The sequence below is a fragment of the Anopheles marshallii genome, chromosome 3 (genome assembly GCF_943734725.1).
Source record: "Anopheles marshallii chromosome 3, idAnoMarsDA_429_01, whole genome shotgun sequence".
NCBI classification, from domain to species: domain Eukaryota; kingdom Metazoa; phylum Arthropoda; class Insecta; order Diptera; family Culicidae; genus Anopheles; species Anopheles marshallii.
In genome coordinates, this window is record NC_071327.1 from 50,325,124 (window position 1) to 50,469,302 (window position 144,179).

General features: G+C 41.6%; 3 protein-coding genes across 3 annotated transcripts; 2 read left to right on the plus strand and 1 right to left on the minus strand.

Annotated features, from left to right (window-relative positions):
- The first annotated feature begins 13,908 nt into the window (after positions 1-13,908).
- On the plus strand, positions 13,909-16,745 carry LOC128711151 (solute carrier organic anion transporter family member 74D-like). Its single transcript, XM_053806016.1, has 7 exons — positions 13,909-14,231; positions 14,352-14,752; positions 14,829-15,669; positions 15,747-15,888; positions 15,985-16,095; positions 16,188-16,507; positions 16,577-16,745. Exons 1-7 carry the CDS (start codon positions 13,909-13,911, stop codon positions 16,743-16,745), a joined length of 2,307 nt encoding a protein of 768 aa, XP_053661991.1.
- Positions 16,746-20,075: 3,330 nt separating this feature from the next.
- LOC128714790 (solute carrier organic anion transporter family member 74D-like) lies at positions 20,076-22,630 on the plus strand. The gene is made up of 6 exons (XM_053809670.1): positions 20,076-20,931; positions 21,171-21,453; positions 21,519-21,716; positions 21,784-21,925; positions 21,993-22,186; positions 22,249-22,630. The coding sequence occupies exons 1-6, from the start codon at positions 20,076-20,078 to the stop codon at positions 22,628-22,630; spliced, it is 2,055 nt and encodes a 684-aa protein (XP_053665645.1).
- A 4,860-nt stretch (positions 22,631-27,490) lies between these two features.
- Positions 27,491-109,206, minus strand: LOC128715317 (semaphorin-2A-like). The gene is made up of 13 exons (XM_053810200.1): positions 108,930-109,206; positions 68,171-68,258; positions 58,173-58,224; positions 42,828-42,896; positions 36,199-36,306; positions 33,590-33,727; positions 33,265-33,397; positions 30,131-30,487; positions 29,827-30,055; positions 29,402-29,738; positions 27,812-28,128; positions 27,630-27,738; positions 27,491-27,553 (listed from the first exon to the last, which is right to left on the minus strand). The coding sequence occupies exons 1-13, from the start codon at positions 109,204-109,206 to the stop codon at positions 27,491-27,493; spliced, it is 2,277 nt and encodes a 758-aa protein (XP_053666175.1).
- Between the last annotated feature and the right edge of the window lie 34,973 nt (positions 109,207-144,179).

Consider the following 144,179-nt stretch of genomic DNA (forward strand, 5'->3'; position numbering starts at 1 on the left):
TCACTTTTGTTCCAGGGCTACTAGATTAATCAAAATGTGAACTATCTGAAATAAATGCTAATTTATCTAAATCTGGAAGCTCGTGTACAGTATAAGCATAAAAGCTCAAATATTGCCAAAGAATACTCGGTATCATAAATGTTACTTTCTTAAGGGTAATCGCTCCCTTTTCTTTTGTTTTTTGGATAGATCATTCAAATCGCTTCCCCCACTTGCTTCTCACACGCTCGTCCTAATATTTTGCTCACACGGAGCTACCTTCAACCGTAAAGTTAATTATGCGTTTCAATCAAATTTCCACTCCTGACAGTCAGTTCACTTCAAAGGAACCGTACCCGATACAGCCGAAAAAAGGGGTTAACTCAATTTAAAAGCAGCTAATGCGCTCCCTAACCATGCAATGTAGCTTCTTGGTTTTCGCTTACCGTGGTAGGTTTGGTAATTCGATCAGCGAAGATCGATACCCGTCGTGGTGTGCGTGGTGGAGTGATGCTGTCCTAGAAAAATGGATATCCCTTGAAATTGTCAAAAGTGCCATATTTTACCCCCGTCTGTCATACATCTTAGCGTCCGTAGATAATAGAATTCGTGACTCCAGTACGCGACTCGAGCAAGAAGTTTTAGTTCCCTCCCTGATTAAACTCTGCTTCAGATGCTTCCTAATCATTCGATACGATTAAGCAAAATGAATGCTCGGAGTGCACGTATTGCAACCTTGCGTTAGATAAAACAATGGAATACAATACTTTTCGCTTCTCTTTTTGCGCAGTCAATCCTTCAAAGGAAGCATCTTGAAAGCGTCTTAGCGTCATTAAAATGAAAACTCCTGCAGAACGCAAGTACATGAAGAACAAAAGACAAAATGAAACACTCTTTGCTCGTAGTGCAAAAACATAATGCCACTTTTCACTTCATTTTTTAATGCTTCATTATGCAGAATGCACTTTCTTTCTGCGTCTTTTATGGTTTTAACTTAAGGTCTAGCTGCTTCCCGGTTCTCGCAGTTGATTTATGAACATTTTTTTTAACGGAAGCTATTTCGTCTATTGTTGTTTTGTTTTTATTTTAAATTTTTGAACAAATTTGTGATTTTTTGTGATTAAATAATTCCTTCATTTTTTCCATCTAACATTGCATTAAAATACATTGTTGTTCTATGATTGCGTACTATTGTTATCTATGACTATTGTTGCTATGAAATAGAAACAGTTTAAATGTGTTGTCCATTTCTGAAAATTCTTTAACCAACAAACTCTTAAAAACTGAGGCTTATGATTTAAGAAGGCGTTTTGCATTACGCTTAATGGAATTCCACTAACACTGGGATTGCCTGGTACAAATATTATGGTAAATTAGTATATAAAGATGCCGCTTAGACTGTTTGTTATGAAAAGCACATTTTGTCTTACGAGTATGCCCGGAACTCAGGTAACTCAACTAACTTTGATTTGATGGCAGGATTCGTGTGCTGCAGATGATCTCTGGAGATTTTCTGATACGATATCTTCAAAAGTCTATTTACCACCCAAAAAATAGAATTTATCTGCATTGTGCCAATACTCATGTAATCAATTAAACTAAACATAATCTTTTGGCATTGGACGTTCACCTACAGCGTATAAACATTGCTCTAGCGATTTTTTGTTATTTTGTAAAGTATAAGGCATAATGACATAGACCACCTTTTTTGGTATACTATGGTGTATGAGTATGAAGAGAGCACAGTAAAGAGTAGAAGAGAACCATTCTGGTTTGAAAAGATTTGCTATTTATGAAAATAGCTCTAAAATCTTACAGTGTACATGATAAAACCCTCTGAATATCTACTCTCCCTCATCTTAAGTATTCCCAGTATTTAGTAGTGTATCGTTTATTGTCATACCATCATACCGCCATTGTCACTATTTTTAGATAGTCGGAGAACCTTGGATCATCGGAACAGAACTGCAAAGTACAACAAGAACAAATCCTCAACCAACGTATGGCGAGAACGAAAGCTTTGAACTTCGGAAAGACTAGAAAAATATGGACCCCATTAGGACAAATCGCCAGAAGGAATTGTCTACTAAATGTTCCTTCACTTGTCAACATATATCTTGACAATAAGGCATAAAGTGAACTTTTTTTTCGCATATTCTTACCCCACGAGCATATGCGATAGGAGCACAGGTATACTATACCTGAGAAATTAAGCCAGTAGTAAATAAACTCAAGCCAATTCTACATCAAAGGACATAGCTTGTTGACGGTTCGCTGACAAAAATGAAAGATCTTAACTCAAATGAGTGAACAATATAAAAAGAAAACAGTTGTATGCATTGTACGCTTGAAGGATTCATAGTTTTAACGGTTAACACCACAAAACGAGCACACATACGGCAACATGAAGTGCCGAAAACATAGCAAACAACACTCTTATTTTGAGGTGTTGATTAAAAAACAAACACGACTCACTGATCTTGTCCTGTTCACTAAACCGTGGCGAATGTTTTTCCTTCCTTTCCTTAAGTGAATTTAATTACACGATAATTCCCCAAGCGGGATATCGATTTCAATCCCGTGGACGGTGGTGGAAATAATTTAAAAGAAACAATTACTTAAAAAGCAGACCAGTAAGTTGAGATCCTCCTTCGTCTAAATGACCGCAGATACATTTCCCGGTCACGGTTTCTGGACGAGCGAGCAGCAAACGGCAACTTTCCGCATCACTTGTCATGCTATTATAGCTCGCTTAAAGATGACTCCACTCACTTAAGCAGTTTCACCCGTAAGAACTGTGATTGTAATGAGAAAGAAGCTGGTTTGGTGTTTTTTTTTGTTCTATCCTGCGCTATTCGTTCTTTTACGGACTGCTTAGCAATTGCGTTCAGTCGACCGGTGGTCTTTAGCCGTAGCTTACGCAAAAACCACCACACCGGAAGACAATGCTGGCTGTCACAATCGTCCATGACGGGGCGGCGAGTGAAGGAAGTAATAATATCCTTTCGCGCTCAATTACAATCGCAAAAAGCGTGTAAGTCAAGGAAACGTTTTTCTTTTCCACAATACCAGCCATAACCCGTTGCAGGAAAGCGTACAGGGGGAAAGATGTCCATAAATTGACTCCGGCACTCTCTAGTTTGCCTTGGTGCGCCATTGGGGAAAGCCTCATACCGCCACCGGGTGAACTAATGCAGGACGTTCGATGAACGAAGGAGATAAATAAAATGGGATTAATTTATAATTAAATGATGATAATTTCCGCGCGCTCTGCATGGGCAAGGATTTCTGGTTCCGTGGTGTACAGAGAGACCGTAGCCGAAGAGGACTCTTTTTCCGAAACATAGCACAAAAAGGGTGACCGCCAATGGGAAGGGGTCACCGAAAAAAGGGGTTTTACCGAAATCCCACCCAACCAGTAACCAGTAGCCGTAGCAATTGGAACGTGTTTTAGTGGGCATGTTGGAAGTTGGAGACACGAACTCAGCAATACGCCTGTTGTATTAGTAACGCAGATGATTTCGACAGGAGCGCTTCCCATGGTAAGCTTAGGTGGTTATTAAGACGTAAGACGTTGGTTTTACGCGTTCCGGTAAGTTGCGACAGGACGGGGCATCTGTGGGCGTCCGATGGAGCTGTTGAAGGATTTGTTCTTGAACCATTGCAAGAATGGGAAAGTTTTCTTAAACTAGTTTTAGTCGCCTTTGTGAAGATGTAAGCGGTTAAATCATATGCACGATCAAGATGTAAAACTTCCAACACGAACTCAATAGTACCTTCATGTGGAACGCACTTTTGAGTCGACTTGCAGTGTGTTGCCGGATGGAGCATGATAACGATTTTGATAAGAGAATCGTTTGTTTTCCGTTGTAATTTGTGTTCGGTATTTGGGGGTGGTATTTCAGTTTCTCACAGCATACCTTTGCGTTTCTTTCACCGCTGGCATCTTTGCTCTGGCGTAGCTTTCAGATGCTATGTCTGCTTTCGAATTAAGGCATGGAAAATTACAACAAATTCCTTCTTTTCTCAAGACAAGCAATAAACGAGTTAAATCTTTGGTATGCTGCAAAGTGTTTTGATGTAAGGCTGAAAACGTTTGTTACTGTAGTTTACTACATGGTACTGCAAACAGATATTTTGATTACTATAAATCTTACATCTTTTCTTTAATGTTCTCAAAGTTCACACTTGCTATATTTTTCAAATATTTATAGCAAATACAAATTTCAAACACTCAACTGTAAAATGTCAATTGGGAAAGTACGGTGGGACTTCCGAGAAATGTTTTATTATTAGCGACACAAGAAATCATATCCAATCGATCAGCACACTGATGCGACAAGGCTGTTGTGTTACATGAAAACAAACATTTTAAGTACTTCATAACAGACTTTTCCTCTACACTGCACATTCCAAACGCTAATGCACACCTTACTAGCATCGATACAGACGAAAAGCTTCCGAAGAATGTCGATTCATCTCGCCATTCCCTCGGGGAGGCGGGTGGCAGAATTGGTTCTGCTTTCCGTTCAATTAAATTTCGCTTAAAAACGCATTCTTTCGGCCTTATGCTAACCGAATCGAAAATGAGTAAATTTCTGTACGAATCGCAAGCAACCACCGCTGACGTAGGTTTCGTGCTCGAATGGTTAATTCAATGGCAGATACGATCCATGTTCGTTTGCACCATTTAGTCGTCGAGTTCTGTTTCGCTCTGCTTTCTCGTTATGTTTTCAATCATCAACCCGCCAAATCGAGTCCCATCCCGTATCCCGGTGGGAGGGAGGAAAACCATCACCGTACCGAGTGGCTTGGGTAAGGATCTCTTCGGAACGCATTAGTGAGGTTATTTATGACACCGGCTTGATGGGCAACCATCGAACCATCCGAACGCGAATCGAAAACGATTTTTCGCTAGCTTCTCGTTACCCGAGTGGAAACCGACATGGCAACGTGGTAACTGAAAGCGCCATTTTAGCGGCAGCTGGAGCAATGCTGGAGGAAATAAAACTGCTGCCAGTGGAATGGTGGTACAGTCGATCTCATCTTCGAATATCGAGCCATCGCGTTGCGGTGTACGAATTCTTTCCACCAGTTAAACCATCTTGGATCCAGCATAAATATGCTAATAATAGACATAAACATAGCCACACCCGAAAACACGAATCGACACGGATCTGCTTCCACTGGCAGCATGTTTTTCCCAGCTTTCATTTTCCCATTGATTACGTTTCGCTGGTCGGAAAAAAATGGGAAGAAACAAACTCTGGTTCGCTCGGAGCGCCCTGTAACGGAACGCATAAAATAGGAAATTGTCCTTTCGGAATTGTCGGGACACAACGGTATAGATGGGGGGGGAAAGGGAATGTGATTTTCCCCCATTAACCGCAAACAAACACATGGGAGCACTTCAAATCAACAGCTCGTGCTGGTTTCTCGCTTTCGCTTGCTCGCACATTGGGAAAATCGGATCGTAGGTGTGGAAAAGCGTATAAAAGCATCCCCTTTTGCGGTGTACGCCATCGTGCCTGCTGCTGACAATTCCTGGCAAGCAACCGGAAGTCGACTCCGTCCGCCGGGCAGGCGGTTCAGTACGTTCGTTTGGTGCGGTGTGGTGCGGTTTGCGTAAGAAGCTCAAACCGGCGGGAGCTACAGAACCAGCGCGCGGGAAGAAAACAGACAACGGCTACAAATTTGGACGATATGTTTACAATTTATTCACCATTCAGCAGGATCGTTGTGTGGGTGGTTTGTTTTGTGGGGAGATGGGAAGAACCAGAAGGGATTTCTAACACTCCCTAGAGTTACTACCTCTCCCTGGTGCGTTCCCGGGGCACTCTTTCTCTAAGCTCGAAGCACAATTCTTCCGTTACGGTTCGTTGTCATATGCGTTGATGTCGAATGTGATTTGATTGCGGTTTGATGAGCAGCAGGTCGTGTGAACAGAAGTATAAAAGGAGGGCAAAAAACAACAGCGTCGTTTTTAGGCAACTTGCGTACCGGTTCTCCGTACAGGTTCTCCGTACGACTTCCCAATGGGTAAAGATTGCGCTTTGAATGTAATGTATGGAAAACTCGGTTACTGGTTTAAAACGACGACGAACAATGCTATATGGATGACGTTAGGAACAATCAGTACGATGCGATGTACCGATGTAATGTTCGTTATCGTTTGGCAACTATCTCGCAGGAGCTGTTTCTAAAATCAGTTTTTGCACAGTTTCCTAGCCATGCTTCACTAGATATTGGATGATTCTAATTTAGAACAAAAGAAATCGGTCGATTAAATTACACACTTCAAACGGGAAAAGGACTTTATACCGTAATTAATTTTTAAATAGTTTAACACAATATTTTACATCTAGATTATGATAACATGATATGATGAAGGATTGTTCGAGGATTGTTCAAAAATAAACTACTCAAACTAGACTTTTTACAAGCATCATTGCTGCAGAGTATGCAATCCGCAATGCAACGACGCCTGAAGCTATGCAATTCGTGCAAAAATATCTTTAATTAATGTTTAACACAGAAAACGAATGCCTCTATTCAATCGTAATATTCATTTAAAAATAATATTCTGTTTTACGATTTGTTATTGTGTCTATTTGGGCGTATTATTTACATTTTTTCATACATGCTTCATAATTTGGCTTTAAAAAGTTTTCTCTGTAAATGTACAATGGTGCCATTTTGGTTTTTTGAATTTGCCGTTACGACCGTTATACGTGCCTGTTTTTGGTTTCTTTAGTGACACTATGGTCAAAATCAACAAAAAATAATGATTAAATTGCACGTTTTTATTTACGGAACAACGATCAAGCCATTTATCTTTGTGAAATGCCACTTAGCAGATTAGCAAACCTTGTTCTAATAGCAAATAGCTCTAATAAGCAAACCAATAATCTAATAGACTTAGCAAAAATAAATTATTTTTGATAAAATTTCAAAAGTTTTATATGATTTTAAAGATTTTCATATCGCTAATAACATTTATAGTATAACATTTAAAAAAGGTTTTTTTAAGATAACTTAAGGAATTATGTAAAATTTGGCAGCCAATTGCGAGAAAACGACTACACGGCTATGATCCGTGATAGATAAATAAATTAATACTCAAGCAGGCAAAAAAATAAACATACAATTCAAAACGACTATGACCAGAGTGTCCCATGTCTAGAAGCAAACTAAACGGACAAAGTGGAATGAAACCACATCCGCCACGCCGGAAACGATGAATGTCATAAAAGCGTGACTTGTGTCGTTTTGTTTACGCGTTTCTTATCTCAACGGAGCGATTCTGCTTAAGCTCTGGTTTTCAGGTTTTTACGAAAATCATCGACGAAATTCCTGCCCCTTTTGGCCCACCCACACACATACACAATCAATTTAACGTTCAGTCCAAGATTTCAATAGGACAAAAGGGAGTAAGGGATGTTTAGAAAGGGAAAAAAAAGAACTGATAGGAAACCATAGCGAAAGAAATAAAAGTGCCAGAGACATCGGAAAATCTTCCAATTATCTCGCCGGTTGTCAGTCAGTAGTAGTCGGTAGAGGAAAAACCTGTTTCAATTGGTTGGGCAGGAAAACGTGCACAAGGGGACAATGTGGCAGGAGGAGAAAAATTTAGGAGGGAAAAAATCATAACATCGTGCATTGGTTTTTTTTGTGGAAGGTAAATGAACTAAATGGTAAGGCGTCGGGGAATAGGTGAAGATGTTTCCTTTATCACAAAGGCGAAAAAATACTTATCTTACGGATGTCGGTTGAGGGTAAACAGGCGGTAACCGGGTACCAGCATTAAAACATAAAAAGAAAACCGGGAATTATTTCTTTACGCTCGATCGGTTTTCTTTAATTCAATATTTGCGCTCCCGCGTGTGCAGTGAAGCGACATTCGCGAAAGATGATTTTTGAAGAGAAGAGGAAAATAGCAAGTAGAAAAATCTTCTAAGCTGCGTTTTTTTAAGGCACGCGATAGAAAAGTCAACAAAAAAATACACCAAACCATCAGCATGACAAAAAGCATTGCGATCGTGAAAGATGATTAACCAGAAGCGAAGGAAAAAGAAAAAAAACTGCAAACCAACAAGTACTCCATCTACTTTCATTTCCTGTTGGGTGAATGTTTCGGGTTGACATGCTTAGAAGCGATCGTTCGTCCGTTTCGGTAGAAAATCCATTTTCGCGTGGGCTGCAACCAAAATCAAACGGCTTGCCATTTCATTGAGTTTTCGAAACACACTTGGCTCGTATGTATGCTGCGCCTCATACTAATTTGACAGGATGTTGCTGGTTATGGTATGGTAGGTTGGGGTAAGACCAACAAAAAATAACCTCAAAATAAACCCAATTTAAATGTCACCCAGGCGGTCCCAGTTGCGAAAAATTGTTTGAAAACTGGAGAAATTTGACTTCCTTTTACGTCCATGGCTGTCCTGCATGTCGTTCAAAGGTGTGTAGTGCCAGTGGTCAGAAAACTAATAAATAAGTAATTAAACTAAAAGACGATTCGAAATTAATTTGCTAATTTGATATAGAAATTAATCAAGATACGTTTGACTTTGGATATCATTTTCGTTGATTTTCTAAAGATAACATACAGGACTATCTTATTAAAATAATCTGAATGCACTATCTTTTTATTTATTTAATCAATTAAAACGTAATATAAAAGTTTCAAATTGAGCATTACTACTCTTAAGTAATGTCCATTAAAGTCTAGTTATTATTTATCTATTTTCTTATAAAGATGATAGCTCTTCGCCATATATTAGCTTAACAGCCGCATATGGGTTACACAGAACATACACATTTCTCAGTGCATTTCCTGCTTGTCTGTTACATTTCCACGGCTATGCTCGATTATCTAATTTTTTAACTATAAACTAACTTTCTTATCAACTTTTCTTTTTATTTATTTATTATTGAACTGATCCGACCACCCAGTAAAAATTGCTAACCACTGGCCTATCGTATTGACTCTACTCTTTCACAGAGCTCCATTTACTAAGCAAACAATTAACAAACTCCAAACAAACCCAAACGTTGTGCGTTAATGTTTTGTTGCTTGTTTTTTCGGCAGTAAAAAACATACTTCCTTCATACTTTTGCTTCTTTTATTGCACCAGCGGACACATCCGCCATCGAGTGCATGGTCGATGTGAAAGCGGTTAGCGAAAATGTACTTCCCGTACTTGTGGCGATGGTCACATGGAAAATCCATTTATCCTTATTAATTAGTTTAGAAAATCTAGCTATCTTTTCGTGAAACCCGTGTTTTTGTGACCTTTGACAACAGTGAAACGGTTCAATCAGCAATTGTTTTCTGTTGATTTTTTTTTGAGTGTTAAAACATTCTAAAATGCCATCCAATTTTTTTCTATTCCTAGAGGGAAATATGCACGCAGTGGAATTTTCCCCGCATCTGACTATCGCAAAACATACGACGGTAGGGGGACTATGGCTTTTTCCCATAACAAGTGGTTTAGCCCTTTTCCCTTCATTTTCATCGGAACATAAAGTCCATAATGCTGAGGGTGACTGTTGAATAGGTTGGTTGGTCTCGTTACAAAAGGGATGAGATGACGTTCGCTTGATACTTTAACATGTATGGGGTATATGTGTGTGTCTACTTGTGTGTATTTATACCCCGGGAACTCACCCCGTAGCGATTCCTTTCGTGCGTGGTTGTCATGCCGTCGCCTCGCACATGGTAGGGAAAAACAGGCAACCGTTTAAAAAAGCGCAGGGATTCACCATGTTCGATATTTTATTGATTCCAATTAGAGGCCATAAGGCTAATGATGTTTTTGTCCCAGTAAAGAAACGGGTCCCGTGGTGATAATAGTGCTGAGCTGCTGCTACTGCTTTCCTTCCTTTCCTTTATTGTTGCACGTCGAACGAGAAGGGATCGAATGATGGAGTCCATTCCTTATGCTAATCGATGAAAATTGACGTTTTGAAGGGTGACTTTGTTGTGTGGGAAGTGATTTGAGCTGGATGTTGTGGGAAATTGAGGGATTTTGTATGTTTCGGGTTTGTTTCCTTAAGCACATGTGTAGCGTTTAAAGGTTCATAACGTAATGATCCCCTTGTGCATCGAAAACAATTTCCTGCACTACGTTTATTTTTCGATGTTTTTACATTCACTAATGGATTAGTAAAATGGGTCATTTTATTGGGGGTTGGATGCTTTGTAAATTATTTTCAATAACCATACTCAAACAAAAAAGTGTCTCCTTGGCAGGTGAAAATGTGGTGATTTGAGCCATTTTATCAGGTTAAAATTGTACCCAACGTGGAAATATTTTAAACAAAAGCCTGTTGACGATGAGTCGTTTTGGGTAACTGACCTTCCTTTACAAACAACACCAACAATTGATAGAGAATCGGGTCTGCTCCGCTTCCCTGCAATTAATTTATCACTAACTTCTCTCACGATAGTAACTTCGGCAAGATAGTCTTTCGGTGGCTGACGATCAGAATGAAGGAGATGTTTTCCCAAATTCCAGTAATGACCGAGATATACAGAATATATTTGAAACATAACGGTAGGTGCTGATGGGGATACACTTAAACACACACCAGGCGTCAGCTGATCCTAAGCTTGCAGGTCGATAGAAGGGGACATTCCGCGACCCATTGTTTTGGGGTTTTACACGCCGTGCAATGGAGGCGCCTAGTCACACCGCGCGTTCGTTACCGACTACAAGTTCCGTATCCACCTCGGCGTGATTCCACAGTCTTTTTTATAGCCTGGGGTTGTCTCCTTAACCTTTATCTGTTTCCAAGTTTGAACGGAACGTAAAAGATTAACTAAATTGTGGTCACGCAAAAAAAATGGTAGAGCAACGCTCAAGCACATCCCAAAAAACGCCTGCGAAGGCGTCTTCATGGTTTGGAGGACCCACCTTTAAAACTGTATTGATGTATAAGGTGCACATTTGAAAGATGGTTTTGGAGTGATCCGAACAATAATATTCAATAAAAGTTTAATAATTTTTTATCAGGGCTCAATGCTTACCTTGTTAATCCTGTGCATCGCGATTGTTAGAGTTTAATTTTCTAGAAGTTTTGAGCCACTTTTGGATACATTTACCTCTTAAAGGTTAAACATTCCACGATCCTTGTGAATGCTACGTCTTATATTGGTTTTATTTATAATTACTTAATCGGTCATTGATCGGTCATTTCAATTCCTTGGCTTTGCGGAGGATAAAATTATCGGACATCTGCAGCGCAGTGAGAACCGTACATCCGGCTGAAACGTGTTCCGTTAAGGATGGGATTGCGGATCATTGCGACAAAGACAAAGTACTTACTTGCCGAATGTTCTGATCGTGACAGGCTGGGTTGTGTGGAGAAGCTGAATGAAATACGAGCTAGCTGAGCTGTTTGGCATGCCTGACGTTGGCCAAGGCCTGAAGGATAAGACAGTGAGGACAGGTGATGATCCGACTTATTTCCTACCAGGAAGTCGATCGTCAACAACTCGTTCGGCACGAGGTGTAGAGGTACGCATCGAGTTTGTCAAAAGGATCAAATGAAATGGCGGAAATGGGGTGCAGTCGGGGGTGGAGGAGAGCAACCCTGGACTGATTTGTGGACCTGCAATGAATGTATCAAGAAGAAGAAGAAGAAGTTCAATATCTTAAGATGGATTCTAACTACCGAAAACGTTTCGTGATCAAAAGGAAGTAGAACTAATCGTCAAGGCCACGTAAGAGCCGTTTATTTTATTGCATTATTTTTATAGCTTTTTGCCATCGTCGTAAGTTAATAAAGTAGATGATTGGCTCAATCGGGCATGAATGGAAAAGATTAATTTAATAATTAACATTGCACACACAACCTAAATCAAACAACCTGTTGCACAGTTCATCATTCCAATACTAAAACGCTTAACACATAATTGGACTAGTGCACAGAGAAAGTCCACGAAAAACTCGAACTTCAACCATTAATCCACGATGCTTGCCCCTTTTGCCAGTAATCCGTCGCACGGGTTGTCCACCGCTCGCTCACCTTTACACGCACGAAATCGCACGTACGATAAGAACCGGCAATTGCGACCGGCTTTACCAGGGACGGTAGTCGTAAGCCACACTACGGACCGGTACGCTTAAATTGATTTTGATTGAATTAGAGTATCTCGGAATCTTCGCCGCCCGACCCGGATGATCTTCGCGATCATCGGCACACAGCTAGACAGCTAGATCAGTCTACGGTTTCATTCGCGACCCGATGGCTGACCGGTGCAAAAGGTGTACAGTAAGGTGTTGGGTTCGATCTGTGCCGTGTGCTCTCCGTTAGATTCTGTGTGCTGGTGTGATAGACCGCTTCCTTCTATGGCAGCATCAGTGAATGCGGTAGGAGTGTGACACCAAACGTACCTCGTAAACAGTGAGTGTGCGGAATCTGATTTTAGCCGATGAATGGAGTTGCTAGTTGTGTGTGTAGGTGTGCGATAAAGAGTACAACCAGGGTTGACATTTTTAAGATGAATTCTCTAGCCCCACAGATCATTGCCCCCGTTGCGGTGGGATGGCGCCTCGAAAAATGCTTTCCTTACGACGCTTTCCATCCGGAATCGGCATCTTTCGAGGTTCCGCCACCAAACTGCAAACGTTCCAAGAAGTGCAAACGAGGTTTTGGGATCATGATTTACGGCGTGTTTGTGACCAAGCGGTTGTGTGTCGCTTCAGCATCCCATCACAAACACAATAGATACATCACGACGAGTAGATAACGAACTCGCGTTTATCAGATCATCCGCAACAGTACACACACACACACACACACACACACACACACACGGTACCAGGCCGATAAGAAGACGTCACAAAGATGTCACCGTGATTGGGAACGCGCGAGATTAACTCGATCGGTACCGTGTGCGAGCTGGGGCCGGGCAAGCACGTTCTAGAACTATGTTGTGCTAATTTTGGATGCTGCGTTCATATGACGTCTACCAACGTCAAACCAGAACTTATTTACGGCATAATAATTTGTTCGGAACAATTGAACTTTTCTACAAATTGGAACCGTCTGCACACCGACCACGCTCATCTTACGAGTGACCACCATTTAGTTTGTGCCGGCACTCGTTTTTGGCCCCGGGCCCGCTTATCGCCTGTTGGGTCCCGGGCTAGGGTGCAGCATATATCATCCTTAATCCACCACGGTACTTGCCGCCCTTGCACGGATGGTAGGGCGTGTGCAGCCCTGTAGGGGTTAATCTCTGTTCAAACGGTTCCCCTCCCTCTCAGCGCCTAGCCGCTACCAGCACCGTTCTTATCAGCGGCATTCCCAGCCGGTGCATCGGAACTTGCGGCCCATCGTCTTCTTATCATCCATATATCAAGCTCCACTGTTTGCTGTGCTGGGAGATGAAGATCCCGCATTCTCGGTGGCCAGACCCTGTCTGCGCCTAATGCCTTGAGCCGTCAACAAGCGGGCGCGCGTCTGCTGGACACGTTGGCCCGATGACAACGGTCGGTCATCACCGTGATCCACCGCGTGAGATGGATGATCTTTATGCGCTTGTGTGTTTGTGTGAGTGCGTTTGTATTTTCTTCTTCTCACCAGGAAGCAAACCGTATCGGACTGGACAAAACCATTCGCCGAAGGGTCACAAACGGGCAGAAGTCTGCTGGAACTGCAGCCTGACGCAGCTTCACGTGTCATCCAGTGAGGACTCGCAGGAACGGGAATTTCACAACCATTCAATGTGATCACTCGGTTCTATTTTCCACCCATATTTAGTTTGTGATTGGTGCCATCCGAACCGAAGAACAGTGAAGGTGCTGTGATGTGATTTGGAGGAAGTGATTCGATCGGCGTATTTGTACACAACAAGTTTAACACCACAATCGAAGTTCAATCAGTGCGTGTGTGTGTGTGTGAGGTTAGCTGGTCATCGAAATGACGTCCGAAAAAGATATGGATGTTTGCGATGCGCCTCGCAATGGTGAAAGCACGGGGAATGGGCATCGTGCCGTTGGTGACACTCGACAAGAACACGATCGTGCGAATGATACTGTCGATCGGGATCATGTGACCGAACAGGTGACAGTGAACGAACCCAAGGAAAGCTACGCCGTGTACAACAATGGCAAGAAGGCGGAAAAGATACCAGAGATGGAGAAGATGTTACCCGAGGACGTGGAGAACATGTATCGGGATATGCCGCTTACCAAGGATACGTCCTGCGGGTTGTGGATATTCCAGGGTCCTATGTTGCAAAGGTAATTTAATTGCTCGATTAAGTGTCTCAAGTGGGTCTCCAGTTGTGTGGTGATCTCGTTCCAAAACTAATCCTTCTTGCCTAACGCGATCAATCTCCGTCTCATTCCGGGCATTGCCAGATTCGCCAACAAGAAAGTGTACGTGTTCATGTACGGTGTGGTGGGTTGCATCTTTTCCGCCACCTATGCATACTTCAACGGTACGATCACGACGCTAGAGAAGCGCTACAAAATTCCCAGCAAAAACACGGGCATCATCTCGGTGGGGAACGACATCAGCGCACTGCTGCTGTCCGCCATCTTAAGCTACTACGCCGGCAAGGGCCACCGGCCGCGCTGGATCGCGTTCGGGCTGCTGATGATAACGGTGTTCTGCTGGATGACGGCCCTGCCCCATCTGCTGTACGGGCCGGGTGAAGCCGCCCTGTCCCTCACCACCGAGTACGGTGCCACGTACGATGCGAACCAAACGCTAGAGGTGATGGAGGCACAGAAGGCCAAAACGCTTTGCCGAACGAATGGTGAGGCACGGGTTTTATCGCCTGCTCTGTCGCTTGTTTTTGGCCGTTAATGCAAATTGCGTACTTTTAATTCCAGCGACCCGCGGCGCGGAATGTGAACGAGAGGAGGGCACGCTCGCTCCTCAGATTGTACTGTTCGTAGCACAGTTCATCTCCGGGATTGGTAGCTCCCTGTACTACACGCTCGGTGTCTCGTACATGGACGACAACATCAAGAAGTCGAAAACACCGGCCCTGGTCAGTGTTTCGTACTTTCTGCGCATGCTGGGTCCTGCCATCGGGTACGCGTTAGCGTCCTACTTCCTGAAGCTCTACATCTCACCCTCGATGACACCGACCATTAGCAACACGGATCCCCGCTGGTTGGGAGCCTGGTGGATGGGATGGTTAATTTTGGGTGCCGTCCTGGCCTTCTTCGCCATCTTTATGGCGATGTTCCCGAAGCAACTGCCGAGAGCCGCCGCCCGGAAGCGAATCGCACAGGAAAAACGCCGGCTCGGTATGCAGCTCAGTGATGCATCGCGGCGCGAAGATGAGCTGCCGGCCTCGTTTAAGGATATGCTGAAAACGTTCAAACGATTGCTGCGCAACAAAATCTTGATGCTCAATAACATCGCGTCGGTGTTTTACTTCTTCGGCTACATGCCGTACTGGATCTTCACACCGAAGTACATCGAAACGCAGTACAAACAGTCCGCTTCCACTTCGAGTCTCGTCACGGGCACGGTTGCCCTGTGCTTCTCCGCAATCGGGGTACTGCTGTCCGGGTTGGTCATCTCCAAGTTTAAACCAAGAGCGCGCTATATGGCCGCCTGGAACGTCATCGTTGGAGTGCTCTCCGTGATGGGCATGATCGCGTACGCTTTCCTCGGTTGTACGGCCAGCGAGGACTCCGTCATCGTAAACATTCCGTCACAGTATGTAGCTCGTTCGGCACGGGAGTCACAATGGTAAATGATCCTCACGTTGCAAATTGTTTCAAATTGTCCCACAGAACGGACCTTACACCGACGTGCAACTCGGCCTGCCAGTGCGACTACGTCAAGTACTCTCCGATCTGCGGCGAGGACGGTAACACCTACATTTCGGCCTGTCATGCAGGCTGCAAGCGTCAGAACCAGTACGGTGATCTTAAAGTAAGCCTGACATTGACTCGCATCCCATCCGTTCGTTCACATGAGACCATTGGGTTAATCGCCTTATCTTATTGGTTGTCCGGTTGCTTCCCACAGATCTATGGCGAGTGTTCGTGCATAACGTCGGTGGCAAATTACACCAGCCCGCTCTACACGCAGCTGCTTTCGGATGGCAATCGTACCAGCGGCACGCGCGATGAGAATGCAGTTGAGTTTCACCACAAGCTAGCGCCTAGCTATTTCTATAACGATCCATCTCACTCTAATGTGACGCCTTTTCTATCTCTTTCGCCGCCCAGTTTACACTCGGTGGATCAGCTATAGCCGGCCCATGCCCACTGGACTGCCACCGGGAGTTCGTCACCTTCCTGGTGGTGATGTGCTTCTTGAAGTTTTCCGGCGCAACCGGACGGGCGAGTAACTTCCTGGTGTCGGTACGCTGTGTCGACGAGAAGGATAAGGCCGTTTCGATGGGTTTCGGCATGATGGTGCTGAGCCTGATGTCCTTCATTCCGAGTCCGATCTTCTTTGGTCTGGTGCTGGACAAAACGTGTCTCGTGTGGGGTAAAACATGCACCGGCAAGGGTAACTGTTGGTTGTACGATGGTGAAACGTTGAGGTAATGGCAGGATCAACCGTAGCTGCTTTGGTGGGAGTTACCTTACCATCTCGATGTTTCCAATTCTAGATATTTGCTAAACTTCATAGCGGCCGCCTTCGTACTGGTGGGCACACTGTTCGACTGTGGCGTATGGTATTATGTCAAGGACTTGAAAATATTTGACGACGAGGTGAAAGACAAGGAGATTGCACTGGCTGACAAAGAGGAGGAAGCCATCACGGACCGGCCAACGTAGATGGACGGGAAGGGGTTGAAGAATTTATTCTTTCCTCATATGCCAATTCGTTTGAGGCAGTTCTGTTTTTTTTATGAAAAGAAAACCAGCTTTGTTGTATAGTGAAACTATGACGATTATTTAAATAATTAGCTATCCGTTAAGAAATAAAAACACACACCATGAAGGAGATCGATTTGTTTTATTTGGGTGCATAATGGAAGAATTAAGGCCGTTCCGGTGGCATGATGGTAGCGACGTCGGGTTTCACACGAACGGACTGGACCAATCCTCCGTAGCAAGGACTGACTTTCCGGCTGCATAGTAAGGTAAATCGATACGGTTAATTTCTACGAAAAAAAGAATTATTGCACAAGACAATTTTTTTTAATATGGCTAATTTTAGTTACTTGCTGTTTAATGTCATTTAAAAAACCGCAAATAATTTGGATGATTTGTTCTATTAGGGATAGAACGGGCTTTTATAACCAAACATAAATAAGTCCTTAACAAACAATTTGAGAACAGGACACTTTGGTTTCTTCTCCAATTTTACCGTTTCACAGATTAAAAGGCCATTTCTGTAGCTATCATCGCATCATCGCGGCTCTCTTAACTGCTGTTAGCGCCACCTGTGATTTTTTCAGAAACTATGCTAGCTAAGACAATCACCTGGAAAGCATGCAAAGCGCACTCTGTAGGAATAATTGAAAACTAAATACAGTGGAACGTTTCATTTTAGCAAGTTTATTGTAGTTTTAAATAAAACATGATTTGCCGTTACTTTTGTTTTTGGATTCAGTGATGTGAGTAGTGTAAACAAAATGAGGACACCAAGTCCCTTGAGAATATATATAATTATTAAAAACTCTTGTAGTATTACGTGTACGCACGGATTCTGTTCGACTTCGCCAAAGAGATCGGAATCACCCTATGATTTCTTTTCCTTTCCCATCCTGTAGCCAGTACGCACTGTCGTTTGTTCTTGTTTGTTTTTTTTTGTTTTGTTTAGATGTTGAAATGTTTCGGCGAACGCTCCCATAACGGTTGAGACAGACGCTGCCACAACGCAGTCTGACATGCTCTTGGAGACAGATCTATGCTATATCTACTGGGAATATCAGCTCTCATGGACGACAATATCAATAAGATCAATAAGCAAACATCAGGAAAGCACGTCATCGCGCTGACTATCCTTCGCCAAAACTCTTGTGGTTTATAAAGAGTGAATCGTGAATCGACTCAAGAAAGTAGCAGGTCCTTTTTTAGACGAAAAAAGTAATAGTAGTTTTCTTAAATAATTGGAATGATTGACGAACTAATGGAATAATGGTTTGGCCATTCATTATGGATATTAAAACAAACATTTAAACAACAAACTTTAAGTTTTTCTCTGAACAAGGTCAACAAAAAGTTGAGCAACAAAATTACATACGAAAATGGGGAAATAAAAGGTCGATGAGTTACGTATCAACATATTATTTTAAATAATTGAATAATTTGACCTACCTTAGTACAGGAAGATTATGAAAATTTATACGCATTTAAATATTATTAGCATGCATCATTATTGCCAATAATGCTTCAGGGTTCGCAGCGCGGTAGTGTATTTGGTGGCGGTGCCGGTTTCACAACGACAGGATCGGTCTAAAACCATATACGGACTAATCCCCCTTACACAATACAGGCTATGCCGATTCGTGTGAATAAAGTCATCTACCTAGACCTCTCGAGATTGTTTTGCCAGTTAAGAAGAAGGAGAACCTCTTACATACTTTCTTTACTGGAGCTACAGCCGCTTCGCAGTCTTGGCCTGCTGCAGGAGTCTCTCTAAACCGCTCACGGTCGAGATCCTTCGACTGCCAATTCTACACCTCTGCCTTTCTGACGGAAGCATCAACGGCATCACTCCATTTCAATTTGGGCATATCACACCTCTTCTGTCCATGTGGACGACCTAAAAGGACTGTGTCGTCCGGTGTCATGCTCATGACGTGACCAACCCACCGGAGTCTGTAGTTCGCCATACAGCTCATAGAGCTCCTCAATGTAGCGGCGGCGAAGAAGAATCTCGTTTCATGTCTATTCTGAGCTACCACGACTCTTGAGTTCTCAAAGACAAGTCAAAAGCATTTAACGCGTTGGATCGTGGATTGTCAACGTGGAGTTTGTGGAAATGATATGATTTCCTTGGTAGGTATTGAATATTGAAATAACATTACACTGCGTACAGTTTAAAAATAATAAACTTTTAAGTAAACAATAAATAGACTAATTGTTCTCTGTATTAATGTCACACACCTAAAAGTCAATTACCGTTTATCGTAGCAGAAAATCAGCACATCGTGCATCATGTTTTTGAAAATGAATTAATCTTTTAATTTTTTTTTTTAATTTTACACCGTTTCCTGTGTGTAGTGCAATACTAACATTGCATTCTGCGTAAAACGATAATACAGGCTGAACAAACATTAATTACCTACAATCTCTCTTTAATTAGCCGAAATTTTTTCTTTATCTGCTATTTTTAAAAAGAACATAAATCACATTACGAATTGTTACCACGGATGGATGGTAATACAATAAAATTAACCATGATCCAAACGATAATTACCTTCATAATCTAATACGCTCACCTGCTGCAGTACGTAAGAGCGAGTTCAAATTAATGGCACTAATTAGAACACAAAATTATCACTTAATGCAATTGCAACCAAACCCTATCCTATCATCGGTTCTCCAAAAAAAAACACACGCACACTCACACACACACACACACCTAGGTGGATGATTGACCTTTAATGATTGCAATTGATCCGAAAATTATAATGCTGCACCGAACGATTAGCAGTTGTTGATGAAGCCAGCCAATAATTATGCTCGCACAACCAGCCCGGATCGTGACTAATGACCTTTTAGCACCGGCAGCATGGACGGGTGCGTATTCATTCAACAAAATATGATCCCACCATAAACCGTATCGGGGCTGTTTGTTGTCCACGTGAAGCACTTGGTACGGGATGTGCACTGTTTGTGCACGGTTGGGCTATTGGTTTACGAGATCATCATGGTCCACTGTGCTGGAATGGGTCAACGAATACACAAAGAAATGAGTTTTGGCTAGCAAAACCAAAACAAAAAAAAACATAACAGAACATATGTACCACTCGCTTTATCCTATCAAGTGGCCAAAATCGTGCTGCGTGATGCTGTACGATCAAGCGCCCTATCGCACCACCACGTATCTGAGGCAATAAAGGTGCTTAAGTCGCTGATAAGCCGTCCGGTGGATCAACGTCGTCCGACCGTGTAAGCCGCGGCCAGTTGACGGGTGACGGCCTTGCGTGCATCATGAACGGTAGCTTGGCGAACGGATTGAACGAGGGCCTTAATGCCCCACCGCCAAAGATCGCCTTCGATCGGAGCATTTCCGCGTACAGTGAGCGGGATGTGCAGTGTGGCTTTTGGGTGTGCCGTGGACCGTTCTGGCAGCGGCTCGCCAGCAAGAAGCTGTACGTGCTGCTGTTCGGGCTGATTGGGTGCATCCTTAACTCCACCACCTCGTACTTCTACGGCACGCTTACCACGGTGGAGAAAAGCATCCAGATATCGTCCCGCACGGTCGGCATAATAACGGCCGGGTCGGATCTATCGTTCGTGCTGGCGTCGCTGTTCCTTTCGTACTATGCGTCGAACCGCCGGAAACCGCTGTGGATTGCGATGGGAATCGTCAGCATGGCACTGTCCTGCTTCGTGAACGCGCTGCCGCACTTTCTGTTCTCCAAAGGACAGGAAGAGCTTGTGCAGAATGTGGGTAATTGGACGAAAGGTGGAGATAACCTGTGCCGGGAGGATCGACTACCTCCGGACTGTTCACTCGACCTGGGCGATATACGGCCGCAGCTGGTACTGTTCTTCGGAAGCTTCCTGTCCGGCATCGGGACATCGCTGTACTTCACGCTAGGTCTCACCTATCTCGATGATAACGTGCGCAAGGAGAAGGTACCGTTCCTTTCCAGCTTAGCCGCCTTTGGACGACGCATGGGACCGCTGGTAGGCTTCTCGCTGGCTTCCCTCTGTCTCAAGTACTTCGTGCACGTGGGTGTCGATCCGGGTTACGATCAGAGCGATCCACGCTGGATCGGTGCGTGGTGGATGGGATGGTTAGTGCTTGGCTCTATGCTCATCCTCATTGCTCCATTCTTCGGTAAGTGTGGGTTGTGGGGGGAAAATTGGCACGATTTCGCAACCGTGAGCGCGACTGCATGGCGACCGGTGGATTTGTTTGGTGTTTGCATACGTACGAGATAGCACCGTGCCGTGTGCTCGGTAGGCAATAAAGGAACTTCTCACCCAACGGTCAATGTGGCACACCGTAGCTGTTGGAGTGCCTTTGTGTGTGTGTGCATGTGTTATAAGTAAAATATTCCCGACTGTCATTTGCAGCCAGCTTCCCGAAGGTTCTACCCCGAACGGCGGAACGCATATCCCTGTCACGGCAGGCAAGTCGTACGAGCGGTACCCATTCGACCGCCGAGGAGGAGGTGGATGGTGACAGGAAGGTGTCGTTCGGTGACATGCTGGTGACGGTGCGTCGGCTCATCACCAACAAGGCGTACGTGTTCAACAACGCGGCCAGCATCTTCTACTTCTTCGGGTACATGCCGTTCTTCCTGTTCCAGGCGAAGTACATCGAGATCCAGTACCGATTAACTCCATCCCAGGCAAAGTGAGTAAAGGACAGTTTCGGTTGTGGATACTTTCGAATGTAAATGTTCCTTTGCATTACTGCAGCATGGTTACAGGATCGGTTTCGCTAGTGTTTTCCGCCCTAGGAATATTGATCGCTGGTATGGTGATCCAAAAGCTTCGAGTTACCTCCCGGCAGCTGGCTGGATGGAATGTCGTCACGAGCATTCTGTCGGCGATAGGCATCGTTGGTTACGCATGGTTTGGCTGTTCCGCGCTCAATAATGCGGATATCGTGGCTAAGTAAGTGGCTACTGCTGAGAACGCAAAGACGTTTTGTAACAGATAACATGAACGGTATTGTTTTTAGTTCACAGGACGCTAATTGTAGTCTTGGCTGTAACTGCGATTTTGTCAAATATGCTCCAATTTGTGGAAGCGATGGACAAACGTACCTTTCACCGTGTCACGCTGGATGTAGAGAGCTGATGAAAGATGCTAGTGGAACGACGGTAATCTAGAAGGTTAATAAGTAACGAAACTCCTCCTTACTACCTCCTTTTTTCTTGCTTGCTGCAGCTGTACACCAATTGCTCCTGTATTCCAAATCTCGTGACAGGCGGCGGAAACGTTACGTCCAGCTTCGGTTCCGCCATGCCCGGAAGCTGTCCGGTTGATTGTTGGACCCCGTTCTACTTCTTTCTCATTGTGATGTGTCTGAACAAGTTCATCGGAGGAACGGAATCGGCTGCCAATTTCCTCATCGGACTAAGGTGGGGAGATGTTTCTCCTGAGTGACATTCTCGTTTTATAAAGACTCTTCTCTGTTCCACAGGTGTGTGGAGCCCCGCGATAAAGCGATCTCAATGGGGTTCTCGATGGCGATCAACACGCTGTTTTCCTTTCTTCCTGCACCGATCATCTTCGGTGCGATCATCGATCGTACTTGCGTGCTTTGGGGACGCACCTGCGCCAAACAGGGTAACTGTTGGCTTTACGATGGCGAAGCATTACGCGTATCAATGAACTATACGGCGGCCGTGTTTGTCATCATCGGGACGTGCTTCGACATGGGCACATGGTACTATTCGAAGAACTTCAAGATATTTGATGATGCTCCCGGCGAGGAAGACGGCAAGATCCCGGTGGAAAAGGAGCTTGTTTCGCTTGTAAACAAAGGGAAGGAAGATCCTGCAGAGGCTACGCGAGTTAACTAACCGGTTCGGATGTGTTGATAACCTTGCCACATCTCGGGTGACATCTTGGGCGGTATGTCGTGTGCCATCCGTCACCATCTATCCCTTGCGTCGGTTATCTCACGTTGAGCGAGTAAACCGCTTATCACTTATGCTAACAAGCAACTGTGTGTACACGACAAACTGACCCATGACACTTGTTGGGTCCCGCACTAAGCTAGTGGAAGCTGCGCAGATTGAAGCGCTCAGAATATATGATATGAAGCGTAAAGATAATGGTCGTAAAGTTGTTTAGATGTCGTTAATGACCTTGAGATGATGATAGTTATTATTATTATTTATTGAGATATTTGTCGCATCTGAGCTTCCTTTTCTTTCTTCATTAACACGAGTGGCCTACAGTGAGGCGGGTTAATTTGAGCAGTGAGATGGTGTGATAGATTTTCACACGACAAGACGGATGACAATCCCATCCGAACAGTTTTCTTGTAGTGGTGATATAACAAGAAAACAATCTTATAAACCAGTTATGGAAGTTATACTTATCTTGCTGTACAATTGGTGACGAAACTACTGGTGACGAACTACTGCACTAGCATGCTGTCTATCATTAAAGGCAGCAGATGTCCGAAATAGCTGGCGTCCCATTAGCACTAAACAACAAATGGTGGTAACCGTAATAGAAATAAACCAGACGCCTCAAACTGGGTGTCAAGTACTCTCTTATTGACGAATATCATCACACTCGACAGTTGGCTAGTTGTGGCATATCAAGCAAAACATAAACGGATACGCTCTTTAACACTTTGCTGCAACTGGCTTATATTTGATGGTCCATGATGTGTATGATTCCCAAAAATTTGAATGCAAGAAACGCTCGACTAAATCTAAAAACTCAGCCTAGATCTAAAAAAAATAACCAGGATAATTATTTTCTTCTCAAAACTGGCCGTAGTGATTAATTTCTGGTAGGTGTGTGATTCTCGTACATTTGAAATGAAAATGAAAGTTCTATCTACGCTTTTTTTTTTTTTGGACATTCATGTTAATGTGAAGAAACAATAGGCATATACATTGCATATTTTTACGTCCATACTTGTAATCTTTTAAGTAAGATCATTGACAAGTTGATATTTATTTATTAATTTATTTACTTACATAATAATATTTGCCACAGAGATGTAAAAAATGTTTATTTAAACCTAACTGATGGATTATTTACGACTAAAACTGCTCTAAAACTGCAAGAGACTAATAGATCAGGAACGGGCAATAAATTCAAAGGAATATCTCAGATGGTATCGGAAAGACGACAGCGAGAGGTGAAAATAAATGAGACGAAGAGTTAACCACACGCAGAGTACGAAGAAAAAGATCGGCGCCACTAACTGAGGTGCAACGTCTGGGAATAATTAAAAGCCGATGGATACGGAAGGAACGATTTGGAACATATAGAGGGATTAAAGCGAGAAGCGTAAGCACATCAATACAATCAAGCAAGAGGAAAGCTACAAATATAGTTTGGGCCTGGAGGCGGCGGTCTTCGAGTGATTCAATAACCGTCAGGGGACATCTGGATTCGTAATTGTGCAAAGATGCAGAAGAACTACTGAGGAATTTTCGGATCGCAAACCTGGTGAAGGATCTCTGCACCCACTCAATACGGTTCATGTGGTCCTGAGCTGTATTGGCCCATATCACAGGGCAATACTGAGGCAAACACCAAACCAGCGAGCAGAACAATGTTTTTAAACACAGCGCATCAGAAAAATCCTATTCAATTCTACTCAAAAGACTAAGCATCGATATGAGACGTCATGGTGATACCACTATGGAACCAAACGCCCAAGTCCTTGATCAATGAGACTGATCCTGATATTAGCGTTCAGGGACAAAACCAACCATATCAAAATTAACAAATATCAGATGCAATTGTCTATCAAAGAAACATGAATCCCCGATTATATGATGCAAGGCGATGGCATTATCGAAATTTTAGATCACTAAAACGCTCCTTAAATTATCTCTTCGAGTGCGGTACCTGTGTAGTGTACAATCGATGAGAACGGCGAGTTAATACTGTGTATGTGAAAGTTTCCACACAATTTCTGCTGAAATTAACCAAAGATAGACGTTTCACCGATACTATCATGATTAGCATCGCTTAGGGTACGATCAGACGCGTTGCTTGATAGAATGTAAACAACACCGGCAATAGCAATACATCCTTAGGTTTTTAACCACAGCTGCTGAGCAGCGCGTTGAATCGCTGAGAGTTCAGTAGGCACTAATACAGACGAGCATACAACAGGAGTTCCATCGCTATGAATGTGAACACTACTTGATGCGTATCTATGACAACGGAATTTGCGATAAAGATTATCTCAGTGAGTGTGATCACACTGAAGTAATGTTCCCACAGATCGTAATCAGTTTCAGTTCAAGCAATGAGTAGTTCGGATGTGAAAGTCAATCGGAATTTATGGTGAGTCATAATTATTCCGAATTTTGACTGCGTTGTAGGCAGTATAGGTAATTCAGGAAAAAAATGATTGTTCGTGTAGTGCACAAAATATATTGCTTAGATGGAAATGGATCGATTACATCAACACTGTTATGGTTGTGTTGTTCATCAAGGGAATTGGACAATAATTTACCATTGCGAACAAAATATGCGACAAACTTGCAAACAAATATATTTATGCAAAAGCCAGTGCGATGTAATGTAGTTTTCCGTAGATGTCAGAAATGGGAGTGCATTGAACTTGGTTGATCACCATGAAGGCATTGAGAATCTTGCGTGGGTTGTCAGGTTTGATAAAGCCGCTTGTAATTCGTATAGATACATGCTTTACTAGCTTAGTGCGTCTTAAGAAGAACATTGCTACAACTGAAGAAACTTTGATAATCCTGCTTGTGGTCGGTTCTACGCAAAGAATGAAGCAATAGCAGTACATGCAACATTTGTAGTTTCATGTGTGTGTTTATAGTGTTATAGGATGTGATAAAATGTACATAAAAGTGATGATGTGATATGTATAAAAGTGTGACCGATGGAACATCTTCCAGCAGATAAAGATGTTGTGGATAGGAAATGAAAGCTCAAACAACACCCACAAGGTACGTCTCTATTGAGTTCGATCAATGTCTATCATTTTATTTTTCGTTAGTAATTACATTAGTTACACACGAGCTGGTTTTTGTTATGTGTTTGTTTAGTTTTTGCCTAGAATCTTCGTTTTTTCACTGAATACATTAAAAAAAAGGTGAACAAATGAGTTTTGTCCAAGAAAAACACAGAAACGAAAACACGAGACAGTCTAGTCTTTCAATTAGTTGACGATTTTCGTTTCTTGCTCTCTTTTCAATTCATTTCGCCACTATCATGCTAGTAATAATATTCGTCAGTGTTCCTATTTCGTTTTCGTTTGTTTTTTTTTCTTCGCTACTTATTATGCTTTTCCCTATTTATATTCCCTACCTCTTCCAAAACCGCGAAATCTATTCCATTTGAGCCACTTAAACGCTAAAGTTATCACAGATTTTGCGAAATTTTTTGTTTCGTTCGATCGTCGTTCGTGTTTCGTTTTCATTTTCACTTTGCGTGTTATTTTGTGTGTGTGTGTTTTTGTTTAGGTATCAGTGAAGAGTTTTTTGTTTAGTATGCTACAGCGGAGAGTTTTTCCGTTTTAAAAATACTGACCGACCGGTTCAGTCTCTACGCCTGCATCCGAACGTGTGTTGAAGGGCGTGATTGCTTTACTTGCTGGCACGTTACCACACTGGAGCACTCTCCAAAGTCCACCGTACCGGGCTATTTCCATAAGAGACTCGCATCGGTGCCAGATGAAGCCGAGCATGAGAATCGGAGGCGATGTGCGATGCTGCGATGGGTTCGAGATAGCACAACCAGTCGCGGTTGAAGCCAGTGCTTGTTTATTGTACAAATCTGTCGGAAGTAGAACGGAATGGACACTCGTCAGTCTTAGCAGATGGGTTTGATCGGTGTCAAAAGAATACTTACGATTTAAAATGAATGTGAATATCCTTGAACCCATGCTCGGTTGAACGGATGTCCAGCGTGTTCGGTACCTAATCTAGCGACGAAAAACGAAATATTGGTTAACTTAAAAGCAAACGAGCGCAAATTGAGAACCAAATGTGCGACTAGCTACCTGCATGGATTGCGATCGCAATTCGCTTTCAAATCGTCCGTTTTTTTTGACATCAAAATAACGCTACTGTTCCCCATTTTTAACAGTGTACATAGCTACACATTCGGTAAGTTCAGAAATTCGATGTACATTGATGCACGCTAAAGCAGAAGCGGCCATTATTACAGCCGTCGGAATTGGTATCTTTACTATCAAGCTTCTGCGTTGCATACGTCTACTGGGTTTATGTCCTTTTGCTACTACCTTTTTTACTACGATGGATCGAGCAGGTTCGCCTTATGTTTTCGGATTGCGGTTTTACATATTTCTGCAACAATCCACCCATCTGCTAACACCTGCTCCTAACGCTGACATACGACGAAACATTGCTACTCACAAACGGGGTGGGCGGGGAACTGTAGGTTTTTGACGCTTTCGGGTTTTACTAGACACGCTAAATGTTCCGTTTACTCTTTGCTAAAGTTTGCTTCTCGTAGTGTAACTCGCTCCTGCTAGGTTGTTATCTTTCGTTCAATATTTTGTTTTGTTTGTGCATTGTCATAGGATTTCCTTCGCTTATCACAGACATTGTTGTTGTTGTTGTTGTTTTGCTTGTTAAAATGTAACGATTCCTGTTGATGAGGCGCTTGGAACCTAGGGGATGTCAAAAAGTTTTAGATATTAGTTTTTTATTCTTTCATCACGGCCAACTATCGTTACCTTATCATCAAACGTTTCCGTTGCCTTGGTACAGGTCCAACTCATTGTCCTTTGGGTTTGTTGAGCATTGCTGTTGAACAAATAGATAAAGCATAAAGATCAGTCTAAATCCTACATCGTTTGTAGAAAATCTTCCTATAGCTTACCGATTGCTTCGCTTCCCATCGCTTCAAGGCGGATTTGTATCGTTCGAACTCGTGGCACCAATCGGAGTAGATTTTTTGATAATCGTTACCCTTGCTCGGAGCCGTACACCTGCAAGGATAGTTAAGGCAACCGATCTAGAGTCTGCCCACGTGGAACATCAATGACTGAGTCCAATACTTACCGATGAGCATCCACAACCAGACTGAAGCTGCACAGTAGCGAACCGCCGATATAACAATCGTACCGGCCACTGTCCGCTTCGTTGATCGCAATCACCACCAGCCCACCTTCGGACGTTTCGATGTGCTTGGTAACGCTGTACCGTACCTCGTACCGGCCACGCTCCTTCGAATGATGGTACCAGGTGACCGGTTGGTGCTTCAGGATTTCCGGTACCCGTGCGAAACACCCGAGATGTACGCTCTGCCCGAAGGTGACGATAATTTTCTTCCGCATCACGTTCGTGTCACAAATGTCCGACGTCCGGTTGCCAACATCCTGTCGTGTTAGATAAAAAAAAAGCGAACGGTGTTAAAGCGAACATTTCCACAGCTCAGCGGTGGATGTTCAATTTTCGTCAAATCGTCAAATTTTCCAATAATCGTGATTAAATTCGGTATCGCTTTTTAATGCGATTAAAACGGTTAGATAATCAGCACTCGCCGACGGGCGCACTAACCCGTTGTGTACTGGTCTGGTAAGGGTTTTATCGGGACGGGGAGGAACCCTTTTAACTCCGGTTTTCAATTAACGATACATTATGCTGATGGCGCCATGAGGACGACCACCAATCGTTCTAGTCGAGCGTTTGGGTGAGCTAGCACATTTTTTTTCTTCGTTGTTCCGCTCCGGGGATCGATAGTGGTCTCGTGGTGACGATCACTGGTTATGGCCCAATTCTAAAAATCAATTTCATCGTTATAGAGTGATTGCACACGTCCCGGATTGCTGCGGCCCCCCCTCAATTGGTTTTCACACGACGCAAAACAGGGGGGCAGGCGGAGGGACGGAATTCCAAAAGGGATTTCGAATCGAGCTAATGTATCGACAAACCCGAGAGGGAGTAATTATTCTAATCATTACACCGGCACACCATTCAACCTTGGGATGCCTTTCGGTTGGTCGCATGGGAAAATGTGCACATACCACACTAGAGCCATTTTTTCCCTAAGCGTCGTCCCTAAGCGCGCGCAATAAAATTGAAATCGATACTAATAAATACGTGCGAGCCGATGGGTTTTAGGTGCCGACAGTAGGGTAATTGTGAGGTGTTCGATTTTCCCCCCCCCCTCCCCATACTGATATGTGCGTACTAATGGAATCGAATGAAAATGGTGGCACACTGTGGATGGCGTGAAGCACCCGGGTATGAAGAAACGTTTTCAGTTACGATAATTTCGATCGATGCTGAATGCCACAATTGTTACGTGTGATGAGTAATTATTTATTTGTGCATGATTTTATGTTAGCCTTTTTATGAGCGGTGAATAATTTCATTAGCCTAATAGCTAAGGTTTTTGTATTTGAAATATGGTGTTATTTTTCAATTTTAACTATTGAATAGCAACAAAACTATGAAGCTTATAATAAGCAGTGAAAGAGTTACGATGGTTTTTGCATTAAAATTGCAAAACAACAGTGTGCAAAGCACTTGGGTATACAAAAACTCCTAAAACTATGCAATTTGACGTTCAAAACAATCTAATGTGAATGTTTCAATTCGTTGTAAAATAGTTCACCGAGTGTTCGCCGGTATGATTGGTTAACATACCTGAAGGAATCCTAGTTGATATGGTCTACAGCTACCACTGTCGCGATCCCAGCCACAGTACGGATCCTGTACACACCGGTAGCAGCTATCATACCGTCGATTACACATAACCAGATCGATCTGCTTGATGCGCGAATCGGTGCCAATGTACAGCGACTTGTACCGCTGACTAAGCCGCATCACCTGAATCGCTTCATTAGGTGCCACATCGAAAATGTCCAACAGTTTTGCCCGTGATTGTCCATCGTGGAAGTACTGTACCACTTTGTAGATGCGACCCTCGTTCGTCGCCAGATAGTACACCAAATACTCCTGGTTAAGGATGTCGATACTAATCCTGTAATGAAATTTAAAAATTGTGTTAATTAAAGTAGGCTTTAAGGTTTCAAGGATTTGTTTGTGGTAGGACATTGGTCGATACTCACTTGTCAACGACCAGCTTCGTGAGGATGAGATCCCGCTTGTAAAAGACAGGATTACCATAGTCATGGGTGATCGCACGATCCATCAGTGGGTGTGATCGGATGAAGTTAAGTACAGCGTCCGGTAGTGTGGTTGTATCCTCCACACATGTTCCAGGTCGGGGTTCAGGTATCTTGGAACTCATCACCGGTAGCCAGGCGGAGTTGGACGTTGCTTGTTCTTTGAATTTACCTATCAAAATAAATATCCCATTCGATGAGTGGAACCCATTCACAAAAAAAAGTCTGCTCATGCACTGTCACCTACCGGCGAACGCGGAATGGATTTCTCCCAAGCTAAAACTACACACGGCCGATCCCACCAACCCGTTCGTGCTGGTCGTGAAGGTAGCGTAGAATCGCGTCTTATCCGTTGGCATCTGGTACACGTCCTGGATCTCGTTAAAGTAAAACGGAAATTCACCCGATATGCTGCAGTTCAGCCGCGCCTTCAAATAGGTCGCCCAGTTCTGGTTGAGGATGTTTTTGCCACCGGTGTCCTTCTTGCAGACGCGTGCCACCCGCGAGTACACCGCCTTGCCGCAGTTGATGTACTCGACCGCTATTTCACGGAAAAAGAAGTACACGTACTCACCGATATCGAACGATCCGACAAAGTTGGGCTCTGCGAAGGAAGGAGCAGAGAAAGCAACGCAAATGAAATTATCATTAACAGGTGCAATGCTCCATGATGGGATGAAGGCAAAATAACTCTATAATAAATAAATCCAGCTTTATGTTGTACGAAACAACTGCACTGAAGGTGCACTAACGTACTCTGGTCAGGGTTTTTTGTTTGTGTTTTTTGTGTTCTTATCCAACCAGAAGGCAAATAAGCTTAATTTCTCCGGAGAGCAAAGTGCATCCGGATCGTGGGCTGTGCTTCGGGTTCATTTCCATTTGCATGCAGCGGTTCTTATTGCACTTAGCTTTTGCTACGAAGGATTTATAATGAAGTCGTTGCGTTTCAAGCGGTATCGCTTTTTACCCGCTGCTTCGGTTTAAAATTGCTTCGAAGAGTAAAAATATTCTACTGTGTACAAACAGATGAACGACTAGCGGAAAAAAATATGCAAGGAGAATGATTTGTGAGTAGAAAGTAGCCAATATTCCTGGGAAACTTTAAAGTTCAAACATTTTCTTTAGTTAGTGAAATCTCTGCAACTAATGATACCTCTGTTGTGTCCAGTAAATTCCACCAATACCTCCAATTCATTCCTTCAAAGTCGTAAGTTACCATTCCTTTTTCTTCAATTTCTGGTTAATTACAGCCAAATATGTCTCTATTCAACGGGGGTTTATTTGTAGATTCAGGTGGATTGATATGAATTTTACTCCATTGTCGTTGTTATATTATGGGTCGTAATTGCCGTAATGGCTGCTTGCTAGATCTTGCCAAAACATGAACTTATAAATGGTAAAATTCGTTAGTAAAGATCCGAGTTCGGGTTCTTATTCTTCACAAAAACGCTGGTCTTTTTACCGCATGAGCAGAATCCTTGCCAAATCATGAATGTTTTTACCGTATTTATCAACGAACACAAGTTTGAATACCTTAGGGACCTTTCCGCGAGCAGAACCCTTATAGAATTACACCCTCGGCATTTGTTTAAAATCGGCTTTCACGTAAGTTTCTCCGTCCATCAAAAGCCAACCATGCGGTTTTGTTAGTACCTAATCGTACCGCTTCCGAGGCCGATTTCTGGCCAATATTTGTTGTTTGAGGTTTCGGATAGGATGTTTACAGACTCGTAAACACTTAAATCCCGCTCGGCGTAAGATTCAACGTACAGTAGAGCGGTCAGCGTTGAAATTATAAAAAATTAAATAGTCCGAGTCCGACGTTTACCGATTAGAGACAGAAAATCTCCTTATACTGTTTAATCTACAATCGATTTAGGCAATCTGAGTCGTTTTTCCAGCTCCTGAGTTGACGCAAGATGTCTGTGCACAATCAATTTTCACTTCTGCTTTTGCATATCGAATAACTCAGTGGATAATTCATGAAATTGTCTGTCAATTGGACAAATAGAAAATGTTTAATTTGACAACGAACCGCTGTAAAAAATGTTCCTTTTACAACCCCTGGTAGTGCCACTGTCGTTGAAACCAAGTGCCCCATTTCTAAATGGACTAAGCCTTAAGTAGGGAACAAACATACAATATGTATTGTACTTTATTGAACTTCATTGAAATATTCTTGAAGGTTGTTTCCCAAGTCTGGTACAAAATGAGCGTCTAACATTGCCCAGAAATGGCTGACAGCACGCTGTAATCGCTAATCATAAGCTTCTTACATAAACATTGGAACTCCCATGTAAGTTACCATCCAACAATGGACCTAAACTCCCATAAGTCATTGCTCAGATGGTCCACCGTAACGGGATGAATTCAAAGATTGTTTGGTCGAGCGTTCATAAATCCATAAACCTTCACCCAATGGGTGGGCCGGGATTAAGATCATCGTACCGAAACAATACGCCCGTAAGCCGTTTCGGGAGGGAAAGGATGCTGACCAATTAGGGGATTGTTTGCCTGTTTGCTCTCCGTACCCTGTACGAGTCGGCTGTATTTGTCTTGCGCTAACGTACGATTGCTTGCGGTTTTTCGATTGTTTCCGCGGCTCATGATTTTAGGTTTTCGAGAGCAATATTTCAAAAGCCGCACGCACTGAAATAACCGGTGTTTCGCCCTGGGTAAATAGAAATTTGGTGTGATTTTCGGTGCATCCCGATCTGCCCTTTGCTTGCTCACACTCGCGGTTAAACAACCAGGGATGGATGGCTGCAAGAGGATCTTGAGCGAACTAACGAAAGCGCACCACTTCACTCATCGCAGTTAATTACCTTCAATGAGATAAACACTTGCTTCCAATACGGAAACAACCAGCAGAAACCCTCACCATCAGCTTTTCATCCAGCATGGGAATGGGTACGAAACGAAACGGGATTTGTGGTTGCAAGTTTAGCTGAAATGTTATGTGCTTTGCGGTTTTTGACTCCCGCAACCGAGAGAGCAACAGCAGCAGCGGCATATTTGCATCATTCGAGATGGTTACATGAGAGGCTGCACGAAAAACGGCTAGTTTGTACTGATCGGAAGCACGATTACGGCAGTGTTGGTCCCCCCAGCGTATGGGCAAGGTGGGTGGGCATCAAATAAGCAGCGCTGTCACAATCCAGTGTGCAAATTGATAAATGGCCAGCGGTCAACCAGCCAAATGCAGCGTGTGATGTTCTGGGTACCGGCGGTACGTACGCATGCAGTAGGTGTACCGAGGTGCTCTAAAACATTCCATTACATTGGAAAAGAATGATGATTATCAGCAGTGGGAGCATTGCAGGAAGCACCGGGAAACATCCGTAGAGGGGAAGAAAATTAAGCATAATAAATTATACTCACTATCCAGCCACTTGGAGTCGTACTTGAGCGTACGCTTGAAGTTGTACATCTTCTTCCCGGAGGACATCTCGTACAGATCCGCCCGGAATATGACCGTATCCGCCTTGGTGAACTCGGCATTCGTACCGGAGTACTGGGGATGACAATGAGACCGAGGGGTGGTAATAACCAGGATGGGACCGAAGTGAGGGAAGAGTAACAACATGGAAAAATTAACAAATGAATCCGTTTTTGTTCCAGGGCGGACGGGGTGGGCGAGTTTTTCTTGTTCCTTGTGCCCAGTGCAATGTTGCCCTAGATGCAGTTGGAAATGATTAGCACTTACCAGTGCCGGTAGACCACCGGGATTGCCTTCGTGCACGTAGATGGCGGTCGAGTTGTCGATGGGATCGTAGGGACACTTGGCAACACCGAGGCCGACCCCGGGTACATACTCTGACCGTGGCAAGTGAGTTAAGTTTCGCTAAGGATGATAGATGAAAGGTAGTAGTTAGTTAACTGTGTGCACAGATTGAAACTATTCATTCATAACGCCTTGTTAATGGAGGACAAAAAGGAACGGGACTAGGAATTTGAGTGGAACCACCAAAAGCTTACATTTATACTGTGTAATCCGTTACAAATTGTAAATTAACCCTTATACTTTGTAGTGTCCAAAATTTGAGTAAAATTAACAGTATTCTGTACTACTTTTATTAATTAGAATTAGAGAGTATTTTGCTCAAAAACACAATAACATTGATTATAATAGACTTTTTTAATCGTTAGTTATCTCGATTTCTGAAGATGGCTGGGACATAATTTATTATCATTTGTATTATTAATTAATTAATTCATGTCATGGCCGAGTTCACTCAGGACAAGGTGACTTTTCACTGTTTGAAGAAGGAAATGCCATCAAACGAATATAAATTGTTCAAAAAATTAAGCTACCGTTGGTTACAAGCAATACGGCCTGATCGTTCCTTTCGAATAAACAAAAATAATAATAGTGTTAATAGTGTCTGTCTAATGCCTCAATTTACATAATGTGACATTAGAACTCGTAAGTAATGATTTTTTATTGTAGTATCACCCAAGACACAAACCCTAAGCATACAGCCCTGCCGATCGATATTAATAAATAAATCACAGACACAAAAAAATAAAAAAATGGCCAGCAAATAATTTTTATTTAAATCAACGGAAGTAATTTCATGCAATACAAAACACAAACCAAAAGAACATATTAAATAATGAACAATACTTAGATATTTACACTTTTTTACTTTATCGGTTCTCCTATTACAGTTAAGTCTCTTTGTTTCATCAAATTGTTTATATGTCTATTGATTTTGATGTGAAACGTTGCTTTACATAGCGATTTCCTTTTCTTGTCACTGCCATCATTACAACAGTGTCATGTTGCTAATAATAGCAAAGAAAAACACCCATCCGAATGATGATAGCAGGAAACAAATGTCCCTCGTCACGCATCTCTATCGCACCAGGAGAATGGTGCCCACCGGGTTCTCTTATCTTTCGCTTTCGGCTTGAATTATCACGTAATTGATTTTTGAGCACACTCGAACGGAAAACTATGTACTGCTATTTTACACCATCAAGCACAGTTTGGCAAACATGGGCGGGGTTTGATTTCGCTTGGAAATAGTTTCACGCTGCGATCGAGCGTAGATGCTGTAAGGGTCGAAAACAACAAAAAATCCGTATACATTCTTGAGCGTGGGAACCAATCCTATGAAGCCTGAACGTACGGACTCCACCGAGTTGTGATGCGCGATGAAATCAAGTGTAAAGGTTCGTTTCCGTGGAAAAATTGCCCGCGGTTTTTGGCACGTTTTGGCGCATTACACTCGACACTAGAGACGCGGAATGCACGCTGTTGGCTATGGAAAATTTAAATATTTATTGCTCTAGCTTCAACTACAACTTCTGTAGTGTGTTTGGTAAATCTTTCGCTTCATAAAATACCTGAGTCGATATGGTTGTGGGAAAGGAGGTAACAAACCACTTAAGAAGGATGCTACAAACGAAGGATATTATATCTAAGAATTTAGAACACATCAAGTTAATACTGTCGTTGACGCTGAAATTTGTTTTTTAAGCATGAGTTTTTGACGTCGCCAACTTGATGCAATCAAATTTTAAATTTAGGTTTAAAATATGAGTTTTGGGATTGGACACTTCTAGAGCTAGATATAATTGAATCATTAAAAGCGTTTAGAACTTGAGGCATTAGAGCATTTGAGTTTTAATGACTTCTAGAGGCTTGGTAGCCAAAAGGGGCTAGAAATTTAACCGATTTTGTATTGAATCTGTCGTTACTGATTGTATACACAATTGATTGCATACTAATAATAATTGCGGGAGAATGCGGATAATGCCAGAGAAATCCGCTCATCTCGAATATCCGCGTATCTTGATTTTTTTTAAATATAAGTCATACATAAGTCATAGCATAAGTTTATGAGTCGTATTAAGGGACCGAATATGTATTGCCACGTTACAAAGCATTTGCATTTTCATTTAATTTAATTTTATGTTTCTTTTTTTCAAAATTTGCAATGAAATTTTACGAAAAGTGATGTTTATGATGTAACGTGTTTTTGGGATAATTTGAAATTTGCTGATTCGTAATTTAATTTTACGTTCAAAAATTCGCGAATTGTCAAATTATAAAAAAAAACCGAATATCTTCAAACCCACTTAAAGCGAGAAACGCGTTTATTTAATCCTTAATCGACAAAAAATTAAGATGATCTCATTTTGTATTCATTTAGAGGCAAAAATACATGAATAAATTATAACAATATGTGACTAAGAGACAAACATTGGTTTTGAAACAACATTTTGCGGCAATGAAAGTAATAATTGGAAACATATAGAATATTTCGTTCAAGGTGTAAACCTAGTACAACAAACGGTGCTACTTACAAATATTACAACATCCTTTGGGCTGTGAGCGTTCGTGCCACAAATGTAGAGCCTCGTTCCATTGTCCATTGGCTGAATGACTCGAATGTGATTTTTGCAATCAAACATCTGCAACGGAAGCGAACGGAATAAAAGAGTACATTAGTATACTAATTGGTGACCGGTCGAAGTGGGATAAATTACTCGCGTAACCTACAATTGAGAACAGACCATCTCAACCCTCCCGCCATCGATAACTGTTACAAAATTATAACTTAAAAACAAACAAAAAAACATCGCCACACGTCAACAATAATTTTCCCTCTTTCCTTGGAAGCTAGTACGAATGGGGTATTTATTGTTTTCTTTTCTAAACCCGAATTATATAATTTATTGGTACCGGAGAGTTATGAAAAGCTCTATCGGACGGGGTTAGCGAATGAAGTAGGAATGTGCCAAACGAGCGACATTCAACTGCTGCTGCAGTGCAGTGTGCAGCACGAAATGGGAACCGGAAAGGTGCCGCCATTACGTCTGAATGTCAAATCAATTATACGCGAACGGGAAGTGGATGATGTAGAATTAGCGAGTGCCCTCAAGCACGAAAGCTTAAAAACTGAAGTATTCCATTTTTCCCCCTTTGGCTTCCTAGCTGTTCATAAATGAGCATTCACTTTGCTGCGTTTTTGTTTGGTGAAGGTTCACGAATGAGGTTTGTAGCGTTTTGTTGCGTTTGAGATGCAATTCTTGATTGCATGAGATAAAACTGTTTGTATCAGCATGGATCGAATGGGAATACAGCATACATTATTTGTTCAAACTAATATCTCTCCGATAATGTATTTAAATGAAAAAAAGTAAAACAATGTTCGTTTTGTTTATATACAATACTGTAGCAAAAATGTGTATACATAAATCGCACACTAAGCGACCATTTTGTCCTGTCTAACGAATTTGTATCGCAATTAAACTCTCCAGTGCTATCCAGATTAGGAAGGAGCCCAACAGGATGCAGCATGGATGCAATTGCATGCACTCTTCTGGCGCCGGCTGCGAGTCCACTTAAAGGCGCCGTGAACCAACACTCTAGAAGAGGCCACTGAATGTTTGCCACTTGCTTACGTTCGTTTATTCATTTTTTTCTTAACGCTGTTAGGTTGCCCCAACCGAAACCTCTGCTTCGGTACCTTCTATTGGAGAGCCTTACGGTTAACAGATGCACTAAAGGAACCATTTTCTCTGCATGCGATATAAGGTCGATCTGCGCGGGATAATGATGGGGACCAAGAGAGAAAGAGCGAGCGAGACAGTGCGACGCCAATCTCCTATACGGGAGGTGTAAAAAACGCTAGATTTTAACCATGAAAGGAAACGGTTGTTACTACAGCGTACCCTAAAAGGTGAAACTAAAGGGCACACTCATGGTGGTTGAGAAAGATAAAGCGCAGCGGTAATGAAACGTCGGTGGCTTATACCTTCGTTTTTTGTTCGTATTCCTCCGAGACATCTTATCCACGCCACTCGAAGGTGAGCGCACCGTCACTGGCTGGATTGACGCGTGGCGGCAAGCCTCATTCTCAGTCGCGCGTGCTATTATTCTGTGCTTCGGTTTAATTTCGATGTAATTTAATTTTAATATAATTACAGCAGCAAACGCATCCATTGGGAACAAATATATAACCCTACCCACATCTCTGAACGGGTTTATTCTTTCATTCAGATTATGATGGCACACAAAGTTGATTCTGGATGGAATTTGGAGGGGAAAAAACTATCCTTTCACAATTTCACAACACCCTCAGCTCAAAGATGAATCACTAGGTACCCAATGGGACCTGTACAGTGTAAGGCTACCGGCAAGTTCAAGGGACTTCCCACTTTTGTGCAACACACTCACCAACACAACATGGCGGGAACAAATGAAACACCGAGAGTCACAAAAATCAAGATGGCATGTCGGCTTTTATGCTGCACATCATGTAGCGTTCGAGCATTATACTGGTGAGCTTCATCCACCATACATCATCCAGCTCAATGTGAGGGAATTTTTTTTTTCTCGGTATAAAGTAGCCGTTTTCTTTCCCACCGGTACATAACACTCGCTGGATCTTTACGGCTTCGTTCTGGTTGGCGATAATTGAAGGATTTCGGTGGAGCAAAGATCACTAGAAAGGATATTGCTGCATGAGCTGTTTTGAAACTGACGGGAGAAGTAAGATTGGTGATGGTGAATAAAATAAAATAAAAACACACGCAAAAAAAAACCGGTCGCTCTGTAAACAACCAAATTAGATAAGAAAAAAAGTACACGAGAAAAAAAAACTTTAATCTTCTTTCTTAGTAAAAAATTTCCACTTTTAACGCTGATCACAAGCTCAATGATTAAGCCTTGCAAGAAGTGCGGGTTGCGTTAATTAAAGTTCTTAAACGTTTTGTAATCACGATACCGCACACCGCCTCTGTTGTGGTTTTAAGTGGCTTGAGTAGTAATGAAAGGCTCACTTGCAGTTTTGAGTTTAGAGTGATTGCTTTGGTTTTTTCCCCGTTTCTTATACCATTCTCTCAAGTCGAAGCGTTTGAAGTGATGGCGTTTGTTTCAATTATTACTGATTTATTGTACACTGATAGAGCCACACACAAACCGAAGCACGAAAAATGTAATCGGGAATGGACTGAACGATAAAACAGATTTATTACTTTCGTGACGGTGTGGGGCACGGTTCGGCTGTGTGAAAAAAAAGGAAAATAAAATTTTGATTTCATCTCTGCTTTAAATGTAGTCGATCGAAGGCAATTCCAAGACGGTACCGTTTTGTGGGCATTGTCATCGTCTTCGTGCAGCAATCAATACTACCAGCACCGAAGGCTATATTTATCCGTTCGAGAATGCATCCCCATTGTTAGACAGTGGGTGGACAGCGTTTCTGCGTGGACAGGATGCGAGGGAGGATTTTTTTATTCGGCCAATCATAAATTTTTACGATCGTTCCATTGGCAATGCAATGGGGAAGGTTGGCGAAATGAATTATGAAACGTGTTTCAAGTGCTTGCTTTTCGGAAGTAACGGACAAACGCGACTCGGTACTGTAATGGATTATTTCATAGGAATGGTAATAACGTCATAGGTTTGTGACGGTAAGGCGAGGGAATGGCGAATGTTTAAGCTATTGAAACATAAAATATGGCCTATGTTCCGAGAGACACAACATGAATCGTTAAATAAAATGTAAAACATTATAGTTTTAAAATAAATTTCAACATGAACATTTTCCATTGAACTGCATATTAAAGCGACCAAACTTGTGGAACAGTGTTTTGGGTGTACGAGTAAGTTGGAGGCATTTTTTCTCCAAAAATTTGAGGATTTTAAATAAACAATTTGTTTAAAGCGTTTGTAACAGGGATAATCCATCGGCAATTATTTCTTTTCAAATAGTTTTTTTAAATTTGAAATTATGAATTGCGGGTTTTGGCCAAGCATATGTCCTATATATATATATTTTGTGCTAAGTAAATGAATAAACAAATACGATTATTTTGGGTACACTTCGCAATCATCTGGGTTTTTGCATTGACAGATTCATGGAGATTCAATCATTCATCTTCATAAATTTCCGACAACGACAGCAAAGCCTATCGCACTTTGGTATTAAAGAACTGAAGTAACATTTCTCGTGAATGACTCCAGTTTGACATTCCAGGTAATAATGTACCGGTGACATAGCCTTTTGTGTCGTTTGTAACATGTTCCCTACAAATTAAAAATCGTAAAAAATTACGAAATTTGAATCATTGAAATATAATGGCTACAAAGACCTAGATCACATTGAACTGGAATGTCTAAAAGCTAATATTTTGTTCATAATACACATGAACTCGTAAAGATAAACAGTATAACGTTGTCGATTTCAAATTTCATTTCGTAGTCCGAAAATTTTATGTGCTTTTTTATGTTATTCAAACGAAGTTGCTCCCCAATCACATCAAAGCTTCGTAGAAACGATTTTGGATTCCAGTACGCACATCGCTCATGATAATTTTTCACGTTCCAAAATTGGTGTTAACTAATTTTATACACAAAGCAGCTGCTGTCACGTTTAGGTATAAACTTTTGCTAGAACGTAAAAGGGAAATTTATTTGATTGTTTATATAGTTTCAATCAAAAACCAACCATAATGATTTACGTACCAACGATCATGTTGAGTTATATTGATCGTCAGTCAGCACAGAGAGATGTATTTCTCGCACATAAAACCTTTTAAATGGAATAAATTTTACCACAATACATCTTTCACCAGAAACGTAATGAACCATTCATCGGAATCTCGCATATCAATCATGCAACTCTACAAACGTTACGTCCGAAAAGCCTCATAAAATGCTGACCATAAGCTGTCGAACACGTCGCCAAGGCTGAGGATGGTGTCGAGTCTTGAACGGCTACCACCGTTAAGCGATGGAGGCTCGAAAAGCTCGACAACGTGTCCCGGTGGGAAAAAAGCAACCGGCACGATACACACACACAGTAAAAAGACAGAGGCTGGATCAGTTGAAAGCTATCCGTTGTTAGGCCGGCATTTTGTGACTGTGTATATATGCGTATGGGAATTCCGTGCTGCCCTGTGTTGGCAGCAGCATTCGGTTTAATGGGTGCTCCGGCCAACAACGGAATCCATGCCATAATCGAACGAACCTTAAGACCCATTCCAGCCCGGCCACAGCAGCACCGAAGAGAAGCTATCAAGCATGAAACAGTTGCAACATTGTACGTGATGCATTTAAAATAAAACGTGAATAATTTCGAGTTCTCTGTGCTTATGGAGGTGCTGGTAAGGATGGTCACGGATAAGGAAGCGGTACATGGTGCAGCAGCAGGATGATTCTGGCCCGTTGCCAGCGCATTCATGCGCTTCCCGAACAGTGGTGGTTGGTACGGTGCAAAGTGCTACAAATTTCTCCCCATCCAATCGGGATCGTTCTCGCAATCGTATGCCGACGCGCGACCGGCGAGCGATTTGGTGGCGGGAAATGTTTGCAGAGGCACGCTGTAACGATCTGCATACGTCATCGGAAAGTGACTGTGAGAGGGTATTTTAGGAGCAATCGGGTTTTAAGGATGTTGCCGGACATCTGCTGCCGTCACGCGCCGAATGTACCACGGCAAACGATGCAAAAAAGGGAAGCCCGCTTGCGCACGTGTGCACACGCAGCTGGTATTAACATTTTTGGCTACCTTTAATGTACACGTAAAGGTGGAAAAGGATAGGAGTTGGTGTGCCATAGAACGAGCAACTTGGGCACCATGGGCTAGTGAAACCGATGTGAGTGGTCTAAATTGTTGATAATCATTAAAAGTTTGTTTCATAAACTCACAACAGCTAATAGGCTAATATTAGTTAATAAAAGGGGCTTGCATAGGTTTGCAAATTATTTGTCAAATTGTCAGCGTTAGTACCGAATCCTTATCCTTACTTATTACACCTTATGAGTTCCTGATATGATTTTTCATCAAGATGATTTTTGTAACTTTCCAGGACTTCAGTCACGTCACAGAGCAGTAGAACAACAATAATTTCTCATCCCGTTTGCGTACGAAATTTACACATTCCACTACAAACCATAAAAACTTTACGTGAGGAAGAGAATGTCATCAAGCGATGTGGTACATTTTATCGCAAAAAGGTGTAGCTCACGCTAACCATTCTCGCAACGGGATCGTCCCTCTTCCGCGCATCAACTGCGGTATTGCAACGCAAAGAACTTTTCCTCTCACCAAACAACCAACAGTACCGTGTATCCATCAGCGGTTTTCATGCCGATACAAAATGCAAAACACATTAAACCCCTTCGGTGATACACGGGAACTGGTTAACGCCATCATCATCATCATCATCAGCGGTACACGTTGTCGGCATCATCATCGACGTCAATCGAGGTTGTTCGAGGTTTTCCAGTTGCTATACATCACCTTCTGCCAATACCATATATCTAGCATCGGTTCGAAGGTTGGCGTTTGTACTGCCTTATATTGTCATAAACAGAAACCTCAAAACCAGTAGGGAATTGGGACTATTTTTTGGGCACCAGCTACTGGGCGCCTCCATGGAAGTCCAATGAACCGGGCACGTTACACAGTTATGCCGTCGCAGCTGCATTTGCATCAGGAATGTGATCAGACACCGCATGCATCGTGCAGCAGCGTGAACGTGCTGCATTGATCGTAGCTGCATTTGACAAACTGGGTTCCTGGGTGTGATTCGGCCAACAGGACGCTCGAGAAAGAAATCGTTGAACTTTTCGAACATGAATGGTAGGAAATTACACGACCCACACGAAACGTGATGCAATTAGGGCTGGTTTTGGGAAATGAATTTTTAGCGAACGTATTCGAGTGGCATGCTGGATGAATGTCTTCTGGAATAATGTACCTTTTGCCCAATTTGCCCCCCCATTGGGTGGGGAAAGCATTTGTGGGATGAGGAACGGTGTTGAAATCTTAACATGTTATGTATTGTTGAACGATAAAAGAATATGCTTTGTGAGGATGAGTTTATAGCTGGAGCCACTTTGCTTGATTTGAAGTACAACCGAAATTGTTTGAATGCTTTTTAATGTTATTCATCCCCATTGAACCGCAAAGGACACTTACCTCACTTTTGCCACGTGACACACAGTTCCGGATGTCCGCTCCGGTGGGATCGAGTAGCATGGAGTCTTTCTGCAAGTAAAAATAGGATATAACGTTTTATTAGAACATGGCTTCCATCATTTAGGGAAAAACGGTCCCTATACCATAACTAAATCCCGTTTTGTTTGTGATCTTCTCTATCAATTTCAATCACAATTGATCATAGATTAGTTTAGAATTAATTCAAAATAATATGAAATCAGGAAAATCGTAATCAAACACCTCTCAATGATGTCCTTAATAAAAGATGGCGTTGTTTTTAAGATAACGCAATTTTTCGAATTTCGATCGAATCGATGAAAAATACTCTAAACAATACACTGTCAACTACTTATATTCTAAATTTCAAAGTAAATACACAGTAGATAATTTTGTAAAACGTTTCAGGCGGGTTGCAATTTGATGTGGGACACCCTTAAATTTCACTTGATGGTTTCGCATTGTATTATACTAACTAAAAAAACCACACACAATTAGCTTTCTGAACAGGAACGGCCACCACAAAAGCATTATATATGTCTAGAAATATTCAAATTAATTAGCACCCCAGCAGTTCCCAGCTGTCCTCACGTAAATGTCCCAAAAACTGGCATCAGATTAAAACTACCATAGGTGGTCGGATGGTTCCATTGAAATGTAGGCACCAATTTTCATTTGCGAACCAAGCTCATTTCGTTCACCACAGTGCGCCTAAGCTGCACTCCACTTATTACCCCAACAAAAAAGGCACACAATCCGATTATGAATTCCGACACAAAAGCGCCACAAAATCTGATTTAAACTAAGAAGAAGGAATCCCAGTAACTGGTTCGCCATCGCATTGTGGTAATGGGTTGTGTTCGGTGGATCGAACGGACGTTGTGCTGCCCGGGAGCGCAGGCAAGTAAGTTCCATTTTAGGAGCTTCAATTGATCCTGATTTGGGAACAAAGGTACGTTAGCCTAATAATTTGCAGCTAATTCCATTATCCGGCTGTATTTCAACGAAAAAAAAAATACCCAAAAATCGACAGTGGGGTAATCTGTGTTGGTGATTCGGTATATTTGCTTGGAAAAAAGCAAACCCCGAAACTTCGAGATGCAATATTTCGATTTTCTAATGACCCAATTAGCCGCCTTTGCATTACGAATTCGCTTGACCTTCGCCAGAAGTTGTTCCAAAAATCTCACCACTGTGGCAGATGGGGATTCGTGAAGCGGGCATTGTTGTTTTGATTTTTGGTTTCTCGTTTAGACTCGTGGCCTAAACCCACGAAACAGAAAACGGTTTTTGCAAGCTCAGCTCACAATATTCTCACCGCTCTGCTTCGTCGCTAGTGGCGAATGGAACATGGGAAAGGGTGAGCATCACCGTAGCAAATGGAAAATTAAGTCTTTGTTTTAAAGAGTGCTGTCTGTACGAGGACGCCCTGTTTGCGCTGTGTCTGGTGCTGCCAGCTTAGTGGTGTGTTGCCAAACATCGCCCCGTGGGATTGTTGCTCGAAGGTGACGCACCAAGCCGGCTCGTATTGTAGGGCTTATTGTTGGGAAATTGAAATAATTAAATTGAGATCTCTATTGCATCGAAGCGGCCGAATTCGCCAGGAAACGGTTCGGTGCAAACCATTCTTATTGTGGCTTGGATGTTTTTATAGATTTATCCAACAAAAATAGTATGGCTGGTTGTATAGTTAAAAATGGCCTCTTTGTCGCTCACAGTTGTCAGGTGATTTGCGTGTTAAGTACGATTGGCGGCGTATGAGAAGTTCCATAAAACGAAATGCTTACTAAACTAATTGTACACAAATCTAAAGACAACATCGTAGTTATCATACAATTTTGAAGAGCGTAAAAAGAAAGTTTGTCCCTTATTACGCAGGTACTCTTTGTTTTGCTAGCTATCTCCCTAACAAACACGTCGCGCGTGTTTTGTATGGATGAGTAAAGTTTCTATTTTCGGTTGATGGGCTTTGTAGTTTAGTGTAGAGAATGAATTGTTTGTTTGCTGGCAGAACATGAAACACGCTCATGTGCGTATATCGATGAAGTTGACGTACACGTGCTTGCGAGTGGGTGAGTGGGTAGCAGCTTGATTGATTTTCCATTAAACCAAACGAAGATGGTTTCAATTCGATATCGATCTTGGCATACGAGAAAGTTTATTCTTCACTTATGGTCGTTAGGGTAGTTTTTTTTTGTCCTGCCGATAGCACAACGTTTCCAATGGAAACTATTGTGTATGACGATTTAGTAAAAGCAGTTGGAGTTAGTTTTTGGTTCAGGAAAGTTTGTCTTGTTTAAAAAAGCTACACATTTAATAAAGTACATGTCACAAAAGGGTTTATTTCCACAACGTCCACGAATGACAGATTGAATAAATATATATTTTAATTTCTTAGCGTTTTTATAAGTACAATTGCAATGTTTTAACATCTCTTCATTTTAAAGACTTCGAGTCCTACTCTTCAATGGTGTGTCATGGTGAAGTATTGAACTTTTTATCGAAACTCGTTAGATGGCCATCATCACCATCACCTGCTAAGATCTTTCAACTTAAAGAAAATGCCCATTATGTTACGGCAAAAATGGCGAACATTGGATACAAAGAAAATGGGACAACAGATTCATTCGAAAGTTCCAGCGAACACGGTTGCCCTCACCGATGTGCAACCACGATGGAAAAGTTGATAAGATTTCATAACGATTTTATTGGATTATAGAGAATTATAGTTCCGCATCGGAAGAAAAGCTAAAATCGGAAAACCTACTACATCCTAGTGGGAAAATCGTAAAGCCGAAGCATCCGTTGTAGTCGTTCGGATTTTTTTTCTTTCACGGCCAGTAGTCGTATAAGAACGGCTCAAGCGAAGAGGAATTAAAAATTGATCAGTTTTGCTGATATTTTTCAGCATATAAAAGGAAAAAAAAACGAAAAAAAGAAATCAGCTCCACAATATTGGTACGAAAGAAAGACGATGGCTGAAACGAGCGTCAAACAGTTTTGTTCAACTTCTCTGTTGGAATTATAACTAATGAAACCTCGGGTTGGTAACGAACAAAAAAACGGGTCGAACCAGGCGTTTTGAAAGTTCAAAACGGTGGCAAATGGATGTCATTCCTCATTGCTTCGTTTTCATCCGTTGGATTCCGTCCCGTCAGTGCGACCCGTTCGACACAACGGATCGTCAAAGATTAAATTACTAGAAAATGTGCCACAACGCGTATCGGTAGGTGGGTTGATTTGAGAGAGAATCCATGAACCAGAACCTACCAGTGTGTTTTGTCGTTGTTTCTTGTCATTTTCTTCCGATGCGTAAGAGGCTTTATTGGAGACATTTTTTCCACCTCGGCGAACGTTCGATTGAGTGGTTGAACCGGTGGTGGTATGGATTTATTGGATAAGTGATTAATGATTTTGCACTCGAAAAGCGACTAGAGATAGATTTAATTTCATTACACATTTTTGTACTTTGCATCACGGATGGTGGCACAATTTTGACGATTCTCCCAAGAAAGATAACCTAACGGGGAGGGACAAACAGGGACGATAAAACAATGGGAAGATAATTTTCTGATAATGAAATTGGGCATTGATTGAAACAAAAAGGGAAGAAAAAGAAGGATAAAATCATCCTGAAAATCGATTATCTATTTACAATCAGACGTTGGTGTGTATCTGACTTGGTTGTGCTAAATTACTATGTTTAGTTATTGGAATTTAATGCCTAAAATTAAAACAATGTTTGCAGAGCTATCAGAGAAATTTACTTAAGATATTAAATTGATTTTAATTCATTTCTGCATTGAAGATGACGAAATATCCATAACATTTAGCATAAATACTCAAAGTTGGTCGAAGCTGTGAATATGATTTTTTATATGATAATGTAAACGAAGGCGATTTTAAAGGTCAAAATGTTCATATTACTGACATTCCAATAGGTACTGATTAATTCTGAAAAGTCGTAGATTTGTACAGCTTGATATTGCATGGAACAGTATATAAAATATGTCGTACGTTATACGTAAAATATATCATAATTAGACAATGTTAACAGACCCAAAAAAGACCCGCATGTAGGAGAGATTGTTAGAAAACAACTACCGATTTAAGCTAAACGGGTAAATCCTCGAAGCATAAACACACTTCTAAAGCGAATATTGGATTATTGTGATTATTTCTTCTGTCCTGAACGACATATCATACGCATCGCACCGTATCCAAGGCAACCACGCTCCAGGAGCGCACCATATACGACCACTCATGTAGCTATTGCTACTTCTTGAGTGTAAGCCGTACCCAAACTGTCGTTCCCAGTGTTCCCAATGACAACCGCTTCAAGTTGGCTTTATTTAATTTGATTTAATTAGTTCCCACTTTTGGGCGAAACTTTATTTCGAATTATCGAGCAAACGAGCGACAACTTTTCCGATTCCTTTCTATCTTTCGTAGGAAAAGTAAGAAAAGTCCTAGAATCGTATGATAATATTCGATGGTAATGCTTACAATAAGCATATCAACGTGGGTGTTGATGCGGTTGGCATTGATATGTTTTCTTGATAGGGAATGTTGGTATTAGTAATATTTTCGACAGTTGCCAGAATCCTGAATGGTGCTGATTTCAAAGAGGTTGTTACGAATCCTTTCACATGCATGGCCTTTTCCAGCTCCAGAGAACTGGATATTCGCGTGATATAGACGAATGGCCAATAGTTTCGATAGTTGTACAACGAACGAAACACACATCGAAAAGGCAGTAAAACCTTTCCGCTGCATAAGGAGTGTACAATTGGTAAATTGGCCCAAATGCTACCTTAGAATACCATCGAATTGGAGAGAAGGAAATTAATTCAATTCCGTTTTTAATTGCATTGCTTATTATTTCGTCTGTGGGTGTGTGAGTGGTTTTGTACACCTTTGCCCCATGGCGCACCTTCGGGTACATAGATGCGGAATGAATATGAAAGTTATTTCTCCAAAGGTGGTTTATTTAATTTCCCCTTTTGCCGAAATTCCTTTGCCATACCAAAAGCTCGATTCACTTTATTTGTTGAACTATGTATTGTTCCGTTCCCTGCTTCTCTTCACTTTGATTTGCGAAAAACAGCCCTTATCGGAGTGTAAATAGGAAGTTTCGCTAACGGAATTTTAATTCTTTCGTATCCTGCTTCCAGCAAGTCCGGTTCGTTAGTCTAAAAGTGAGTTCCATCTTTTGGACAGAGCTAGTGTACCGGGATATCTTGTTTTTTTTGCACTTTGCCCAACGGGAACATTTTCTTCTAGCGTGATCATGCAAAAAGGTAGAATAATTCCAACGAAACCGCAGCACAACAGAAACACCCCGTACCCATACCGAGGTTGTATTTTCATTGTGGTTCCTGCTCCTACTGTTGCTGCAGATGATGATGCTGTTTGTAAAATGCCAATTTGCAAGTCCCATCCCATTTCGATTACAGGACTGGCCTTCCGTCTGTTGACTTAGTAACGGGGCTAGATGGTACTTTTTCTACTTGCCTAAATCATTCATCAGTCGAAGGGTCGCGGTCTAGGTGTAACGGTCGCTTTCTTTAGGGAGAACCGTTCTCGAGATGCACCTTGGCGTTTTGGTAGTTTGAAAATTTTGATTTGAAACCAACCACCAGAATAGCCCCAATCCCATGCAAGCAGGAGGGAAACACGCCTAACCGCCAATTCCTATTAGACAGACCGTCAATCATTGGCCCTTTCCGATCAGTCACAGGGACGTGCAATGCGAAGCTGTCGTTGCTTGCAAAACACGCGAAACCGCAGAATTTGATCATCGGGCTAGCAATTTTGGTCCATTGTTATGGAGCGCTGATGAGATGTGATTGTCATGGTGGTTTGTCAATTGATAGCGGGTGGTTTGGCAAGTTTAATGAATGGTGGGAATATTGATGCTTTGCACTATTTAATGCCAAACATTATTTACGAGACAATCATACAAATATGATTGGAATATCGCTGTATGATAACTACCTAAAGAAATAAAAATAGAACCATTTTTAGTATTGAGTTGACATGTAAGTAGTACAGTAAGTTGACATGTAAGTAGTTAGTAGTTTTTTTTAAACTTCAGGTAATTTTGTGTTTTGAGAAATGATTGTTCATAAGAAATAATTACTTTTTCCAAAATTTCTGGCATGTTATGGAATAGTAATGAATCGAACATATTTATGATTTGTCTGATTTAGAAGAGCAGTGAAAAGAGTAGAGAGTAGCCACTATAGAAATTGAATAGTCATTATTCAGAACCTTTTCGTGCAGACCTTGACCATTGTTCATGTCAGCTTTCGAGCGGTTCAGTACAGTTCTAGATAAGTTCATTCATCGATTAGGGTTTTTAAACGGAAGATTTAGACGTAAGATTAGGGTTTAAAACGTAAGGCACTTCTTTATCGATACAACAACTTCAACGCATCTGGATATGCCATGTCTGGCTTTCTACGACTTTACTTAACCGTAGCTGGATAGTCAGTCGTGCGTATGGGGCTTTGATCTAGATAGGATTTTGGACCAGTGCCATGTAAAGAGCCGTCTATTAATATACCATCGTGTGTTAAGTTCATGTTAAACCACAGTTATTGTTCAGTTAATGTATGCTAAGTTTAGGATGATATAAACTATAATTCTACACAGACCATAAGTTTCCGTAAGTGAATATTTAATGTAGTTAGCTATTGAGCTTGCTGTTTTAAGTTGGCATTTATTTCAACTTCTTTGAACTTGAATTGCCTAGAGTAAACAACAAAAATCAGATGAATTTTTTACGTAAACAACACGTTTTTTTGCTGGAAACTTTCCATGATGTTTCTTTTAAAAATTAACATCTATTAAATTTTTTAGGATACATATTAATATTAGAATAGTTACAATGTCATTATAAATGCCAATAAATGTGCCAGCCTATAAATGTGCCATAACATGAAATTTGAAAATTCGTGTTCTTAATTAACCGGTGGTCCATATTTGCTAAAGCTCCAGGAACTTACTGGTAGACCTAACTTATTTTCTTGGCTGAACAGAAAATATGAACAAATGTAACTTTAAATAAATCACCCAATACAAGTTTTTGACTTAAAAACTTTGAATCCAGTTTAATAAATTGGTCTTGCAACATGTCTGCCGCTCTATATCTCGCGTGCAATTTATCAGTATATGATTACAAAAAAAATCCATCAGACAACACGATTTAAACTACAATAAAGCTCAACCCACTTCCATCGACACCATCACGTGGAAATGAAATATTTCGACGCAATTGTTCTAATCGTGCGATATATTTCATTTACGAGCTGGCATTCGCGAAATAAATTTAATTTATTTCATCGACATAATGTGTCTGTTTATATTTTTTGTTTGCCTAGTTGTTTTACTCTCCTTTATGCATAAACTGTCACCACATGCCCGAGGAAAGCTCTGCATACCCGCACCAACACATTAACCGGATCTCCACGGTTAACCAGTTAGAATGTGTAAAAATGTGGCTTCGCGGCCAACCACGCATAGCACGCAATGGAATCATCGATGCGCGGGACGTGGCATTAGTGGGCCGCCTGCCAACGTGTGCGGTACCTTGCGCTTCTTGTCGCATGCATTCCGATCACCGTGCATGCACATTATGGTGGCGATAAGTGTGCGAGACGAATGGCTAATGGTGGCAGTTTACCGCGTGAAAATTATCACGCACACGCGTACCCATGTGCGTACTGGGATGGTTGGGTTGGATTAAATACGCATGGACATAAAAGACCCGGGTGGTGATAATGTTCCCCCTACAAACATCCCCGTACAAATGTTTATGCTATAGATTCAACGCGCGTGGCACGAGTAATGGCATGCAGCGTTGCAAAATACCATTCGCCATAGAAATAGTTTCCATCAGCGAAGCGGAAAATGGGGAAAATATTTAATTTCTCAAAATTAAATTAAATCCCCACTCATCGGTTAGGTGGCAGGAAGGTTGCATTTCAAGCGCCGTTTGTTGCGGGTTTTTTGTTTTGTTTTTACCAGTGTATGGCTATGTGTGTATATGTGTATGTGTGTGTGTGGCTTCTTTTTCAACTTCCTACTCCAATACGCTTAGTCAGCAGAAATCAGCAAGTTTTCAGCTTCCTAAACCTATACACCATACCACCCGTAGGGCAATTTATATTTTCATAAAATTTTATTTCATTACTTTCGTTATTTATGACGTGCCGGTAAATCGTGGCGCCATCTTTCGACGGGTGGCAGGAAACAACCCGGCAGACGGACAGGCGGAAGGAATGCATTTTGTAAATTGGTCAGTTTTTAATTGATATTGGAATGGGTGCAGCGCTGGTGGACTGGTGGGGTTTGATTAGGATTTTTCTTTCCACCCAACTGTTTTCTCCCCACAGCTCCGACAAATCGGCTCCATCACGCCGAACTACATGGTGGATCTCATTGGGTTCTAATCAGAGCGGTTCTTTGCGGTTGGGTGAATAAATGTATTTATGCCCGGTGCACGCGTGTGAGTGTACCTGGTCATTAAAGCGTAAAATTTCCATTCGGTTCGATCGGTTTCCTACACCGGTTGCGATGATTTGCTTTATTCAATTTTATTTAGCAAATACAAAAACCCCTTACATCGTTCGTACCGAAAGTAGAAAAATAATTCATTTCAAAATCGCTGCTTTAAACACAACGCAATTCAATTGAACCTCGTAAAATAAAACATGGAGAAGTGTTTTGTATTGAAGCTAATATTTCCAGCATTAACCGTGCGATTAATAATCCTACCCGTGCTTTTGTTACCGTATGCTTGGATCAATTTTCTCCTGAAGCGTTTTTATTATTTAACGATGAAAAACGTCATTTCTGTGCAATAAATTCACAACTAATCACCTGCGAGATAGTGCGATGATCGCCCATCCGGTAAATGGTTGATAATCCATCATTTTCCGGACGGGAGCACGCGCACCCAGCTAGCGAGCCCCATTGATTGGTGGTCATTTTTTCGGCCGACTCACAAACACATTAAGCGTGTCAAATCCGTCACGAAAAAAGCATAAAACGAGTCGAGCGCTACGAAACAGTTGCTGCATTAAACATTACTTCCAGTGCGAAATCTGTCCGAACCTAGGGAAAAGGTCACATTTTGTCAGCGGACAGTTAGGATGGTTCAATGAAATGGGAAAGACCTTCCATTTGGGTGTTTATACTGAAAAGAAAGGCTTGCTAGCAGGGCTGAACAAGAAGGTTCGATAGAAGCTGGGTTCCATGGTTATTTTTTTCGCTCATGTGGAATATGACGCAACTACAAATCATTTGACCGGAAATCGAATGTCAGTCCTGGTGCCACGCTATCCTATCCTATCGAATGATCAGAAAACGACGGGAGGATGACAGTTTGTTTACCCAAAACTCGCAAACGGATCCTTTCCCTGCCACACGTATCGGCTAGATGGCTGCCCGTGTGCGAAGGATATCAGTGCAGCTTCGGAGCTCATAAATGTTAATCGTTCACATATCATTTATGGCTTATCTACTGTCGTCGTTGTTGTTCCCTCGTTTAACTAATCCACCCCGTAGAACTCTAGCCAATGTTTATGGGATGCTGACGCCTAGGGCGGATTTTCGTTGAGGTTTATTTGTGTGTATGCGTGCTTTTTTTTCTTCCCCCATCCTTACGAAATGGCTGATTTGGCTGCGTTAAAAAAGACTAACGAAGCCAAACGTAACACCAACGCAGTTTAGTATCGTGCCGAGTCATCATCGTCTTCATCCGGAACCGTATCGGGACTTTCGCCGGATGAGCTGCTTGGGTGACGCTAAATGGTCACTGCCCCGTTCGACCTCCGTATGATATGTCGTGAGCAAATCTCCTCAAAGATCACAATGTTTCATGGTTGCTCTATGTATTGTGTACTGGTTTTTTCGGGCGTTCTCTGCATCGGTGACAGTTCGATTTCCGGTCTATGTGGGTGTTGAGTGTATTATTTTACTAACACATTCCATTTCCTTTGCATGAGGATACAGTAAGTTTTTCATTTATTTCTCGTGAAGCGAATCATGTGGCATTATTAAATAGTTTATATCGCACAGATATTGATTTTAGAATTTTGGTAAAAGCATCATGCATATAATATTTTCTTAATCTTTGCTACTTTAACTAACATATAAAATAATGATCTATTTCCGTTTATTTAATAAATGCTAGAAAAATATTAGATGAATTTTGTTCGTTTGGAAATATTCTAACCAATGAAATTATTTAGCTCCTCGTTGTATCGGACTTTTCCGACACAATTACCCGCTAAGAGCGAATGAAACCATTTTCATTCTCTTCATTTTTCATGCATTCTTTCTCTAGACACTGTACACCAATTCCAAACCAATCAGTATTCCACTGGTAGAAAATGCGTGAAACGTTTAAATGCAATTCAGCTGTACTGTATTCTACAAAATAATGTCACCTTCTTGCATTAAACACCTATCATCTGACCTACATTTTGAACTTACCGAAAACCGATATACAGAATGTACTAACGGCAACCAACGATACGATCAAAATCGGTTTCTCGATGTGGGTAGATCGATTAGCAGTAAAATTAAATTCCCCATTCAAATAGCGCTCTGGCAGCGGTGCAGCAAAATGCCTACCGAAGATAAAACACACACCCACGAGAAGCCATTTCGTCAACGTATCGAGTATCGATAACGATTCCACAGATAATCTCACTTCCTAGCAAAAGTCACATTTGATGGCACCTTCTAATGGTGTGATACTTCCGCACTTCTTATGAACGAAACGAAAAAATCTACCATGAGTAACGTGAAGCAATTCGTCGGATGAAGCGTCTAAAGGTGACACGACGCACCTTACCGTAGCGTTGTCCGGCCTATGTACAACATACGAGCCAAAATACTCGATGTACGATGATACGACTCGAAACCATTAAGCTAAAGTCCACGTTTTCCCAACCTACGACTCGACGGCCATACAAACGTGAGGTGGAATTTGTGAGCGGCATTCTTAAAATGTGCCGAATATCCTAAAGCCACCATATCCACTCGAGCTGGTCTCCCAGACTTTTCTGTATATGTGTTGGTTTTGGCCATCTTCTCTTCTCTCATGTCTTTATTACATCTTCTATCTTTTTCTCCTTAATTTCTATTTTTATTTCTGAGGTTTTTGGAAACCGACAACCTTACACGCACGGGATTTGGTCACGAATATTCCAATGATGACGTGCTTTCGGTGTGAGCATTTTGGTCATACCTTTGTGTTTTTTCTACATTTTGTTTCCACCAGTAGATTTAAGTGCAAATGAAACGGGAACGCCTCGGGAGACAAACTTCTCACCGTGACATTTGTTGGACATTCGGAGTACGGTAAAAGATAAGCGTCTGGGCAGAATGGGTGATCCAGTGGACTGGTAGAAAAGTCATCTCGATAGAGACGAGTCGCTGGGGTAATTTGATAAAAAAGGTTACTGACGTTGCTTGATTGCAGGATGCTCGTGATGATGATGACGATGATGATGGGATTGTTGATTGTAGACAGTAGGCTGACAAGCAGCAAAGGAAAAAAATCTTTCCCTTTGCACGCTCACTTGAAGTTTAAAATTATAGAGAAATTACTTCGTGCAAGAAAAAGTGTTATGGTCCTAGCTTATTCGAGTTATTTTACCGTTTTCTAAAAATTGTTGAGTGTACATTTTGATGGATGGAATAAAAATAATTAACGAAACATTACTCCTTTTCAATCCATAGGTTTTCCATACATCCTAACGAAACTGAGAGCAAAACAAAAACTCGAGCTCAATTACCAAGTCACAGCTCTTGTCATAGCTAACCTCAACAAAAATCCCATCATGATCCTGAACAAAAAAGGGATGAATTCGCGAATAGAAAACTAGGCAGGTAGCACACGTTGTAAGATACATAATGTAAGTATAATCGAGAATGAGATGAAAAACCAAAAATGGCACATACATAGTAGAAGAGAAAAAACACAAACGAATAGAAAAAACGACATCAGCTGCATTTTAACTCCAGCAGTAATTAATTTAGTTTGCTGGAGAAGAGTTGCAAGAGCGATCACGTATGTATCTGAGTGTGCTAGTGTGCTCATGTGGTTCTTCCAAACCACATGTGAGAATGGTGTAAATCCGTGAATTTTCCACAGGAGACATGCACTTGCTAAAAAAACAGTCAACAAAAAGCTGGACAAAACAAAAGCGCTGTGGTTGGCGAAACGAGCGGCTTACCTTATTTTAACGTTGTTTGTAGGAAAGAATTGGAGCATGTTCATACTTGCTTTCTTTTTTTTTCATTCCTGTTACATATCGTTATGCTTTTTCCTTGGTAGGTTGCCCGTTTGAAATGAATGTGGTTACATTAGAAACACCATTAAAGGGACTGTTCGCGCAGAACAAAACTGTTTATATACAAAAGTGTTGACAGCTGGGCACGACAAGGGACAGAGGCGCAAACGGTTGAAGCGCGTGCTGTTGCACCAGTCGCAAGGTAGAAGCCAAGAAAGGAACGCAACGTAGGAGTAAAAATAAAGTGCAATTCGCGTAATAGTAATTCAAAACCAAATTTCTCGCATTAAATCTTTCCGCGACTTGCTCGCAAACAGAGACACACTTAAGACTGTAATGAGACCGTACAGTGCGTGTTGTTGTAAAGGAGCGAACTTTTACGAAAGGTGTTTGTTATGGACACAGTCTTCAATAGTGTAACGCATGCTTTATATTATAGCAAATACTGAGATAGTGAGTGCCTACGCGAGGTACTCAGGATATAAAATAAGTGACAATGAGTGGGCGCGATCTCTCTCTGTTCGTACGTCGTTGGTTATACATCGGATATCCTTAATAAAGCACGATACGTTTATAACATGTTAATGAGCGTTTTCTTTTTAAGAATTGTATTTTTTTACTATTTTTATTTAATAGATTTATTTCTACTTAATAAAATCAGTTTGATGTGGCAGGGTAATGCTTTAATTTTATGCCTATTATGGGTTCAAATGGAATCGCGTATTGAAACAAAAGCAATACGATACTCAAATAACTTAAAGAGGTCGCTGTTGCTATGCAAGTGTTATTCCAGAACATGTAGTTCTCATAGGACCTGATAAAACCGTAATAAAGCACTGTCAATACCTCAAGAGGTCTAGGCATGCCAATTCTAACTTTCTGTGACTTTATTTACCCGTAGGTGCATAATCAGTCCTGTATATGGGGGATTGGTCGAGATGGAATTTTGGTCCGGTCCGTTCGTGTGAAGACCGGCGCCGCTACCATCATGCCACCGGCCCGCCCCGAACTCTACATAATCGGCTTTAATATTGGTAGCAACAAGACCTAAGTGGTCTAAAGAAACGAGGAATTCAACTGGTATTATTAATTTTAGTATCAAGACGCACTTAACAGCACCTTAACGAAGTGATTGAAAATAAGCTCAAATATAAATTTTAATCGCTAGCTTAATAATAACCTTTGTGAGATATCAAAACTATTTGGCACAGTAAACAGCCATTAAAAAGCCAACTTTAGTTGGCACAGCCATGATAACTGTATATAAACATATCGAAGCATGGAAAGCATAGGGAATTATTCTAGGGATAGTTAATCAATTGAACAATTCATTTCAAGTGCCGCTTTTGTTGATCTGAATATTTTTATGCTAAAGGTGAGTCGTCCGATGAGCGACAAAAACTAATTCAAGCGCTTTTTGCTTAGCCATATTGGAATCGTAGCACGTGAAAGGACTAAACGATCGGAATTAAAGGCCATAATAATAGGTTCCCATTATTTTTATTTCAAGCAAAACAAAACAAACACATCCCCTTAGTAATACAATTCAATAACGTTTAAAAATGTATTTACTTTACAAAAACAAAAAATATCAACCATCAGCTTAAAAGAAGGGAAACCCCTCACTAAGGGATGCTTCCGGTTCCTGTAGCGTATATTCCACGGTGATGTCCTTTTCAAGCAGCACGCGGAATCGCTTTGATCGAGAAACAATATATTTTATCGTAAAATAGCTCAACCACAGGGATTTTTTGTTGTCGTGTATGTGGAAGCGGTGGGAAATAAACATGCTGTTCACAAGATGCCTGACGACGTGAGGCAATGCCAGCGGTACCAGCAAACAGTGTGCAGACGTGATAAACAACGGAAAAAAAAGAAAACCCACACACGAAACAAAAAACGAAAGAGAAGGAAAAACACATCAATTCCGCATCCGGATACCGGACGTCCTGTCTTTTGGGAGCGCTGGTGGTGATAGTACCACAGGTTGATGTGTTGTATTTTTGCTCCTGACTCCAACAAACGGCACTGCAACAAGCGTGGTGCATCGTTCTCGTTTCCCAGCTTTTCCGATTGTCCCCCCCCCCCCCCAGCGGATCAAGCGATAATCGAACGCTCCCACTGAAGTGGAGGGGTTGGTGAGTTTCGGTGAGGTCAAAACAATTTCCCTCATACCAAAACTGGTACGGAAATGACTCCATCTAAGCGGGTTGTTTCAGTGTTTTATTTTTTGCTCCTGTCTCCACTTATTCGTTAGCTACACTTTGCATCAGCCGATTTGTCGATGCAGTTTTGTGCCTTTCCGCTGGCTGCAATGCAAACGGTTGCACCTACCGGTGAAAAGGAAAGATCAATTGATTTGAATTCGTACGTTAGTTTCATCACCATAAGGACCACAGTTCACCTGGCAGCACCTCAGCTCATGTTTGCCGGTGTATGCGCTGTTGTTTTTTCCCACCCCAGGGGAGGATATGGTGAGTTTGTTTTTGTTTCATTTCAAAGCAGACACACACATACACAAACACAAACAAACAAACACCCAAAATGACCGCAGAAATAGCTTCCCGCTGGCTTTGAAAGCGGTACACTTGCTGCCGTGCGTCGCCGGGCGTACGGGAAAACTATTCTGTTTGATGTGTTTTGCAGATGGAAAACTTCACAAAACTGTGCGCTAGAACTGTTTGCCAGAGTTTGGCTTATCGAGTGATTGGGCGTGGAGTGTGATGAGATGGGAGGGGGTAAGTATGCAGGAAACAAAAAAAACAACAACAAAAACAGTAGGAAACATTTGGTGAATTGCTTTCCGCCTACAGGCGCATCCACCGGTTCGAGCGAGGTAAAAGGAAAACTATCAATCGAAAATTGCCGTTGAAATTCGATGGATAATGTGTAGCATCTACTTAAGGGGTGGAACCCCTAGAGCTCATTGATGCTTTTTAAAATAAGTAAATTACTTATATTATTTTGCTAGAGCTTGCTCATGAAACAATGGCTTGTTCCTGTTTGTATGACTTACCTCGCATGATGTCATGCTAATATTTTTCAAATTTAGTTTGTACACTCGGTTCCTGAAAGAAAGAAGAATAGAACGATATTAGAGGCTTTGCTTTATCTAAATATTATCAGACTTATCAGCTAATACGTTAACAGGATCCGATTATTCCTATAGAAAAGAAATGAGCGTCGTTATTATGTCGTGTATTTGAATCGTGTAACTGGGAGTTGGCTGCAATTTCAATCAATAGGAACAATCATTTGTTTTTGCTGATACTCTATTCGATGGTGTATATGATTTTAATTCATGAATCTGAAACAATCTTTGTACTAAATGAATGGAATGTCTAAATGAAAGATTGTCTACTCTAAAGATTCACGAGCCCTGAAGCATTAATAAGTTATGAGGACCCTTATGAGACCTTTTAATATCATAAACGATCATAGACTCTTTACCAAATATTCGTGTAAATTCTCAAAAGCACTGAGCCCCACTTCACTAATGTACTGAGTTAGTTATGATAAATTTGCATTAATTCATTTATGCATCATTGAAGTACTCATTTGATTTTCGAAGTTGTCGATGTCGAAGTCGAGCTAACTACAACATTAAGGTTTAAATTACCGCCATGATCCTGACTACCTGCTGATCTTAATGCGGTCCGAGGAATCTTAAGATCCCGCCCTTACGTAAGGGTCCTACTTAACGGACATAACCCTAAAAGGTAATTTAAGTCCACATTGGAATTAAGCAGTCGCTTTGATGCGTTAGATAGGTAAATTGATAAAAATCTCATTATGTTAATAACTATAACACTCTATTATATAAGATCACTCTATTATATATTAGCGAATTCTCCAATTTCACATAACAAATTTAAAACAGAACATGATCGTGCTGCATAGCTTGAAAAGTTGAAAAAAACACACCCATAAATATTCCAGCAGTAATTCACCACACCGCTTAGAGTGAAACAACACACACACACAAAACCAACGATTCGCAAAATCATCGTAAAAACGTTTTGGTGTCGATAAAAAGCACCTCAAGTTCATTGGTGTTAGCATAAACAGCCGAAATAGACACCAGCGTGAGATTAAAACTCCTCTCTACCGCTTTGCACCTGCCAGCCACCGTTGCTCCGTTACTAAGCAGCTTCATCAACATTCCGGACCACCTTCTCAACACTTCTCAGCCGCCATTTCCATGAATCGATCCACTTCTGACGCACTTAGTACAGGCTTTGGCTTCGGTGTGTTTGGCTTTGGCTTCACGTAAATTATTTTCCGCCTCATGAAACCTCGGGGCATCAGCCGCATGGAGTGGCCTTTCCGGTCTTGCATGTCCAACCGTGCCCGGCCACCACTCACCATTTACCGGAGGCAATTTTCGCAGCCACCAGGCTTTGCACGAGCTGTGGCAAAGAATTGCGTAAGAATACTCTTGAAGCTGTGAAGAGCAAGGAATAATGGCAATCATGAAAGAAACAGACAGAGACCGAGAGACAAAACCGACCTCTGAAAGCCTATACCCACAAAAAAGGAACACGGAAGGAAGTGACGGAAAGTCAGGCAGCACAAAAACCGCACAACCGTTCGAGACCGATTCGCACACTTTATGAATTATTTATCTCTCTCTCGTTCTTGCGATGCTGCCCAAGTTCACTTGCTGCCAGTTTCCGCGGTTTGTTTTTGGGAGATCAAAAAAAAAAAAACACACACAGGAAGACGCACCCGGATCCGGTCCTACTTCATTAGCAATTTTGGCTACGCACCCGGTAGCCGACCTGGAAACCGACGACACTACACCGCACTGTCGATCCATCAATTGTGATTCCGAAATAAAACACCTTTCGGTCGGAAACATATTAAATATTTATCCAGCGTAATAGACTACCCATTCCCGGACCTACGGCTAACCCACCCAACCAAGCTATCCAAGGGCATTCCCGTTAGCGTTAGCTTCCCCGGTCAAAGACGTAACAGCGCCATCTCGGGAGAAGGCCCCGAAACGTCGGAAAAAGGAAACAAAACGCATGAAACACGCTAGAAGCCGGAAAGGTACGGCCTCCTGGTGCTACATCTTGCATCCGTTTTCCGGTTTGATAAAATCTGACAGCTGTTACCGCGAGTCCGCATTTCCCTGTCGGCTACACCGTGAGCTCCGAAGGTTAGCTAGGGACGTTCCTGCTACAGTAACGAAGCGCAACGGAAGGAGTTATTTGTGTTGAGTCAGTTGTTTCCCGATTTCCTAGCGACTAAGTCAATCTTTATTTCTTCCCCAAAACGTCCCATATTCGGCCGGGCGACCGATACTCCAAAAACGGTTGGGTGTTTTATTGGGGTGGAGCTTCCTGGATAGGCTGCGTAATGGATACCTTTGCCGAGGATGGACTCCGAGGGTCCTAAAGTGGGTGTCCTAATGTGCTGCAATTAAATTGTGCTACCTTCAGCACAAAATACAACACAACCCGTGGTCGGCAATTAGACGGTCCATTGTCCCTCCCACGTTCGTGTGCCGAGAAAGGGTGAGCGTGTTAAGAAAATTGTTTCTCCAAGCAGTGAATACCAGGAGACATTTAAATACAAATAACGTGTGATTGTTTCTGACTTCTTCGAGAACCGGCACTGACGCGTTTCGCGAAAAGGTAAAGCCTGCTTGAAGTTATCGTTTCAGTAATGAAGCTTTTTGATGCTTCCACTTGGTACGTTACTCGTTTTTGGCGCTACGCATCTCGTCACTGCTGTGTGGCCTTGGTGGAATGGTTTCTTTGAAGCCTACTTCAAAATCTTAAGGGAAATTAGTCCCTTTCGCGAATCTTCCCCGTTCGTTCGATCGAACCCATCCCAGCAAAAAAGCAGCTGGAAGCGGTTCTACAGACATTCTTATCCACAGTTTAGGATCAAATTTCGCTCTTTAACAATGTGCGTGTCCTCGAACGGGCCCAGTCCAATATGGTGGTGCGCCAATGTGGCACAAGAAGAAAACGGAGAAGGTAAATAAGCTTATTGCTGCTACCTGTGCCTGCAAAGCAGCAGCATAAGATGAAAAAAATCCGCCGTTGACGACCATCTTTGGACAGTGGATGTTGCTCGGAAATTAAATTACATTGCGACTTCAAACACCGAACAGACGATGATGCGCCAGTGCGCGAAAACGAAGAAGCCTTCGAGGAGGACAACAAAAAAAAAGTGTTTCCTTGCCGTTCGCCAAAACCAACGGGATAATTTAATTTTGTGCCCTTCGAAAGCGTTTACCTGCGCAGCGAGTGTCCCACGGCTGGAGTTTGGTTTTGTTGGCCAAAAGGTTGAAGCTTCTGGGGCTCTCGAAGTATTTCCGCTTTGTGTATTGTTCTGCTCGTGCAATTTATCTCTTGTTTTCATATTACGATGCTGTGTTCCTGGTTCGTCATGTTGGTTTGGTTGATTTATTTCATTTGAAGCTTTATCTCTGTAGGGACAAGTTTTCTCCGTCGTGGGCGCTTTCTGTATAATGCTCTAGTTTGTGGTTTGTTGTACATTAATTGTATTGTTTCTTGTTACAATGTGTTGGACTGATTATTTTTTAATATCAGAAATGTTTTTTTTAACTAATTTTGGAATTTCAGGTGTTTTTAAACTTTGGACACTAAGCACTCTAATTTCTAAATACTTAATAATCCTTAATAACCCTTAATACATATTAATAAAAAAATAATCCATTTCTTTTTAGAAAAAAAATGTTTTCATCTTAGTACATCATGTTTCTCCACATTATTTCCAAGAAGGTTTATTGTAGGGATAACCTTTTCCATTGTAGATCATGAAAGGATTTTGGTTGTTGATATTTTTCCATCAAGCTAAGCGCCGAACTATCCTTGTAAGTGTTTGCAGATTTTGAGGAAATTTCTCTCTCCATCTCATCAATGAGTTTAACCCACACTGTTTTCTGTTATCTACGTGACTGCTATAAATAATGAGATTTTTTACGAACGCTTATATACACGAGAGAGGAAACCTGCAGTCCTCTTGAGTTCCATTTACAGCCTTTGAATGGTCAGTCTAGTGATTCCGGTGAATATCTCAAGAAGAACAGCGAATGTATTAAGCATTAAGACGGCATGTTAAACTGTAGACCGGGGAAACACGAATGAGGTAATTGCGAAAAAATGAAAGCTCTACTAGTCAAGCACTTCTCCCATAAGAAATCTTTAAACATTCCCTGGTCTTTTGATTAGTTCACATGTTTTCGCAAGTGGTACACTGGCAGTGTATCTGTTTCGGAGAACAAAACCCGTAACGAAACACTAATTGCAATTTATGACAAATTCTCCACCAACTAAAGTTGTGCAAAAAAGGTTCACCTTACCAGTTCTTGAGCATTGCACTTTTCCAAGAAGTATCGGAAGCAAACGTTGGCATTATTTTAAAAACAGAAGCAAATAAGAACTAGGCCAACGGTATGGAAACTGTGCCAGAGTGTCGTGAACCGAAAACCGAAACTCTCTGCTGGGAAAACAGGGTTCCACGCCCTTGCCATCATATTCTTAGACAACGTCAGTGTTAAGGCATTTGGCGTTGAATTTACTCCAGCTCTGGCTATGAAGGTGAGTATGACCAACACAAAAATGATACCATTCAACGGATGAACTTTTGGTTGGAAATTTTTCCACCGTTTATCTTATTCTTGCTTCTCTTTTTATACTACTTTTTCCACACGAACCAACGCTAAGGATTGCAGCCAAAGGAAACTTTCTCTACTTGGTGCCTTCTGTTGCTTCCGTTAGCACATCTGGATTGTGGTGCTCTTTCGCACTCCGGCTGATGAGCAGTTTGAAACGAACAGAATGTACTGATGCCTATCGCACTGATAAAACAGCAGGCAAAAAGATCGGAAAAGTCTCTGTCACTGGTCGTAGACTAGACTAGCCCTTGTCTGTAGAAACCAGGGAATGGGGGAGCGTGGTGAAAAATTTATTTCAATTTGCTTCCGAAACGCACAGCTTCCTTCACTCTCTTATCTTATCACTGTCAGATCCTTCAAAGTTGATCCTTCGTGCTCATTGTTTTTGGGTTTGCCCGTGTTTTGTACGCTGTGTGTTCATTTTTTCTTTCTTACAAACACTATCACCAATCGTCAAGATGACCGTGTTTTGTTCGCAGGACGAGTTTGATTGTGTGAAATCGTCACCCCACCGGTGTCCGATGTGCTGCTGAACATTTAATCTACGCCGGATATACTTCCAAACAGTCAACAGAAAACAAATAAAACTCACACACTGATAAGACATCCTTGGGAGAGCGTGTTGGGTGGGATAAATTAAGAAAAATACTCAATTCATTAGGAAGTGACATTAACATATTTTAGCTTCTATCGCGCTAAAAAAATCAAACCCTCGTTTGCAGATTAAACTGCTGAATGCTGTCGGATGAGCGAATGTAGATCTGCAAAGACTGGCAGTTGTTGCTACTACATTTCTGTACGTTTGTCGATAATCGCACCAGGGAAGACAACAGCAGGAGCAAACGTCGTGAATCATGAGTGAACAATCGCTCCTTAATACGGCTGCAGTTAACTGTTGATTCCGGCACGGTGCAGGTTAAATCATTCGTTCCGTATCTCAGACGGACATGAAACATTTTCTAATTAAGCTACGGAACACACAGACACAATTTGTCAGTTTTTTGACAAATTAGTAAAAGATTCCCTTGCTAACTTTGGTATTATCGTGGCGCGTGGTGGAAAAGAAGACAAATTAGCGTATTAGCTCCGGGGTATCTCTCTAGGGTATCGGGGTATCGGGGTGTTTGAATTTGGAAATGGGCGCCCAAAGGAAACTGTGTTACAAATTGTTGCTTCTTAATGCTGTCCAAATGGGATTAAGCTGCATGTGTTTGAGAGAAAATTCAATGTAAGGAATGATTCAAACCAATGTTTCTTTCATATTTTTATAATTATTATAGCAAACAAAATTATACGCGTGGAGTAACACTGTTAATGTTTTTCATACTTCGAAGATTATTATGTCCAAACCACCTCAAATCACTCGTTGTGGACGAGCATAACCCAACATCATGTGCAAGGTACGAATTTGGCACACGCAAATATTATCCGTCGGGTCACGAAAGCGAAAATGGAAATATTCAAACGATTTACCATTAATCCTAACACCACTCATTAGGAAGCAATTTCAGTATCAATTAAATAAACCATTCAAAGCGGATGCTTTCCATTTTACCGAATGCGAAACGATTATGTGTGCTTTTGCCGGTTTGGGGTTTGAACATTTCTGCCACAGGTTTTCCGATTCCCACAGCTTAGCATACTTCGGCTTAGGTTAAAATAATCCCTTATTGATGAACGATGATGATGGGTTCGTGATGGGTGTTGCGCGACGGCTTTACACTGTAAATTTTGGGCTGTGTATACAATCACACGGCACCACCACGTCCGTATGTTGAGCACGCGTACCGTGTACGCCAACCCTTCGTGAGCGAACGTGCGCGTACTGCTCTTGATACTGCTGTGCATCCACTGCTGCTAGAGCACCACACTTTACAAGCGCTTCCAGGTAACTGATAATATGGCAATGTGACACCGGTTCTCATTATTCACCGGCAGGCCCTTGAAGAAGTCTCGGGCATACCGGACTGGGACGGGTACAAGTAATTAAAATTGGCTTCGTTAGTGTGAAACCTACAACCCGTCGAAACCGAACCAGGAGCGGAAACGAGCGCGTCCGATATGGGGTGTGTGACGGTATTTCGATGGTGTCCTGATGCCGGCGGAAAGGATTTTGGAAATGAACGTAACACACACGCGCTGCGTCGTTTTGGTGGAGGCTCAAGAGATGGGGACAGGGGTATGAGCGGAGAACAAAAGGACATCTGGAAGGTGACGGAAGGTATCGTCACCATCGTTACCCGTAGCTCATAAGTGTTACCGCAGTATCAACTCACCGTAATAAGTACGATGTGATGATTATTTTCGAACAAACTTTGCTTTCCACCTTTCCACCCGAGCAAAGATGATCCGTGAAGCCGGAGGGGAGAAAAGGTGGATTAGTGGTGAGGCAGAGCGCCAAGTTTCTGGTGGTAAAATATTTACCGAAATCCCGAAACCGAAACCCTCAGACCATCAGACCTGATCGTGCTCATCATGTTGCTGCTAGTCGTTGGCAACATCATTCTTATCCTCATCAATCCAAGCACTTCCTCTGTGAGAGTGTGAGTGTGTGTGTGTGGGTCGGGTGGGCATAAGGAAACGGAGGAGGCGTTGGTAACTCCCGGGAAAGCAATACCTGCTTAAGCCTTTGGCCCGTCTAATCTCGGCGCTTCTGGCACCTCGTCGACGCTGCTGAGGTGAGTCGATCCGCACCGAGATTGGCCCAGAGTTTGTCTTCACACGTGCCCTGCACGTGACGCATCCCATTAAATCTTCATCACTGTTTGTTTTATGCCAACGGCAGGAGTCGGTACGACGGGTTTTCGTGCACCGTTTCCGTGGAGGTCGAAGGTGAGCTCTTTTTATACCATACATCCCCACCCGATCGCACTCCAATTTGCCTGGGACAGCATCGAGACGGGGCAAAATGGGATGGATTCGGTTTACATCGTTATCGCGTCGCAAAACCCTCGGCAGCAGCTGCGATGAAACGGAAAGCTTTCAGCGAAGTGGTGGTCTTGAATCGGGGGAGGGTCCCGGTCTCGCATCCAGGTGCTTTCTAACTGCAGATCAGTGGAACGACTTAATAGGAAATGAGTTGTCTTTCACTTTCAATTTGCTTGCAGCTACAGTTTGCTTTTATCCCGAGAAGACGTGTTGAGATGGTTTTGCCTAAGTTCGTTTTTTTAAAGAGCGCCAGAAAAGAGCACCAACCCCCTTGGATGGAGCAGCATGACAGCAGGCAGGACGAATATACAAAATAACACTTTGATCCTAATTCATTATGAAACGCACCGTATGCGTACCAACCGTTGATGAAACACACGTTTTAGAAAGCCAGATCCGGCGCTATCCTGCTGAATCATTCCCCGGGGACAATCGAATTAGAAGGTGCTTCCAAAAATGGGTCTCGTACATCTAACTATGAAAACGTACAGACGTGTACATCAGGCGCATCAGCTGCATCGTTTCGCGCACACGAAAAACCTCGCTGCATAAAGCGCTTGCCCGCCTGCTCCATTGTTTCAATGAACTCTCCGAAACCGGGCAGAGTTTGGGGAATTATTATGTTTAAGTGCTGTGGCCTTTAACCACGCACACCGAAACACACATGCACACAGACCGGCTTGACGTCAACGTCATCAACCACGCTGAACAATGATGCCGATGGGAAGATAAATGCGGGCAAATAGCGATAGGCTGTGATGGCTGATGGAGAAAATTATTATCGGATTATCGCATAATCGCTTGCTTTTGTCATTTAAGGCCAGCAGCAGGACGCGCGCTCGCTATCTACACCCGTGCCGAGACTGTATAAAATGGGTTAATTTTGATGGATAAATTTTGGTGCACAGGAGAAGTGTACCCGTTTCGCTTTCGCTGAATGCGACCGGGTTTGGAGCATGCCCCACCGGAGTACTGTGTATAAGGTGCCTTTGGCGTTGAAATTATGTCAAGGCGATGAGATAATGTGCTGATTCGTTTCATGTTAATCAAGCCTCAATGTCGATAATTAAGGTTTTGAATGGATTGTAGCTGGCAGATTTACATGTGCAATGATAAGCGCGATGTAAGCTGATTCTAAGATGGTTATTATGTAATTAGCGATACAAGTACGTATCGGATGGCATTGGCAGCAAATGTATGGTAATTGATATTATTAATCAAAGGACGACACTACGCGCAAACATTTTGATTTGGTCCTATTTTCTTGTTGATGTAGATGTTTGAATGTGTTGTGTTGTTGTTCTAATCAAGCAACTAATATAATCTTCGAATCACATTTTAAAACGATACACGCTGCGATCGTTGGGAATACATTGTGGGAGAGTAATTCGTGATAAGTGAGCACTGGGTGTCTAAGCTGAACCTCATACATCTAGAGCAGTAGGTCCTTCAGCCATTACATTCTCTAACTAAGCGAAAGTATGGAACGAAGTAGAATTTTGTATAGCTCATTTGATGCACATAACCAAACTGGTTGTAATTCATCTTCTAATGCACATTGATTGAATCATCATCAACTGTTCTATCCAGGGGACTTTCAGGGTAGTCTTGCTCTGTGTCTTCGTTTGATAGATTCTTAGAGAAACAGGTCAAGTGCTACATAACGCATTGAAAGGCAATAGATAAGTGATACTCAAGAGCAGAATGCATAAATATCCGTGCTGTTTGAAGGATAAGGTACAATCAAGTTTGAACCCAGGTGGATAGTAGAATAGTATTACTTTACCGTATCTTGTAAGAAGAACACTTTTGTCACATAAGTTCTGGAGTTCAGGTTAAAAGTGTCACTTATCAATTAGATGTATTTAAATTACCTTAAACCTTAAGAGAAATATCTTTCGTAGGCTTGAACTTAACAATTTGTTAATATTTAGCTATTTCATTTACTATACACCTCGTGAAATTTTGGGATATATTGTAACATGCAATCTGTTAACTTATTGCTCCAATGATCAGCTACATTCATATTCAATCGAAAACTTCAAAACCCTGTGATCCAGTTCTTCTTGGAAAATCTTAAACTTTCACTCCTCAGATGTAAATGGCACTGGTGGCTGCATTTCAAATTCGAAACACATTCACCAAACATCCATGTCATCGTAAGTCATTTGCAACAAATTAACAACCGAAACCATTTATCACAGATCACGTCGACATCCATCTTTCCCATTGTCGACCGTACAAGTTCCTGTCATTTCCGCCCTCCTCCCATGAACTGCCACCACCAACCCGACTCTTGTGTCTGATTGGCCGGGATTCGATTTATTCCCAGCTAATCCTGCGATAAAAATCAAACAATAATCAACCGCCCTTGCGTCTCGTAACAGTCGGCAAACGGGGCTTCAACTGTTGCACGGTCGTATACTTACATGGCACCGACGTACAGCGTGTCCCGGTCCTCATCCATGTAGAATGTTCGGTAGTAGAATTTGCCGCACTGGAACTCCCGTACGTGATCTGCAAGCAGGAGAGGGAAATAGAGAGATGATAGAATAAAACCAAAAAAGAAAATTCACATATACAGATTTAAGACAAAAGCACTGGGAGACTCTGGTGCCAGAATGGAATGGATTGTTGTTTTTTTTTTTTACTTCTCCGGACCAAATTATCGTGGACACACAATGGCAACGGTGCGGAATGGGTTGGTGACTTGGTGGGGACTAAAATAAAGCACGAACGCAGTTTGAGACAAGGGCATCTTTCAAGCGGAGAGAAAATACGACAGGACTGGCTTTGTTTGGGATTTGGCGTTGCTTTGTTTTAGGTTAGGATTTAAAGGCTGCCAAGGCTTTCTTTTTCGTGGTGTTTTTTTTTGTATTTCTCGCTTGTTTTGGGTTGTTTTTTTTTAAGCGTTTTGGTAGGTATGTACGTGTGTTAGTCGTATCCATTTGCATCCATCCAGCATAAGGTTTTGCTGTGTATGTTTGCCTGTAGCGTATTCTACGTGTGCATAAGCTACTGTTTGCAGCCTCCATCATCGCCAATGGTGGATGCTTACAGTTCAGTTCCGAAGCTCTGGAAAGGAGTGCGAAAGAGAGCAAATCTTTACGCGGTGAAGCACCCAAATCTGAATCCAAAGGAAGCTAAAGAACTTGGGACGAAACAAAGGCACACACAGCCACATTGACAAGGGAAAGGCAGAAACATCTGAATGGTAGAAAAGTGAAGAAATATTTGATTTTCCATGCAAATGTATTCATTCCACCGACGGTTTATGCTGCTTTTTGTCGTTTAAGCGATGGGAGTCGGTGGAAGGAAGAAAGAAAGTGAGTGGACTTATGCCTCTCGCCGTCATCCCTGACCATTGCCTTTGAAACGGTTTCGGTAATGGTCTGTGTGTTTACATTCTGTCTGCACGAGGCCATGCGTTTTACGGAGCAGCTTCACGAGACTGCACCGGGAAAAAGCCGTCATACATTTGGGCCCGCGTAGGAAAACGGCAGTGGCCAGAAGGGAAAAATGGAAAATCGGTCGAATTGAAGCAAATACAAAAAAAAAAGACACACCGCCACATTCCGAGCAAAACCCGACTGAACGTGAGCGAAAGTGAACCTATTTTTGATTCGATTGCTTGAACGCATTTTTATGCTCGGACGGTCGGACCCTAGGCAAAGCATTTCAAAATTTTCTTTTTCAGTTGCTTCGTTTTTTTTTCTCTGTTTTGCTCCCTCTCTTTTAGTACTAACAAGCACGTTTTTGGGAAGCTTGCACTCGTTTTTGGCAAGCACTTTGTGACCCAATGAATATATTGGGTTTATCTAAATGATCGATATGCGTCGGGGCGAGTATTGCGTTACGGGTAGCCTGTATATCGGCTAAGGATTGCAATGAAAGTAAAATAAAGAATGGTACACAGAAAAAACGGCACACAGCAAACCGTAACTAAACCAGCTTCAATTCGATGGGTAAAGCAGCGTGAGATGCGAATCGTATGCAAAACTGCGTACCATAAATGCGGCCTTGATGGATGAATGTTTGAGAGCGTTTATTTAATGCTTCAATGTTTTCTTTTTATTCTATTCGATTTTGGCAAATACCTTTCTCGAGTGGGCAGGCTGATTTTTTTCCTCCTTTTTGAGTGTTTTGTTGATTCTACGTTATACGACGTGCTCAATTGAATACAGTTTGAATTTTGCGCTTGGTTAACGGATGATTTTCATTTATCGTTTTTTGGGGGTAACTTTTTTTGCTGTAAAATTAGGTAAAGATGATTGATACCATCAAGCGGCAAACGCAGATGTGAATTGATTATACCGGACATTCAGCAACGGACGGCCTTTGAATTTTCTTACTTTACTACTTGTGCAGTACCTTTAAGGTTTATTGTTTTTATCTAAGGTGCCACAATGTTTTTGGCAAAGATGTAAAATGTGAATATTTTAATCTGTTAAAATCTATTTTGCTTTTCATTTCAAAGTGACTTTTCATATTATTATGTTTTTAATACTATTCTTCTGCACACCTTCCTCACAGTAGTAATGAAAAAACAGAACATTAATTTAAATTTTTATACTTAATAATCCACAAGCATAAATGATTGCAATACAATATTAAAATTGCTGAATTAGTTTAACTTTTTTTAATATTATATTTTACTTTCATATTTACAATATTCTTCAAAATATGTTCATTAAACTACATCTTAACAGCTTTCTACAGCACCAAAACACTCCAAAATTACCCTTTACGGTTAGCAATGAACTGAGCAATAAAAATGCTTTTAACAACAATCCAACTTTCAAAGTGTTTCCCATCGCTCCCAAAGTTCCTTCCTGCTTCGTTATGCTAGCAAATTCAGGTGATGAAAATGCTTTATTTCAATCGTTTCCTACACTCATTCGCTTGCACCGTATATCTGCCCAATCTCGAGATGCGTAAAACTTTCAGCAACTTGATTTCACAGCACGGCATGATCACGTACCACTGTGGCAAATGCTTGTTTTTTTTGTTTGTTTAACTTTTTTTGTGCGTTTGGTTCGATTTTCATATTTTTATAATTTAATACCCTTATCCAAGCGGACCCACTGCTCCGAAGGTACAACTGCTTGGTGGCAACCCAACTCAAAACGCCAAGATAAGCAACAGGACAGGAGTGATCGATGCGCGCGATAGGGCAACGACGAGGGAAAAATAAATTATTTAAAAGTAAAACATCACAACGCACCGCTGCCAGCTTTCAACTCATCGGCCTTTTTCAGCAAGTTGATAGACTGTTTCCCCCGGTCCCTATGGTGGTGGTGCCTGATCGAACAAGAAGGTACGAAAGCTAATACGCAATACGGAACCCGCGGGAACATCACGGCGAATTCCACGCAATGCGGGAGCTTCTCGTCAACAATTTATTGTGCCACCACACTGCACAGTATGGCTGCCAACATTCCGTCAGCTTGAAGCTGTCTTTTTTTTGCACTAAAACGATTTTAAGCGTCAAATCCCAAAAGGATTCCCGTGCCAACAGTCGGAACAGTCGAAAGGTTCATGTTCTGAATCAAATATATCCTTGCTAGGCTGGTCGAAGAAATAGAACACTGCTCAAAGCGGGCATTCACATACGCGAACTGAAGTTATGGTTTGTCCATGGTGGTGTTGAGTTGTGAATCGATGAACAATTTTCCGGTTGTTTGTGAAATCCGGTTTACGCAAAAGCAATCAGATCAAATGGAACTCGAATCTGTGGACAGAAGTCAAAATGCGAAAAAAAAATGTATTGACCACATTAAGGACTTGATAGAGATGTTAACTTTTAAAAGCTCTTTGCTGCTCATTTCCTTCCAAATATGTTCAAACATTGACCATTCAATGTCAGGCAGTGGAGAGAAGACCTAGATAAATTGTAGATGCTGCTGTTCTGCATGTTTTTGTCCCTTTAAATCCATGATTCAATCGAATAACAAAATTTTGTTCCACAATATATTTATTCACTTATTTACTTACATAGTTATAAGGCACTACAACCGCCTCGCGGACTAATTCTGAAGCAAGAGTCCTCTTTGCCGCTCACAATCGAGCGCATTCGTGTGCCAATCCAACAACTTTTTCTGGCGGACGATCTGCCAGGCCACCTCTGTCCATGTGGACGACATAAAAGTACTTAACGGACTGGGTTAATCGGTGTCATTTTGATGACATCTAATTCGCAGTACGATAGTGAGCTCATCGTACAGTTAGTACAATTCGTCATTGCAGCGGCTCCTCCAGTGTCCTTTCATGCATACGATACTAATAATTCCTTCCCCAGACACGAAGAAGAGTGTTTTTCAATTTTGGACCAAGTCCATGTCTCAGTAACATATGTGAGTATTAAAAATATATAAGGACCATTCAATCCCAGGTTCGTTTGTCGTGACAGGTGTTTAGAGTGGATAAGTTTCTTCAGACTGTGGATTTGTTGCTGCGCCATTTTCTTCAATATCTGCCGCATGGATCTCTAATAGTTTCCAACTATCTCTTATACTATCTTGTAATATAAGGGAGATTATTTTGCAAGCGGTATTCAACTGCACTCAAGCCTATCTATTTTCTTGTAAATGGTGTTGATGCCAATATTCCAATCACGAGTCATCAAACACCACATATTTGTTGATATATTTAAAATCAACTGTAATATTGCAAGGAACATGTCTTTCTGATCCAAACTACACGTAAAAGACAAACAAACCCTTGCATAATTGAATAATTTGATGGCCTAAAGCAAGCATATTGAAAAAAAAAACAGTTCGAAATCTTCCTCGCTGTCAAGAATCAAACCGTTTGCCACGCAAAAGTCATCTCCGAGTAAATCGATCGTGAATGTCAAGAGCCGTCCGGCAACATGCGCACGGTGCAAAAGTTCATGATCATTTGTCTCAATTGAGGTGACGGTATACTTTGAACCAAGCGGAAAATAAAACACGCCCGGCCCCAAAAGGTAGGAAACCCCCGTGTCGGTGCTTCTGACGGAGATGATGTTTATCGATGTTCAACATGCAGCTCTTTTTCAGCCCATCCGCAAGTCCTACTCACATCGATTCTATTCCGTAAGCCATAGAACACACTCTCCCGCTAAAGACACATCGAAATGGATGGATCATTTTGACTGGGGCTGTCACACCTGAGCACCCGATATAGACTTGAAGTTTCCAGCTTGACCTCGTTTCCCGGGTTTCCCGAGAACTGGGTTCGTGCTGCCACACCGGCACCAGCGCTTTCGGGCACTAGGCAACTGTTTCCTTTTCCAGCCAATTGATCATCGCGCAGAAGGAGTTGTCTGCCATCCATTCCACGTTACCATTCTCCAACCCGGCCCAGCCCATGCCGGTGCACAACGGAGACCATCGAGCCGGCGCATAAATCAACTCCATTTCAATAGATTCCCCATTAATCATTTTCCAATTGCGGTTTTGGAACCGTGTACGGTGTGCGGCATTGCCGTTACCGAGCCCGGACCGCGTTGTATGGCTTTTGTTCGAGTGTATCGCCACGCGCGTAATGGAGTGATGTGTGGTGCGGCGTGTACGGATCGTGACTGAAATCTGTTAACAAAACACCTCCATCCACGTGAGGAGGGTACAGGAAGCGAGCGTGCCATGGCCCATCACATCATCGACGTTACCCACCGCCGTAACCGCCGGTACACGTGTGGGACCGATGTGCGAATCGATTCCGTGTCACATTTTTATGCTTGATGAAGATAAAATAAATGGTGCTGAATAAATCACGCATCCGGCGTCTAATTATAGGCAGCAGCAATGGTAACCACCATCGGCAGGAGATAGCACCCGGATGTTCCTTCTTTTTTATTTGCATTGTTCTTCTGGCTCGCACTGTTATGACACCGGTCGTTGTTCCCTGGAACATGGCGCGGCAAATGATGCTATCAGGCGGTATTGGTGTGGTAGTGCACAAAAAGTGAGTCAAAACCCCTTTTTGCTTCGGTTTGGCCTACACCACTGTCACACTTGCAAGCGCTCAATGGCCGGGAAGCTTCCAATTCCTTTGAACAGCCCCTACATGGAGGCGCCTGGTAGCTGGTGGGTAACGTCTTTTTTTTCTACGAATCCAGGTTTTATTGGTGCATTGGAGTGGAAGTTGGAAAGGAAAGGGGGAAGGAACAGAATAAAAGAGAAACGCTTTTTTCATCAAAGGATCTATCCAGCGCCCTCCTCCTTTCCTTCTCGCTTCTCTCCCATTGCCAACTCTGGTACGGAACGAACGCAAACCAAGACGCATAAATCTTATTGGCAGTTCACAAATGGTCCCAGCCACGGAGCGTGTCGGTGCTGCTCTTTTTTTTACCCTGATCTTCTATACGGTAGAAAGAAAACGAACGCGCCCAGAAAGAATTGTTCCACTCCCAGCCTTTCAGTACGATTTAGTTTAACATTAGGTTACACATGTACCATAAGGATCTCGTCGTTCGTCGTTTTGCAGTGGAAAGGTTCTGGTAGGTGCCAAGGAAAATATTGAGAAGGCTTATCCGGAAGAGATGTTTCCACTTTCCGGTGTGGGTTTATGCTGAGGTAAATTTGAGGGCAGTGAAATTGCCCGACAGACTGGAGGAGGCCTTTGCATGAGGGGCGAGAAATAATGGCAGGCAAAGAAGAATGGCTTCCCACTTGGGTTTTTTTTAACTTAGTTGAATGTTCTGTTTTAGGGTAAGACTAACTTCGCTTAGTATCGAAGAATTTTATAATATTTAAAAATAGTATAAGCAAGATTTGAATTGGAGGTTTTACTTATTATCTATCAAGGATGTTTCAATCACGCATAATATTTTTTGAATAAAACTTGGTTTAAAATACAATTCAGCCAATACGAACATGCATATCACGGTAGTATGCAACGGATATTGCGAACCATACTCAAATCTCCACGAGACAATATTTACCGTCCGTAAAGAGGAAAACTATTTCAATAAATTTCGGTCGAGTCGGTTGACTGCACACTTTGCTTTGAAGGGGTGTTTCGATCTTGATGCCGACTGTCCACCCATCTTCTTCATCCACCGAATTGTTCCGGTGGCTGGTTGCAGATGATTTTTTTGTGTGCTTTAGTTTCTTAGACGCTTTTTTGTCAAATGGAACGCACTTTCAACCCGAAACAAAAACATATCTCCCAAGACTCTTCTACGGCGAAGCGATGAAAAACAGGAACCTTTCTTCAACGGGATGATTGCCTCTTAACCTTCTGAATCTGTGCACAAACTCATTCGCAAATGGGTAGCTGCAATAAAAATAGTCTATCGTGCGTTTAAGGAGAAGGGCGAAAGCGCGAAAGAACACTTTAGCAGACGAATAACAAAAAACTTGGTGCACATAAAACACAAGCTGAAATGGTGCGCAACGTGTTCCCAGTGTAGCTATTTGGATACTGCTCGAATGACTTGTGTGATGTCTTTCCTTCCATTTTTGCCCCAAACATCGCCATTGCGATGGATAATTTTCGGGTTACGTATCTTATCGATCGGATTTTTTTCCATTACATAATTTCCAGCAACTATTAATTTATCTGCGCCGACCAACCAACCAACCATCTTGGGTTGTGGAATGAATAAGACATCACTGGTTCGTTATCTGCAATGGTTTTTCCGCGATCGATCCGCGCTGTTGTGCTGTGATAAATCTTCACACACTGTGTGGCCTGGGGTGCAATGCTGGCGCAAAAACCAATATCCATTACTCACCTTTATTACATCGAGAAAGTTTGCTGGCCAAAATCGCAACCTCCCCTCCAACCCATTGGGCACGGTGAACCATTAAAACGTCACCTGGCGCTACCAGATGGTCTTGTGTATGGACCGCACCGAAGAGATTTGTGATCGACGATACTAATCATACGAAATTAGTTCTTCCAAAGGTTATCTACACTTGCTACTCATCGAATGAGCATGAGAATGTATCCATCACGAGCCAGGAAAGCAAACAGTAAAGGAAACTAACTGCAGAGAATAGCACATCCGCAAAAGCTTGTGATTACTGCACAGTTGGTTGGTCCATGCTTTTTTCTTACGGATTTGTAGACCGATAGCAAAACTCCACATAACCATACTTTCTTTCCATTTGTTGTTACCCACCAACAGTGAACAATCACGCTTTCCTTTCACTGTCGAAATCACGCGACTCCATTACGATCATCTTCGACAGGCAGCGCAGCGTAAACGCATAAATCACCTTCCGATGCAATAACTCTATTAACTGGCCTTTCCCACACCACCACGCTCAAACGCACCCACACAAACACACTATTTGGCTGTCCGCTTCTCGAACGACGGCATTATTATTGCACAAGAGTACATTCGTTGAGGTTGTTGTTAGGTTATGCCTCCTGCCAGCGTTGGTGCTAGTGAGCTTTCCCAGTGTGTTAAAGCGCCCTGGCACGGGATTACGCGGTAGTAACATAGAAAACTGGCAACTGTGTTGCGTTGTTCCTTTTTGTGCCCTTTTTTGCGGAAAGCGCCATGCAATCACCAACGCAGCAGGAAGAATGGTCTTGGGTTTTTGGGAAATTGTTTAACCATTTTCGCGCACCGAGATGAAAGCACTCACAGTGAGCTCGTTTGCCATAAATCATGGAAGGTGGAAAGGACGTGGCCAAGTTTTCCATTGCATGCTTTGTACCGGTAACAAAAACAGTTTTATCAGTAACGCTATTTTTATGGTAAAAGGACCTATTTCTGTCTGGCGTTAATTCTCAATGAAGCAAAGTTGAAGCTGCTGAGTATAACTTAATTTGGAGCAGCGAAATAGTCAGTGAAAATGTTTTATTCGACTATAACAAAGGCTTGTAGTAGGAGAAGTATTGTGTATTAAAAATACTATTTTGAATTTACTAAATTGTTTAAAAATTGATATACGAAACCAAATGAAATAATTTGCATAGTACCGGTTTTTTTTTATCGGGAACGTCTTTAATACGTTTGATGTTATGCAATCTGCAAGGCAAAGGAAGCTAATTAAGCTGTATTAATTGCAGTTTTATGATAAAACATTTAAAAGCAGGCTTAATGTAACGGATAAAAGTTTAAATATTTTAAACATGCTTGAATTTCAATATTTCATCGAAAAATTCAAGTTTAAAGACTATATTCTATTTGATGGATTTTATTTCTTGCCACCACATTGTGAAGTAACTCTCGTGCAGGTGCAACTACCAGCTGCCCCATTTCATCTGTCACCGATTAAATGCAATCCAGAAATGCCTTCCATAAAATAAATTGCTCCAAGATGTTGCCGGCTACCTTCTGCTCGGGAAGCGATCGTAACCTGTCATTTTACATTTCCACTGCTGAATCCATTTTCACTTCCCTTTATTTGTGCTTCTCACGGGAAGTGCACATTCGGGAAAATTAAAAACCAACCCATCGTGGCACGAGCAGTGAATGGCCAGGATGCACAGGCTCTCGGGGTGTGCGAAGGCTGAAGCGGTAAATAAATAAAATAATGCCAGCAAAAGCCATACGCGACTCGGCAAGCGGTTGCATCCGTTAGCTGCATTTAGCTAGTCGGTACGCCCGACGATGAATGCTGCTCCACAATCGTCCCCTTAGGGATGATTCCTCCCAGAGGGAAGTGATTGTAATGTATATCCTAAAACGATCGCAACACTGATCGTACCTCTTTTTTCAAAACGTGTACATTTCTGTTTGCCACAGCACGACGTAATGCTGCCCAATTCACACAGCAGGGCAGCGCGAGAGGACGTACCCTTGCAGCGCCTGTTCAGTTTCGGTTGGTTTCGTGCAACAAACTAACAGCCTTCGTCAGGGATAACGCTTCGTTTGGGGAATGCAGCTGCACTAGCAGCGAATTATTGGGCAGCAAAAAGCGGCAAATGGAGCCCGGCAAGCTGCTCAGGATATGTTCTGACAATGGTTCCGACTTCCAACCACCAACTGTCACGCTGGCTTGCAATAATGGGTCGTTGGAAGAACAAAAAAAAGCATACCAACAGAAGAACAGGAAACATTAGAAACGTAGAAGCAAAACCTTGTGCTCAAACACATCCCGAAGGAAAAATAACAGCTCCACTTTAGTAACAGTAGGAAGTAGCGAACGGTAGCAAGCGACTGCAAAGAATGAGTGCCTGACACGCAAACTTCAGCAAACTCCACCACGGTGGTCGCTGCCTCCTGTTATCCTGTTAAACAACACCACTTGTTAGATAAGACCTTTTCCGCCCGAGTTTAGACCACGGAGCATGGTGCATATTGGTGCGTTTCTGACCGGAACCGTTTCACCAGGAACCGACGACCGAAAGTTTACATCCACCGTACTAACTACTACTGCGGGTCACTGCGTCATTAGGAAAATTAAAATTCGTTCCAATGGGTTGAGTTTTTTTTTCTCTTTTTTGAGTGAAACCTCAGTAAGATACCTCAAGAACAACTTGCCTATAGTTGCCTATCATCCCCGTTTACAAAGCGCCTCAACGGTGAGTCAAATGACGACTTGGGTGGGAAAATGGAAAGGTGACAGCAACCCGTTAATTAAATTGTTGATCGTTCCTGTCCGTTAATTGTCTGCTGAATAAATAATCGCTCTAAAATGACCGAAACTCCAACCGGGTGCGATCTCGACACGGGTAGCAAGGACCGCAATGATGAGGAAAGTGGACGGTGAAAACAAGAGTTAAAACAGAGGCAAAACTATAAAAAAAAGCAACAACCCACCGAGCGCGACTGTCTTCTTCGTTGGGTGACATTTACAAGAAATAATACGCTACACGATCGTACCACGCGATGTCACGCGCGTAGACTATTTAGTAGTTGGTTTAATAATTCAACCTTTCGCCTGGCGCTTACAAACCGCCCATCGGGTGAATAGCTTCCACCCGGAATAACCGCCACACCACTGCGGTTGGATTAGTAGAGCTGTCATTTTGTAACTTGAACCTCTTTCCTGGGTTCCTTTTTGCTGGTCTAGGGGTAACTCGCCCGGCGGCAGAATCTGGCGAAGGAAACCGGGGACGGACTACAAATGATGGACTATGAATTTTTGAACGCTTTTCCTTGTGCTTCGTGTTTTGTGTTGGCGGCTTAGCGGTGTATAATTTGTTGCATTGAACGATAAGGCCGTTCAGTGGTGCATCCGAATGCAGAAAGGACAGAATGCGAGCGAGTGCAAAATTGTATACCCAGCAATCATTGGATAACTATCGGCTTCCTGACTTCAAAAGTGTTTGTGATGTTTTGTACTGTACAGTTTCTGCTTTCAATCGACTTTTTTCTAGAGTCTGCATGAGTTTTTTAGAATTACATAGTTTAAAATGCATTACAATTGTAACCTTATATCTGAATACCTTGGTTATGACGGAAACGTATTTATTTTTTTTTTTTTGTAATAAAAACCGGATTTACGAACCAGTCTTTTATGCGTTTTGCATACCTACGGTAGATTACTGATGTAGTCCAATTATTAGTTGACTGAAAAATATTAAACTTTAAGTAAATTACTGATTATTCATAGCAAACTAGTCGTCTGAATGATATGACAACCAACATGGCGTACTATTACAACTGAAATCTTTAGGTGAATGACCGGGTGAATCGGACTTAGATTAATAAATCTTTAAACTTTAAGAGGCAAAAAAATCCAATTCTGATTCTCAATCTTCTTAACTATTTTAATATTATGTTTACTCATGGGTAACTTGGTTGCGGTGTTGGTCTTCACAAGACAGCACCGTTTCAACATCCCATCCGGATCAATCCATCGTACGCAGGAATGAAGTCTTAACATGCAGTGCGGGTAAATAAAGTCAAAGAAAGTTAAAAACGGTAGGTTTAGACCTCTTAAGCTTGTTTGCCCTTAAAAAAGAGAAATTTTTATGAATCCCTGACGAATCATGGAATTCGGCAGTTTCTAGAATTCTCAAAGATTCGAGAATCTTTAAGATTTCATGACGGTCTCTGATTTAGAACATAATTATTTGGTTGCGAATTCATGAATCTTTATAGACTTTTGAATCCTCAGAAAGTTGAGTTATGTGTTATATAAGTTTATATAAGTTTATATAAGTAGTATATGAATCAGCGTACTCATCATATTCATAAAACACAGCATTACTGATATCTTAACAGCAGCATAATTTTTACTTGTTTGCACCGTACTCAAAAGGTGCATGCTGCATTCGGAAGTACTTGACCAGTTACACCCTTTACAGGGTAAACCACTTGCCGCTAATGCTTCCTTCTACCTTCGTCTACTTAATCATACGTTCGCACCATCCACGAAATGCATTTTCAATTGCTGTAAATGTCACGCTAAATTCCCATTCGCTGCGATTTGAGAATTTGTGACCATGCATTTTACGAGCTATCCGCTTACGATGAATTGGACGATAGAAGTAACTCTGGTTCCTATTGTATGCTCTGCACATCCTTTGTGCTGCACTCGTCCACCATACACACACTACACAATTGTTACAATGGCATGCAATTGAAGAACCGGAAAATGCACTCACACACACACATACACTATGCATTTTGTTCGTCCGACGTAAAAAGACGGGACAGCAAATGGCAGGGAAGCTTTCGCATTCTCGTTCCGTGTTTTTATTGCAACTAATTGCTGCGTTGTATTACCGTACCTTGCTCGCAAAGGTTTGGATTAGAACGGCACGGGCGCTGCAACTGGTCGGTGCATCAGGGAGTTAAGCTAGCTAGCACGTAAGCTGGTAGGATTAATCAACGGTATCTTGAAGACTTTAGATTTCGCTTTTATTGGATGACTTTTACTGCTTCGCTTTTGCACGATGGCAGGCGCTTGTGAACGAGCAACACACGCTTTTGTTGGTAGTGCAATTGCAAGTTTATGCCATTCGTACTACCCACGAAGCAAGGGGTAGATCGGTGGATCAGTTTCAAACTTATCTACTAATTGCATTCGACATCTATAAACGCACTCCAACCCAAGCGGGCATGTGTGTGGTGAAGAATAAAAAAAGGCACCCAGAAGTAACATGTAGATGTTCTCTGCGGAATAGCGATTCAGTGCTTAATGAGATGCTAAAATGGGTACATCACACGGATTGGGTGGGCGACTCGTTTGCCGTAAATTACAGTACCGTGATTTGCGTGCAATGTGGTAGTTGAGATAAAACATAGGTTTTGCTGCAGCTTAGACGACCATAATCGTATCATCGAGTGACTTATTAATTTTAGCATGTACCATTGCGGTTTCACAATGGTATGGTGTTGCAAGAAAAAAAAACCATGATTAGAATTCAAACTTGGATGTTGTTCTCTTACATGTTTTGAAGTAAAGTCCAAATCTGGAGATACGTGAAGGATTCTCCATTTTTAAAAACACCTTATAAATCGAACATATTGACCCTACTTTGGCAAGGGATTTTAGCTGTAAGTTTCTTAACCAGCGGGGCACGTATTCATGTCCATTATTTTTCAAGATATCTAAATTATTAGCTCGTCCGTTTGCGTCCGCTCATCACCAAAGAGCACAAACTTTTGCTACCTACTTGACTGTATCCTCCTGCCGCATGATTGATTGGTATTAGGAAAAAAAAGAGTAAATATATTTAGCAACTCCCTTATGCAATAAGAAAACAAAAAGTTATCCACCAACACTGAAAGCCTCCCTGCGGGGGCCAGTAATTAACCTTAACTTTCCAAATGAATGGCTCCCACCGGTTACCCAAAACCCATATACACTTGCTTCGTTACCATGGCTCATAAAAAATGGTGGTAAGAAACCCGGTTCCGAACCGATGGGCTCAACGAAAGACTAAACTTTTCAAATTAGCTTCCAATCATCGCGTGAATAGGAAGGACGACCACAGGCTGTCAGGGGAGGGGAGCTTGGTTCGTCGCCGATCGATCTGTTCGTTTTGAGTGAAACTTTTCGTGTGCATTTTGCGCCCATGCGAAAAACAACTGACGAAGAATAGAAAAAAAAAACACATTTTTTCTTTCACTGAGCGTTTTGATACTGATGCGACTCTCCAACGAAGAAAGTATGAAACAGCGCCCTGACATGGTAGGCCAGCGCGAGGGAAAAGCTCAACGCACTGGGTAAAGCTAATTTCATTAATCTGCAAACGTTTATCGTAAAACTTGGCAGCATTGTCTGCGGTTAAGCCTCGTCGAACGTGACGATAAACTCCCATCCAGCCGTTTTCATCAATCGGTAAGAGAAAAACGACCACGGCCTGATTATTGATCGACTGGCGAAACCTTCAAACGAACGCACTGGCTAGACCCCGGCCCATAATGATTCATTTTCGTTAAGCACAAACGCAAGCGGGTAATGAGCTGGCACAATTTTCTCTCGCCCACCATAGCAATTATTAGCAAATGAGGTGAAATTTGAGACGATGAAAGAGTGCCCAGAATTCTCGGAACACGAGGTTGTTTTTTTTTTATTCATCCTCTTTGCGGGATCCGTTTCAAAATGGTGGTTTGCGTTTTATCTTGAATTCACTAGAAACGCAAGAGGATACTTTGCGTACAAGAAAAAGAAACGACGATTCAAAGTGGTTTCCTTTTTTGTTGCTAAACGACCTACACATATCAACAGTGGAAAAAGAATCTTCTTTTATCAGCTTCATTAGCATAGAATAGAATGACCTTTTTGTTGTTTTTGAAAAAAAAATCGCATCGGACTCAGCAACCGGTAGCGCAAATAAGCAACCTTCCTGCTACAATCTTACACAAAACCCATGCTTTCCAATTTTGTCTCCGTTTCCAATAAATGAGGAAAAACGATACATTGTGAACTCAACAGCGTAAAATGTTTTCGATGGGAGCTGAAGCAAGGGAATCAATATAGATTTCGCTTTGTTTTGTTTATTCAATTTTAACTCGCTACGAGCAGACTGTTTCTTGGGTGCAAAAAAGAGACAACAACGCCCTAATAGAACTTCATATCCTTGGACAGTTACCAACGCTAGCAGCTTCTGTAGAAGGCTTGCCCAATAAAATTGGAAAGGATTCCCATTCACTGGAAAAAATACCTCTTTTCCCAGCTTCCCTTGGAACACACACAAAAAAACATCCGGCCTTTCTGCTAGTGTCCAAGCGCGGTTGATTCAGTTTCCGGAGCTCTGTTCTATTTTTTTAACCTCGCTTTCTTCCTTTTTTTTGACAATGCTATTCGAGGTACTTTCTCTTCGATTGTTCGTTACGCTGCCCCCCGTACACCATCGCATACTCCAGCACCGAAAACGTACCGAGTGAGAAAAATGTCATAATACTGCAAACGAGTTCGAAAACGAGTTGGCCTCCGGGAAAGAAAGTGGACAACATCCGGTGATGCTGATGCGGTGGGAAGAATCGGAACGAATGCACGAAATAAAACCAATACAAACGACCACGGCGGCCGGAAAGACGCTCAAGATCGGCACACACATAAGAGCCCACCAAGCTCACGTCACATGTACCGGCTTAGGAAAGAAGCAGAAAAAAAAACCCAGAAAATGACCCTTGAAATCCAATTTCGCCTAATTTTATTATGATTTTTGTTGTATTGTTGTCCATTTGGCCATGGTGTCGTACGTATGAGTTTTTGGAAGTTCGCGCGTAGCTGGGGTAAGTGAGCGAAAGCGCAAAGTGAGGACATTTTGTAAAGAGCAGGCTTTCCTCGCCGGCTGCCCAGCAATGGGGGCAACAATGCGACGGAAGAATGACACGAATGGTTGCAAAATTCGATCCGGAAAGCGAGCGAGATTACTGCCGGTGTAGGCCCGGGAGCCATGATAGTAAATTCAATCAAAGCCGGAAAGTATGACAGACCTCGCGTGTGCTAAAAAAGAAAAAAAAGGTAACAAACGAGCCTGCCCGTTTTTCGTCGGAATCGGTTGATTGGATTTTTATTCAACGGTTAGTGCTCGTTTTTGGAGATCATGTTGAGATTTAAACATCATTTGCCGGCAGCTTCACAGTGGAGCGCAACTATTGGTAGGGTTGCCGCACGCTAGCGAATCCAAAGACAAGGAAGATTTGATGAAAGCGAACAGTGCGCCATTACTATAAATTGTTTCATTGTCACGATGGCAAGACGTTGCGAGGGTTTGTTTTACAGCGGCCAAGGTCATCTTGGAATTCCATTGGAACAATCAAGTACAATGACAATAAAAGGCAACATACTATTTGTGTAAGCCTTTCATTGTTAGGTTGGGGATGCTAGGGCTCTTTGGAAGGTGACAACTACAGAAGTGTAATCAACTCATGCAGCTATTTTAGTCGAAAACAATGTTATTCATCGGTATGGAAAAACGATCTTAAAAAAAAATTGTACAATCGAAATTAGTTTAATTGTTAAGTTTTGAAATAAAACTATGCTTAATATCAAATTTTAAAATTTAATTTGTTGATACAGAAATATCTCAGTACCAGGTATTAATTGATAAGATAAATATTGTTAAAACATGCTTTACCATTGCAATAACCCTTGCAGTTGAAGTATGATTATTGCAATTTTTTTTTATTTTCCATTCAATGAGTTCAAACGTGAGCGAAAATGCGCAAGGAATATTTTACAAATAATAGCGTAGATCTGCATTTACATCCTTTCGCTATACAATATTGAACATTATCCCAGCTGATAGACGCCTTTCCAATCGTCAGCTGATCCTGGTGGTTTGATAACCCGGAAGCAGTTTTCCCAGCCATTAACCAATACCACCGGTACGGCATCGTTTGATTCTATTCGCCAGAAAGCTTCAACGATCGAACAAAAGCCGCTACAGCAGCATTTTGGTTATCACGACAGCAGCAACAGCACTGAAACTTTATCATCTTGCGAAACTTCCAAATCTGCTGAGTCATCATTAGAATAAACGGAAAGCATCCGAACGTAGGAAAAAGTACTCACATTACTGATCCGAACACCAGTTTGCTGTGGCTTGGGATTGAAAGTTTTGTGCTTCTGTTGTTGATAATTTTTTTCCCCTTGCAAAGCTTCATTTCTTCCGCTCAGTGACCGAATCGGGACTCCAGTGGGTCAAGAGCGTCCGTTGAATTTCCGGCGTGATGCTAGTACGTAAGGAAACGTACTCCGATCCAACTCGAATCACCCAGAATCATAAGAAAACGGTGGAGAAGGATATATTCCTAATCCAATAAAATCCGGCTTAATTAGATAATGGAGAAAAGTAGTTTGACCGATACCCGGGCCTCCTAAGACACAGTTCCCTATAGGGAACCTCACTTAGGGAGTTGTATGATGAGGTGGTCTTGGCAAGCATAATGGGAGTTATAATTTCTTACGCCTTTAGCTCACTTTTTCTCTCCTTAGAGAAAACCACTGTTCAGACATTCTCAGCATCTCGTGGGTAGCAACTGCTCTACTGCTGCGGTCCATGGCTACAAGCTCATCAATGGAAGGACCCGAGCAGAAGCTTTAATATCAAACGAGCAAAAAGTCACACAATGGGGGAAATGCAAAAACGGATCCGAAGAAAAACTAGTTTTCCTTCTAGTGCGTCTTCAAATTTTCTATCCAGAACGAGGGAAGCAAAAGGGAAAAGCAAGTATGATCAATGATATACCAGATATACAGTCATCGTGGGCCGTCCTCAAAACGGATGTCGCTGGAATTGTTCGTCGGTTTCGCTTTAATGCTCAGCGCCATGCCATCGTTCAACGTTGCTCGGTGCTAGGCGTTTCGCTTCCCTAAAAATAGCAAAAACTAACCGAAAGACGTTCTGCGGCTTCAATAAAAGGCACAAGAGGAACTTTTTTCCATAAGGGATTAGATTCAGTGGAAGAAACTGAAAGCGATTTTCATTCAACCGTACGGAACGATGCGCACTCGAACGGGAAAGAAACGCACTTGGACTGCCATCATATTGCGTTCTACGAATGGAAACGGGACACCGGAGAGCCAGTGTGCGATGCATTTTCTTCAAGACAAGCGTTGATCTATTCTACGGCGCAAAAAAAAAACTCCGAGAGATTGGAATCTTTTTCCCAATCTTACCGAACGCCTGTCGAGAAGAAAACGTTACGTTGAAGTACTTTCCAATATTTTTACCATCGATTTCTGCCCCTGTTATTCTCCACCCCTGAAACGGAAACGGAAAGAGTGCTCCTTTCAGAGGCCATTTTTCCCGAGAAGAGCATTATTTGACTCCCCATTCGCCAGTATGAACCCCACATAGCTGGGGGCATCTGAATGGTTTTTCGATATGGCACAGTGCCCGCACCATCACCTTCACCGAGGTTCGGTCGTGACAGTTGGCGGCGCATGCATAGACACATTATGGGCTAACTTCCGGTCTATATCAGGGGCCGTGGCCAAGTTCGAAAGGTTTGCCTTTTCCTAAGGGTCGCTGCCTGTGCCAAGCTCGTTGGCCACCATGTCGAACTTTGATTGTGTGTGTGTGTATGTGTGTGATAGGGTGAGGAGATTTTCGCTGCATTTCGATTGTTTGGCAAATAGCTTCAGCATTTGTTCAAGTGCATATTCTCGATTTCGGGAGTTTGTGATTGTGTCCGAAAACGGTGTTTTAAACAATAAAAAACATTTCTGCGATTATTTGCGAGTGGCTTGGTTTGCTGAATGGCTGTATAAAAAAGGAAATAAAATAGGCGATGGATTATCCATCGCGAGGACTACTTATTGTTTTATGCTAGAAATGGTATTTTGTTGATGATTTACAGAGACTGGAAGGCGTTTTCAGACATGGAATGAAGCTTATTGATGTTACGTTACAAAAAAGAGGCAAGAAACCCTAGACCAAATGTGAGCCATAAATTAGAATGGAAAATGATATAGACATAAAATATAATAAATCTTAAGATGTTTTTCTCTTTCTTGTCACAATACTTTTTATAAATATTAACATTTGCTAATTATTCTTCTTCTTCAGCGGCACAACAAGAGGTCTGTCGTTTTTGGCATTCTTGGACATTATTTACATGCACCCGAATAGTCAGCCCTGGAAGCGTACGGGGAATTGGTCTAGATGGGATTTTGGTCCGGTCCGTTCGTGTGGAGACCGGCGCCGCTACTTCCATGTCACCGATCCGAGCTGAGCATTTATTGTATTTGCAATTTTAATTTAATCTAATTTTTAATATACTATGACGAATAAAATACGAAATGATTGCAACAGTAGAATTATTGAACCCGAAACGAGATTGCGAAACCGACCCGAAAAACGTGTCTTAATCAAAATTACTGGTCCATTGGCGTAGATAGAACTCTAACGGAACTATTCGACTTCTGAGCTCAATTTAGGTAGGGTCAGGCAAATGCAACTATAAATATTTTAAACCGTTTGCCAATCAATTCACATTTTCTTTTCTATCCTATTCTTAACAAAAATTCAGTTATAAACTTTCCAACTGTTCACACATTAACATAACACATTATCGACTGCCATTCTGGGCCAGCATATAAATTGATACATGATGATATCATTCAATGAAATTGAAGCTCCTTGCTCATCGCAATCCAACCTACCATGTGTGGAATAAAAATCCTCTAACCCTCTTTTAGCAACGTGCCCTATCCACCATGTGAAACTTAATCACTAAACCACTCGGAAGTGCAAACAGTTTTTCATTTGCATAATTCATCTCCTTCAAATGGATGATTTTTCCATTAGGCGAACACCCCTTTCGCAATCACACGCGCCTGCAAGCCCGCGCGCGAATCGTGCTAGTGGAATCGGTTGCAAAACAAATGTATAATGCAGTATCGTTTTCATCGGTACGTCATCCTTCGCCTTTTAGCCGTTCAGCTCGACGAATGGTTACCTCGATTTCTCGACAGCGCTCAATCACACACGGACATCCACCAGTTGTGGCAGTTCACTCAAGTCCTTATCAAAACATTACACACACATACATATACACACTCACACACGAACTCGTTGCCACCGTCAACACCTACAGTGTCGTGGTGCAAAGCGTGTTTCCGGAATCTCGAATCAATTTGTAAATCCTCCCGTTTTTCTAGCCGCTCGAGTGGAAAATCTCATCGATATCGAAGCACTTTTCTCACCGTTTAAACAGTTTCGGGTGGATCGGAACGACGAAAACCCGTTTCAAGAGAGATGGAAACGAAATGTAGAGAAATGCTTCATATCGCTGGGTTGAAGCTGTTTCATCCTTGGAGGAAAACGCGGTGAAAATCACGACCAAGCCAAAAACCCAGAGCAATTGGTAACCCGGGGGCGAATGAAGGCGAGAAACACCGAGGCAGTGAAATCGTCAACACAATAAAATGGAAAGAAAAACATCCGGAACACATCTTGAGGCACCGATCGAACGATGAGCGGCTGTGATGTAAGCGGCCGGCAGGAAAAGTGGAAAATCCTGCCAAACATCGAACGTCGATCGGATTGGACGCCCTGGTAGTGACGGGAAAACATGTGTGTACATAAACATTTACAAAGTGCGATGGTTCTTTACTTCGTTTCTCTGTTTTTTTATTATTATTTTTCTCTCTACTTACCCACTCAAGACACACTTGCACCACCTTTTCCTTTTTGTATGCAGATCGGATCTGAGGTGCTGTTTTCTATTTCGTTTTTTTTTGCACATTTTGTTTGCCTTCAAACTGATTTGGTAAAGCAGGTTTCCTGCACTCCTCTTGTTCTCGGGTTCTATTTTCAGAAACTACCGGAAGACACTAACTCACATAGAAAAAAAAAACGTCGGTTCACCATCACTCCTTTGGCAAACAATCGAAATTGTGCTACGACAAAAAAAAGGTTCAGGAATGGTTCGATTTGATTTTGATAGATTTGCTTGTCACATTCGAATCTTTTGTGAATGGTTTCACTTTAGATAGGCACCGTTCGGAAGAAACGACAGCATTCGTTGAAAAATTGTTGTTTGGGACCATTTCCTTGCAATTCGAATATTAAACAAAAAGAAAACTAACGTAGAAACCCCACTTATAGTAAATGCAAATGGTTTATTATAATTCAAAGCATCTTTAAGCCATAAAAAAATGGTTTGTTATAGAGAAATAGAAAAAAAATTCACCAGAATCGTTAAAGTTAATGACAGCAAATTATGAGCTATTTGTTTAGAGAAGTTACTTGCTTGAATAACATTTTTTGGGGTGGCCCGGAGGTGTACGGCGCCAGGCGCATGACAGGAAACCGGGACAAAATTCCATCCGTACCAATCCTCCGTACGCAGGAGCTTAACTATCAAGCTAAGGGTTAATGAAGTCAAAGAAAGCCAGAAATGGCAGGACCATACCTCTTAAGGATGTTGTGCCAGTAAGGATGAATTACAATTTTGTGGTGTAAAGTTTCAATATATCGAGTTCGTTTCGTCGATTATTTTTCGTGCAATATTACACTTATTGCTTTACAAACTGTACAGAAAGTTACCTCCAATCAAGACTGTCTTTCCCTTTTGGATATGGTACAACACATAACAAAAAAGCTTGTGTGCCACACCTACTTAACCAAGAACAACAATCGATTTGTAGTGCACATATAGCGAGGCGAAAGAATTGCAAACAAGTCTCATGGCTCTAGCCTGGTCCAATGATACCTTTATATCCGGATCGTTACACCTCAGGATGGCCAACATCGTCATTACAGTTGCAGGCGTAATGATGTGTAAGGAAAGCTCACTTGCAGAATGAGGCCACTAACAACGGTTGAGGCCGGTGGGTACCACTGCCTCCCGACGACCATTTTTTGGGCGAAAAAAATGTAGATGTGGGCAAACACGTCCGGATCGGTTTTCCTCGCTGGAAGCAAACGACACACAACCGACCACACGTGGCGCTCGGAGTGTGGATGGCCGGCGCAAAAATAAAAAAAGGCAATCACACACCCACAAATCCAGCGCACACGATGAAATTGAGTCAGTTGGGCAGATGCAGAACATGCAGCACACGTGCGAACGGGTTTCGGCAAACGTAAACGGCCCTCAACTGCTGCTCTACCGGTCGCACCGGCTGTACGATTGCGAAAAGGGAATTGAACATGGGCTCGAAATAGGAATATCAGGTGTTTACATCAATTTCCCATTCAATGAAAATTGAATCGTCCGTACACGGGCACGAAAAGAACGTATTGCAAACCATGCAAACCATGGCATGTACCACTGCAAGCGAAAGCACGACGATCGGTTGTTTAGCGGCGAACAAAAAAAAAACTGAAAGCAAATCGAGGACATAACCATCACCTAAAAAGGTACACAAGCAAAAGGTTGGTGTAGTGTGCTTCTTTCGCGCGAAGTTTACACAATCGAAGAGTTTTAACACAAACATGCAGCTATATAAGGAAACGAACGATCAGCCATGCTGCAAACGTGTCTTAACGCTTGGGTTTTTTTCCTTATTTATTACGCTTCACTGCAGAAACAGACCGTAGGCGAAATTGTTTTTCTGCCTCTTTAAGCTTCATGCGTTCGCGTAAAAACCTGTGCAGAGTTGCGCTTAAACTGCCCCACAGCTATGAACCTTCTAGTGAGAAACACCAACACACCCATCGGTGGGAGTGTAAAGCTAGGAGGGCTTAGTGGTGAGAAATTTATAACCCGGTCAGCTTTCGCATCGTGCTGGGAACAAAATTTTGTCCATCCCATCCTTTTATGCAGAACGGTAACGAACTGACCCGAAAATCCATGCGAAAGCCAGTTGTGGTAGGCCAACTTCAATTTATGGAAATTAAATCGATTCGTTCACTCTCCCACTGACCTCGTACAAAAGCGCTCACACACACACTCTGACGTATGCTGCAGTTCGGTTCCAGTTCATAACACGAGGCGAAGGCCATCCGGAAAATGAAAATACCACCGCATGGTAGGCCATTTACTGCTCGATTCTATTTATAAGGGATAGGGATAGTGGTCCACCTGCGATAATTTTCCATTCCGGCACTTTCTTGAACGCGTTTTATGCTTCAACCTCAAATGTGCCGTTGGGTTGGGAAAGATTGAAGCTATCGCGTAATCAAATTACCGAATGCATGGGCTAGGGCCCAAAGGAGGTAGCCGCGGAGTGTGATGGTGCTGGTTAGGTACAGTACAATCTTCCTTTCATCGCTATTAATTTTCGAATGGTCAGATACTTTCCGACAAAGAGTTCCGAACCCGCTGTTCGAACCACATCAGGTCGAACAGCTTTTACTTAATCGGCACTCAACTGCATAAATTCCACATCAGGATCATACAAAACTTATAAAGTGATGTGTTATAAGTAAAACAGCTCGTATTACGCTTATGAAGAACTAAATATGTTTGAGGAATTCTTCCTTAGAATTCTCTTGCACAGAAAAAATCCCTCCCAGTCACTTACAATCACAACCACAATTTAATAAACTCATAGTCTGGCATTTGTTACTACGTTTGAATGCCACATTTAACAGTAAGTGGCATCCAAACTATTCCCACCAAAGTTTCCCCAGCACAACTACAGTTAAATTGGCACTCATGCTCAGTAATGCTTCGCAAGGTGTCTGGCCATGGAGCTTTTTAACTCTATTCGTATAATAATTGACATGTCACACGGAGCGAGTGTGGCATAGGGAGGCACCACGACTGAAGAATGCGCACCAAACTCTTGTGCCTCAACGTGACAGTGAAATTGCACCAGCAACTTTGTCCAGCAAAAGTTACACATAAACTGCACCTTGCATGTAACTAATATGCTTACCGCAGGTACGGTGCTGGTCGTTCACGACCGGCCCCTACCCATTCCGTTTTGAGGGTTCAATAAGTGCAAGGTTAGTGTCGAGAAAGTGCGTTAAAGTTTTGATTGCAAACATACTTCCTTATTCCACCTGACGGCTCGAGGCGTTTTGGTTCTACAGCCAGCTAAAGCAAGTGGCAGTGTGAGTGATATGCTGTCAAAAGTTGCCCTCAGTTAGATTCCAGAGCGTTCCGTTCGTCTTTGTGGGAATTGCCCAACAACATTCGCAGATAGCACGGTAACCCAATAACGGCTAAATTGATTGTGCTTGATCTCGGCTTAATTGCGCAGTGTGCTTTCCACAAAATCATGCACAAAAATGAATGGAAACTAATTCAGTAAACTCATCCACGTTTGCTAGTTAATAAAATATTTTCTAAATATTGCATGTCTAGCATAACCGGAACGGTACAGTAAAAAGGTCATTTAATTTTATATTACTCTTGCAATACAAGTAACCAAGCGCTTACAAGTACCCAACCAGTAGCGAAACTCAACCACACTGAGCTGTTCAATTTCTGCCCCACATCGTCAATCTTTCGCATCTCGATAGGGACTCGTTGAGTGTTAAAGCCGATCAGGATGAGCGGACACTCAACAATTGCTAGCGCTCCTTCGGAAACACTAGTCCAGTGATCCCCGCTGGCACAGTTGCTTACGTACGTGTGTTGTAGGGAAGCATTTTCCACTTTACCGGAAGTTATTTACGGACAGCAAAAATGCATTCCAGCACGGGCATTACTTCAACCGGTCGGCGCTGGAACGACACGCTCCGTACCAACTCTCCGGTACTCCGGTGTGCTCCGGGTATTCAATCCCCGTTCGAGAGCGCTTTGGGTCAAGCCGAACGACTGCGATGTGCATTTCCCATTCCAAATAATACACCACCGTGTGCCCTGTCTATTCTATGCTGAGCGTGTTATTGCAGCGTACGAGCTGCAGTCCATTTATGGTGTGCTTTGTTTTTATTTTCTTAACTCCCTTCGTGGACATTACTTCGTTCACCCATCTGGAAGAGTACCTTTTTTACTTCCTATCCATCAGGTAGTTAGCAGAAAGAAGAAAAACTTCATACACACACGCACACACACATACACCGAGTCGTTTAAACCTCTCGAAACAAATCGGACTGTGTTTTGCAGCGTGCTGGGGCACCCAGCACACACGTCGGATACCGCTACCAAGTGAACGTATAAATTCACTTGACATAATCTTCCATAAATAATAACGACCACCGGGAGGTAATAAATGGATTTATTTGCATTCGATTACGGATGCATGAAGACTTCACCCCGTAAAGTAACGACCGCTTGAGGGAACAGTTTGGCCGAGGCTTTGTCACAAGCTTCCCCATTGCCACTGTTAAATGGTCTGGACATCAAGGAACATCACCTGCAAAATCCCCCTGCAATGGTTTGCTTGCACGACTGTACCCGACTTTTGATTCATTTCCTTCTCGGAAAGGGTACCTTTATGGAAAAGTTTCCAAGAACCGGCTTCCCGGCTGTCACATTCTTGATGTCGCCGATTACATGCTGCCATGTTTACCGAACGAAGGCACAGAGTAAAACCATGCACACACACAAAAAGGGAAATGGAAAGTGGCCAACGGGAATGCAACAGAATTCTTTACACTCTACGCCGATTTCGGTGGTTGCGTTCTTGTTAAAGCGGACGGTGAGACGGGTTCCTCTCTGGCAGACAATGGCAGACTAGCAGCCCAAGCGAGACATGCACATAAGTGTGGTCAGTCTGTATGGTGATTTTTTCCGCCGTACATTGTACGAATGCTTCATTCCACACCGTCTGACACTGACCACCCATTGACAGCTGACAGCCAATTTATCCTTCAAACCGTTATGCGTCCTCCCAGACTTCCCAGGCAAAGTGTTTTCCGAAGTATTCAAATGCTGGCCCCGAAATGGAACGGTCCGTTTCGGTAGCAGCAAGAGTAACCGAACGAGGGTGTAATTGTTTTTCAAGTGTTTTGCTCTGTTTACTTACCGTAATCGTACGACAGTGTGTGTCCATCGGAGAGTATATGAAGAGCGAGCAAGTTGCTTGTACACGTGTGTGGTGGAACGTGGTCAGTCGGTAGTGAAGGACCTCGAGCTCACTGTACAGTACGCAGGGCCTTTGCGGGGAGTGAGCTGAGTCGGCAGGAGTGACTTCAGGGGAAAGACGGCAAAAGCAAAAAAAACACGACAACAACATCCGACAGGAAGGATAAACATTCTCCACTCGAGCAGCAGGATAGTAGGCGGGCACTCCGGGACAGGTTGCAGGTGAGGAATCGGGAGGACAGAAGGAAAGAACTGTCACTCCTGGCGGTGGCATTTGCAGCAGTAATGCACTCGTCCCACTGTATATGTGGGCAGTGTTGCCAGAGCGAGACGCAGGAAGTGTACCATTCATTCCAGATTGGCCGGAAGGTTGGCAAGGGTTCGGACCGTAGCTTCTCGAAACCCAAACCGACGGGAGAGATGCAGCCACAAGGGAAGAAACGGACGCGTAAAACCCGGCACAATAACGTGAGCTCCCGTAGCATAGCGATTGATGAATGTAAAGAAGAAGTAACGGAAGTAGTTTTGCCGCACAGCGCACTCTGTGCGGGGCCTAAAGGGGGCCTAGATGGCACGAATGGTGTAAAGGAAAATTTTTCGACCAAGTGCTCGCCGAGTTGTCAAAACAGGATGTTTCTGTTGTTGTTGTTTTTTTTTTTTACTGTATGTTTGGAGTGAATAGTTTGGTGCTGTCCGAGGCACATACTGATGACGACAGCAGCAAACCGGTCTGGTTAGATCGGTGAACTGCGTGAACGCGAGTATATTACAATGCATGGCAATGACATTATGCATAAGTTTGTTGCACCAAACCGCCTCAAAGCCACCAAAATGTGGTGCGAGTTCTGCCAAGTTGGAAATAGATGGAGTGGAAAGTAGAAAAAGGATGGGGCATAGAAAGTTAAATATGTCCCAGACATTGGTTGATGCACCAGACATGAAGAGTTAGAGGTTTGCTAGACATTTAAAACACTTTCGAAGAAAAAAATATTCAAAGCATTCAAAACATCATGTGAAAAAGGAAAAAATAGTGAAAATTAAATTATGTCTTAAATAATCGACTTTTTCGACAACTTAAACCACTTTACAATTAATATACTACAAATTGGTACCAGCAATCATTCAATTCAGAATAAAACAAATAATCCACTATTGCTTTCTAACATATCAGACGATACAACCGCTTCGCAGTCTTGGCCTGCCGAGTCGACACCGTCGTCAATCAATCCATTATCTCGGTTTTTATGACCGACGCCCTGGCAGGCTTACCACGCCTCCTCTGTTCATGTGGACGATCTAACGGGAACTTTACGGGCGAGTGTTATTTTCATTACATGACCAGCCTACCGTAGCCTGGCGTGTCCAATCCGCTGTACGACAGTGAGTTTATCGTACACCTCGTACAGTTTGTAATTGTAGCAGTTCTTCCATTGTCCTTTCATACATACAGGACTAATAACTCGTCTAGAACGCCTCTTAGCCGCGGTTTCGTTAGTTTTGGAAAAAAACATGTCTCAGAGGCACATGCGAATTGGTTGCCATCCTTGAAGTAAATGACTACAAGACTACGCTGAAATTAAAACGTAAAACAGATAGAGATCATATGCTCTTTAAAAAGCAATAGAGTTACTGTGGAGGCTAGAATGCCCAACGCTAATTTTGCCATATGACGACAAGGCGAATTCGAAATGAAAGCGAAATCCCTTACCTTGTTTACAAGATCCAATTGAATGCTATTATCAAAACCGCAACCCATAATCTAACAGAGAAAATCTGATTCTACAATAAGGGTACGGAAAATTCATTCATCTTTCCAAAGTAACCGCAACTTCTCCCAAAGAATGTCCACAATCTGATAAATGCCAAACCAACCGCTCCAACTCGAACTGCTCGGTAAGAGATGATAAATTTATTCAAGTGTCCAAACGAGAAGGGCAAAAAACATCCCTAACCTTCCATAACTACAACGAAAAGAAAAACTGGGCCAAAAGACAACGAAAGGCAACCCTACAGTCTCAATCATTTGTCATAATACATGTCCAATTGGTGGACTTTTTCGATAAACAATTGCCGGGATCGATGTTCCCAGTGTCAACACCTTGCATAAATAACCAATCATTTCGTCCGCCCGTAGGTTTCAGTTCTCCCAGCGCATGGGGTATTTTTTGCTTCGGTGGTATCAATATGTCAAAATGCTCCCCCAAATGGTGTTCGGACCAATTTCAAGCCAATCATCTACCACTGGTGAAGTTGTGGCGGACCTCGCTTCATCCTTGGTGCGAGATCATTTGTCGTTGTTCGGAGTTTTTCCCTTTTTTTTTGATGATCCGACCAAGTTCTGTATGTACGTGTGTGTGCCGGAAATTGTTAGAAATTGACAGATCAAAACTTTTTCCCAGCGTATGAGGGAGTGTGTGATTTGTTGTTTTTCTTCAGCGCTAGACTAGAGGACTCAAACGGTGCCTCGAAGAGGTCGATTGAGTCCATCAGCAGGTTTAATGTGCCTTTGCTTTTGCCGTTGGAATCTATATCTTGCGTCGTATGAAGTTTGTGAAAAAGGTGGGAAAAACAGCTCGATACACCTGCGGCCTCCATGCGTCCCATTTTGACGACAGTTATTTATTTTGATTTTTTGTTTATTTTGGCATTCTTGTCACGACAGTCTTGTGGGTGTCGGTTGTTTTTTTTCCTTTTTACGCAAAGGGTCGTCCATTTCTTCGAAAAACCTGGACCATGATCTCGCTTGAAAAGTTTCATCGCTCAAAGCCTGGTGCTTCTTTTCTTGTCCTTTATTCCTTTCCCACGCTTATGGCTAGAAGCGTGAAGGGGAACAGATTTTGTGACGGGGGTTTCTTTTTTTCTTCGCGTGATTTTCATCGCTCTCGCTCTCTCATACTCACGGCGATTACTCTTTGTGCACTACCTTCCCACACACATTTACAAGGCACATACTTTCTTAAGCCATCGCACACTTTGCCACAAAAGCGATAGCGGCTCGTCAATGAAGCAGAAAATGAAGAAAGTTTTTTCTTCCGCTGCTAGGATTTTGAATTTGCCCGTTTTTCCACACTCTTTTTCCTTCTTCCCTTTAAAATACTCTTTTGTGAAAATGTGTGCACGCGAGATTGTGTGTGTGTGTGTTGGTAAGTTTGAACTTGGTTCACTAGGAAATGTCTCAGATGTCGCGCGTTTTCCACTTCCCAAGCCGGTACATCCGGGATTGATGGGCTGCCCGACTCAATCAGCTCAACTCTTTCGCTTTCAGCGTAAATCACGTAACATCATTAGCATCTCGAAAGGACGGACGGACCATTTGCCACTCGGACGCTATATCCTTTTTCGCACATTTGTCCAGCTTTACGACCGACAAAGTTAGCCGTTCCTTCGCTTCTGTCGGATCGGATAGCCAAAGGAAAAGAAGCAAATCCTCTAAAAGGCGGATCCTTGACTGTCTCGGGAGGTCCATTGTCACGCTCCGTTTTTCGCGTGTTCCAGCCGTGTTCCATAATTTTCGAGGAAGATCACTGCAATAACCGTACCATTCGCAGTACGTCGTACAATTAAGTGTCCAACCTAGTGGAATGGGAAGGTGCGTGTGATCAGTGAGAAAAAGCAAAAGCAAGTCAAAGTGAATTAGTGACAGCTGAAGGCGCGAAACGATGCCAAGACAGCTTTGAACCGGACCGGTGCCCGACCGACTGTCCCAAGCAGGCCCGGCAGCAGCGTACAGTTTCATTCGCCCTTTCGGTACTTGGGGCTCGGATCGGTCTTTGCTATCATCTGCTGCAACCACCCACTTACCCACTTTGCACACTCCTTCATCCCTTTCCGTTACATCTGCTTTGTCAACCACACTTGATGGACTTCGCGTTTTACGCTTCGGCGATCCTTTTTTCCACCGCACAACGGGCACCCAGTGGAGCTAAGTGGAACGTAAGGAAAGGCTGATAACGGCGGAGAGCGGTAGCAAAATATCGATCAGTGTTGGTTTAATTTTATCGCTCCCTTTCCTAGTCACAGCGTTATTCCTGGTCACGTCACCAGATGCAGCAACCGTGAATTTGTTCACGCTGTTCCGTTCGGTTCGGATCGTTTGCTTTTGATTTTCCAGCGGATTTTGTTCCATTCTTTTTTCTCCTTTGAGATATTTTTTTTCTTAGTTGCTTAAAACGAACGTTAAAGTAAGCAAACGGTAGGTGGTGGGTCCAGATTTAATTCCCCTTCTTCTTTCTTCACGCTGCCACTTTCAATTGGCGATGCTAAACACATTTTCTTGCAGGCGTGATTTTCCTACAATGAGAACCAACTCACCCCCGAAAAACGATGAGTGTGATTCGTTTGCTTGTTTATCAACTTCCACCCATCGCAAGCACTTGAGTTTTGATTAGTTGTTTTCCAACTTTCCAGTCATTTAAAGCCATACACTTCGCGCACGAGAAAGAGAGAGCAGTGAATAATCGCATCCCCGTGAACTCATTGCACGAGCAAACGGAAATTTCGATTGTCATTCGGTGTAATAAGAACCGAAGCGGTGAGTGCTTGCCGATTTTTCCTACCGTCCTATGTTGGACTCCTGCTACTGACAGATTTCCCACTCCACGGTGTGCAAATTTCGCTCACAATGCAGCGAATTTTCCACCATCACCATGTAAGTGGCAAACCGTGGACAGTCGCCAAAGTGTCCTCTCTGTCATTGTCATTGATTTCACCGTGGTTTGGTTGGCCCGTGTGTAGGTGGAGTTGCCCATCCAGCCAACTGGACTGGGTAGTCGATTTGTTTAATTTCGTTGCAACCACCATGCGAAAAGGGACTACAAGCTTGACATACGTACAAAACTAAACTGTGCAGAAGCAACCATCACAGCAAATGATAGAGGGGCGTCGAGGAAACCAGGCATGATTTACACCGAAAAACGACCAACAAAAACAGACAGGCCACTCGCGTTCCGTCTACCGGAACAATCAGCGGCATGGTCGTGTTCGTAGTTCATAACATTTGCGTGAAATCGTGGTTTTCACTAGACTAATCTTTTGAAGGGTGTTTTTCGTACGGTCAAAGTTTACAGGAGGGAAAGTTTTGCCTGATGACAGGCAACAGTTTTCATCTCAGTAGGTTGTAACGCGTTTGCGTCTGGGAAGCTAGGCATTGTGATAATATATTCGTAATGGTAAGAAGTGTCAAATAGTTGCTTTATTTGTGCGAAAAAGGAGATTGAAATGACATATGCACGGATATGTTAATATGCTGACATACTTTTGCACTTGGAATCTGCAATGAACTTTTAAAAATATTTCAATTTACTTCCGACGCTCATTTGCGTAAACAAAATGATTTGCTCCAATAAAAATACACTACAACATTAATCTCATAGCACAGCACGTATCATAAACTTATTTCGTTTGTTTAATCTACCCTCCATTTGCAGCCATATATCCACAGAAAAAGCTCTTACATGTGCATCTTATAACAAATTACACTTCTAGCTGAAAACCTTACAATATATACACAATATCAACTCCCCCTAATGGTGCGATTTGGAGCGTACTTCTTCCCCGACAACTTATACAACGCACACAGTGCTCACAAAGCCGTCAAACCTTCTGTTACATGCACATGAGTGTCAAGAGTTTTGCTTCATGCTAGTAACGTTCGCCCTTTGGCTGGATACCACGTAACCCGAAATTGAATTAGATGCTAAACCGGCATGAATATTTATTGTTTCAGAAGAGGATTTATGCTCACACTACATGCTGTGCTGTGTCTATTGGTTGTACCAAGCGGTCGGGTGGTTGGTGGACAAAGTGTGCGGGCAACTTACCGTGTACAGCCAAGAGAGACGTCAGTAACGACGACATTGTCATGTTGTGGTTTCTTGTCGTGTGCGTGTTGTAGAGCATACGCAATCGCGTGAATTTCTACAACGCACCATGCGCCTCCATCGCAGACTGGTGACATTAAAAAATACTGCCAGCTTTAAACAGCGGAAATGTACAACGTAGGAATAGGACCATGGTGAGGTGTTGAACGCGCAACGCTCAAGGGACATTGTCAGTTGCTTCAATTATCTAAAACAATGCCCCGGCAGCAAGATGACAACGGGCAAAGCTTTGCCGACAAGGATGCGACCATTCCGTAGGACCGAAAACCGCAACCATTTGTTGTTGTAATCCGACTAGTCCACAGCTCAGTGAAGCTTCTGTAGTAATGGTACAGTAAAAACTGTGCAACTGTTAAGCTACAACCGGGGAAACATATGCCATGACCCACTCCGAGAGTTGCAACCTCAGCTGTAAAGTATTAAACGATACGACTGCAAACAAAAACCCCACGGACATCGTCGGCAAACGCACAATGGGTATGAGAAAATTATTCTAATTAATTTAATCTTCACTGTGCCACCACAACACAGAGCGTTGGTGGTAGATGACCAGGTAGCTGTTTAACATTTATTGTTTACTGTTTTAACATTTGTTTTCTTACGAAGCAGCTCAAGAAGTTGTCGCTTCCGTGGGATGCCCATTAACCTGACGGCGCTGATCTCTTTAAGACGAGCAACATTGTACATTGTGTTGTGTTTCTCCAGCTTTTTTAATTGAATGATAAAGGCAACGACTTTGCGTAGATAATTATCTTGAAAACTGTACATTTTTTGCAATAAACATCCCATAACGAAGTGTGAGTTTAAATAAATGGACTAGTGACGTAAAAAAGAACACCAACACTTGTTGTTTTTGCCTCTTAATCAGGATCAAAGAATTTTCCATTTCAAGTACTATATAAACAAAGAATTTGTTACATTTTCAATTTATCAATCTCGTTTTTCTTCAATTTTACCAACAAATATGATATATTTCTAAGAATGTTACTCACATGTACTGAATAAACTATGATTTAAATATAAAATTAGTTCATTACGAAAAACACGTAATACTAACAAAACTTATTTTTTCCTGAAACAATAAAAGCATACAAAAACAGGAAAACTCGGCATCAGGACAAGAAAGAATAAATCGGATCACAAAAACTATTTGCTGAAATGTATGTGAATCAGCAAACAGAGAATATAACCAACTGCTTTTATTTCGTACTCTACAAATTCACAATCTAAGTCAGGCATCTAACAACCAACATTTTCTATTACAAATACACTACATTTAGTCATGTATAAAGTCGATTTGTCACAGCTTAAATTTTCAACTTTATTCGAAATTATTCAATCTTCAACTAAAAGTGTGATTTAAGTTTAACGTTTATGTACCGTGTTCACAAGAATTCGATGTCCTCATGTATTCCATACGGTTCCTCCAATCCAAAAAGAAAAAAAAATTTCAAAACTAGCTCTTTGATAAATCTTTCGCTTTTTCTGCTTCAAATTGAAAACACACTGCCCAACCATCGACTGTATGCCATGAGGCATGCATTGCAGATCATAAACTAAGAGTCCATTTATTTGCTTTTCTGAAAAGTATTCTCATTTGGAGATGTTTTACTTATCGCTCTTCATATCCTTTTAGCCTATTGAAAATTCCCCAAAGACACGTTAGCCCCATCAGCAGCGGGTGCAAATGTGGAGCGCAAATGAACGTACTGCACTGTATGCGAATGTTTCACTACACCGCTTCTATCCATTCCGAATTATCGCAACCCCACGCTTCATGCATACCGCTCCCATCGTCAAACTTTCTTTTCATAGCGTTTCTTGCAAGAAAAATACTGAAACGAAAAGTAACAGCTACTTTTCCATAACCCCGTCCAGAGCCATTCGACTGGAAATGGAGAAGATATCAGAAGTTAATTACTGCTCTGTTCTGCAGCCATGCGTGCAAGAAACCCCGAGCATTTTACCAAAGACGGAATACACATTGCTCGTCATCTCGTACACCTTCACCCAGGCACACTTTCTGAAAGAAGATCAAATGAGAGAAGATTTTCCGAGCCATTTGCCGCACAAATTTACAGCCCTTCTGCGGGGCATTTGTTGTGAAAACGAGCTTACTGCTGCTTTACCCACAAAATGGAGTGAAATTTAATTAAACACACACACGCAGACACTCGCATGTTGTGCTTTAGCTAAAGGCTGTGGCTTTTGCCTAAAGTATCCCCATGGAGTGTACATCTTTTTCCTTCCTATGTGTACCACGAACGATAGCTTTGAAGATGATCTTTAAGTAAACTTCACCTCATGATGCTCTCATGTTCATTAATAACTCCCGCTGGTTTGCAATTATTTCAATCGTATAAGTCGTATGTATGGCGGGAGAAAACAAATAGCATAACACGAAGACATCCATTTACGTAGTGCCCACAACTTGCCACTTCCATAACGCCCACATAAATAAAGCCTTAACCGGATGATCCTCACTGGTGACTCACCTTACCCGGAGGCTATTTCGACGGCCACACTTTAACGCTACCGAAAAACTTAACCAGCCCCTAACACCTCGCAACAAAGTGTCGCACAAAGTTTTCGTTCCTATCTAAACAAGTCTTTTACCATAAAAGCGCCTGGGCACACCGACAACTGCGTGTGGATGTACGTGTATCGGTGTGTGTGCTGAAACCTACCATCATATCTTAAACGGGGAAAGCTACACATTGCTGGTGCGAGCAGCAAACGATGGTGACTAGGCGTGTGCGGTTGGTACCAGCTTCAAGAACCCCCGGTCAACCCCTTTGATAGGGTGTCTAATGGAAGGTGACAAAACTATTCCACTCAACCGGAGGTTCTTGTCGTTATGGGATCATCTTTAATAAAGTTTTGAAAATTTAATTGAATACCAACGGGAACCTCAGCCACCTGTTCCACTCCATCCCGTGTTTCCAGGTGGCTTAAGCTTGCAGCATGGCACAACCGGTATCGGTTTGACGGCTTCGCAGGGATGCATTTTGCTGATAAGGAAGTTTGCATATATGTGTGAATTTACGAAGAAATTTAGCTATTTAGAAATTTTTTAGCTTATGCCGCCATGGAGTGTGGCTCGATAATTTCAACGATGCCCGTAGGGATCTCTGGCAACGGACAGCAAGAGATTGTATGGGTGTTTAAAGCTCGGTTCGAAATGTATTAAGTATAAACCTAAAGTAAAGTAGGTGAAAAGTATCGAAAAAGTCGCTATTGTTTTACTGCTATTGTGTGAATTAAAGGAAAGATTTATGTTTAAACCAGAAATTCATTACATTCTTTGGAATATGGTGTGCAAAATAGGCAATTTTACAATGTTGTTTCACATCGAAATCTCTGCTTAAATGTTTCAAACAAATCCAACACAAGAACGATAGTTTAATCGCTGGGTTGTTTTACTTAGAACACAAGCAACATGTTTCCAATTCCTGGAATGAAAGATGTATCGATGAACAAGCTTTAATAACCAAATGAACTTTTCCTTTTCAAACAAGCTCTATCGATGATACATGAACAAACTCACATGCAAATGATGTCACTTCCTGTTTTGGTTTCAAGAATTAATTAGTACGAAACTGTTTTGGTGGTTTCGAGTGGAGATAAAGCAAATGAGGAGTTTGAGTGGCTTTCAGTTTAATTAATTAGCAACCTTTGGTTTTCCTATAAGTAAATCCCACAGCTAAACTGTTTGAGTTCTAATGGAAACGAGAGGGATTTTTACAATAAATCAATGTTGGTGATTGTGGAAAACTTTAAGCTAAAAAAAACATAATCAACCAATCCAGACCAGTAATAGCAAGAAGATAGTAAAGCTATCTCGATAGAATCGCTTAGATAGGTACTTAGAAAGTAAAAGCTACAAAAACTGCACTAGTCTGTTAAAAATAGCATCTTTTTATGCACACTTTCTCCATACGTTGGTGCTTCATAAGTTATAGAGAGAGTATCCTTTATCATCATCACTCCCAGCATTCTCCGACTGGACATAAATGAAACATGCTGAAGCACACACTTTTCACACCATTCAATCAGCAATGAACACATTCGTCGATCGTTAAAACATCAGAAGAAGGAAAAAGACGTAAGCATATCTAGACACATACAAAAAAACTAAAAAGCTTTCATTCAATCTTATACACGACCCAAATCCGTTGCGAATGTCCAAGAGCCGGGTCCGCGAGTGGGATAGCGCGCAGCTGACAAGCATACAATCGAATGAATTCATTTATCTGCTTCACGTTTGTGGTGAAGCTCACCGTAGGAACCGAGCTTCGAGCGTACGGAAAGATAAAAAATTGAAGAAAGAAAGAAAATCTGCTAAAACATTCCATTGCCCTGGCTGAACTCTGCGGTTACGGTTGGATTTTTACACACATGGTTCAAGGTTTTGTGCCAAACGGGAGAACTGATTTCTACTTGTGTGCTGGAAACTAAAATTAAAGGATTCGTGCATCAACCGTGGAATCCCGTCGGTGAATGTGAACTATTTTAATTTTATGTCGCACGTACGACGAGTGACAGTATGCTGGAGCAGCTCTAGAAGAGCCCGCTTTGCTGCACAGCAACTTCAACGTGAAGCTATTCGAAAAATCACATCGAAATTCCAACCATAATGTCGTCCAATCTAGTGCTACTAATCAAAGTAATGTTGCATACGGATTTGCAGAGATCAACTGAAACGAAGTCCAATTAACTACGGAATGCTTATTTGTTTCATCGGACACAGTACAGAACCTCCAACAGAAGCAAAAAATCCGTTTCACTTCAAAAGTACTAAAAAAGCTTCCCTTTTGAAATCACGATGGATCACGTTCATGAACATGGAAGCGGCTTTCTAGTGCGTTCATTCCTTTGCATCTGGCACAGTTTAGTGCGTGAGTGGTGAATCTTTTCATGCCTTCATTCCGACAAGCATCAATCTCGCCGATGCATTGTTTCTTCCCGATGCACCCCGATTAATTGATTGAGGTTCATAGCTAAGGATAACACCACCGTCACCGTCAACCACACCAGGCGGCTCCATGCGCAGAGGAAGGCGACGAAGGTATGCCAATTACTCTGCTGCGTGCACATCCATCGGACGGAGCGCACAACAAGCTCAATCGAATTTCGATCACAAATACGAACATGCGAACATGCACTACATGTCGAACACAACCGCGAATTATCGCTTGCGCGCTTTACGCTCTGGGCTAGAGACTCGCAGGCTTCATCATTTATGAGTTTATGAAGGATTCGGGTTGCATCAGCTCGTACGTACGGTTGAGTTGAGTAATTTGACGCAGCTGGTTGGTATGAAGCTCAAAATATGATTTTCGGTTCAAGCTTTGGACGTGCGATTCGCAGCACAGTCGATGAAAAAATCTAACTTCTCACATGATGTGATCGAATGAACGCCGGCGAGCGAGATCTGACGAATCTGATTGGCTATGAATGCAAAGTACACAATGAACGGATGATTTTTTTGTCTGCCAGAAAATACCAATCGATTAATTAAAACGTTTTAAAGGAGTATAACAGTGAAGTATCGTTGCTTTGACTTAATAATGCCCAGAATCATTCAAAACTTTGAAACAATTGTTGATTAACTTTAAAATAATTTAATTTTAATCCTATCTGCTAATATCACCCATCATTACAGTTCCTGAAACGGAGAAAACCAGGCTAAGAACAAATTATCAAGCATTTTACAGGAATTCCTTTCTTGTCGGAAGATTGCTATGGCTTCTCCGCTCACATAATCTCGCTGCTAAATCCACTAGAACACAGTTTAACAGCTTTGCAGGAGCTAATCAGATTCGTTGTCAGATTTTATTCGAACATACCGTTAAGCTGCTTCGTTTCACAAAATGGCTGCAAAATGATACTACTCTTCTTCTGTGATCCGTTTAAATAAAAGCCCGTTTACATGAGCTGCACCACCAGTGCCGGTCACCTTTTTTACTTGAAGAAAGAACATTCCGCCGGCTAGATTTACTACGTGAAAAATGCTAAACGTTACAAAACTGATTTCTCACTTTGCTGTTTGTCTTATGGCGGAGTGCGGAGAAATGGCAAAAAATGGAGCAAAAGCTGAAAGCACCTTGTCTTTTACCGTCGCGTTCTCACTTGCTCCCGTGTTTCCTTTAGTTTCCCATACCCTACAGCGGGCCCTGAGTTTTAAATGACCTGTATTTTGCCTGCACGACCCCATTGGCTACCATTAGGCAGGTTGGGTCGCCCCTAGACAACCTTACCGAAGCCCCGGCAGTCGACAAACAGGCCTCCCACCTAGGCAAGGTTTCAGGTCGTAACACTGCGGCTTACCTGCAGGCAGAGGACAGCTGGACTTCACACGTTGCACTTGATGCGGCATCGCACTAACCGCACCCTTGCCTACCATCTGGCCCCTCGTACCGTGTCGTTCAATTTCATTCCCTTCTGTATTCCACCCAGCAAGCCCCATTTTTCCGTTATTGCCGTAACTTACCCGGAAAAGTCCCGTAAGGTAAGGTTTTTTCTTGTTGTTGTAGACGTTACAGACTGCAGTCCAACGTAATCCTTTTTAAGTGACTTATCTTCGTCCCGTGCCATGGTTCCTGCGGGAAGTAGGAACGGGTTTTGCAGGGTAACCGAATCGAAGAAAAACGGTCGTTTTTCCATTATTCTAGGAAAAGACGCTTAGCTCGAAATGGGCGAAAACTGGTGCTGCAAGGTGGGGCGCGATTGGACATTTTCACCATCACCAATACCATCGTCAGGGGAAAGCATGAGCCATTCAATTCGGACTCGGAGGTTGCTCGAAGGGACGGAAAAAAAGGGGTGCATAAAACGTTTTGCACATTGTAGCTGGTGCAATTAGTTTTATAGCTGCCTCAAGTTGCAACCTGGCCAGGTTGCGCACGGGCCCGAACAAATGGGAGGCCATTCGTACCATTTAGCACCGATACAGCGTGCAGAGAACCCGGTAATCGGATATTGCATTTTGCCAGGAGATCGGTACTCTGTGTAAATAATGGCAAAACGGAACGAACACGATGCCGCTGGAACCGAGCATGTTTCACCCACCAGTATACGGGGCGTTGAGTGCAATGGATTCGATGGCGTAATGATTTACCCCTTCGGGAAATGTCCCTGGGAAGACAGGAACGGTTCTCTTTGTAGAAGAAATAATATGGAGAACACTCACTGGTCAGAACATGCCTACCAGACTCCGGGCAATTCAAATTCCTTTAGGAATCAATTATAAATCGCAACAGATCAACCAACGGGGAAAAAGAAAGGAAAGATGTATGTAGCACCTTTTTAAACCTATCCATCAAGGTGATTGAAGACGGTGATTTAAGCTTTGGTAGCTTTGGTGATACCGGACCCTCGGTATCATAAATTCCAATATTAATTATCCTGGACACGTGGCACCAGGGTATGCCATTTTCTAGGAAGAATGTATGTCGTGTGAGTAATGCGCTTGAAGAAAATAGCAGGAAATTCCCTTCAACATGGGGTAGATGGTGCATTAATTCTTTGTGTCTGGAATGCTTGATACCACATGGTTTAAAATGTTGAGCTAAAATGGTATGCAATCCTAACATATATTAAATTATTATCCTTTGGTGAAAAGGTTGAAACAGATAACTAAATATTTTTAATATGCTCCCTTGATAATGATCAGCTTAAAAAAATGATTACTGATATCAAATTTCAAACGTGGAATGTATATGAAGCAAATTATGAAGTAACATAAATGCTAAGGCATAAAGACATTTGGATTAAATCAGAAACCAAAGTAAGGGGTGCGGTTAACGAAGCGATTATTACATCAAATTTATAATTATAATTATTTGTAATGTAGAAATAGCTTGCTGTTGTTTGTAACAAAATACGAATATGTATCGAAGCAAACACTTTCTGCAACAAGTGATTAAAAAATAGTATATTCCTGGATATGAATGATCCCGGCACACACGTATGACGCTTAATTATTTGTTATATATTGGAAAATCAAACATCTGCAAGGAATCAACCACTTGTACAGCTAATGACCAATGATGTCAATACTTTGGGAATTTGTACTTGCTTCAAGTTGAAGGTATATACTGTAAAATTGAACAGTCGATTAGTTTGAAGCAAGATGTCGGCTGGCTAGTTATGATTATCGAATAACAACAAACAACCCTACTCTTAACAACAATATAGGTCGTCCAGACGACTTCGTTCGTCCATAATTGTCTTTGATTATTGCCAGACTACTGCTGTACTCACTACTGTTAATATAGCATTCAATCGATATCATGTGTAAGGATTTGATTGTTGATTTGAATGCCAAACCGGTAGTTAAAATTCACACCCATAACACATCATATCCATTCATCGTGGGACATTGCTTCACCCTTCAATGCTTTTCCACCCCATAAACGTTCCAGTAGGAGGGCCTAACAAGTGGAAGCCATCGCTTATGCTTACACCCGCAATCCAAAATGGCTTTCCTAGCAAAGCTACGATCCCCCATTTGACAAACACCACTCACATGGAGCGACCCTAACAAAGGAAAAAGAAAAACCGATCCAACCAATTGCTACAACACATCAAGCTTCTGTTTTGATTTATTTTCCTTTTTACCCTCCAAAATATATCCGCAGCGAGCGAAGACCTCCGGGTAACTGAATACTTCAAACCCATACATCCATGGAACGCACGTGCTCGCTTACGTTGATTGACGTATGGCTTGGCAGGGTTTTACAAGGAGCCGATATTATTCGCTTAAAACAATGCCAACCCGCTGCTATCTAAGGTATTTCACCTTATGGGGCGCTGGTTTTTTGTTCCTTTTTCGTTCTTCTGCTTTCAGGGGAAGGTCTCAAGTGTCGAACGATTTTATAACGTGTGTCCCGTCTTCAATCGCAATTGACAAAAACGCTTCTTCGGAAATTGCACGTAAAATGGAACGAAAAAAACACACACACACACACACTTTTCATTCAACCGTTCCCGGTATGCATCGACCCGCTGTAAATAGAAATGAAACCATTTTGTTCGACACGTCCTTCGACGGCCATCGCCTTCAGTGAACGACTCGCATGGCTCCGCTGCAAGCTCAAGTGCATAGTCCGATGTGTAGCATCATCGAGAGAGGCGTGATGGTACGAAACGGCCCTACCGCGGGTACCGAGGATATTGCAAAACGGTCTCTTCAATGGTCCGAAAACCCTTTCGGTATTTAGCCACACCCCGTTAGGGGATGCAAACAGATTTTTTTTCTTCATCCGACCAGTATTTCGTATCAAAACCCCCTTTCTAATAGTGAATCCGCTCGGTATGTTTATGCTTCATATATTCCACACAACTGCACACGTGCTATCACAAGGGTTCCAAAAACGAAGAAAGAAACCGCGAACGGGTAAAAAGGAATCGAAAAGGGAACGGCGACAATAACAAAATACAAACAAAAAAAGCACACACACATACCGACCAACATTTCACATAGGGAATAAATTATTATAAAACACACAACATAACAGCACCAAATCCCTGTGCATGGTCGGCGCAAAATGTGGAAATCAGCAAATTGAAACCACCTACCTCCGTGGTGGCGCAGATGGAAGGGCCCATTGGTGGTGCCACCGCAGCACGGTTGCTCGTAGTAGGAGTTCCATGTATTTTCATAATCTCCCAGCACTACGCCCGGAAGCAGCAGTAGCAACAGCACGGCAGTAGACACCATGACCAGCAGCATTCTCGGTCTGGTCGGTGTTCCCGTGCACGTTGCGCCCTGTCCGACCACCGGTACCGATGCTGCTAAGGATGGGTATGATGATGTTGGTAACATTGTGGTAATGTTTCTCGGATTTCCAACCATCCCGTGCACACAAACCAGCGCCCTTTAACACTCAGCGCACTGCTTTTGCTTTCTTTTTTCCTATTTGCCTTTACGCCTTACGCCGACCTCTAAAATGTCGACTCTTTGCTACACGCTGGACGAAAAACACACCGGGCGCACTAGACACCGTGCGCAATATACACTGCAAAGCACACTTTCGAAACTCACTTTCGACCACGGATGAAGGCCGCTACCTTTTTGCATTTGCCGTACCGCGATCAATAAGGTTTCGATGGTTTTGAAAATTAAATACCGTACTAACGCGATGCCACAGCCCCGTGAATGTTGCGCTACAAACTAAAACCGTACAGAAGGGTATCCGATGTTTTGGCTGGAACTTCACTTGAATTCTACACTCACTTGTTCATTTGTTTGTTGCGGATAGTTTCCATCACACGAGCTGGTGCTCGGAAGCTGACGCTAAACGGAAGGCCAAGGTAATCATCTCAGGAGCGCTGCCTTCGATTCAATATGAACGACAGCTGTTATTCGATGCATACATTTATGTTTACCATATGAATTGCAGCAAGGACTTCCTTGAAAGCGCTTTAAAAGCTAACACATTTTTAATCGGCTCTTGATGCTAAGTTACTTCCAACATTCATTTCTGTGAACTTTCTTCTAGAATATTGATCGTTCTTTTGTACCACACCGTCTATAACATCCAAGATATCGTCACATCTCAAAGCATCCTTACGGTGACATCCAATGACAAGGTGTGTTCCACGCAAGACTTCATAACTTCCTCGTGGGAAGCTTGATTTTCTCCGAAATACTCATTCACCTGCAGCTCACTCATTCAGTCGCTGTACGTTCAATGACTTAAGTTTGCTTGACTCATGCCCACTGCATCGAACCGTTTGCTACACCAAAACAACTGCCTACCCAGGGCAACGAAACCCGTAAATCACACAGACAACCACGCGCCGTACAACACACACTTCACTCAAATTACGGCTCACAGAAACGGCTGTCTAATGAAATTCACTTCGATGTGTGCCTTCGACACGCTGGTGGAAGGCAAGCCATTAAACATAAGGAACGGTTTAAGCTAACGTTTTCAGCATCGCTTCGAAGCACTTGCTGCTTCTACTACCGCCTTAACGCGGACGCCCAAACACCGCACCACCTGCATGTTTCCTTCGTGATCTGCTCACGAAAACTCACGAACAAAGCGCTTTGGCCTGGTTTGCCAAGAAAGTCTCGCCCGTGCCGGAAAAGAAACGCACACCTGCAACGCTTCTGGTCGTGGCTGTAGCTTTGCAAACCCGCTAGTGCCACCCGCTCGAATGGTTTGGTTTGTGGGAGATTGTTTCTGTACTTTGTTTCTGCAGCGAAGCAAACGATAGCTATCCTCGCAAAACGGCATCCGATCAAAAGTACGTCCGATCCCGACCGAGTTTTCAAACAGACTGACTCCGTACTGCGAACGTTTGCATCCGCGTTCGTGGCGGTCGGTTACCGTTCAAGCCGGTAGGATGCTTCCAGTCGCAGCATAATAACCACAAAACACGCACACATGCAAGCACACATATTGACATCGTCCCGTATCGGACCGTTTTCCGAATGGTAGATGAACCACTCTGCCCAGGTTCGGGAAACCGGGCAGATGGGTTGATGGTTTGAGAATGATGAGAAAATTCTTTCATTTTCATCTCACACTCCCAGCGTGTGTCTCACTGTCTCACCTCCATTTTCACGTATACTTTGTTGTGGGTAATTTTTCCAACGCATGGGATATTCATTTCTTCAGAAGCGAATTGATTTGGAATGAATTTGTGCGGGGAAAACCACCGTTTGGGACAATTGTTCATTCTTCCCTAACAAAGGATAAATTGAATGATATTAAGTGCGCGCGCATTGCAACGAGGAATCGTATGAATCTCGAGCAGAGTAACGCTTCGTAACGCTTATAATGGTGTAAACAGCAATTTAGCTTGTTTATCCAATAAAGTATTTCCATTTACCTAAGAACTAGAAATACTTTCAAAATTATTGAAACCATTTCTTTATACTGTATTACACCACAGCAAGGATTGATATATTGTCGTACTATTTATTGCACTTGACAGTTTAAAATAAAAAAAATAATGGTTTCAGTGATACAATAACATTGATATTTCATAGGCATTCAGGAAAATTGCGGCGAAGTCCAACTTTGCGGTCATACGCCAACTGTCTATAATTACAGAACACATCTTAATAGAAAAAAAGTTAACAATTTTATGGTATCTTCGACTTTTGATAACCAGACATGTCACTTCGGGTTGTTATTGAATTTGATTCAATTTTAAAAATTCTGTTCAATCGAATCCGATTGCCATTTAGCTGATTTTGTTCTTCGTTAAAAGGATTTAATAAACCATCAATCGAAGAAATTGTTATAATTCGCTATTTCTGGGAAATTGTCTGCTGTGAGATTGTCATGTGGTCTTAATAAACGTTTTCACTGTATCGGTACAGTGTGACGCTTGGCGTTTGAACAATGCTGAATTTTGAATGCTCTTCTTGGTGACAGGGAACTCATATGGAAAATCGCCTAACAATGATATATTCATTCATTTGTTCAAAAATCGAAGAAGCAAATTAGTTCCAACTAATTTCTATAGTATCTTCTTCTTCTTTATCGGCACAACCCTGCCATTCTTGGCGTGCCATTAATGGCGTTCTGTGACTTTATTTACCCGTAACTGGATAGTCAGTCCTAGCGTAGGGGGGATTGGTCTGGATGGGATTTTGATCCGATCCGTTCGTGTGAAGACCGGCGGTGTAGTATCCTCTCTGGATATATATCCCTTTGCCTTACATGGCAGCTTATCTATTTTTTAACAATAATGTCATAGGAATGGCCAACTACACTGGTAGCAGCGTCCATCCTCGACAGGACAGAGTCAAAATCCCATTCGGACCGTTCCCCCAAGGTTCACTATTCAACTACATGGTAAAGTACAGCTATTAAGCCAGAATTCATCCTAATGCCATGAATAAGACTATAATAAGAATTTATTGTTTGTTTTTGTTTATTAGAAATATAAGAAAATAGTAGCTCATCTAATATAACAGTACTCAACTCTACGGAATTTGTATCGGGTAAACAGATTATTAAAATGTCAATACGTTGCCTTCGTCCTTTCTTATCTCATGAGGCCTATGACGTTGGACATCATTTTTAGCATATTTAATCAGAATATTCTGATTTTCTGCCTAAGCATTTGGGGAAATATATTTAAATCCCAGATTTATATTTCCCATATTCATTATATAAAAAAGAATAGCATTTTTAATGTAATAATATCAAGTCAATCAAAATATTTTCCATTTTTTTTTTCATTCATCATTCGTTCCATTCAGAACTCGTCCTCAACTTTTCCATTTTCAATCTCTAAAAATCATTAAAAAAATCTTTATATACCTCCCCCGAGTTCACGTATACCGACCCAGCAACTTCTCGCTCCCATAAAGGCGATAACACTTTGCAGGACATTCTGTGGACATTCTCGTCCCGTTGACGCCCTACCATATCACAACCACAACTCGCCCTCCCTCCGTGACGGTGGAACACGTACAAGTGGTAAATAAAAATTTATGCTACCGCTTACGGCGCACGGGCAGCGAAACAGCGTTCATTTGCGCGCGAGAGAGGGTGCGTTTTATGTAGTGACCATGGCGTCCGTGTGTGTGCATGGTGTCGTGGTGTGCTGCTAACCGCCCGCGCTGCAATTGCTGGTCACATCACGATATCCGATGGTACGATTCCGTCTGGCTTTGCTGCTACAGATCCGGTACAGATTGTGTGCGCCAATAACCGGAATCCTCGTCTCGAATCTTCACGAGTTGCGAATTACTTCCCACTTCGCCCGGCGTTTGGCTAACGATGGCTAACCCCACCGGGAGATCTAATGTCCGGCTAGACGAGATGGCTATACTGTCGGGAGGAACAGGACACTACTCGGAGATGTACACCTAGCCGGCGGTCCGTTCTTTCATTAGCATATTTCCCGCAGGTTGGCGGCTAATTGGAACGCTAATTCGATTAGGATTGGGACTTATTGAATTTTATTCCTTCCAGCTTGTTGGACGCAGAGCAAACGAGTTCCTGGTACGGTGCCTCGTGCTGGGTCTAGTCATTCGCGCACAGTAGCGATGCTGCAATTGGTAGTATTTTTGAGTTCTTCGAAGGGAGTGCGATTTACTCGAGCTAGAGTTTAACCCATGCGGTACCGTTGGAATGTTGCCATCAACAATGCTTTGCCCAGTTTTGCACGATGCGATTTTTGTCCAGGCACGCATGGATCGTTTCCGAAAGCATACGTGTTGTGACTTTTTGTCAAAACATTCAGCAAAAAACTTTCGCTTTCCTTGTTTCCGTGCTAGCTGAATCGATAATTCTTCAGTTAGTCTAACTTGGAAAGACAACCAACATGAGGTTCTTGCTTCGACTTCTAGCAGAGTTCTTTCAGAACACAAAACACCACCTGTGCAGGTGTGTTTGCATAGCGCTTCAATGCCTGCTAGTTGGAAAGATTCTTCGGATTTCCGCTGTATCCGAGTGTTAGTGTGAGTGGGGGAAAATTAAAGCTTTGCTGAAAAACGACACAGAACAGATGAACGAAACAGAGGACATCACCGAAACAGATTCACACTTTGCTGTGAAGGTGAGAAACAGTATAGTTCGAGACGGGCGCGTTTTATGTGTCTTTTACTTTTACGATTATTGTTATGGTTATGAAGTTGAAATGACCTCCCAAAAATACATTTCAGAGACAGCGAGTGTTCAAAAAATGTTATACTTCCATCTAAAGAATTTCCTTTCAGCTAGAACATAGAGAATGGGACAGGAGAAAAAAAATACACGCAGGTATGTATTCGGACGTCCCTTATTTAGACCTTTCCTGAATAGAGGACCGTACAGCTGACCTCATCCTAATAGAAAAGATGGTTAATAGAGTGAGTTTATAGGCCGCACTGGTTCGCACTTAATCTCGTACGGCCGTTATTCATGCATCAGAGAGCAAACCTTGTCCTGTACTCCTGTCCGTACGGGGACCATCAACGTTTCTGTTTGATGGAGGATATGTGAGATCGTTGCTAAAAGCCGTTCCCTAAGCCATTTACCGAAAAAGGCTGCCGACCATCGCAGTGGGATTAATCGATCGGTGGATAAATGAGTCGTAAAGCTGTTGGTGTTGATGTGTTACGAGATGAAGCAGCAATACGAAAAAGGGCGCGAACAAGAAGCACAACCTCATGGTGCTTTGCGGGTGAATAATTTTCATCAATCGCTAATGACCCACGAGACACGAAGACAATGGTTATGCTATGTTGAGCATTCCATAAATATTGCTCTGGGAAAGACGAAGCTTAGAAAATGAGAATCGACCTAAAAGACAAATTTAGTGGTTGTTTTTAAGTGCATAGTAATCAAGAAATGAATGATTTTAATATCTTCGAATGTTAAGAAACTTTTGACTATGCTTAACTGTGATTTTGGCTTTAAAATTTGTTCGATTTATACGTCCTTGGAGCTAAAGCTTCCATTTTTTTTTCATATCATTTCAAACTTTAAAAACTATTTTCAACATTTCAATGGCGATACCTTAGTATGAAAAAAACATATTGAATTAGAAAGCAAATGCTTTACGCAACTTTTACGCTAACATCAACACTTTTTCATAAAAGATTCTAAATTAAAGTGAAATTCTCAAAAAATAGGCTTGTCATGCTCCTCACAACACCATCCCTACTCTCTAATTGTTCTCGTACTTTCCACAATCGGCACTACACTTACCGAGACACTACACTGACTATGCCTACCAACGGCCCCGAATTTCCAATCAAGGCTCTATTCAAAATCCGGTCCCATCGGTAGCGGTAATTACACCCATCGGTTATTTGACTCGATCGATCACACCAAGGACCTGAAAGCAGTAAAACCATTCAGCACGAATGATTGAAATGGAATTTCTGTTCTAGTTAGGTACTGACGAACCTGCTGGAAATTTTTCCCAGACGCCAAATTTTCCAGAGTGTCCGCAAAAAAGTATCTCAAGTACGGAGAGGCTTTCGATCTTGCAAGTAAAACGGCCATGGCAAATTTTGATTCAATAGAGAAAGGTCGAAAAGATCATTTGCTACAGTTTGGTTTTGTCAGCCATTACCAACAGATTGCACTGCACGAAACATTGGGTATATTCCGATGAATGAAAACTCGATTCTATACAGTCATATGCAACATTGCAGCTTACGAGAGGATAAGGGAAAGAGTAAAAGAAAAATTGTGATTCTTAACTGTTACAAAATTGTCCGTAAGGCCTGTCGATAGACAGACGAAAATCAGACAGTGTGAGTTTAATGGTCATCATTCAGACTCTTCACATTTTCAAATGTTGTTATAGATTGCATTTACAAGACGTGTCGCTCAAAATGAAAGTGAATAATCATCAAATTTCGTGGATCAATAGGTATGAAAAGCTTGAACATTCTTTGGTTTTGCCTATTTAATCAACATTGAAGCTCGAAGCTCTAACATTGAGGTGCATTCACTTTAAACGGATTTTGCTTTATAGTTTAATGAGCTTTTTCGGATGAGTTTTTTTCTGACATAAATATTTTCTTATGTTCAAGAAGAAGTCCTGCCGCTGTTTATGATGCTAATACCTCAGTTTTGATGTACAATTTCACGCCTCCCGATTCTTGGTTTATTATTCCATCCCGAAGGCAACCGTACCTCAAAGACTACGCATCCGATTAAACACCAGCCCTGCTGATAACCATCACGCACCGGGTCGCTTCTTTTCTGCAATCAGTTGCATTTTGCTCATTTGCGAAACCCATTTTCATCATCATCTTTGACTGCGCGACACAACCATGCATGAGCGACCAAGAAAAGAAGATCCATAATACAGAACAACACATTTTCTTGTCACTGCGTCTGTTTCCCATTTCATTCCCCTTGTCACGCCAATTGCCAGGCACGAAACAGAGCGCATAAAGCATCCGCAATGTTTGAGAGAGCTCGATTGGTACCTAAAATGAGGCTGCTTACTTTGTGCTAGGTGTGAGACAGTTTATCATCTCTCCCGGGCCGGGCAGGGTCGCATAAAATGAATGCATGATCGAGATAAAGGATGCATTCGTGCGTGGTAAAGCGTCGCAGTTGAAATCTACCTTTTAATGGTACATAGTGAACCTATTTTGGAAGGTGTTAAAAATTAATTCTGCCTTTTTTTCACCTTCGACGTTCAAGAGGGGAAGCTTACTGGATGTGGACTTTGTGGAACGTATCGTGGTTGTACATGAGTTCAAAAGTTCATGTAATCAAAAGCAAATCTTTGGAACAGTGTTGCTTTAATACTTTCATCAATTGTTCTGCTTTTCAAAAGTGTTTTCAATTATTATTTAATTTTCTAATATCTACCATTACCTTTAATACCTAGGACCTGGACAAAGGTCCAGCGTCAAAGGTGGTAGCGACGCCTGTACCACACGACAGAACCGGTACACAATTCCATCCGAACCGTTCCCCAGTTGTAAGGGTTGACTATCAGGCTATCTGGGAGTTCAAACAAAAAAACCAAATTTCTTAGCCAATGGCTTTATATTTTACCTTTCCAGATTATCATTCTACGACTGAAAAAGTTGTACAAACACCCTTTCGGAACTATCAATCATTGACTGAATGCCTCACATAGGGCTACCCGAACCATTTTGATTTAATAAATTGTATACAGCAAAACATACTCTATAATTCTATACTAAATCCAGTCTAATCCTGTCTTTGGATGGAAATCTAGTATGAGTTACAGAACTCAGTGGTACTACAAATATGGCACCAGGATATAAAATATCTAGTTAAAAGTGTACGGTTAACGGTAACGCTTTTCTTGAAAGTCCCGAAATATATCATATTTAACGTGAATTCACATATCAGTCTTTATGAAGCATTTGACATCCAAACACTCCAACGTACACTTTTAAACCAGGATATAAAGCATACTTCCTGGAATCAATTGCCAGCCAGGCAGCATACAGGAAAGCGGAAGATCAAATTATTGCATAGCCGTTCAGATTCTCGGAAAAATTGGACTTCAATCGAAAAAACTATTTCAAACCGTAAGGCAAGAATCGAGTTTCATTTAAACACCTCTGAGACGTCTGTCTCAGAGCCCCTTCGCCTCTGTCTCTGTGTCTCTCTCCCCTCCATACCAACCCATGAATACCTTCCTTGCCCCAAGATCATCGTATCCTTGTTGACATTTATTATAACACCACACTAGCGTGCTATCCATTACACTGCAAATAGCCTATCCGCTTACCGTTTCCCTTCAATCGGTGTGTAATGTTTTGTTTTGTTTTTCTGTGCCGTTGCTGTTTTGTATGGTTCCCTTCCCTTTCCATTAAAAAATAATCGCACCACACGTCCGCTGGCCATTCCGCTTCCGTGCTGCGTCGTTGGCAGTCGAAACCCGTCCATTATGACGTGACAACACGTTGTCACCAGCGGACAGCCCTGTCAAAACATGGCAGCTCCTTCCGGATCCGTGGTAAAACTCAACCACTTCACAAAAGTAATATGTGCCCCATGTTCTCACTACCACTCATTACCATGCGGCCCCGAAAATGGGTTCCTTTTGTGTCCGGTTCGTTGCGTTTCCTCCAGACCTCTTGTTTTAGCTCTTTATGTGTTCTCCACCGTAAAACAACAAAAAAGGGACAAGGTGAGATTGCACTCGCCAGCAAGCGATCGTCTATGCCGTCTGTTTGTCATTTCTTTGAACGGAATCCGAGCATGGTACGTACGAAAACGCACAACCGTTTTTGGAGAACACACCGGCGTCCGAACCAACTCCTTCACCAGGGGGTTCACCGAATGGTGGAACGATTCTCGGGAATGAAGCCATCAAAGTGTGAACAAAATGCTGCTATGAACGATGGTCACAACCGGCGTAACTCGAACTCGTACGAAAAACCGTGTATGCAAGCGGATTGTTGCCTTGCAGTCGTTGAGTCGTGCAGGAAGAAACGAAAGAAAAGGCTCCACCGCAAAGAGACCCAACTAGAGGGACGCATACAAACCACACAGCCGGTAACTCCACTCGGAGCCAGTTTAAAAGGTGTGATTAATCTTTCTCGCCAAAAATGCCTCACTTATCGGGGTCGTAATCCATTTTAACCGGAATCAGAACCCTTGCCGATGGCGTCCAAGGGTACCGGGGGACTTGTCAAACACGGAAAGCAAGTTGATGGATATTGCGGGGAAAAAAACAAGCTGACCTCTTTCGGGAGGTTTACGATGGAAACATAGAAAACACCCACACCCGCTCGTAAAAACTCACTCCGGAGGTTGTTAGTTTTGGCATCATTAGTGTTGGGTTCTTTTATTTCGGGTTACAGCAAACCATACCATTGCTGAGCTATGGGCCCCACAAGACACAGTCTTGTTAAAGCATCACATCACCTCTTTTGTAGTGGTCTCTGGTTGCACTAATGCCGATATCAATATTACTATCATTATGGTTGCTTTGCAATTCCAGCAGCACCACTATAAAGAATGAACTGCAAGCTGTTGCGCTTTGAAGTTCCTCCATCACGACCTTCCTACCGTCGTGTGCCATAAGCCATATCCACACTGTAGAACATGTGTTAGGGGCCAAGCAGTAACTTCGCACCATCCCTGGAGGTCCTGCATCGCAACCGTAGTCTTCTCAAGGCGTCTTTCACACTAACACCACGGGAACCGATGGAGGTAAACCACATGGGACAGGAGAAAAGTGTCAACATCATACAAAGGCCGATATGTCGGATATGTGACCGGCACCGTGGGTCGTGGCAATGAGAGGTACCAAAGAACTTAAAATACCCACAGCAACATCGATGCAAAACGATGTGACCGAAAAGTGAAAAACAAAACTAGAAGCGAAAGCCCGGAATATAAAGAGAGCAAAGTATTATGTTACGGCCACAACATCATTCCGTTAATGTTGTTCGTTTTTATTTTTCTTGGGTTGAGAACGACGAACATGTATGGGGCTTACGATCCATCTAATCCTTTCCCTGCAAGCGGCCAGTAATAAAAATAAAACAACGCTAGAATATGCCAGTGTACCGAAAAGCATCTCGGAAAAGTGATGGACCGTAAACAAAAGACTTGAGCCATGCCTTGCTTGTATTTCTTTCTTTTTTCTCCAGATATTAAAGAACGCTTTATTTTTTCTGGTTCATTTGGTCGGTGAGGCTTTATACAGGCGGTGTTACAGTAGGCTTTTATGGACTGCAATAGGTAGGCTTTCTCTGTTTTCTGTTGTTACGATTATTGTTCCAGTTTGCAGCAAGGATCATCCTTTTATAACAGCCTGACTGGGAGATCACCAAAGCCCCTATTTTTGGTACTTTTCTTAACCTTGTTTTAGGCTTTGGCACAAATGCCCAAATAGTCCTCTCGGGATACCGCTTTAGTTTGGAAGCTAGAATTTGGGAAGATTGGAATCTTTGCCCAAAAGGCAAATATACCAACTTGATTCTAAATCCCGGAAGGGTTTTGCTAAAAATAGAGTATGTGAATACATTTCTCCCCGGCTTTTTCCATTCAACGCTCCTTTAAGGATATTTTAAACTGATCTTGTTTTACATGCTTCACAATACGCTTAGCTTCCAATCAAAATCGTTCTCATCTTCAAAGAATCTATTTTAGAAGGAAGCTGAAGTAGCTTATTTATTAGAATCTTCCATCGTTTGTACTATTCTCTCCTTAACCTATTTGTCTTTAATTGTGTGTGTTTATTTATAATTTGTATTTTATTTCATATCTGTTGTTAATGCACTTAACAAAAACCTTTGTTTACAGGATTAAGAGAAAAAATATTCCACTATCTTTGATTTTTGTACACTTTTAGCCTTCATTCGATTCACACATGGATGAGATATGTTTGAATATAATAGCAACTGTGGGTCTCATTCGAAAAATGACGGTTAACTTAGTGTCCTAAATCCCGCAATTGTTTTTATGTGGATACTTTCTTGGATTATTTATGTGACTGTTAGAGTCCTCTATGGGACCGATCGACTGTTCCGCTCCCTTCATGCTGGAACGAAATCAATAAACGATATTGGACTTATTGCGGGTGAAGGATAATATGGAAACCCGGGCTCTTTTTATTTGGAACCCAATTCTTTTGGGTACCTTCCTAGACGATACTATGATTCCATATCATATTTCAATGTAACATTTCCTACCATAATGCTTTGTTTCTGCCAATTCACCATATACAATACAGCCATAGTGATCCGGTTCTTGTCAGTATCCGTAGCTTCGAATCGCTTCTTCCTCTAATTTGATGACGATGTTTCCCTGGCTTTCACACCATCATTGCAAAATGCAAAAAAAAAACAAAATGTTATTTGTTATTTTATTGTCAAATTGTAAAAGTATGAACATTTAATGAAATGCAGCAGACCCACCTCCTCCCTTCCCCCCTTAACCCATCTCAAACCCTCTTCCTCCCTTACCCTCCATAACTCGCACGAAAACACACCCACGACCAATGTTTAAACAACTTCATTTCTATAAGCACATACCACATGAGTTTTACAAATTTATTTTTTTCCTTCTTTGTCCTTCATTATTGTACTCAAAATATAAACAAAATATTAATTCTTCTTCATATCCTCCTCATTCTTTTTCTTATCGTTTTCTTTTTCTTATTTTATCTTATTGTTCTTATTCTTCTTCATCTGGGATCTCACACCAAACAATATGTCGTACTGGCATGACCTGGTCACCAATCACCGTTTCGCATCGTACATGTTTATTAAAAATGACACAAATTCCTTTTTTTACATTTAAAAAAACACGGTTGAATTCCACTAGTAGTTGTAAAGAATGGCAAGAGTGTTATCACTGGACACTTATTTTAATATTATTACTGGATGGCTATAGTTTGTGCAGCTTTCAATATGCACTCAACTTTAAGTATTTTCGCTTTTCAAGTATTACTTTGAATGCTTTTAATTTCTACCACATTTTGCGTTAAATTACATTTACTTTGAAATACTTTTAAAACAGGTTGTACAACCCGATTCGCAAAGGCTTAAATTAAAAATTAAAAACGATCGGTTTATAATAGTTTGTCTTAGTGCAAATGTGTACGTTTGGACCAATGGTTACAAAAACTTACGTCTTTTCCAAAAGAAGATGGTTCAAAAAAGTTCTTAATGTTACATCATCCTCAGCGAGGATAGCCAACTGCAGAGGAAACTCGTTTTTGGCTTTGGTCGCCAACTTACCGCATGCACTTTGTATCCTTCCCTGTCCGTCACTTTGGCTCCTTCCACTGCAGGGCAATTTGCTGATAGACGGTGAACCTCATCATCTTCAAAGACCTAGCTTCCGCCTTTGTGGCGTACCGAACTTCTTCACCAGCGACCGGTCGCATATAAATTCTTAAGATTTTCGTCATCGTTTGCGAGTGGTGCTGGCTGTCGAGATCTTTTAATAAACCCACTCGCGTGGCCTCTTTCATCTTCATTTAGGACAACTTCGGAGTTCACAGAGGGAGGAGAGAGGACAATTTTCATTACGGGGTTTTGCTATTTTACAAACCTCGTACTGGTGGTTGTCTTTCTTCCGTTTCGGTTCACATTCCCCATGGACGCATTACGAGTTGCACCAAACGACAGTACCTTCTTGACGTCTGATGTCTATTTCACGTTGCGTTGAAATGAGATGAAGTTTTCCAAGTTCCATCCATTGACAGCGTCGAAGATGCTCAGCTCGGTTCAAGATGGGTTGTAGAGTACCTTTGTAAACGCTGTCGCCCCTGCTAAAGTCTAATGTTTCCGGATGAAAAATCAATCCACACTGTGAAGAAGCATTGCTGCGTTAAATCCGGAGAAATGGATGATGATTAATAAACGGTACAGCTTCCACTGGCCGTCTCTTTGGCGCGTTGTTGTGGCGGCGATGCATAATTCCCCTGGGAGTTGATTAAATATTAAAAATTGGCTACGAATTATTACCCATTCCCATTGAGGTCGGTACGGTAGAAATACTCTTACGTCGTCCGGTGCGAGATGGTTCGAAGATTGATGAGGGGTTGTATCGTAGACAGGACCAGCAGACTGTTGGAGTAAGCAGTCGAGTGCATTGCAGTCCAATCGTTTTGGTTTCGAAATCGTTCGGCAAATCTGTTGCGCAAATAGACCAAGAACGTAGATCGTTGTGCCACTCGTTGCCTACATCATCTTTAACGACAATCACCGCACCGCCATCATTATTGGTCGCGAACGTACAAAAATGGCATATCTTTAGCGCTACTAGCGAGGGCACCGTTCGAGTCTAGTCTTTGAAATAATATTTACTTTTAATTAAAAATGCAACGATGAATAAAAATCCCCTATTTTCTTGTTATCGGTCGTAACGTTGACGTTCTACTCGTTCTCCTCGAGCAAAAAAAAGGATTCCAACCCGTTGCCAACGAACAAAGCGTGCGACTGTTGTGGTGAAGGGATGATAGGATTGTAATTGAGTGAATGAGCCCCCTCTCCGCCGCCCTTCGTGGTATCATCCGTCGAGTTGTCCGTGCCGTACGTTGCCATAGGTTGATGACGTACATTATTGATATTCTGGAATGCGCAAAATGTTTCACCCTCACCGCCGTCTGGCTCATTCAATTGTTTCATCCGATGATGTACACCTTCGTATACTGAGCGAAGTAAGATTTGTTTAAAATATTAAGAAATGAATGCAAACAAATATATTCGGATCGTGCAGGTTTTGCTTTGCATGTTTAACGTGCTTTTGATATATTTATGAAAGGAATTCTGAAAAGGATAGCACGACTATAAAAATGACACTAAAATGCATTCATTATATAATAAATGGTCGATATTGTATACAATTGGGAATTACAATTGGCACCAAATGGGAATTTGTTACACTGTCATTTAAATAAAGGAATTCCGTTTTAACTTTGTAATATTGAATAATTTTTTGAACATCGCTTTACAAAAACTTTATACACCTAATTTTGGTCCCGATGAAAAATACATTTTAGGCAGAACTTTATTGCTCAAATTTGATGTACCCAATGATTTCGACCAAAACATTGGCCAACGTGCAATGTAAGTACCACAGGTTGAAGAGCAGTTTTGAATTTCTTGAACCAACCATGATTTTGCGTTGGTCAGCAAATGCTTAACACTCTAGAACAGCCATTGCTGATACAAATCTACTCAACGCACAATCCCAGTCTGGTTTTTGCTTATTTACGTGATGTATCCCAGTATTTGCAAAACTGTTCCGCATACAAACGTAAAGTACCCGATAGCGATGCACGTGGTCAGTTGTTGTAACTCTTCCCTAAAAATTGTCCTGAAGAAAAAGGGTTGAATCAACACGGACACTTGAACGAACCGAGCACGTAAATTAAATATTTCTCCCGCCAGCAGCATTCATAGTCCAGAAGGAAAGCAGACGAATGTTGTATAAAACCTTAGGGGAGAACCGATTTCCAATGTCCAACAACTACCGGTCAGCAGAAGTCTGTTGCGCGTCACTTGCTGGCAAAAAACAAGAGGGTGAAACATTATTTATTATTTTGTGATTAGCATGATATATTAAAACCGTTCCATTTTCCACATTCGTCGATTACTGTGAAGGATTACAATTCCACTTACTCCCGGGTAAAAGGGGATCAGAACCCAGAACAGCTGCTTCAATCTTAAAACCCTCCGTCTGCAACGGCTGACTTGCATTCTAATGATGGAAAACGGTCCACCACGCACATATTAGCCGCCTGTGCTGTGCCGCCTGTGTAACTGTTGCCTAATCCTTGATGTTTGTTGTTGATTTGATCACCTGAAGTATGGTGGTGAACGTCGATGCGTTCACATTTTATCTTGCAAAATACGAAGCGGCAGCATGGGGTTTACTGCTTCGGCAAAATTAAATGCAGCAGCTCATGTACGCCCACCGTACAGTCAGATGGGATGGCAATTAAAATGGTTTAATCTCCATGTTCATATTAACAGGCACGGCTGGGATGCTGCATAAAGCCTGTCGGCTTACCCTTGTCGGCGTGAAATATTTTGGAAAGAGTTTTGCCTTTTATGTCTTAGCTTTAAGTCGTTCTGTTAGTACATATACCACACCAGGAGTGTAGATTGCTCTTCCAAAAAAGTTTTTCGAAAATTATGAACAAACAACGAAATACACTCTGATAGCTTAGCTCTAGTGGCTCAACAAGATAACCGAAATGGAGGAGTTAATGGAGAACAAGGATAACGCGTAGTAAATTATGTAAATAAGTGTGCTGGATGCATTTAAATATTTGATAGTTTAATTTCAAATAAATCTAAACACAAAACTACAGATAGCAAATCAAACTGAGAAAATTTTAATTTCGGGCGAATAATGCTCGAATTATTCAAATTAATCAAATCTTATTTAATTCTCATAAGTGTGTATTTTTGACTAACAGTTTTTTTTATGGATTCCAGTTATTTAAGCTCGAACTTTTTCAAACGCAATTGCATTTCATGGAAGCAACTTTAATATATTACCAGCACACGTTCGGCTCCATGCAATACCACCGGAACGCCGTACGCTTCAACATAATCAGATTTTAATCGCACTCCCTAATGGACAATTGAACATTGTCCTATGAAATCGGACATGAGCACTGAGTGACGCTAACAAAAACAAATTAAAAAAAAAACAGAATACCGGTGAACCAAAAAAATCCTCATCAGTTCAGCACGGATCAAACATTTTAATTTATCGACACTCATGTGCCGCGACTCAACCCACCTATCCCATTCCACAGCTTTGAAGAGTGAAAAGATTTAATAAAATGATAAAAGCCTGGCCGTTCTCGTTAACCAGTGACAGTAGCAGTGGTACCCGCCGCTATCTTCACCTTCACCATCAGCAAACTCCAATCCTCCAAATGCATCACCAGCTGCAGCTAGGCGTTGGTGCTTTTGCGCGAAGTGAACACACAAGAAAAAACATCGTGCACACAAAATTATGCACAATCGCGAACGAGCGCTACGATCAAACTTTTTTAATATAAATTTATGTCTTCTTCAATAATACGGTGCGATTCGTTCCGGCGTCCCTTACTCCCTGTGAAGCACAGTGAAAACATCCGGAAGCATCCTAACTAGACCAATTTTACTTATACCTCCCCTGAAGCTTGGCTGAATCTGTGGGAATTGAAATCAACCAAAAAACTGTGGAATTCTGTTTGTCTCTGTTAGTAAGCGAGTGCACAAAAAACTGGTATTCCACCACATCAACGATGGACACGGATCTTTGCGGCTTACGGCAAAAATGTGCTTTTAATCTTCGAAAGCAAGCTTTATACTTCTTCCATTTCAGAGGATGACCGTGCGAAAGCTCTCGTTTTCCGCACAATCAAGTTTTGCTTCCGCACAGGAGCCAGCGTGTTTTTTCGTTCGTCACTAACAAACTTTACCAGTCCGATGTTCTGCATTCCTATTAGGGAAGTTTTATTAAAAGATGCAATCGAAATTCTTACTGAAAAACGTGTCACTCGAGGGAACAATTTTTGGTTGCATTCAGTTGTGGATGGGCCTTCGTTTTTCTTTTTATTTTAAAATGTCCGTAATTGAATGTTGATAGAAAGGCGTAAGATAGGTAATTTCATTCGTTTTTACTTTTCATGCATTCAAATTTGTTTACATTTTGATTGTATTCTAATTCTCTAAAATTATTTTTAATACTGTATAAAGTGAGCTTAATTAATAAAGCCATTTTTATTTATTCATCCATTTTGGTGGCCATTGTCGTATTTTCAACACCGCTTGTACTGTCTTTTACACACTACTTGTGTTGATTTTGAACAATTCGCACTAGGAATTTGCTTCTTGCTCTTAGGCTTATCCTGGAAATGCAAACAACAACCAGTTTAATTTAATCACTCAAGTGATTCTATGAAAATTAGAGTGAATGAAATTCTATTACAGTTTATTTAAAAAAAAAAAACCCATTAATAAATATACAAATAAACATCAACATAAATATAAAATAAAATAAAACTAACTTTAAGGGATGTCCTTACTAAGCTACCATCTATCATGCTTTTTGTCTATTTACTAAATTTGGGTGATACGGAGTGTCACACAGAATTCACAGTTTGGAAAAGTAATTGTGAATTCCCAGCCAGTGTGATTAGCATGCAATATAATCTATAGCTGCATGCAATACGACCTTTATGGAATGGAAAAAAAAAACATTATGAGCAATGATATAACCCCTTGTTTTATCTAAAACTTCACCACAACTACATAATTTACTATTATTAATTATTTCGATTTCGAAACCAGTTCATTATGCGGTGCCAATAACCGCTGGTTGTGTTTTCGACTCAGTTGGGCAGTTCCGATGGCGCTAATCTAATCAAAGGATGACCCAGTTCCATAGAAGAAGCTTCAAAGTGCGAATTACGACTTTTTTCCCGTTCCACTGTCCATTCCTCTCTGGACTCACCGTAAGCCAAAAGCACACGATATGCGAATGTTGCGTGATTGCCACATTCCCTTCGGCGGCGTGCTGTACTTTTTTTCTTTCGCTTGCTTTTCCGTACTATTGGCCTTTCATTTACTTTCTTCGGACGCTCATTTCGTGATTGATTGAGTTTGGTTAACGAGTTTCCTTTCCGTCAGTCTCGCTTTTCGATTTGCTCTCATTCCGTTTTCTTTATCCGTTATCTCAGTCCTCGATTGCTTCTAATTACGATTGGGCTGAAGGATCCACCGATAGTGTACAGTTAGCGGAAGCTAATATTTCCTCCATTTTGCTGTCCTGAATATTCTAGTTCTGTGAACATGAAGCAAATAAACTCCAGCACCATCTTCTACGGCTTGTATTGACTTAGTTAATGAAGCAGGTGAACGAGCGAAATTAATCGCACATAACCGGGAGCGAACAAAAAAATCGCAAGGAAAACCATTCCCTGCAGCATCGTTACCAAAATCACGTGCATGTGTTGGTGATGGGAAAATTACTAACAATCAAAAGCAGATGGTAGGAGAAATATTGTTCCGGGTTGGATTACTACCTTCACGATCCAATCATGATCCTTTTAGGGAAAGAAAGGAAATCAAGGCTACGCCTTTGTTCTCAGAACGATCGAAATCATTCTGTTCGACCGCCAACACGTAGCACAAACTCTCTCAAGAGGGCTGTATACAAGACACCTCGAAATGTGCAATTGACTTTGTGGTGAAATTTCGTTAAAAGCCAATTGAAAAGGATGATTCTAATAAATCATTTAACTCATCCCGTTTGCGTGCGATCCATCTCCGATCTTCGTTCGACCGATCTAAAGTGGTTCATCTTTCATAGCAGTTTAGCGCGCGAGGCCGTTACCGTAAGCCACCAGGCGCGTCCATTTCGTGCTATCATTACGCTGCATTTCTGACTGTAGCGCCGGATGCGCGTGAAACACTTGAAAAAATTGAAACGTTTTTTTTCCCGCTACCAGTGCTGTGAACGTGTCCGGAAACGAATTGCTCGATGTATGATGTGCTCCATTCCATTTTGTTTTTTTTTCAACCAACAGCAAGCACCACCTTACGCGCTCCCATTGCCCAACCACTCACGTTCGGTGAAATGTTGCGATGATTCACGATTGCCAATATCGCAATTTGATTTTCCCATCCGTTTGCGTGCATTCCATTTCCTCGGATCTGTATTGTGCCGAGAAGGATAACGGTACGCGTATGTTTGACTTATTACCTTTCGCAATTGGAAAACCAAAAATACAGTGTGCCACGGTACCACAGCGCGTGGAGCAATTTCTCATCGGACCCTTTTTTCCTTTCGTTTTCTCTCACACCTATGTGAGTGTGCGACTGGCCACTTCCGTGGGGTGTCGCTGCACAAAGGAATGGTACCGAACCCGAACGCTACTTCTTCAATTATCGATAAAGGAGACAGAGGAAAAATGAAATCCTAGCCTATCGCTCGTTATCCGATGAAGATAGGTTATGATTGCACAACAACAGCATTGGCATGACTGGTAAAGTTTCATTGGACAGAAACATTTTTTTCTCCTTTTATGGAATGAACCCATACAGACTTCGGATCAGCAATCACAAAAGATGCTTCAAATCATTCACCAGTTGGAGGGTTAATGAAAAAGTGGCTGGTGTGAAGAGAAAAACGGACGCAATAGCGTTTTGCAAGGCAATATTGTAGATTTGTAGATAAATTGATCACTTAGTGGTACAAAATTCGACCACAATGCGTCCGTATTGATAACTATGAACAAAAATCACTCATCATATTCCAAATCCGTGTGAGATATTTGTCTTTATGCAAGGAATATTTTATCTCCTTTAATTGGCCCTACATAACACATTCATGTAACGAACACATTAAAAGACTCCACACAACACGCACTCATGCATAGAAAACCACGTAGCACAGTTTTTTGTTCTGGATCTATTCTACTTAATTTAATTCGATCGATCATCATTGCTAATTGGTTCAATCGAATTGGTTTAATGTAGTTTAAAAAAAAGATCACTTCAAATACCGACTCATGAAATTTATAAATTACACACGAAACAAACGCACTTCCAATTAGTGTTGAAGGGGTGTAGTAACTTTATGTTTCGCTTCGGTTACAGTCACCCCTGCAACGTTACGGATCGAATAAAAAATCAACTGCAAGTGCTGTTTGTAGTTATCATCCGTAAACCATCCTATTAAAATCGTTTCCTCATTTCATTCAGCCAAAGAGTGTCCGCCCTCCACCATTACGCCGTATCCCCACGGGTAAACAAGTTCACAATATATCTATTTACCGTATGTTAAAAAACAATCAAATTATTGCAGTTATATTGTTTGTTTGACGAAAAAAATTGTTTTTATTCTATCCTTTTTCACTATTACCAACTATGAAAAGCAAGTCCTCTGTGTTGTTAATGGCAATCAATAGCGTGCTACATCGGTGAAACTAAAGTACGGGCCGGTTATGTTGATAGTAAACGGCAAAATAATTTATTTTTCTCATTTGGTTCTCCATGTAATCACGAGTCATCATTAGCATGAGCCTGGTCATTATGCTACATGCAATTTTTGTTGCTGCATTTGACAGCTTTGAGTCCCGGGCAAATTTCATTCCAACGAACAAAAGTACAATATGATAATAATGTTAAAAATGCTTGAAAACATAGCAGACAAAAAATATTTGACATTCGTTATTATTTCGCAGTAAATCTATTCAAAACATATAATTTTTTTTGTACGAGATGCCATAAATCGCCGGCATACATTTCTGTCTGAGGATGTGTGTAATGTCAATGGAACTCATCGAAACAAAATTGTCGGATGCTTTAAGTATACTTCAAACGACCAATTCCTGGTTCTGTTGTAAGGTTGCACTTTAACTTTAATTTCAAGTTGAGGGCCTTGCAGAAATTTGTTTCATACATTTAGTTTTCTTTCTTTATTCGTGAAATTTATCCAAAGGGTGTTGATGTAATTCAAAATTTCATGGACAATTTGTATTAGAACTTACAGAAACATTGTGATAGCTTAACTCTAGTCAAAGTTTGATCAAAGTTTATCATTCGCAAAAACGGAATACGCCAGGAACACTTCGTAAGCTTGGACATTTTTGTAGTGTTTTACAGCGTCGATAGTTTGGGAAATATTCAATCAAAAAATATACATCGAAAATTTTAAAAAATCTTAAATTCAGCATATTCATGGATGATTAAGTATGAGATAAATTGATACACCTACTTTACAAAATATATTTCAACAAAATTGGAAACAATAAAAGCAAAAGTTGAAAGTATCAAATTCAAAATTCATTCATTTCTAATTTTAGTATATGCCTAGTATTAACAAGAACGCCACGGAACATTGCAATAAAAAAAACTCGATGAAAAGACAATATTCTAATCAGAAACCAGACATCCTTACATTAAGTGCTACCTGAAACATCATCAAAAACCATTTCCAATAGTGAGTGACAGGTAGGAAAGATTGTTTTCAACCTAAATCCCGCCAGGGAAATACTTCGCAGTACCAGTTACTAAGAAAGGTTTTGAAAAGGGTCACCATTGTGATTTGGACAGGTTTCATTAAAATTTCCTTCACCATAAGAGCACTGGTCTTGGCAAATTGAATTGACCAATCTTAAGCACGCGACGGTAAGCGTCGTCAAACAGGAATGGGATTTATAAAATGTAATTTAGACAATAAGCTTTCGTTATTCGGCCGGTTTTGTGTTTTAATTTACGACCGTTATTTTATAGCGATCGAATGGTTCTATGCTTAAAAGAAACAATGCTTCCGGGCATTCCACGGCGATTGGGCACGAATTAGGGAAATTAATCCACACAACAAACCGATTTCCGATGCACTTTTGCAAATGAAATTGGTGCGAAACAGTTATCTGAAATAGTTTTACCATTCCTTTCTTTGGCGAGTAAACTAAGAACGGTGAGTGTATATCGGGTAATCAATTTAAATGCATTCAGAATTATGTGCCGTGCACCTTTTGCTTGTTGTTTGCTTCTTCTGTTTGCAGGGAAGAGTTTCTGCACACCGCGGGTAAATTTCCTTACAGATCCTTAACAACCGCATGTGTTTCTTGTCTAAATGCATCGCTAAGTGTAGAGAAACGGAAACAATCGGTGCATAATTGATTACGAATTAGTTTGGAGTTGAGATAAAGGATGGAAAAAATAAGGATGGCAGATACAATGGCTGAGTACTTTTATCTTGCTTTGTACTTCACTAATCCACCCAAAACTACAATTGCATTGGCGCCTCAGTAGGAATGTTAATTCTTGAATAATAAAAGATTCGACTTAAATGGGCGAAACTGGTTTGTTTGCATAGCAAAAAACTTGAAATATATAAAAACGCGATATAAATATCACTATATGAACACCTTAACCATGTCTTATGTAGACACTGCCTAAATGTTACCCACTGAAATAATGTGATTTTAAGAGCACTATCACATGCCTGGTAAACCATTGTGGCAGATTATTGCAAACGGCCAAGTTACATCCGTATGGATGAAATTTCACAACCTGCTCAAAGCACTCGAAATGGCCCGGCGTAAGTCCTAACCACGCACAAATGGCCAGCTAAGCGGAAGAAGCCGGATCATCGTCAGCTCGCCTCCAACGGTGAGCATGAGTGGTTTCCATTTCAAGCATTTCCCATAGGTCAGACCAAGAATTGTTGATGATGAAAGCCGCTACCGCTGATGGCTTGCAGCTTGCAACAAACCGAACATTGGCACTTGGGTTGGATCAAACGAAATGAATATTAATTATAACTTTGTTGGCTTTCCAGATGCCGCCCAGATGCCGACCTTACGGAAAGCGGAAGGTAAATTAAATCGATGTTTGCCTTTGCTAGAGTTGAATTTCAAAAGACTCTCGCTTTCCCCGTCAGCCCTGCTTATTGGCCATCTGGGCTAATGACAAACTAGAAGTAGCAAAGCGAAAATGCAGCTGGCGTACGAATCATAAGGCATGATACAAGGGAAACTACACGCGCTGAGTGGGATTTGCTTTGATCAACTCAATCAGCAATCGAAATCAACAACAACAATTCAACGACCGCAGACCCCGCAACACAGGCGGTCATATAAATTCATGTCTTGCACTGGCTCTGGACTGGAAAGGAAGCGATTCCTAAAATAGTGGTAGCATGTTATGCCTTTATTAATAAACGAACTAGAGTAGTGTGGGATGAATCCTTTTCGAAGGTCAGTTTGCAATTCAACACACAAGTGCGTTTCAAATTTCGATAAACGGTACATTTTATTTACCAACTTTCTCTTCTACAAAGGCCCGCATATCGACATACAAGATGTTTGTCGTAGAACTCTTACACAAAAATGTAGCTCAAATCGTGTTATCTGTTTATCTATTTATTTTATGTACCTATTCTATATTTATTAATTTGAAAGCATTTACCGAATCATCAACGTAACATGCCCAAATGCTTCAAAAAATTTACGTTAATTTTACTTAGTTAGGGTTTATTTATTCATTTTACAACAAATAGGATAAATGTACCAATATTGGTTCTAGTACCATTAGTGATAGAAAATATGTTTCTCTATGAAGAAGCAACGTTAATCACCATTAAGCATAGTGAATTTAACGAAAAATTCACTTTTTTGTTAATGTTATATCTTACCAATAATGGTGCTATGGTTCCTAATGTAGTGGTATCGTGTACCAATCATGCCTCTATTTTTTGTTCATTACTTTATCACTAACACTCCCATAACACTGAGGTAATTATTCAGATCCATTGTCCATCTTCCGTATGTCATGCATGACATTTTTTTTGAGTTTGGAAATTAATTTGTTCCTTAAATGATAAGGTAGACTATTGCTTCCCTTAAAACTTGACCTGTGCATTGATTTGTTTATTACATTCAATCCTAGTAGCCTGCTTTTGTTGTTAATTTTGTTTGGCACGAGTTTTCTATGCAATTGATACTACTTGTGAAATTGAATCTACAAGTTTTGATACTCTGATACGTAGATATGTTTGCATTTCATTTAAATGAATATGTAACAATTGTGGGCAGTCAGAAAATTTAATTTATTTCTTTAGCGAACTTTTTATTTTCATATTGATCTTCGCTGCCCGTCAAATGGTATGTTTTTGGCAATTACCTATAATTAATCTCCGTTTAAAATGACAAATATCCGTTTCTGAACATGTTGTGTTACTTGTGAACGGCTATCCTAGTATCTGAAACAGTATGCAATAACTTCTTTGATGAAGGAAGCGCTCCACATATAAGCACTGTATAGAACACCGAGTAACAACCGTGAGACGGAAATGAATTTGCAATTGGTTGACCTGCTTTTGCCATTAAGCCAAAAGCAGTAGCCAAATCTAGACGATGGAAATTTTAAAAAAATCATAAAACACTTTGGATGACCTGCTGGTTTTTTTCTGCTGCTGAAAAGGAAATCGAAAAAATACATTATGGTAATCGCTTTTTCTTAGCAGCTATTTTTTTTTTTGTATCTCTTCATGCTGTGAACTAGAGTGGTTGCCAATTTATTCTTTTTTTTTCGTTCGACAAACCGACTACCCTTTGCAACCAACTAGTTCTATGGAAAATCCTGCTTAATTTTTGTTAGTCTTATTCTATTGAACTCCTGGCTTGTTGTGAAGCAGTTCCGGTAGTTTTCCTTTATATATATATTTTCTCACCGTCCGTGGGGTTATTTTGCCTAGAGAGATGGTAGCCTTCAACATCAGGTTTACCGGCCAGCTTCCAAGTGGCTAGCAGGCTATAAATCCTCCTAAGCAAATAAATTACTTTGTTTCGACAGTGTTGAAATAAAAATTTCCCAGATTTCCACTGCTTTTTTCAATCGTTGCTGCAAGGAAAATTGGACGTGTGATTTTCTGTGTGTATGTAAGAGAAAGGGAGGATTTGTGTGTACAGTTTCAACAGCTTCCGGACCGAGCAAAGGACACACAACTTAGTGTTGGGGAAGCAAACGAAAAGGCAAACGTAAAAACATTCCCAGCAACGAACATTCATCTCAAATCTCCAGTCCTTCGACAGCACCGCGGGGTCAATTTAGGGTCAGTTCGAGATGGTGTGCTAAGATTGACCGAATGCGATCGCTACACTACACACATATCACACTGGGCAAATGTTCAAAATGTGGTCCCTTTTTAGTGTGGTGTTTTGGGCAACAAAAAACCTTACGACCGCCGGGAGGACAGCTAGATTATTTCCGTACCCAATCGTACGCTAGGGGTAGCAGGAGAACGAACCGGCAGCGAACGCTGCTCGAGTTTACCCGCGCACGTTCGATTTCGCAAAACCGTTGTCAACGGGAATGTTTTCTCGCATCCGTTCGCGCGTGTCATGGCTGGATCGAATTGCGCGATTGGACGTTTTTAATTTCCGCTTCACACATACAGTCTGTTAGCATCGTTCGATCGCGAACCTGAAGAAGAAGACCTGGTGAGTGCTTTTGCATTTTGGGGTTTTGCAAAATGTCATCAAACGAATGCGAATAACATATGAATCTTATAGATCGATTTTACCAACTTGTGATACTGTCAGGGGTAGATTTGGAAGTGAGTTAAAGTGATGGTTGACTGCTCACGCTAGTGAAAATAATTGCAAAGTAAAGATTCACCGTTGAAGTTAAAATAAAACAGTATCAAGTAAAACAAAATCTATTTCCTTCCTTTATACACGCTAAGGAAGCCGCATTGTGTTGTTATTGCTGACATAACCGAGTGAATCTCTAAGATCATCAGTTTAACAGTTATCAACAGTTAGATGATCATAGTATTGTTTTTATTATTTTTTGAGAAATTACAGGAGCTTCATATAAACGCATTTTGTATGAGACCTTTGTGTTAATATAAAAAAAAAAGTTAAAAGTTCAATTAAGGATGTGTGAAACACCTCAAATATATGACAAAAAAACATTTTAACAATAAATGAAGAGAACCGAGAATTTAAAAAAATCACAAAAAATATAATCCATAAGAGAAAAGAGCATTTACCTAAAAAAAAAGATATAGCCCTGTCAATAACAACAACAGCAAAACAAATAAAAAACAATCTAGGTAGACACATGTTTGTTATCAAGAATCTGATACCTGATGAAAAGCGTTGAAATTAAAAACCAAGAAGGATGGTAAATGGAAAACATGTATTAAATTTAAGTGCAAAAGTCCTTTTTTATACCAATGCCTCAGGAGTCTTTAGCCAACTCTTTCAGACTTAATTTGACTTTACTTGCCCATTACATTTCAGTGATTCCTGAACCGGATGGATAAAAATAATGAGAAGGAGATAGATAAAGATAGAAAGAGAGAGAGAGAGAGAGAGAGAGAGAGTAGTAAGTCTACATTGAAGCTAAAATTATTGAAAAAACAAGTTGTAACGACAGAGTCCACTCAATAGAACCATTTAAGCCAGTGATTATGATTCGGTTTGACATCGATGTAGTTTAAAACCGCCACCACAAGAAAGAGGAGTGAATGTGCCAACAGATGAAAAAGGAAAACAATGTGAAACTTATTAGACATTACCAAAAAAAAATATTCATCATGTTTCATCTAGTGTCCAAGTATATTTTCTCTCATACTTTCGCGTACTCTAGGAAACATTGTTTGAATTATGTTAATTATGTTGAATTATGTTTCAACTTTCAGAAAAAGAAATATATTTTTGCTTTCATTTGTTAGCTTTCAAACTTTCTCCCAGATCTCGATCGTTCGCTGAATTCGGGTAATGTTTTGATACAAACAGATGGGTTGTATGTTTCGATTACTGTATCACATACCACTCACTCTGCGTGAATGAAGCTAATAACATCATACCCAAAACAGTATGAGGTAGGTGGCATGAATTACGGACTGTTTTTCTGCAGATTTTTGTATTACCACCCTTGTTTGTGTTGCTGTTGTTTGGTATCGCTTCTCTTTCACACGTAACATACCCAACATCCCAATTTCACATTCACGTGGTAAATAGCACACATGAGAAGAACCTTTTGGGTAAGCAAAGGAAGAAACAGAAAAACAAAACACACACACACACACACACACACACACAGGACAATAAACCCCAAAACTGAGGCAGACATGATTAAACTTTAACGAAAATTGTCAAACAAGCTTGACGTGGCGTAAACTGATAAGGGTTCACCCCATGAACCTAAGCAGATTGACTCTGGGGCGCCTTACCGGAGCGCCTTGCTGGATGTTGTTTGCCGGTTAAATTTCTGTTGCTGGCAGCCCTGAGGCCTGATCGGGTTTATCAACTAGCATCGGGAGAGAGAGAGAATGAAAGAAGAAAGTACGAGAAAGAAAAAGTTTAACAAAAAAAAACGAAAGCAACAGTATTACACCGGAAGAAAGAAATCGTCTGCTCACATGCGGCCTACGTTTGTGATCGATTGTTTGTAATTGTTTTAAGGTGGAAGGGCTTTCATCTTAACCGTCATTCTGTCCTTCCTCTTTGCGTCGCTATCGCTTCGTATTTTGTGTCAGTGCATAGAAGGACACACTGGGAGTCTGGGAGCCAGGGCTGTATTTAGCTCCAACCCTGGTTGGAAAATCGGATATCCATTAGACAGCCGACTTGCAATCGACTAAAACGTTGATTGGGCGGATTAAAAGAGAAACGGTGCGTGGAAAACAAATATTTACCTTCATCACGGCAGATTTCCGGCGAGGGATTGTGATGTATTTTTCGTCTATTTTTTTCTGTGTGGCCTGTATAAAAAAAGAAGGTTGCACGGAGGTTGCTTTTATATTTTTTATAATACTCAGCGCCAGCGAGTTCAATTGGCTTTACCATCGTACCGGATGTACACCAAATCCGTGTTGGCCCTTACCCGGACGACTCACTGGCGCTTTGAAGTATTGACTTATAGTCTTTGATTTGATAAGGCTTACGTACCAAATAGCAGCAAATAGATATGGGTAGAAAAAGGGGCAATATTCTTTGAACAATTGGCTACAAAACATTGACGATTTGGTTGTTTCTTTTTTACCATTTGTCAACAATGCCTCTCGGAGTAAATTTCATTTCAAATATAAAGCCAATAACGTTTATTTGGAAAGCTAAGGCCCATGCGTATACTGCGTCAGCGTCAGCTTGGATACTGTCACGTATAGATTTGATTGGTTTTTCTTTTAATCTCTATCCATTTTTAGAAGACATCCTGTGAGAAACAACCGTAAGTAAACCAATTGTGATGTAAAAGTACACAGAAAGAGATAATAAGATAAAAGATGTAAAATATTACATTTTATGCACATTCTTCAAATTACATTAAATTCATAAATAAATTATCGAATTTAAAAAAGTATTACAGCTAGTTCAAAATTTACGTCAAAACATTTTTTACAGTTATAATTTCATAATTTAATGAAATAATTCTACACAATATCTCAAATGCAAAACTAATGTATCCTCTTTATCACTGTCAAACAAAACATAAATCGTAAACTACATTACATTAAGGATTAATTTAATAAATCTACTAATTCGCCAACAGAATAGCAACAATGAAGTTGAAAGTATAGCAAGAGTATCTTTCTACATACGTACAGTCAAAACGAAATCATATCCAAAACATCCAACTTCTATTTTTGGAAGGATACAAACTTCGGAAATGAGCAGCTGTTGAAACACGAGCTTCATTAGTCCATCATTAGCGGCTTCATCGAACGTACATTGACCTTCCTAGCGACACCAAACCCACCTCAAACCCATCCACTTGAATCCACTCATTCTAGCAAAATGGTGATGTGCTGTTGTTTATGCTTATCCCAAACCGGATCCCGCCACACGGATCGATTGGTGGGATCGGATGGAAACGTACTACACACATGCCGTTGTACACATTCGCTATAGCCCAAAAGAACACTTACCCATCCATCTCGAAAACCAACCACAAAACGTCCGATATGTCCGATACGAGAAAGGGACTGTACGCCCAACGAAAAGTTACCCCGGGAATTCAAAACATTTCACGGGCTCACGAGGTTTTGGAGCCCGACTTGATGAGGTTTTTCTCTACGGTCATGTGTGCGTAGTATATCGGCAACCCCGTGCGTACGTGGAAGAGGACGAACCAATGACAGTGATGAACAAACACATACACACACACACACACACACACACACACACTTTCGCTGGTTTGTGTTGAGCAAATAGAGACAAAAGCGAACCCTTAATTTGCATACTTACAAGGGTGGAAATTTGGTCCTCTAAGCCAGTACACTGGCTGGAACCGGTCGTGAAGTTGGCGTAACGGAGCCCACAAAAGGTGGACATCGTCAGTTGGGAAGGTTCTACATGCATGGAAAATGAGTTTGTGCTAGAAGTTTAATCCGTGTGGTGGGGCCATGGTTTGGAGCACAGGCAGCACCAAAAAGGACAAACAGCGAATCGATCACCGATCGAGAGCGGCATCGCGGGCAGAGCTATGCAGCTGTATACACCGGTGTATATTCCAGGAAGCGTTTCACCTTTCGGGCGGGAAAACTGGAAAACTTTTACACAAATAAATCCCAAACAAACTGTATGGTGGACAGCAGCAAGGGTAATGTGGCGAGCCCTGGGTGAATGTAATCAGGATTCCGAACATGGATCCTTTCATTGTGTGACGCAGGTTGGCGCGTACACTCTACTCATACTCATGCCAGGTGAAATCGTTTGATAAGTTTAACAACATCAATTACTATAATTAACATATTATTAGCATTAGTATGGAAATTTTTACCTCTCGTTTATCGTCGGAAGGCGATTGACTGTGTTTGTGTGTGTGTGTGTATCTTGCAGCACACGATGCACGAATCGAGGCTGAAACCATGAATCAAGAGCTCTTGCAGATCCCCGTAGCAATAGGTCCTCAGTCCGGCGATTGGACAAAATTTAATTAACCCATTACTGCAATATGGCACCCGTGGATAAAGTGGTTACACTTTTCACTAGCGCTTTCGCTCTCCTTCGTGCAAACGATATCTTTGTTTCCCATCCGTAAAAGGTAATTTCACTAAAATGACGCCACAAATGCAGCCTTCTTTTTTCTGCTTCCTTTCATTGCACAAGAGCCATTACTGCGTACCCGCTTCGGGCTGTGGCACATTTGTTTGCAGAAGTTGTGCTACCACTTCCTCTTTCCGGATGGCTCATTTCAAACGTGGTGGCGGGTGGCGCAATGGGTTCGCTTTTATGGGACACTTTAACGACATAACCTCAAACATTGACCGCACGACATGAGTTTGAGGTTACGGTCAGCCTATGACCGTCATTGTACAATGCCACGGTCATTTTCTCTCGTATATCACTATCTGTTCGGAAGGGGTGCATGATGAATACATTGTACTGTCCGCAGGATACTAAACGTGTACGGTAGCTACAACAGGTCATTTAAGCATTAGACGAGCAGGAAGAAACATTTTATTAACGTTCACCATGCAAGCATGTAAAACAATGCACTATGAAGCATCACGGTGACAATTAGATGTGTTATCGATGTTCAATATAGCATCGGCGTTGGCTTTGAAGGCTTTCTCGCGAAGAAATAAAACTAAAACGTAAACTATAATAGAACCATGTTTTCTGATGTACGTAGAAATGGAAGTACTGTAACTCTTTCTATGTTCGTTATCTAAAGAATATGGTTCATGTATCAAATGATTCTGATTCATACACTCCTGCAGCCAGTGTACCACAAGAAAGTGCATTATCGTTCATTTTGTTTATCTTTTCCATGTCTGATATACCGTCAATGAAGAACTGCAATCAGCATTTGTTCGTTGAAGATGTAGTAATCGGTTGAAAGGTTAAAAAACAATAATTAAGGCTCTAAATTTCGATCTTCAAAATTGCTCAAAATAGAGTATTACGAAGTACAAAGTGGAAATTAAAAATTAATGGAGGCACATCGGGAGCTACATGATTCACACGCTTCCGAAAGGCTTACAGCATTCCAATTGCCTTCATGAAGTTAACAACATCGCTTGGACGAATAATTAATTCAAATGCCTAGGATTATTAATACGTTTTCGCACAAATTTCCCCATTATTAAAGTAAAGCACACTACATACCATAGATGATTCAAATCAATGCGATTTAAAACAAATTATATAAAATAAGAAGTTTCCTATACTTTGCAAACAGTTAGACAATGAGAAATGATACAAACGTGTTAAAAATCAATGTAGAAACAAAAGAAACATTAACATTATCAACATAAACATTATGCAGGTTCTTTGCAAGGTACAGATATAAAGATATGTAATAAAAATAAAAGTAGTTCACTTTAAATTTTTTATAGTTGTTTGTGTTTCCTGTATTTGGTTTTCATTTCTTGGTTGCCTTGCAATAACACAAAGCACCTTTTAATTCACTTATGTCTTAACTCTAAATCAAATTTGTATTCGGGTTCCTGAACGGCTCGGGTTATGATTCATTTAGTGAACCGTCCTACGTCACTGACTTAGAGTCAAACAATAGTACAAGCTCAAAAGATGCTCCTGTTGAATATTTTGCTTCAATCATACCACTGCTGCGTAATTTAAGCTGACGCTCAAGTGCTAGGCAATTATTGAGCGAGCCCAAAGACAAAAAAGAGGTATCAAATTCAAACTACGTGCTAGAAACTTCTCCTCTTTTGCGACCTACCCTTCCCAAACGATTACGGCCGTACGTGAAGAGACCTAAATGGACGACACTCTCGCAACGTGACAGGTGCGGAGAGAAAATAAAACAGGAAACAACTAACGCCACGACGGCACGGCCACCGTCACAAAAGGAATCATTTCATCCCGTTGATGTCACACTTGAGCCCGATCATTGAGGCTAATGGAATATGAAGCCACACTTTTACGACACCGCGTTTTTCTCCATCCATACAGCCCTCAGACACCCCTTGCACACAGTCCGAGCGCGTCATGCCCTTAAGAAGGCATTTGTCTACCAGCTATTTTGGGTAGCGCTCATTGTCATTCATCGTACGCAGTACGCCGAAAGGATGATAATTTTGCACCACTCATGAACGACGTTTGCATTATCCTTTGACGGGTATGGTGTTGTTGTCCCTTAGGAAAAGGTGGGCGTTGTCTTCGGCCGTGGTAGCAAATCTTGTTACATCTTTAGGCTGCACGGTGAGAGAAGTTTTTCAGCGGTTTATGGAACGGTTGCAGACTGACAGACAGTTCTTACGGATCGCGCGATATTATTATCGGACCAGATGGGCTGGGGTACATGTTGGGTACAATTAGCCGATCTTATCGTCACTTTGTCGCTGCCAACGCAATTGAATTAAGTCACTTTTCTTATGGACTTATGGACGAGTGCTGTGCCGTTGGTTTATGCTTTGGTGGATGTTGATGCCGAAAGGATGGTGTTAATATTTTTGTCTAATTGCAGAGAACGTGAGCTGTCTCTGTTCATTTAGCTCTTTTGTAGTAAGCAATTGAATTTTAAAGCAACGCAGAAAAGAATAAACATTTCGTGATCGTTCAATGTTATTGCTCACTATTTCGTATTCATTCAACGTAATTGTTCATGGTAGCGTAATAATGAATATTAATGCCTCCATTTTTGTTTTAGTCAATCAAAGAATTTCTGTTAAAAAAAGCAATAAAAAATATAAGATTTGCGAACCTATCAAGCAAAATTAAAGTTTACAAAAAAAAGAAAAAGATATTTGAAAGAAAAATATTACACTTTTTAGTTAGAAATTAAAAACGGTATAATATAAAAGAATATTAATAACAGGATTAATTCCAATCGGATACCTGTGTAATGGAAAGTATAAATTAATATCGTTACACCATGTCATTGTTAAGATTTCAAATGGTAATATAATATTACCTTAGCAATCCTCTCAAGTCTACCAGGAAAACTTGTTACCATCACCATCGCCAGTCATTACTTCCAGTTAAACAAGGTACTCCCTCATCCAGCGAAGGCAAACACGCATAAAACCCAAACAAATCCGTTAAAAGCTAAAGACGCATAACGCACACGGCACTCTCTGCTACGCAACATATGCATGTAACTATTTACGATTGCCAAGTAAAAGTAAAAACACCCTTGGGAAATTGTACATTAAATGAGACACCGGAACTCCTCCTTTCCACTGATATCATCGCCGCTGAATTCAGGCCTGTTTGAAAACGGGAAAAATGCCGGTTGCTAAACCATAGCCGGCGAGCAGGCAGCAAACAACACGCTGTTTGTCGCCTGACGTGGGGAATCTTTTATTTTGTAACATGTAACAGAGACGCTAGTCGGTACGGTTTGAAACGAGGGTAAAACAATGTGGCATAAATTTTTATCATTATGACTTCTAATCACAACCGTACTGGAAACCCGTAAGTAGGAGACTTTTTATTAGGTCGCTTGAGTTCTTGACAGGGATTCGTTTGTGGAAAGAAAGCAATCGGTTGGTGGTTTTCATGTAAGTCGTAATTTACTTACTGAAGCATAATTTATAAATCAATTCGCAGTGCATAAATTAATGAGCAACACTGGCAAAAAACATAATCATGAGCGAGGCAGCCGTTAAACTCAACTTAATAACAATTCAAAGCAAAAGTTATGCACTGGAGTTTCTTGTTTTTTACTCTAAAAAGGTGTTGGGATAACACGAAAACAAAATAATCGTAAATAGCTCGGTTCCATAAAGAAATGTGAAATACCATTCTAAAACCTAGGATAATGAATACATTGAAATGCATAGGCTTATTTTATAGTCTTGGCATCCAGAGATATATTCAGCTATGTATTGTCTTCCTATTACAAAATACATGAGCCGAAATTTTATATATTTTCCCTACCTTTCCGTATCAGGATTGGGTAAAAATTTATACTATTATCAACTTACTTGTCTTCAGCAGCGCATAAACACAAAAACAATAGGAGAGTCAATTCTGCATCGTACGATACTTAGAGTGTTCCGCACAGTATCTGGAATTCATAATATTATCACACTTCTGCAACAAAATTAGAACAGAACACATCGTCAAGCAGAGACCTAGTTTCAGCCAGATTGGTTTTATATGTGTCTTGAAAGTTCAATAGCAGCGAAAGGTGAAAACTAACTAAAGTGACTAAACAAACTAATCTTCATCAATACTGTACTGCACAGTATTGATGTACTGTGCTGCTTAATATAAGAGTTATTCCAATTCTACCAAAAAATGGTAAAAAATATGTTCCTGAGACGCAAACAAACAAACTTGTTTGGGCAAATCTCTAAGCAGTATCTTGTAAGATATTTCCGAAAAAAAATGCGGGGACAATCGATCGCGAAGGTTAAGAAAATATCAAAATAATACTTAATGATAGTAACTTGTTCATTGAACTTCATTGAACTAAACGTAAGATTCAAGTAAAATATTTGTTATTCAACAATTGTTTTGAATTTTACATACCGGAAAGTGAATTTTGACATTATCTGACAAAATCTTTCGCAAACGATAATTTTAAATATTTGATCATTTTTCCGGTAATATGGTATTTAGAATAAAGAAACGTCTTCAAAACACACAAAGGATATGCGAAACAACTCTTCGGCAATTCCATTTACCTAGCAAATATGAGAACATTCTGTTTACAACCGTCTAACCAGATTGTCTTAACATGGACATGAGTTTGAAATTGGTTCCTTTCGAAGAAAACGTACCATCCCAAAGGTAAATAAAAGTATCCACACGTAACAGCGCTGTTGCTCGATCGTTTCGCGCCAGTTAGCTGACAGTTAGCCCATGTTCTGTGGCTTTCTGAATCGGAAACAGGCGAAACCAGCATGCTGACCGGAAGGTTCACACCATACCCAACGGGTACACCTGGGAGATAAACAACTACACAAACATGCACTTCTGATTACGCTCGATCCTGCCAAGGCACTGGACTGGGAGCGAGTTTTCGTCATGACCGTGCGCATCGTTTACCGTTTTCGAATGCATATTCAAGCTTCACAGTGTACCGAGAATCTTTCAGCCGGGCACGGAAGTGTTGCACTTGTAGAAAACCGTCCTGGTAGCGTGTACTGGGCGTGCTGATATGAGCGAGTACATCGTTTATCCGTGATCCGTGGTACCTAGGTTAAGGAGCCGCAACCATCGCAACGGCGGTAAACAATGAAGCACAAGGTACCATCATCATTGCCGCCCTGAACATGGATGCGTGATCCCGGTGCCTTCCGCTGCGGGACATTTATCCGAGTTTATTCATAATTCCGCTGATAATAATGCGACAAGTACGAGTTGCGTTGGGAAATTCCTTCCTAGAACGGACGGCACCGGACAATAGTCTTCGCTGCTTCGGTTGAAGCGAATCGTTGGGCGAAAGGTGTACATGTAGGGAACGATTCACAGTAGCGTTGATGACGGTGGTTTGCCGATGGTGCTGTGCAT

What these genes read in the sequence shown, in the direction of transcription:
- LOC128711151 (XM_053806016.1), top strand. Translation starts at nt 13,909, where the DNA reads ATGACGTCCGAAAAAGATATGGATGTTTGCGATGCGCCTCGCAATGGT. An exon ending in ATCGTAAACATTCCGTCACA is followed by an intron (nt 15,670 to 15,746) that starts GTATGTAGCTCG and finishes ATTGTCCCACAG; the next exon opens with AACGGACCTTACACCGACGT. An exon ending in ACCAGTACGGTGATCTTAAA is followed by an intron (nt 15,889 to 15,984) that starts GTAAGCCTGACA and finishes TGCTTCCCACAG; the next exon opens with ATCTATGGCGAGTGTTCGTG.
- LOC128714790 (XM_053809670.1), top strand. Translation starts at nt 20,076, where the DNA reads ATGAACGGTAGCTTGGCGAACGGATTGAACGAGGGCCTTAATGCCCCA. An exon ending in CCTCATTGCTCCATTCTTCG is followed by an intron (nt 20,932 to 21,170) that starts GTAAGTGTGGGT and finishes TGTCATTTGCAG; the next exon opens with CCAGCTTCCCGAAGGTTCTA. An exon ending in AATGCGGATATCGTGGCTAA is followed by an intron (nt 21,717 to 21,783) that starts GTAAGTGGCTAC and finishes TATTGTTTTTAG; the next exon opens with TTCACAGGACGCTAATTGTA.
- LOC128715317 (XM_053810200.1), bottom strand. Translation starts at nt 109,206, where the DNA reads ATGGTTGGAAATCCGAGAAACATTACCACAATGTTACCAACATCATCA. An exon ending in CTGGTTGTGGATGCTCATCG is followed by an intron (nt 27,739 to 27,811) that starts GTAAGTATTGGA and finishes CTATCCTTGCAG; the next exon opens with GTGTACGGCTCCGAGCAAGG. An exon ending in GATGGGAAGCGAAGCAATCG is followed by an intron (nt 27,554 to 27,629) that starts GTAAGCTATAGG and finishes TTTGTTCAACAG; the next exon opens with CAATGCTCAACAAACCCAAA.